At 44.4% G+C, this 144,179-nt stretch overlaps 1 protein-coding gene across 1 annotated transcript; it reads left to right on the top strand.

Annotated features, from left to right (window-relative positions):
- Positions 1 to 23,230: 23,230 nt before the first annotated feature.
- FAM210B (family with sequence similarity 210 member B) lies at positions 23,231 to 137,391 on the top strand. The gene is made up of 3 exons (XM_069243613.1): positions 23,231 to 23,708; positions 120,024 to 120,196; positions 136,813 to 137,391. Exons 1-3 carry the CDS (start codon positions 23,451 to 23,453, stop codon positions 137,024 to 137,026), a joined length of 645 nt encoding a protein of 214 aa, XP_069099714.1. The 5' UTR covers positions 23,231 to 23,450; the 3' UTR covers positions 137,027 to 137,391.
- Positions 137,392 to 144,179: the final 6,788 nt, after the last annotated feature.

Here is a 144,179-nt window from a genome sequence, read left to right as displayed (position 1 = left end):
AAGATGGCAGAGGTCTGGAGCACACTGGAGGAGCTCTGGACACCACCCAGGGGAGGTGCAGGTCAGGGGAGTGGTCACTCCCCTTTCCTTTGTCCAGTTTCGCGCCAGAGCAGGGCTAAGGGGTCCCCTGAACCGGTGTAGACTGGCTTATGCAGAATTGGGCACATCTGTGCCCAACAAAGCATTTCCAGAGGCTGGGGGAGGCTACTCCTCCCCTGCCTTCACACCATTTTCCAAAGGGAGAGGGTGTAACGCCCTCTCTCAGAGGAAGTTCTTTGTTCTGCCATCCTGGGCCAGGCCTGGCTGGACCCCAGGAGGGCAGATGCCTGTCTGAGGGGTTGGCAGCAGCAGCAGCTGCAGTGAAACCCCAGGAAGGGCAGTTTGGCAGTACTAGGGTCTGTGCTACAGACCACTGGGATCATGGGATTGTGCCAACTATGCCAGGATGGTATAGAGGGGGCAATTCCATGATCATAGACATGTTACATGGCCATATTCGGAGTTACCATTGTGAAGCTACATATAGGTAGTGACCTATATGTAGTGCACGCGTGTAATGGTGTCCCCGCACTCACAAAGTTCAGGGAATTGGCTCTGAACAATGTGGGGGCACCTTGGCTAGTGCCAGGGTGCCCTCACACTAAGTAACTTTGCACCTAACCTTTACCAGGTAAAGGTTAGACATATTGGTGACTTATAAGTTACTTAAGTGCAGTGTAAAATGGCTGTGAAATAACGTGGACGTTATTTCACTCAGGCTGCAGTGGCAGACCTGTGTAAGAATTGTCAGAGCTCCCTATGGGTGGCAAAAGAATTGCTGCAGCCCATAGGGATCTCCTGGAACCCCAATACCCTGGGTACCTCAGTACCATATACTAGGGAATTATAAGGGTGTTCCAGTAAGCCAATGTAAATTGGTAAAATTGGTCACTAGCCTGTTAGTGACAATTTGAAAGAAATGAGAGAGCATAACCACTGAGGTTCTGGTTAGCAGAGCCTCAGTGAGACAGTTAGGCACCACACAGGGAACACATACATATAGGCCACAAACTTATGAGCACTGGGGTCCTGACTAGCAGGGTCCCAGTGACACATAACAAACATACTGAAAACATAGGGTTTTCACTATGAGCACTGGGCCCTGGCTAGCAGGATCCCAGTGAGACAGTGAAAACACCCTGACATATACTCTCAAACAGGCCAAAAGTGGGGGTAACAAGGCTAGAAAGAGGCTACTTTCTCACACAACCCCCCCCCCCCCCAAACGAAGGACAATAAGGCTAACCTTGGCCAGTTGAGACTTTATTGTCTAAGTGGTGATAAGTAGAGAGTAGCTCTGCAATAGACTGGTTACTCCTTTTATCATCCACTATATGGTTACTTCCCTCTGGGGATGTAAACCACCCTGTTTGAAGTTTTTTAGCTAAGCAACAATGCGAAGATGTATTTTCAGAGTTTCTATCAGTAAGTTTTAGTTTAGAGCAGTGGGAATTGTCCACTGAACCTATTTGTAGTGATGGAAATGCCAGACAGGGATGCTGTCTCAGAAAAGCCATAGCTGGGCAAAAACTTTGTCCATATGGCTGGAAGAGAGAACAGGGATGCTGTTTCTCTTGGGTTGGAGCAGGGCAGGGATGCTGTCCTATGAGCTCCACACTAGGGCAGGGATGCTGTCCTAAGTGTTGTGAGGCAGTGCAGGGTTTCTGCACTAAAGTTTCTCTGGGAGGGTTGGAGGGATGCTCCATGTTAACTAAAATGGTGCTCTTTTTGTCACCAATGTTAGTTATCCCACAGAGAGGTACTTCTACCTCAGGGAGTCCAGCTTTGCCAGCTGATGATTCCCTTGGAACAGGTGCCACCCCAGGAGAGGTTTCTCCCACCACAGGAATGGTATCCTGAATGGTAGGGTGGTTAGGGGATACTGTGATACCCTTTTTATCTGTTGATGGAGAGGGATCCTGAGTTTTCAGGCCTTCTCTCCTTTGCTTTTTCATTTCAGTAGAAATGAGAGGGAACAATTCCTCAGGGATGCCCAGCATGGCTGCATGGGCATAAAACTCTACATCAGCCCAACCTGAGGCCTCTAGGTCATTACCTAAGAGACAGTCTACAGGTAAGCTAGGTGATACCACCACCTGCTTAGGGCCAGTAACTCCACCCCAACTAAACTGAATTATAGCTAAGGGAAGAAACTTAGTGTAGTTATGGACATCAATAATCTTATACTGTTGTCCAATGATGTGTTGATCAGGGTGCACTAGGTTTTCAGTCACTAAAGTGATACTGGCACCTGTGTCCCTGTAGGCCAAGGCCTCAACACCATTTATTGAAACTGTCTGCCTGTACTTATCCATTGTAAGGGGACAAGCAGCCAGTGTGGCAAGGCCAATGCAAATAGGTGTGACAGAAACTGTCTTGGGACTGACTACCCCAGTTTCTATGATGGACCCATAAGTGAACCCAACTACACCCTTTGCTTGACTGTTGCCAGCAGTCCCACCACTAGTACCACTACTGCTAGGGGCACTACAGCTTGATGTATTAGTGGTGGTAGGCTCAGGGGGTTTACCTGGACAGGACTTATCCCCTGGCCTATGGCCTCTATTTTTACACACAAAGCACCAAGGCTTTTTAATGTGTGTGGGTTGAGAAGAAGAGGAAGAATTAGTTTTATCCCCACCCTCTGAAGAGTGTTTAAGATTTGAAGTGGGATCTTTGGTTTTACCCTTATCCCCATGCTTATCTTGAGATTTTTCACCATCTTTCTTCTTATTGCCATCTTTGTCACTGCCTGTATGAACTTTTCTGTTCACCCTTGTTCTGACCCATTTGTCTGCCTTCTTTCCCAATTCTTGGGGAGAGGTCAGATCAGAGTCTACCAGGTACTGGTGCAACAAATCAGACACACAATTATTAAGTATATGCTCTCTCAGGATCAAGTTATACAGGCTGTCATAATCAGTAACTTTACTGCCATGTAACCACCCCTCCAAGGTCTTCACTGAATGGTCAATGAAATCAACCCAGTCTTGTGAAGACTCCTTTTTGGTCTCTCTGAACTTTATCCTGTATTGTTCAGTGGTTAAGCCATAACCATCCAGGAGTGCATTCTTAAGAACTTGGAAATTATTAGCATCATTTTCTTTCACAGTAAGGAGCCTATCCCTACCTTTTCCACTAAATGATAGCCATAGGATAGCAGCCCACTGCCTTTGAGGGACATCCTGTACAACACAGGCCCTCTCAAGTGAAGCAAACCACTTGTTAATGTCATCCCCCTCCTTATAAGGGGGAACTATCTTGTGCAGATTCCTGGAATCATGCTCTTTTGCAGGATGACTATAGGGAATACTGCTGCTGCCACCATGGGTTTCTAAACCCAGTTTCTGTCTCTCCTTCTCTACTTCTAAAGTCTGTCTATCCAAATCCAGCTGTTGCTTCTTGAGCTTCAGTCTGGTTTGTTCCACTCTCAATCTATTGAGCTCCCTTTCTAACAATCTGTCATCAGGGTGGGTGGGAGGGACATGCCTTGAAACAGAAGTATGGTGAGAATGGACAGAAGGAGACCTGTCCCTTACAGAAGCCACCCTAACAGCTTGGCTAACAGAAACATCACTACCAGTATGGTGAGAATAAATGCTTTTGCTATGATGTGAGACAACACTATTTATATGGTGTGGCTCATCATCATTACCAACTATGCTAGACTGTCTAGTAATGGGCAGGCTAGGAAGTTTCTTTCCTGAATCTTTTCCTGGGGGAGTCCCTGGATCAGATTGAGAACCATTAGCTACTTTTTCAACAGATGGGGCACTTCTAGCCTTATCCTGTTCTCTAAGCATGTTAAGTAACAGTTCCAAGGAAGGATTCTTCCCTACACTCAAACCTCTCTCTATGCAGAGACTCCTTGCTCCTTTCCAGCTAAGGTGATCATATGCAAGTTTGGACAGATCAACATTTTGGCCTGTGCCAGACATTTTTAGAGAGAGTTAAAGTGATAGAAAAAGAGAAAAAAGTTTTCAGAACTTTTTAGAAAGACAGAAAAAAACTTTTTAAACTTTTAAGAACTTTTTGAAAGTTTAGAAGTACTTTTCAGCACTTAGAAAAGAGTGAAAAGAGGAAATGCAAAACTTTTTGGCTATGTGTATATACACTGACCTTGTTTTGTATATTTTTCTCTTATGAAAAGTACAATGACAAGAGTGGTAAGTAGTCTCAGAGCACTTATCCCACCCCTGCACAACCAATGTAGGAGGCTGGACTGGCTTGTAGTGAGTACCAAGGGGTACTTGCACCTTGCACCAGGCCCAGTTATCCCTTATTAGTGTATAGGGTGTCTAGCAGCTTAGGCTGATAGATAATGGTAGCTTAGCAGAGCAGCTTAGGCTGAACTAGGAGACGTGTGAAGCTACTACAGTACCACTTAGTGTCATATGCACAATATCATAAGAAAACACAATACACAGTTATACTAAAAATAAAGGTACTTTATTTTTATGACAATATGCCAAAGTATCTTAGAGTGTACCCTCAGTGAGAGGATAGGAAATATACACAAGATATATATACACAATAGCAAAAATATGCAGTATAGTCTTAGAAAACAGTGCAAACAATGTATAGTTACAATAGGATGCAATGGGGAAACATAGGGATAGGGGCAACACAAACCATATACTCCAAAAGTGGAATGCGAACCACGAATGGACCCCAAACCTATGTGACCTTGTAGAGGGTCGCTGGGACTATTAGAAAATAGTGAGAGTTAGAAAAATAACCCTCCCCAAGACCCTGAAAAGTGAGTGCAAAGTGCACTAAAGTTCCCCTAAGGACAAAGAAGTCGTGTTAGAGGAATAATGCAGGAAAGACACAAACCAACAATGCAACAACTGTGGATTTCCAATCTAGGGTACCTGTGGAACAAGGGGACCAAGTCCAAAAGTCACAAGCAAGTCGGAGATGGGCAAATGCCCAGGAAATGCCAGCTGCGGGTGCAAAGAAGCTTCTACTGGACAGAAGAAGCTGAGGTTTCTGCAGGAACGAAAAGGGCTAGAGACTTCCCCTTTGGTGGACGGATCCCTCTCGCCGTGGAGAGTCGTGCAGAAGTGTTTTCCCACCGAAGGAACGCCAACAAGCCTTGCTAGCTGCAAATCGTGCGGTTAGCGTTTTTGGACGCTGCTGTGGCCCTGGAGGGACCAGGAGGTCGCAAATTGGACCAGGAGAGAGAGGGGACGTCGAGCAAGACAAGGAGCCCTCTCAGCAGCAGGTAGCACCCGGTAGCACCCGGAGAAGTGCCAGAAACAGGCACTACGAGGATGCGTGAAACAGTGCTCACCCGAAGACGCACAAAGGAGTCCCACGTCACCGGAGACCAACTTAGAAAGTCGTGCAATGCAGGTTAGAGTGCCGTGGACCCAGGCTTGGCTGTGCACAAAGGATTTCCGCCGGAAGTGCACAGGGGCCGGAGTAGCTGCAAAAGTCGCGGTTCCCAGCAATGCAGCCCAGCGAGGTGAGGCAAGGACTTACCTCCACCAAACTTGGACTGAAGAGTCACTGGACTGTGGGGGTCACTTGGACAGAGTCGCTGGATTCGAGGGACCTCGCTCGTCGTGCTGAGAGGAGACCCAAGGGACCGGTAATGCAGCTTTTTGGTGCCTGCGGTTGCAGGGGGAAGATTCCGTCGACCCACGGGAGATTTCTTCGGAGCTTCTGGTGCAGAGAGGAGGCAGACTACCCCCACAGCGTGCACAAGCAGGAAAACAGTCGAGAAGGCGGCAGGATCAGCGTTACAGAGTTGCAGTAGTCGTCTTTGCTACTATGTTGCAGGTTTGCAGGCTTCCAGCGCGGTCAGCAGTCGATTCCTTGGCAGAAGGTGAAGAGAGAGATGCAGAGGAACTCGGATGAGCTCTTGCATTCGTTATCTAAAGTTTCCCCAGAGACAGAGACCCTAAATAGCCAGAAAAGAGGGTTTGGCTACTTAGGAGAGAGGATAGGCTAGCAACACCTGAAGGAGCCTATCACAAGGAGTCTCTGACGTCACCTGGTGGCACTGGCCACTCAGAGCAGTCCAGTGTGCCAGCAGCACCTCTGTTTCCAAGATGGCAGAGGTCTGGAGCACACTGGAGGAGCTCTGGACACCACCCAGGGGAGGTGCAGGTCAGGGGAGTGGTCACTCCCCTTTCCTTTGTCCAGTTTCGCGCCAGAGCAGGGCTAAGGGGTCCCCTGAACCGGTGTAGACTGGCTTATGCAGAATTGGGCACATCTGTGCCCAACAAAGCATTTCCAGAGGCTGGGGGAGGCTACTCCTCCCCTGCCTTCACACCATTTTCCAAAGGGAGAGGGTGTAACACCCTCTCTCAGAGGAAGTTCTTTGTTCTGCCATCCTGGGCCAGGCCTGGCTGGACCCCAGGAGGGCAGATGCCTGTCTGAGGGGTTGGCAGCAGCAGCAGCTGCAGTGAAACCCCAGGAAGGGCAGTTTGGCAGTACTAGGGTCTGTGCTACAGACCACTGGGATCATGGGATTGTGCCAACTATGCCAGGATGGTATAGAGGGGGCAATTCCATGATCATAGACATGTTACATGGCCATATTCGGAGTTACCATTGTGAAGCTACATATAGGTAGTGACCTATATGTAGTGCACGCGTGTAATGGTGTCCCCGCACTCACAAAGTTCAGGGAATTGGCTCTGAACAATGTGGGGGCACCTTGGCTAGTGCCAGGGTGCCCTCACACTAAGTAACTTTGCACCTAACCTTTACCAGGTAAAGGTTAGACATATTGGTGACTTATAAGTTACTTAAGTGCAGTGTAAAATGGCTGTGAAATAACGTGGATGTTATTTCACTCAGGCTGCAGTGGCAGACCTGTGTAAGAATTGTCAGAGCTCCCTATGGGTGGCAAAAGAATTGCTGCAGCCCATAGGGATCTCCTGGAACCCCAATACCCTGGGTACCTCAGTACCATATACTAGGGAATTATAAGGGTGTTCCAGTAAGCCAATGTAAATTGGTAAAATTGGTCACTAGCCTGTTAGTGACAATTTGAAAGAAATGAGAGAGCATAACCACTGAGGTTCTGGTTAGCAGAGCCTCAGTGAGACAGTTAGGCACCACACAGGGAACACATACATATAGGCCACAAACTTATGAGCACTGGGGTCGTGACTAGCAGGGTCCCAGTGACACATAACAAACATACTGAAAACATAGGGTTTTCACTATGAGCACTGGGCCCTGGCTAGCAGGATCCCAGTGAGACAGTGAAAACACCCTGACATATACTCTCAAACAGGCCAAAAGTGGGGGTAACAAGGCTAGAAAGAGGCTACTTTCTCACACAACCCCCCCCCCCCCCAAACGAAGGACAATAAGGCTAACCTTGGCCAGTTGAGACTTTATTGTCTAAGTGGTGATAAGTAGAGAGTAGCTCTGCAATAGACTGGTTACTCCTTTTATCATCCACTATATGGTTACTTCCCTCTGGGGATGTAAACCACCCTGTTTGAAGTTTTTTAGCTAAGCAACAATGCGAAGATGTATTTTCAGAGTTTCTATCAGTAAGTTTTAGTTTAGAGCAGTGGGAATTGTCCACTGAACCTATTTGTAGTGATGGAAATGCCAGACAGGGATGCTGTCTCAGAAAAGCCATAGCTGGGCAAAAACTTTGTCCATATGGCTGGAAGAGAGAACAGGGATGCTGTTTCTCTTGGGTTGGAGCAGGGAAGGGATGCTGTCCTATGAGCTCCACACTAGGGCAGGGATGCTGTCCTAAGTGTTGTGAGGCAGTGCAGGGTTTCTGCACTAAAGTTTCTCTGGGAGGGTTGGAGGGATGCTCCATGTTAACTAAAATGGTGCTCTTTTTGTCACCAATGTTAGTTATCCCACAGAGAGGTACTTCTACCTCAGGGAGTCCAGCTTTGCCAGCTGATGATTCCCTTGGAACAGGTGCCACCCCAGGAGAGGTTTCTCCCACCACAGGAATGGTATCCTGAATGGTAGGGTGGTTAGGGGATACTGTGATACCCTTTTTATCTGTTGATGGAGAGGGATCCTGAGTTTTCAGGCCTTCTCTCCTTTGCTTTTTCATTTCAGTAGAAATGAGAGGGAACAATTCCTCAGGGATGCCCAGCATGGCTGCATGGGCATAAAACTCTACATCAGCCCAACCTGAGGCCTCTAGGTCATTACCTAAGAGACAGTCTACAGGTAAGCTAGGTGATACCACCACCTGCTTAGGGCCAGTAACTCCACCCCAACTAAACTGAATTATAGCTAAGGGAAGAAACTTAGTGTAGTTATGGACATCAATAATCTTATACTGTTGTCCAATGATGTGTTGATCAGGGTGCACTAGGTTTTCAGTCACTAAAGTGATACTGGCACCTGTGTCCCTGTAGGCCAAGGCCTCAACACCATTTATTGAAACTGTCTGCCTGTACTTATCCATTGTAAGGGGACAAGCAGCCAGTGTGGCAAGGCCAATGCAAATAGGTGTGACAGAAACTGTCTTGGGACTGACTACCCCAGTTTCTATGATGGACCCATAAGTGAACCCAACTACACCCTTTGCTTGACTGTTGCCAGCAGTCCCACCACTAGTACCACTACTGCTAGGGGCACTACAGCTTGATGTATTAGTGGTGGTAGGCTCAGGGGGTTTACCTGGACAGGACTTATCCCCTGGCCTATGGCCTCTATTTTTACACACAAAGCACCAAGGCTTTTTAATGTGTGTGGGTTGAGAAGAAGAGGAAGAATTAGTTTTATCCCCACCCTCTGAAGAGTGTTTAAGATTTGAAGTGGGATCTTTGGTTTTACCCTTATCCCCATGCTTATCTTGAGATTTTTCACCATCTTTCTTCTTATTGCCATCTTTGTCACTGCCTGTATGAACTTTTCTGTTCACCCTTGTTCTGACCCATTTGTCTGCCTTCTTTCCCAATTCTTGGGGAGAGGTCAGATCAGAGTCTACCAGGTACTGGTGCAACAAATCAGACACACAATTATTAAGTATATGCTCTCTCAGGATCAAGTTATACAGGCTGTCATAATCAGTAACTTTACTGCCATGTAACCACCCCTCCAAGGTCTTCACTGAATGGTCAATGAAATCAACCCAGTCTTGTGAAGACTCCTTTTTGGTCTCTCTGAACTTTATCCTGTATTGTTCAGTGGTTAAGCCATAACCATCCAGGAGTGCATTCTTAAGAACTTGGAAATTATTAGCATCATTTTCTTTCACAGTAAGGAGCCTATCCCTACCTTTTCCACTAAATGATAGCCATAGGATAGCAGCCCACTGCCTTTGAGGGACATCCTGTACAACACAGGCCCTCTCAAGTGAAGCAAACCACTTGTTAATGTCATCCCCCTCCTTATAAGGGGGAACTATCTTGTGCAGATTCCTGGAATCATGCTCTTTTGCAGGATGACTATAGGGAATACTGCTGCTGCCACCATGGGTTTCTAAACCCAGTTTCTGTCTCTCCTTCTCTACTTCTAAAGTCTGTCTATCCAAATCCAGCTGTTGCTTCTTGAGCTTCAGTCTGGTTTGTTCCACTCTCAATCTATTGAGCTCCCTTTCTAACAATCTGTCATCAGGGTGGGTGGGAGGGACATGCCTTGAAACAGAAGTATGGTGAGAATGGACAGAAGGAGACCTGTCCCTTACAGAAGCCACCCTAACAGCTTGGCTAACAGAAACATCACTACCAGTATGGTGAGAATAAATGCTTTTGCTATGATGTGAGACAACACTATTTATATGGTGTGGCTCATCATCATTACCAACTATGCTAGACTGTCTAGTAATGGGCAGGCTAGGAAGTTTCTTTCCTGAATCTTTTCCTGGGGGAGTCCCTGGATCAGATTGAGAACCATTAGCTACTTTTTCAACAGATGGGGCACTTCTAGCCTTATCCTGTTCTCTAAGCATGTTAAGTAACAGTTCTAAGGAAGGATTCTTCCCTACACTCAAACCTCTCTCTATGCAGAGACTCCTTGCTCCTTTCCAGCTAAGGTGATCATATGCAAGTTTGGACAGATCAACATTTTGGCCTGTGCCAGACATTTTTAGAGAGAGTTAAAGTGATAGAAAAAGAGAAAAAAGTTTTCAGAACTTTTTAGAAAGACAGAAAAAAACTTTTTAAACTTTTAAGAACTTTTTGAAAGTTTAGAAGTACTTTTCAGCACTTAGAAAAGAGTGAAAAGAGGAAATGCAAAACTTTTTGGCTATGTGTATATACACTGACCTTGTTTTGTATATTTTTCTCTTATGAAAAGTACAATGACAAGAGTGGTAAGTAGTCTCAGAGCACTTATCCCACCCCTGCACAACCAATGTAGGAGGCTGGACTGGCTTGTAGTGAGTACCAAGGGGTACTTGCACCTTGCACCAGGCCCAGTTATCCCTTATTAGTGTATAGGGTGTCTAGCAGCTTAGGCTGATAGATAATGGTAGCTTAGCAGAGCAGCTTAGGCTGAACTAGGAGACGTGTGAAGCTACTACAGTACCACTTAGTGTCATATGCACAATATCATAAGAAAACACAATACACAGTTATACTAAAAATAAAGGTACTTTATTTTTATGACAATATGCCAAAGTATCTTAGAGTGTACCCTCAGTGAGAGGATAGGAAATATACACAAGATATATATACACAATAGCAAACATATGCAGTATAGTCTTAGAAAACAGTGCAAACAATGTATAGTTACAATAGGATGCAATGGGGAAACATAGGGATAGGGGCAACACAAACCATATACTCCAAAAGTGGAATGCGAACCACGAATGGACCCCAAACGTATGTGACCTTGTAGAGGGTCGCTGGGACTATTAGAAAATAGTGAGAGTTAGAAAAATAACCCTCCCCAAGACCCTGAAAAGTGAGTGCAAAGTGCACTAAAGTTCCCCTAAGGACAAAGAAGTCGTGTTAGAGGAATAATGCAGGAAAGACACAAACCAACAATGCAACAACTGTGGATTTCCAATCTAGGGTACCTGTGGAACAAGGGGACCAAGTCCAAAAGTCACAAGCAAGTCGGAGATGGGCAAATTCCCAGGAAATGCCAGCTGCGGGTGCAAAGAAGCTTCTACTGGACAGAAGAAGCTGAGGTTTCTGCAGGAACGAAAAGTGCTAGAGACTTCCCCTTTGGTGGACGGATCCCTCTCGCCGTGGAGAGTCGTGCAGAAGTGTTTTCCCGCCGAAGGAATGCCAACAAGCCTTGCTAGCTGCAAATCGTGCGGTTAGCGTTTTTGGACGCTGCTGTGGCCCTGGAGGGACCAGGAGGTCGCAAATTGGACCAGGAGAGAGAGGGGACGTCGCGCAAGACAAGGAGCCCTCTCAGCAGCAGGTAGCACCCGGTAGCACCCGGAGAAGTGCCAGATACAGGCACTACGAGGATGCGTGAAACGGTGCTCACCCGAAGTCGCACAAAGGAGTCCCACGTCGCCGGAGACCAACTTAGAAAGTCGTGCAATGCAGGTTAGAGTGCCGTGGACCCAGGCTTGGCTGTGCACAAAGGATTTCCGCCGGAAGTGCACAGGGGCCGGAGTAGCTGCAAAAGTCGCGGTTCCCAGCAATGCAGCCCAGCGAGGTGAGTCAAGGACTTACCTCCACCAAACTTGGACTGAAGAGTCACTGGACTGTGGGGGTCACTTGGACAGAGTCGCTGGATTCGAGGGACCTCGCTCGTCGTGCTGAGAGGAGACCCAAGGGACCGGTAATGCAGCTTTTTGGTGCCTGCGGTTGCAGGGGGAAGATTCCGTCGACCCACGGGAGATTTCTTCTGAGCTTCTGGTGCAGAGAGGAGGCAGACTACCCCCACAGCGTGCACAAGCAGGAAAACAGTCGAGAAGGCGGCAGGATCAGCGTTACAGAGTTGCAGTAGTCGTCTTTGCTACTATGTTGCAGGTTTGCAGGCTTCCAGCGCGGTCAGCAGTCGATTCCTTGGCAGAAGGTGAAGAGAGAGATGCAGAGGAACTCGGATGAGCTCTTGCATTCGTTATCTAAAGTTTCCCCAGAGACAGAGACCCTAAATAGCCAGAAAAGAGGGTTTGGCTACCTAGGAGAGAGGATAGGCTAGCAACACCTGAAGGAGCCTATCACAAGGAGTCTCTGACGTCAACTGGTGGCACTGGCCACTCAGAGCAGTCCAGTGTGCCAGCAGCACCTCTGTTTCCAAGATGGCAGAGGTCTGGAGCACACTGGAGGAGCTCTGGACACCTCCCAGGGGAGGTGCAGGTCAGGGGAGTGGTCACTCCCCTTTCCTTTGTCCAGTTTCACGCCAGAGCAGGGCTAAGGGGTCCCCTGAACCGGTGTAGACTGGCTTATGCAGAATTGGGCACATCTGTGCCCAACAAAGCATTTCCAGAGGCTGGGGGAGGCTACTCCTCCCCTGCCTTCACACCATTTTCCAAAGGGAGAGGGTGTAACACCCTCTCTCAGAGGATGTTCTTTGTTCTGCCATCCTGGGCCAGGCCTGGCTGGACCCCAGGAGGGCAGATGCCTGTCTGAGGGGTTGGCAGCAGCAGCAGCTGCAGTGAAACCCCAGGAAGGGCAGTTTAGCAGTACCAGGGTCTGTGCTACAGACCACTGGGATCATGGGATTGTGCCAACTATGCCAGGATGGTATAGAGGGGGTAATTCCATGATCATAGACATGTTACATGGCCATATTCGGAGTTACCATTGTGAAGCTACATATAGGTAGTGACCTATATGTAGTGCACGCGTGTAATGGTGTCCCCGCACTCACAAAGTTCAGGGAATTGGCTCTGAACAATGTGGGGGCACCTTGGCTAGTGCCAGGGTGCCCTCACACTAAGTAACTTTGCACCTAACCTTTACCAGGTAAAGGTTAGACATATAGGTGACTTATAAGTTACTTAAGTGCAGTGTAAAATGGCTGTGAAATAACGTGGACGTTATTTCACTCAGGCTGCAGTGGCAGACCTGTGTAAGAATTGTCAGAGCTCCCCATGGGTGGCAAAAGAATTGCTGCAGCCCATAGGGATCTCCTGGAACCCCAATACCCTGGGTACCTCAGTACCATATACTAGGGAATTATAAGGGTGTTCCAGTAAGCCAATGTAAATTGGTAAAATTGGTCACTAGCCTGTTAGTGACAATTTGAAAGAAATGAGAGAGCATAACCACTGAGGTTCTGGTTAGCAGAGCCTCAGTGAGACAGTTAGGCACCACACAGGGAACACATACATATAGGCCACAAACTTATGAGCACTGGGGTCCTGACTAGCAGGGTCCCAGTGACACATAACAAACATACTGAAAACATAGGGTTTTCACTATGAGCACTGGGCCCTGGCTAGCAGGATCCCAGTGAGACAGTGAAAACACCCTGACATACACTCTCAAACAGGCCAAAAGTGGGGGTAACAAGGCTAGAAAGAGGCTACTTTCTCACAGCTCCTCCTTCAGAAAACCTGGGGTGTCTTTGAGGTGCTATAATGTGGTGTGGGTGATGTGTGAGGTGATGTTTGTTGTGCTGTGTGATGTGTTGTGTTGGTGTGTGTTCTTTGAGGTGCGTGGATGTTGTATGAGCGATGGTGTTGTGTGCCTGTGGATGCTGGTGTTGTGTTTGCTCTTCTCTCTCTCTGTGCTTCTTCCAAAAATGTCATTGTAAGGGGTTGTGGGTAATGTGGGTGCGTGTTTTATAGTGTTGTGTGTGTGTGTGGGTGTGGTGTGTATGTTTATCAGGTGTGTATATTTCGATTTGTCCAATGTGGTTGTGTTTTGTAAATGTGTGTGTATTTTGAGAGCGTGGTGTGTACTGCCAATGATTTACCGCGGTTGAATGACCGCTGCGTTGATTCGTGGGTTGTGATAGTGTGGGATTCTTCTTGTTGGCGTGACGGTGTGGGTTTTGCTATCGCCAGTTCATCACTGAACTTTGGTGTGGCAGACTTGTGTGGGTGTCTGTATTGTGGCGGATTACGAGATGTGGGTCGTAACACCTGTAGCGGATTTCTGACACGGCCACGGTATCTTGACAGTCCTCAGCACGGCGGTAAGCGGGATTTACCACCAGGGTTGTAATGAGGGCCAAAGTTCCTTTTACAAGACTTGCTGGTCGAAAGCCACAGCTATTCAAGGTTGAGCTTAAAGCTGTTCAAATGAGCCTGACTGGGCCCTAGAAAGATTTTTGAAAGTGTATTCCATGATAAGGCCCAACAGCCGTAATACACCCAAATCCTTACATTTATCATCCACTGTTGTCAGAAAGTAAGTTGGGGATGTACCCTTGCACCAGTAAGACTTGAGGTGAAGGCAATAAGACTTGGATAAGGGAGTGAATCAGCAAATAGATGTAGGAATTGACTAATATGTGCTTAATAATACTCATTCGCCAACCACCATAAATGCTTTTTGACCATGACCAAACACCTTTGAATGGCGTAGCATCCTCTAGGGTACACAATCTCTACAAACTTTTATGTATCTCTAGGAGGCTGGCCTGGTTTGTAATGGGTACCTAAGGTACTTACACGTTATACCAGGTCCAGTTATCCCTTATTAGTGAAATGTATTCAGTGTCTAGAAGCCAGGTAGCTGTACGCAGAGAAGCCAAGGCTGAACTAGGAGACAGTACCACTGTAGTCACACAGTACTTACACACAAGAAAGACAATACTCAGTGTTACCAAAAATAAAGGTACTTTATTTCAGTGACACAAGGCCAGAAATATCTTAGAGGCTATACTACCTTAGGAGGTAAGTATTATACATAAAATCTACACTAGTGACCAAAATCAGGTAATTAAACGGTCATTAAATAGGGCAAATAGGGAAAATCACCATAGGTTACAATGGGCCTAGAGGGAACACAAACCATATACTAAAATAGTGGAATGTGCATGTTGGTTTCCCACCTAGGCAAGAGTAGTGTGCAGAGGGGAGCTGGGATTGTAAGAAAACACCAAAGGTAAGTAAAGTACCACACCCCAGAGCCCAGGAAAGCAGGAGTAAAGTAAAGCAAGTTTCCTCAGGACACACTAGAAGTCCTGATAAAGAATAATGCAAAAACCAAGCAAGACTGCAAGACACCAACAATGGATTTCTGGACCTGAAGACCTGTGGATAGAGGAGACCAAGTTCAAGAACAGCTGAAGAGTCCAGGAGTAACAGGAGCCCCTGCTAACCCGGATGAAAAAAGTGGATTCTCCGGTTAGGAGAAAAAGTCAGAGGTGCACCAAAGAAGACAGTTGCGGGTTCCTGCTTGGTGCAAGAGATGTCCCACATCAAGTAGAAGCATTAAGGCTGTTTTTTGTTGTTGGATTACGCCAACAAGCCTTGGCTCATGCAAAAGACATGTTTGGCGGGAAAAAACGCTAGCTGGATCCAGGAGGGAACTGGGGGTCTCAACTTGGACTGAGGAGATAGAGGGTGCTCTCAGCACTTCAGAGAGCCCTCAGAAGGCCAGGCAGCACCCACAGGAAGCAAACTGCAGTCATCGCAGCACTACATAAAGTGATCCCAAGCCGCCGGAGAATAAATCAGGGAGCTGAGCGTCACTGGTTAGAATACTGGGGACCTGGGCTACGCTGTGCACAATGGATTCCTCGAAGAAGTGCACAGAAGCCCTCAGACCGGCAAAACACGTGGTGCACAGGGGTAGTGTCTGGCTCCAGGAGGCAAGCTCTTACCTTCACCCGGTTGGGATAGTTGGACCTTTGGACAGTTAGGGTCACTTCGGTCCCCCACCTGTGTTCCAGGGTCCACACTCATCATCAGGAGAGGAGACCCAGAGTGCTGGTCATTGCTGCAGAGAGGTGCCTACTGAAGCAGGAAAGGGACTCAGGGGGTGATTCTGACTATGGCGGACGGCGGAGGCCGTCCGCCATAGTACCGCCGCCAAATGACCGCACCGCGGTCAAAAGACCGCGGCGGCTATTCAGACATTTCCTCTGGGCCGGCGGGTGCTCTCCAAGAGAGCGCCCGCCGGCCCAGAGGAAATGCCCCTGCAACGAGGAGCCGGCGTAGTTGCAGGGGTGCGACGGGTGCAGTTGCACCCGTCGCGTATTTCAGTGTCTGCAAGGCAGACACTGAAATACTTAGCGGGGCCCTCTTACGGGGGCCCCTGCCGTGCCCATGCCATTGGCATGGGCACGGCAGGGGCCCCCAGGGGCCCCGCGGCACCCCCTACCGCCATCCTGTTCATGGCGGGTTTCCCGCCATGAACAGGATGGCGGTAGGGGCTGTCAGAATCCTCATGGCGGCGGAGCGCGCTCCGCCGCCATGAAGGATTCCCCCGAGCAGCGTAACCGCCGCGGTCAGAATGCTCGTGGGAGCACCGCCAGCCTGTTGGCGGTGCTCCCGTGGTCGGTGGCCCTGGTGGCCACCGGCCGCCAGGGTCAGAATGACCCCCTCAGTCTCTCTACAGAAGATTCCTTCGGTCCTTCTGGTGCAGGATGAAGAGAGGCAGTCCTTGGAGCATGCACAACCTGGAAACTGTTGCAGTTGCTGTCAGGAGCTGAAGTTACAGAGTTGCAGTAGCCTTCTTGGATACTTTGTTGCAATTGTAGAGTTCCTGGAGCAGTTCTGCGGTTGATCCGACGGTAGAAGGTGAAGCAGAGGTTGCAGAGGAGTCCTGCTGGAATCTTGCAAAACCGAATCTGAGGAAACACCCACAGGAGAGACCCTAAATAGCCCTCAGAGGGGGATTGGTCCCCTAACCATGTAAGCACCAATCAGGAGAGGTCTCTGACATCACCTGCTGGCACTGGCCACTCAGATGCTCCCTGATTTCCCTGACTATCCTGAAAAGAAGAGGGCAGAACCCAGGGACACTCTGGAGGAGCTCTGGGCACCACCCCCGGAGTGATGCTCGACAGGGGAGTAGTCACTCCCCTTTCCTTTGTCCAGTTTTGCGCCAGAGCAGGGACTGGGGTCCCTGAACCAGTGTAGGCTGGATTATGTAAGGAGGGTACCATCTGTGCCCTTCAAAGCATTTCCAGAGGCACTGTGAGGATACCCCTCTCCTAAAGGAAATGCATTGTTCTGCCTTCCTGGGATTGAGCTGCTCAAGCCCAAGGAAAGCAGAAGCCTGTCTGTAAGGTGGCAGCAGCTGGGGCTGCAGTGGAAACTTCAGAGAGCTGGTTTGGCAGTACTGGGGGTCCATGGTGGAGCCCTCGGGGTACATGGAATTGGCTCCACAATACCAGAATTGGATTGAGGGTACAATTTCCAGTTCCTAAACACGACATGGCCATATTCGGGGTTACCATTGCGAAGCTACATATATGTATTGACCTATATGTAGTGCACACTTATAATGGCATCTCTGCACTCACGAAGTCCAGGAAAATGGGCTTGGATGACGTGGTGGCACCTCTGCTAATGTAGGGGTGCCCTCACACACAGGTACAATGCACCTAGCCTTCAGGGTCCGAAGGTTAGATATATATAGGTGACTTATAAGTGACCTAGTGCAGTGAAAATGGCTGTGAAATAGTGCTTACACTATTTCACTCAGGCTGCAATGGCAGTCCTGAAGAAGTGTTTATATGAGCTCCTTATGGGTGGCAAAAGAAATGCTGAAGCCCATAAGGATTCCCTGGAACTCAAATGCCATGGGTACCTAGGTACCATATACTTGGGACTTATAAGGTGGGTCCAGTATGCCAATCTGGAGTGAACTATGTAGTCACTAAACTATAGTAACAAATTTGTAAACAAAGAGAGCATAAGCACTGGTAGCAGGACTCCAGTGACACAGTCAAGCATATTGACAAAACAGTAAAACATACTGACATGTAAGCCACAAACCATAAGCACTGAGGTCCTGATTAGCAGGATCCCACTGACACAGTCAAAATACACTGACAATCAGGCAGAAATTGGGGGTAACATGCAAAGAAAGATGGTACTTTCCTACAGTATCAAATCAGTGTGTTTGAGTATGCTTAGAGAGACAGTTAAAATAAAATTGCACAATTCTGCATCCACAATTGCACAAATGCCTCCTTTTGAAGCCAGTAGAAAATACAAGAGCCATTCTACTTTGTAAAATCTCGTCAGCTTCCAATTGGTAAGAGATCAAACCTAGGGCAAGTGATCTAGTGTTCACTACTTCTTCTAATACCTTGGCAACACACTGTATTTCGCATACAGAAGTTTCCACTCCATAACTAGAGAACAGAATGACAAATAAACAGGCAGCGATGTCTCTAGTTAATCAAGTATACAGAGAACAGAAAAAGTGGTAATGTTTAAAGTGTCTGATGGATGGTGCTACATAGGCAAGCTAATAAGATCTGGATCAGTGTTTTTGGGGCCAAGCGCCGGGTTGATTGCGACACAAATAGAAAGTTCAAGGCTCATCAGCTGTGCCACTGCAGGGGAACAGGACTGCGAGGGAAGTTCAACATGTCACTGTCTCCCTTTCAATAACTGAATAGTTGAATTCAGGACCTTTTAAGGACCAAGAGTCAAAATTGATAAAATCTTCTCTGCTTACACAATTTGAGACAATGTGGCTTCTGGACCCTTTAAATGGGCTTGGGTGGTGAGAAGAGTTTTTCTCCTGACTACAAAACAACCTTAAATGGATGCCATACTAATGCTGTCTTTGATTTTGTTGAAAGCCTTCTGGGACTTACTGGGCCATAAGAAACCAACCTTCTTCGTAAGGAGGCATATCAAGAAAAAGGCGGCACTGAAAACGTTTTTTACAAACATGGCATAGTATCCTGAAAGGTCAAGAAAAGATTTGACATCATCGTTCTCATTGGGAACAAGCACTTTCTTCATATCATCTACTCGGTCATTTTTGGTTTTGCTTCCATCTTTCAGGATGGTGTGTCCAAAGAATGTCAGTGAGCCCACACCAATCTGACACTTGTTCCTTTTAACAGATAATTCCCCATCTTAATCTCTCCAGAACACACGTCAGTGTTTTGTCATGCACATTCACATCTTCCCCAATAATTAAAATATGATTGTGAAAATACACATCATCATTATTGCCTTTTAGAACGTGTGGCATTATACACTGAAATATGAAGCAGCTGATGGCAGCTCAAAGGGTATCCTTCTGAACATATAGGACCCTAAAGTACTGACAGAACAATAAGTGGTCTTGAATCTGGATTGAGCTCTATGTGTTGTAGATTATGAGAGATTAATTAAACTAAAGAATATAGGGGGTCATTCTGACCCTGGCGGTCTTGGACCGCCAGGGTCACGAATGACGGAAGCACCGCCAACAGGCTGGCGGTGCTTCACAGCCCATTCCGACCGCAGCGGTAAAGCCGCGGTCGGAAAACCGGGGCCGGCGGTTTCCCGCCGTTTTTGCCCCAGCTGGGATAATCCGCCAAGCGCTGTCATGGGGATTCTGACCCCCTTACCGCCAGCCTGTTTCTGGCGGTTTTCACCGCCAGGAAGAGGCTGGCGGTAACGGGTGTCTTGGGGCCCCCTGGTGGCCCCTGCACTGCCCATGCCACTGGCATGGGCAGTGCAGGAGTCCCCTAACAGGGCCCCGGCCAGCTTTTCACTGTCTGCCTAGCAGACAGTGAAAAGCGCGACGGGTGCAACTGCACCCGTCGCACGGCCGCAACACCGCCGGCTCCATTCGGAGCCGGCTCCTGTGTTGCAGCCCTCATTCCCGCTGGGCCGGCGGGCGCTAACATGGTTAGCGCCCGCCGGCCCAGCGGGAATGTCGGAATGGGGGCAGCGGTATTTTGGCCGCGTGGCGGCCAAATGCCGTAGCCGCCCGCCAGAGTTGGAATGACCCCCATAGTCTTGTTCACACAGCTGAGTAAACTGTCAATTTTGGGAAGGGGATGCCTTGCTACCCATTTCATGGCACTGAGACATACAATGTAATTCCTTTGCCCCCCCCTCCACCCAATCCTGGCAAGTACTATTGGGGAAAGCCATTCTGAAGGTTCAATTGGCTTGGTGACTCCCAAATCATCTAATCTTTTCAGTTCGTCTTCAAGAGGTTTCATCATGACAAAGGGAATCGTACGGACTTTATGTACACAGGGAGTGGCATTGGTTTTCAGTGTAATCCTGTGCTCAATTGTTTTTTAAACCCAGATATAAAAACCCACTGGTGAAATCTTTACATATATCCTCAATCCCCAAACATCCTTCTACCAAGAGGACAGGGTCATCAAAAGAGGGATCAAGTTTGATCCCTAATTCCTTTTAGTGTCGCCACCCAAGTAAATTGGAGCCCTGTTCCAAGAGGTACACCTGTTCCAAGATGTACACCTTCCCAACCGTGGATCTGTCTTTGAAAATGATACGCATATCTAACATCCAATCATGGGACTGGGTACACTATTGTAAACCTCTCCCCCTTGGTTGATACCAGGTTTTTCAAGGTTATAATGTTCTTTGTTAGGGAATGCATCATAAACCCTGGCAATCAAAATAAAGGGTGAACAAGATTGACCGAACCCTTCTACAGCATGATCATCAAGGAAAGTTTCACATTTACGTGGCTTCGCGTTTTCTGTCCTATGCATAACCTAAAAAACAAGATTGTGTATATATCTTCATCCAAATTACCCACTACTTGTACTTACTTTTAGGTTCTAGCTTTTTTTCCCACATTTCTTCCATGTATCAGTCTTGGATTAACAAGAATTACTGTTCGTAAAATGCCAATGATTATCACACCTGAAAAACGTCATTTTAGGACTGTCATTTAACGATTTATGTTTAGTCAAACTACAGTTGCTGACTTTTTTAAAGTCTTCATTTTCCTTCCAGGCTTTAAAGCACAACAGGCTGATCATTGGATGTCTTTATCTCTTTGAGTATTTGAGCTCAATGCTGTTAGCTATATCTATAGTGTCTTTAAGATTTGTTTTTTTTTGCCAACAACTTTGCTTGAATTTTAGGCTTGTTAGTACATCTCACAATTTGTTTATGACTGAGTCATAGAGATCTCCAAATAATTGAGAAGTGTATCTAACGCTCTGAGAACAGCAATTACCACAGGGGATTGTAGAGAAATGAGCAATTGGAGACAGTCAGTAAAATGAACAGCAAAATTACGGAGGTAGCATATCAATGATCCAATTTCTTGGATCAGGCGATGGTGAACAGATGTTCCCTGAACAGCTTGGGTGCTGTTTGTTGCAGCTCGTCACCAGTGTTGTAAACACTGGAGTCTTAAGTAAAGTAAAATAATATTCTTGTTTAACTGTTGAAGAACCTCAGGAACACACTGCTCAGATGTGCCTCACAGAAAGGGATGCACATCAACAACTGTCAACATTCTACTCTACAGGGGCGGCTTCTCCATTAGGGCGGAGGAGCGTCGTCCCCCTTCCACCCACCCCCCCCGGAAGCAGCAACAGCTGCAAACCTTTTACCAAAACAAAAAAATTATAATAAACTGTGAATATTATCGTTTTTTGGTAAAAGAGGCAGGCCAGAGGGGTGACGGGCAGTGAGGTGGAGTGCACAGCACTCATTCTCAGAGTGCATGTGTATTTGGCTGGCCGTCTCGGGCCGGCCAAACACACATGCGTAGTAGGCTCTCTCTAGCCCAACAACACATTTGCCAGGCTGGAGAGGGCCTGCACAGGCTCCCAGTCTGCCTGAGAGTGCCCTGGCTGGGTGCTCCCAGCCAATACTGGTGCTGCATTGAGCAGCGTCAGGATTGGCTGCAGGGCAGGCTGGGAGCCTGTGCCTGCAGCCTTGAGCTACGAGGGACAGAAGAAAGGCGTGGCGGCAACAAAGGAGGTAAGTGATTTTTTTATTATTATTTTTTATTTAATTTTTATTTACCCTCTCATCACCCCCCCGTGCCACCCGTCCCTTCTGCTTGCTGTGACAGCTCCTCTAATCAGGAGGACTGCATCAAGGGATGGATGGGTTGAGGAAAGAAAGGCAAGAAAGAGGCAAGGGTAAAATGGACAAAGTTACAACACACATACCTTGAATGTAAACACTCAACCAAGAGGTAGTTACTGAACATCTATGTACTTTCAACTTTTTTCTCTGTGTTTATGTTGGTACATCACCCTTTCTGATTGGCGGTGGGCTGTTGTATTGCACATATGCTACACTGACGATGAAACACCAGTACACTGACCTTTTGGTAGCCTCTTGAATATATTTATTTGTTTAAAAAAATCTCTGATGCACATGGTGGGCACTTGGCATATGGAGACCAAAGTAGCACAACATCTCACTGTGTTCTTTGTTTGCAGTATGACATTTGCCTACCCTAGACTTATGAACATATTTTCTATATAACTAAGCCATAATAATTGAAGGTAATCGTCCACCTCAACTCACAGAACCCAGTCTATTCTATAATCACCTGGTGTTTGTATGGGCGTCTGCAGTCTGTTGCCTTTATTCTATAGAAATACCACATGCCTATATACATGTCCTGAGTGTGTGTTTTTTAAAGGGTACACAGTTCAGCCAATCATACTTCCTGGAGCACTTGTTTGGCATGCTAGTGAAGCAGTGGTTAATTTGAGCCAGTATTCGCCGTGCTTGGCAAGGGTACTTTTTGTAAAAACCAGCAGACATATATCCACCACATGACGGCGCTGTGTGGCTATTTTTTAGTAGAATTTCTCAGTGGCGATTTCATATATTTATAAAACCAGTCCGAAGGGTCTACTGTCACTGGCAATCAGCTACAGTAGACGTCCGATAAGTACTTTGGTCCCTGGCACTTTTACAAATTGAGCACTTCAGTAGTATCTCAAGGAGACACTAAGAGGCAGTAAATGGCTAATTTGTGACTTTGAACATAGTTTCGAGGGAGGAAGTCAGCAGAACGTAATCTATTGAGTACACAATAATCTACGAAAGTATGCCCTATGTTGTGCAATTTTGGGCACATACGCCCTGAACAACCTCCCAAAACAATCCTACAGTAACCACTGTCCATTTCATCCGCTCGTATCAGTCATCACCACACTGAAAATGCCAGCACACCCACCCAAAGAGCGCTGCAAAAGGGTGCCCGTTACATAATTACCCGATAGCATTATATAAAAGACCACAGCCAAGGGCCTGGATGGGCCATAGAGAGCATCTGCTGGCCCTAAGGGAGCTGCATGAAGCCGCGCCCACCATGAGAGCTCAAGATCAGTAGAGGGCGGGGCCGTCAGCGGTCTGGGCGTGGCTAGGCGACTGGGAACCCCGCCCTTGTATGTGCAGTGCGGACTGAGGGCGGGGCCGACAGTGATGTGGGTGTGGCTAGCCTGAAGGGAACCGCGCCCACACGAGAGTCACAGGCAGCAGAGGGTTGAGCGGCCTGTGCCAACTTCGGGAGTATACGTCCAGGGTGCCCGCCCCTTCCTCCGGTCGTAGTTTCAGGGTGTGGGCGGATCTCCGCCTGTCAGTCACGTTGTACCGGACTCAGCGCGTTGTCTGACGCTACCGGAGCAGGTGTAGTAGGCGGCAGCACATCCCGGAAGCAAGGATCACGCAGAGCAGCATGCACCCGTTCTTGGTGCCGAGGAGCCTCACCGCCCTGGGGTGGGCCGGGTGCTTCGTCAGGTCCTACGGTCTCCAGGCCGGCATCATAAGGTGCCACAGGAGCCCCCTGCAGCCCATGTTCGGCGTACTCTTCACCGAGGGGGAGAGCAGGCAGCGACGCTCGGCCCTTGCCCCGTACCTGCTCCGGGTCCCGGCTGCCGCCCCCCAACCTGCCCGTGGTCTGTCTGTGGAGCGAGGCAGCTCCGCCCCGGAGAAGGTGGGTCCCGTCTCTAACTTATCTATCAGGACAGCGTGCAGCCTCTGCGCAAACCGATAGTGCCCTCTCGACATATGTTTAAGCAACTTATCTAATAGGCTGGTCTTTTGGACAGACAGCATGCCACCTTTACACAAATGCAGACATTGCTCATACACACAGTTTATGTTGAAACACACAATGTATCCTAGACATGCTGCACCGACTGTAACGCATATATGCAAACATTTTGAAACAACAAAGTGGGATTATTTAATTTTCTTCTTCGACGTACATTGAAACAAAGACTGTTTCAGACGGGAGAGAAATTAAGCCATGCTTATGGGTTTAGAAATCTGGAGTGCCGTGCCTGAATCGGGTTTGTTGCCATGCATGGTAACGTGCATAGGCAACATATCCGCTAACATCCTCTGTTCACCTAACATCGTGAGCCCTCTACATACGTGCTAATTAAAACTGCCCACCCGTGACCTCTGCCACGCAGAAAACTTATGGAGCCCTCTTGCAAATAGCCTTGTGGTCTTCGAGTTCGCATTTTTGCATACTCGCACGAAGCTGTGTGTTCACTTTCGAGGTAGTACTCCCCCATCTACATAACCCCTGCCCTCGTATATAAAAATCTATTATGTCATAGAAATCCTTTTCATGTGCACATATACCTGCGCCTCAACACTTATAATTCCAGAACACGTGTAGTATACTGTTGATCCCGTGCGTTGCTCTTGCATTCCATACTTGTAGGGTCGCCTTGCATATCTATAGCCATCAATCAGTCATTTGTAGAGCGCGCTACTCACCCTCTAGGGTCTCAAGGCACTGGGTGGGGGTAGGGGGGCAAGAGAGGTGCTACTGCTCGAACCGCCAGTTCTTGAGGAATTTCCTGAAGGTCAGCAGGTCCTGGGTCTGACGTAGGTGGACTGGGAGGGAGTTCCAGGTCTTTGGGGCGAGGTGGGAGAACGATCTGCCACCGGCTGTAGTTTGGTGGATGCGAGGGACGGTGGCGAGGACGAGGTTGGTGGAGCAGAGTAGGTGATTGGGAGTCTAGAAGGTGAGTCGCTCGTTGAGGTAGGCAGGGCCGGCATTGTGGAGTGCTTTGTGAGCGTGGGTGAGGAGCTTGAAGGTGATCCTCTTGTTGACGGGGAGCCAGTGTAGATCTCTCAGGTGGGCTGAGGTGTGGTTGTGGCGTGGGATGCCGAGGATGAGGCGTGCGGAGGCATTTTGTATTTGTTGCAGTTTTTTCTGGAGCTTGGCCTTAGTTCCCACGTAGAGCGCGTTGCCGTAATCCAGTCTGCTGCTGATGAGGGCCTGGGTAACCCTCCTTCTGGTTTCGGTGGGGATCCACCTGAAGATCTTACAGAGCATGCAGAGGGTGTTGAAGCAGGAAGATGAGACGATGTTGACTTGCTGAGTCATGGTGAGCGATGAGTCTTGGATAAATACCAAGTCGAGTGCGTGGTTGGTGGGTGTCGGTGCGGTTCCTAGTGTGGCCGGCCATCAGGAGTCATCCCCATGCGGAGAGGTTGGAACTGAGGATCTCCGTCTTGTCTGAGTTCAGTTTCAGGCGTCTGCTCTCCATCCAGTTGGCGATGGCCTTTAATCCGTCGTGGAGGTTGTTTTTGGCAGTGGCAGGGTCTTTGGTGAGTGAGAGGATCAGCAGGGTGTCGTCGGCGTAGGAGATGATGTTGAGGTTGTAGGATCAGACGATGTCTGCGAGTGGTGCCATGTAGATGTTAAAAAGGGTTGGACTGAGTGAGGATCCTTGGGGAATGCCACAGATGGTCTTGGTTGCTTCAGAAAGGAAAGGAGGGAGGCGGACTCTTTGGGTTCTGCTGGAGAGGAAGGATGTGATCCAGTCCAGGGCTTTGTGGCGGATCCCTGCGTCATGGAGTCGTGTGCAAAGGGTGTGGTGGCAGACGGTGTCGAAGGCAGCCAATGGTCTAGGTAGGAGGATAAGGGCCGGATTAAGAAGTGTCCAGCGTGTTGTTGTCTTCAAGGAAGCGGGTCAGTTGGCCGTTGACAATCTTTTCGATGACCTTCGCCGGGAAGAGGAGGAGGGAGATGGGCCAGTAGTTCTTGAGATCACTTTGGTCTACTTCGGGTTTCTTCAGCAGGGTGTTGACTTCGGCGTGCTTCCAGCTTTCCGGGAAGGTGGCAGTCTCGAAGGCCACCATGGAGCCATGGAGTTCGTGTTGCTTTCACATGCAGGGCTTACGAACTTGGGTCCTGATTTAGAGTTTGGCGGAGGTGTTACTCTGTCACTAATGTGACGGATAGCTTGTCGTCCTTATTACAAGTTCCATAAGCCATAATGGAATCCAAATACAGCGGATAGGATATCTGTCACTTTTGTGTAATTGTGATCGAGTAATTCCCTCTGCCAAACTCTAAATCAGGCCCTTAGTTAGCAATCATGACACACCTGTATCTTCAGCTCAATTAGCCACAGTCAGTGCACATTACACCACACATAAACTGGTGAGACACCTACCAAGGTTATTTATATACACATATTGTTTAAAATCTGAGGTTCATTGGCTGGTGCTTGTCTTCCTCATTTGTGGCCTCCAGGCTATGGGGTAGGTTTTATAGGACAACAGCAACAATCTTCGCAGGGTACGAAGGTAGACCCTGCCTAGAAACCTCCTCACCTTGAACAGCAAAACAGTGCTTAGGAATGACTAAGCTAAAAGGTCCTCCAGGCATTTCTAAGGATCACCCTTTCTCCATCATGCCTCACTTTCGTGTCTGGGTCTCCATTCTCAAGCACCATGAACACAGGCTGTACTTTCTTACTGCTTGGGGAGGCTTTATTCCATCCTCCTTTGTGTGCCATGCTAGACCAGGGGCCTTCCTAAGTGAATCCCAGGTGTTCCAGCACTCAGACTTTTCATACACAAGGAGTCTTGCACCCATGCATATGTAATATCCACTAGCCGTACAGGGATTTGCCACATGCATTAAATGTCAGCAGAAGGGTTATCACTCACCCCATCCTAGAGACTATCTAGGTCTGCTGAGAACTATTCCTCCATTGCCACCACCTTGTCAGCCACCTAGTACATGGACCTTAGCCCCATGTAATTGAAGAGGGTGCACTATATGCACCACTCGCCTTGAAGTCACAGAATAAGTTCTAGGGCTTAGCTTTACTATGGGCAGACCTAGGCCTCAGCACAAACAATAGAGTAGCATCCTTGGTAGGCCAGTAAGCATCAACCCCAAAACACTGTACAGGGCAGGGTATGGGAAGTAGTGAAAGCAGCTGATTCAAACATGTGAAGGATTTTGTTTATTGCCCTGACCATAACTTCACGGGTTCAGCCAAGGCCTTCAGGGTTTCCAAACAATGCCCAAGTCAGCACAGGTAAGGGAGCCCAGGGGCACTGTACGGCTGGCAGGAGCAGAGTTCCCAAGCCGTATGCCACCAGAGTTTTGAATTACAGACTAAGAGACCGTTAACAATGCAGGCTGTCACGCCCACCTCATTGAGAACAAAACTGGAGGAGTACTACCATTTTGGATAGACACACTGTATCCTAAGTGAACATCGTTTAGCAAGCACACTGTATCTTGGCCACACACGCACATTAAGCCCACAGGTACTTAGCACAATCATACCATCAGGATAAATAAAGGACACCAGTTTTGGGAAACTTGATGGGGAGGGATTGGTAGTTCCTTTACCCTCTCTTGTTGTTCAGGTAAATGGACTCTGCCTCTGAGAGTTGGCTACAGCTGCCTCCATTGTCTGCAGCAAGGTGATAGCAAGAAGCTGCTGCTCATCTTTTAACATCTGCAGTGCGGGGGTGAGACTTTCACATCCTCCACAGTACCTTTGCATAGTGAAATATGTGAAACCCTCATCCTACCACTCCAGGCAGGTCATCATCCTGGAGAGTGCACCCGAGGCGTTCCATGTTATTTCGTCAGCTTGGACGTTAGGAGAAGAGCCTCCACAGCAGCCCAAGGCTAGTTTAAAAACAAATCTGAATGACAATCACTGTGCATGACATGGCATACTGATTTCATCAGAGTAGAACGTGAAAGGAATAGAAACTTTCAGCTCCTATACTGTTACTTTGGCACTGGGTGTTGCATAGCTCAGTTTGAGCTCTGAACATTATAGAAAATAAATCATTGGAAAGGAGACATGGCCCCCTTTCCAATGGCACTGCTCCTTAATGGGTTCCCACTTGAGGATCACCCTAGGATTACTACCCAGAGCAGTGGGAGGCCACAAGAGACCAAAGACAAATCTAAAAAAAAATTGAGTGGCCCACCCACACAAGTGAAAAGTGTGGAAACGTTGGGTGGGAGGAATTTTGTGTCTCCTTCGAGTTTCCAGTATTGTCCCTCACAGAAATATGAGGCAAACGCATGATATTAGCCAAATTTGAAGTTTGCAGGCATTCTGGCTGAGAAACGTTAGGATGATCCACATAAGTCACACCACACTGGACTCCCATGGGTGTCCAGTTTATAGAAACTTCTGGCTTTGGAGAAACTGACATTGCCTAGGTACTTTGCAACATACATCTGAAAATATGAACCTCCGTGTTCCTCAGATTTGCCTGGCTATTGCCCTTCGTTCTTCTTAAAAGGTATTCTTTTCCGTTCAGCAATAATCCTGAGTACGCTGTCTTACTTCTAAAAAGATGGCCCTCCTTGTTCTGCAGGTAAGTCAGCAGCAGCAGGGAGGTTTGGATTTTCCTTTCTAGCACACAAGAAGTAGAATTATCTTCTACTTGGGCTTTGCTTGAGCTGAAATGGGAAGCTTCTAAAGTATTTCCTGCCACTAAAGTCTTTTGTACACCCTAATTATCATTTTCAAGTGTTTTTAACATGCAATAAATCCACTCAGAGCTGCAGTGCAGTTTTCGGGTACAATCACTGAATGTGAAACAGTAGTTTTCTAATGGTACGTGGAGTCCCATGCCGCATGCACGTAGGGCCCTGGAACAGGTATGGGACGGATGACAGGTCAGGACTGCTAGCCAATGGTGGCCACATATTCAGATTTCATAGGGCCACCACTCGCAAATGCCATTGGCTGCCCGCAGGCTAGTGAGGTTTGGCTGGGGGCAGGGGCAGCTGGGGCAGACAGGTGTGCCAAAAGGGCATCCTTACCTATTGGTCAGCTTGTTGCATGGATGCCAAGACCATGTGCTCAGTTTCTCTTTTCAGTGAGCAGGGGACTCTTGCAGACAGCTTGTAACCCTTACGAGATTATGTAGAAAGACAGTTCTTGTATATAAAAAAATGTAAATTCTTAATGCTGGGCGATAGATTTTTCAGACAAATTTGCTCCATAATCTCAGTTAGAGTAGCAAAACCGAAGATGTATTACAAATCGCTTTGTGTGCACTGAAGATGTATTACAAATTGGATTTTGTGCATCAGTTCCATAGCATTGCAGAACACATGCAGTTAACCCAGGCTTTCTGCATTTATGAGGACCACTTTGACTGAAATATATTGACCACCCATATCTTTTGACACACAGCTTTGTCAGTGCTGACATTTTTTCAGTTGTGTGAATTTTCATCAATGTTTGCCAAATAATCTTAAGTGTATACCACTGTTTTGTTTAAAAAAACACACAAATACACACACTTTGCCTGTAGTGTGATGATTAAATTTAATAATTTTTTGTGTACCTGAAAATGAAACAAGTAAAATAAAAGGGTATGAAATTGAGTTGAAAAGCAGTCTCCACCTTCATTGTACCCTTGTTAAAGAACTTCAGGATCGTTGTGGCCTGTACAGGTGGTAAAGTAGGCAGACAGTTTGTTTCTGCTGCCCCTGTATTGGGTTTATGTTTGTATGGAAATAACATACAAATTTTTTTTTTGATCAGCTTCAACCAAAAAAGAACATCACAAGAACACTTGTTTAACACAATTTATAATGTCTTATTTTTGCCTTTTCCTTTTTCTTGAACTATACGTATAAAATAGATTGCCAGTGACTAACACTTCCAAAAACTTTCTGATGCATTTACCAATGTCATTAAATATGTCGTATTAACAGATTCATAAAGTTTTCTGTTCCGTCTAAAATTGTCTGCCACATTAAAGTTGCCCTTTTTTATGGAGTTTTCTGCTGTACATAAGTTAATTTAGTACCTCTCATTTACTGTATGTTTTGATAGCTCTACCTGAATTTAATTCCAATTGAAAACTCATACACTGGTGGCTGGGTACCACTGTTGGCGCACACTTATAAGGCCAAAACAAAAAATATATAATTCATATGTATCCTATTACGGTACTTCAAAGGAAGGCTGGCCACCAAACAACCTTAACCCCTTCGCTGCCAGGCCTTTTTCCCCTCAGATGCCAGGCCTTTTTTTTGGCTATTTGGTGCAGTTCGTGCTTAGCCCCTCATAACTTTTTGTTCACATAAGCTACCCACGCCAAATTTGCGTCCTTTTTTTCCAACATCCTAGGGAGTCTAGAGGTACCCAGACTTTGTGGGTTCCCCAGAAGGAGGCCAGGAAATTAGCCAAAATACAGTGAAAATTTCGTTTTTTTCAAACAAATGGGAAAAAGGGGCTGCAGAAGAAGGATTGTGGCTTTTCCCCGGAAAATGGCATCAACAAAGGGTTTACAGTGCTAAAATCACCAGCTTTCAGGAACAGGCAGATTGAATCAGAAAACCCAATTTTTCAACACAATTTTAGCATTTTACTGGGACATACCCCCATTTTTACGATTTTTTTGTGCTTTCAGCCTCCTTCCAGTCAGTGACAGAAATGGGCATGAAACCAATGCTGCATCCCAGAAACCGCAACATTTCTGAAAAGTAGACAAGATTCTGAATTTAGCAAGGGGTAATTTGTCTAGATCCTACAAGGGTTTCCTACAGAAAATAACAACTGAAAAAGAAAAATATTGAAATTGAGGTGAAAAAAACATCAATTTTCTCTACGTTTTACTCTGTAACTTTTTCCTGCAATGTCAGATTTTCGAAAGCAATATACCGTTACGTCTGCTGGACTCCTCTGGTTGCGGGGATATATAGGGCTTGTAGGTTCATCAAGAACCCTAAGTACCCAGAGCCAATAAATGAGCTGCACCCTGCAGTGCGTTTTCATTCTATACTGGGTATACAGCAATTCATTTGCTGAAATATAAAGAGTGAAAAATTGCTATCAAGAAAACCTTTGTATTTCCAGAAAGGGCACAAAATAAGGTGTTGAGGAGCAGTGGTTATTTGCACATCTCTAAATTCCGGGGTGACCATACTAGCATGTGAATTACAGGGCATTTCTCAAATAAATGTCTTTTTTACACACTCTTATATTTGGAAGGAAAAAATGTAGAGAAAGACAAGGGGCAATAACACTTGTTTTGCTAATCTATGTTCCCGTCTCCCGATAAAAATGATACCTCACTTGTGTGGGTAGGCTTAGCGTCCGCGACAGGAAATGGCCCAAAACACAACGTAGCCACATCAAATTTTTTCATAGAAAACAGTGCCTACCTGTGGATTTTGGCCTCTAGCTCAGCCGGCACCTGGGGAATCCTAGCAAACCAGCGCATTTTTGAAAACTAAAAACCCAGGGGAATCCAAGATGGGGTGACTTGTGGGGCTCTGACCAGGTTCTGTTACCCAGAATCCTTTGCAAACCTCAAAATTTGGCTAAAAAACACGTTTTCCTCACATTTCGATGACAGAAAGTTCTGGAATCTGAGAGGAGCCTCAAATTTCGGTCCACCCAGCGTTCCCCCAAGTCTCCAGATAAAAATGATACCTCACTTGTGTGGGTAGGTCTAGCGCCCGCGACAGGAATGGCCCAAAACACAACGTGGACACATAAAATTTTTCATAGGAAACAGTGCCCACCTGTGGATTTTGGCCTCTATCTCAGCCGGCTCCAGGGGGGGTAGAAATGGCCTAAAATAAATTTGTCGCCCCCCCCCCTCCCCGGGAGCGACCCTTGCCTATGGGGTCACTACCCCCGCGTGACATTGGCGCCCAAAAAAAATCCCCGGTGCCTAGTGGTTTCTGCCCCCTTGGGGGCAGATTGACCTAAAATCGGCAAATCAGCCCCCAAGGGGGGCAGTAATGGTCTAAATACAATTTGCCCCCCAGGGGAGCAACCCTTGCCTAATAGGTCGCTCCCCATCTCTAAAAAAACAAACAAACAAAAAAAACAATTTGCCCTGGCGCCTAGAGGTTTCTGCCCTCCCTGGTGCCAGAACGGCCTAATACCAATAGGCCGAACTACCCCCCGGGGGGGCAGAAATGGACAAAAATAAATTCGACCCCCCCCCCCCCCCCCCCCCCCCCCCCGGAGAGCGACCCTTGCCTATAAGGTCACTACCCTTGTGTGACGGCGCAAAAAAAAGATCCCTGGTGCCTAGTGGTTTCTGCCCCCCTTGGGGGCAGATTGACCTCCAATCGGCCAATCGGGGGCAGAAATGGTCTAAATACAATTTGCCCCCCAGGGGAGCATCCCTTGCCTAATGGTTCGCTCCCCATCTCTAAAAAAATAAACAAAAAACAAAAAAAAACTCACAAAACAATTTGCCCTGGCGCCTAGAGGTTTCTGCCCTCCCTGGGGGCAGATCGGCCTAATACCAATCGGCCAATCTGCCCCCAAGGAGGACAGAAATGGTCTAAATACAATTTGCCCCTCAGGGGAGCGACCCTTGCCTAATGGGTCGCTACCAATCTCTAAAAAAAAATACAAAACAATAAAAACACAAAAAAACAACAAAAATCCCTGGTGCCTAGTGGTTTCTGCCCCCTGTGGGGGCAGATCGGCCTAATACCAATAGGCCGATCTGCCCCAAGGGGGGCAGAAATGGCCTAAAATAAATTTGCCCCAACCCCCCCCCCCGGTGAGCGACCCTTGCCTACAAGGCCGCTCCCCTTGCGTGACGGCGCAAAAAAAAGATCCCTAGTGACTTCTGCCCCAAAGCGGGCAGAAATGGCCTAAATACAATTTGCCCCTCCAGGGGAGCGACCCTTGCCTAAGGGGACGCTCCCCATCTGTAAAACACAACAACAACAAAACTCCCTGGTGTCTAGTGGTTTCTGCCCCCCTTGGGGGCAGATTAGCCTCATAAAAATAGGCCAATCTGCCCCCAAGGGGGACAGAAATGGCCTAAATATAATTTGCCCCCTAGGGGAGCGACCCTTGCCGAAGGGGTCGCTCCCCACCTCAAAAAACAAAACCTAAGCAAAAAAAATGTATCCCTGGTGCCTAGAGGTTTCTTCCCCCGGGGGGGGGGGGGGGGCAGAAAAGGCCTTCAAAAAAATGTCCCCCCCGGGAGCGACCCTTTCACAAGGGGTCGCTCCCTTTTGTCAGTTGCATATATCAAACAAGACATCCCTGGTGTCTAGTGGGCGTTTTGACAGCCGGATTGCTTTACAAGAGAGACTTGGGGGGGTGTCCTCGGCACAGAAGGGGTTAATGAACCAATATGTTTCTAAACAATAAGAAACATCTTTGAGAACACAAAAATAAGTCCACCAAAATTATATCATCGGCCTACATTTGAATTCAAAGACCATGTGATCCAAATTTCAGTTGACACACTTGAAGCCTCTTTCTCTGCGAACACGTGTTTCGTCATGAAGGTGTTTTGTCTACTTCTTTGTCAGGGCTAGAAACAAAACAGAATTACTATTTACACACAATGATCTATCCATACTATGGTACCACTAATATCCCAAACCTTGTGACAAGGATAGTATCGATTGTTAAGTACAATGAATCAAAAAGTTGCAATATTCATTCCATCATAGTGCTCGATATGAGATCCTCTCAAAAACATACAGAATTAATGTTTCAATAACAGCTCATTAAAAACAAGTATATGAATAAGACCGAAAAAGTTCATCTAAGGTAACAGACAATACATTTACACTACCACCCTGTTGTGGCTGTTAGAAATTAGGTTTCTGGTTGGCAGAAGCATGCACCCTGTCCAAGCAGGGACCACCATAATACTAGTCAGGGCAAGTCACAAACACAACGTAAACTAACCTGTGCTCACCCCCTGGTAGCTTGGAACAGAGCTTTCAGGCTTAACTTAAGAGGCAGCGTGTTAGGTATTTGTGCAACTCTTCAATCGGGAGAACAGTGAAAACACTACACATCAAGATACCACACCTGGTTACAAAACTAGAGCATAATTTAATTAACAAAATAAGATCTAAACAAGAAAAATCCAATCAGAAGTCGAGATATGAATTTTTAAAGAATAAACTCAGTTGTAGTGGTTAAAAGCATAAAGCGCAAACCAGGGTCATCTGGTCGCGCTAGACCAGCTCATTGTCTGCAATGTCAGATGACCGTGATGGAGCACAGGTTGGACACAGGGACCAGTCTCGCCCCTCTGAACCAGTACCTTCGTTCGGAGTTGCATCGACGTTGCGAACTAGATGGAAGGAGCAAATGAGGCGATGCGTTGGCATCAATTCCCCGAGGTAGGCGATGTTTTGGCTCTGAGCCGAGCAAAGTCAGAGATTAGTCAGGAATGGTGACTATGCGTCGCACAGTTGACAGCGAGGTGTTCCTGATCCTCGCAGCAGTGGTGATGCGCTGACGTTGACAGCGATGCACTGTCCTCGATTCTCAAAGCAGCGGTGAGGAGATGTGCCGGTTTCAAGCGGCGCAACATTGTTGATGCGCGGATTTTGGACTGAAGCTGCACATTATACCTACTTCCAAGAGCCCAGGACTGGATTGGCACCACTTGGCAATGCAAGACTCTCAGACTGCCAAGTCTAAGCGCTATACGTAATGAACTGGAGGTCTTTTGTGTCCCTGTGATTGCAAAAGAACAGGAGGCAAGCCCTTTGGAGTCATTCTGTTTCTGAGTTCAATTATTGTGGGTCCGGTTCTTCTCACCTTGCAAGGAGGACAGCAGGTCAGCACAGCATGAACGCAGTTCTTCCAGAGCAGCAGTCCAGTAGAGTAGAAGTTCTTGTAGCAGCATAGTAGTCCTTCCTGACAGTGTCCACATGTCCAGATGTATACTGAAGTGGCGGTATCTGTGAACAATTCTATATACTTTGATTCCCGGGTTCTAGAAGGTGGGAAAAGCTTCTAGACAGTGGCTTTAAAGTGCAAGGAATTCCCTTCCTTCCTTTCTTGCCCTGACTCCAAGCTCGCTGGGGTGACAATACAGGGTCGTTAAGCCCTTTGTATGTGGGCAGGGCACAGACTATACGGGTGTAGGAGTGAGGCTGTGGCCAACTCCTCTCACATCCTGCCCAGGATGGCCCATCAGTCACACCTAAGCTCCCTTTGAGTGTGACTGTCTAGTGGGAATGCACAAGCTCAGCTGCCACCCCAACCCAGATGTGTATTGGAGACAGGCAGAAGGCACCAGATAGTTAGAGTAAGAAACTGCCAACTTTCTAAAAGTGTCATTTTTAGAATAATAATTTAAAATCCGACTTCACCATGGAATGTGATTTTAAATTGTGATTCCAGAGACACCAATCTCCGGGGTCCCATCCCTACCCAATTGGAAATTACCCTTATAAAATGTAATAAGGTTATCCCCATGTTATCCTATGGGAGGGGTAGACCTCCCAGTAGTGGAAAACAAATTTGAGAGTTTTTTTTTACTACCAAGCAATGTACACATCCTTCCTTTTAATTGCATAGCACCCTGCCGTATGGGCTACCTACGGCTAACCTTAAGGGTGACCTATTTGAAATAAAAGAGGAGTTTAAGGCTTTGCAAGGGGTTTTAAATCCCAGGTCGACTGGAGTGTAATACTGCATTCAGGGTGCCATGGCATTCCTGGGACAAATTTTAAAAGGTTATTTAAGTGGGTGGCACAGTATTGCTTTAGGCCATCTAGTAGCATTTCATTTACATGCCATGGGCACATGTAGTGCACTTTACTAGGGACGTATAAGTAAATTACATATGCCAGTTGGGTATGTACCAATCTAACCCTGTTTTAGTGAAAGATCTCAAGCACTTTAGCATTGGTTAGCAGTGGTAAAGTGCAGAGAGTCGTAAGGCCAACAAAAACAAATTCAGCAAAAGTGGAGGCTAACGGGCAAAAAGTTTATGGATGACTTTGTAGAGCGGGCCATTTCCAGCAGTGGCACATGCAGATTGCTCTTCCATAACACTCAGAAAACGTAACACTCTAAGATAGGTGCCAGTTTTTGTTTCAAGTCGTGAGCCCTTTTTTGATGGTAGCCACTATTTAAGGAGGACAAAACTGTGCCAATGTTGGATGCTACTATACACGAGAAACTACTTTCAGAGAAGTACTCCGTAAGAGACAGTTACATGTCGGGCAGTCAGTGATGAGTGTCCATGGCTTCTATGTAGGAGGCTGGCTTGGCTTATAGTGGGTACCTTGTGGTACTTACACCTTGTGCCAGGTCCAGTTGTCCCTTATTAGTAGATTAGAGGTGTTCTAGCAGCTTAGGCTGATGGAGGTAGCTATAGCAGAGCAGCTTAGGCTGATCTAGGAGGCATGCAAAGCTCCTACTATACCACTTATATCATATAGCACTATATCATGAGAAAACACAATACTCAGAGTTACTAAAAATAAAGGTACTTTATTTTAGTGACAATATGCCAAAAGTATCTGAGGATATACTCCCTTTGGAGGTAAGTAATATACACACATTATATGCACACAAACCAAAAACAGGTAACAGTTAGAAAAGTAGTGCAAACAATGTAGAATCACAATAGAATGCAATAGGGGGAAATAGGCCTAGTGGCAACACAAACCATATACTCCAAAAGTGGAATGTGAACCACAAATGGACCCCAGGCCTAGTGTAGTGTGAAGAGGGTCACTGGGAGTGTAAGAAAACACAAAGGGTGTCTAAGATACCCCACCACAAGACCCTGAAAAGTAAGAGTAAAGTTACCCTACTACCGTAGAAAGACAGTAAAGTAGAGATAGGGGATTCTGCAAGGACAACAACTGACTGCAAAACACTGAAGACGGATTCCTGGACCTGAGGACCTGTAAAGGAAGGGGACCAAGTCCAAGAGTCACGCAAGTGTCCAGGTAGGGGGCAGGAGCCCACTAAACCCCGGATGAAGGTGCAAAAGGGCCACTTCTGGGTGGAAGAAGCCGAAGATTCTGCAACAACGGAAGGTGCCAGGAACTTCTCCTTTGGTCAGAAGATGTCCCACGGCGTGCTGGAGGATGCAGAGTAGTTTCCACGCAGAAAGACCGCAAACAAACCTTGCTAGCTGCAAGAGTTGCGGTTGAGGATTTTGGGTGCTGCTCGGTCCCAGGAAGGACCAGGAGGTCGCCCCTTGGAGGAGGAGACAGAGGGGGCACTCAGCAACACAGAGAGCCCACGCAGAAGCAGGCAGCACCCGCAGAAGCGCCCGAACAGGCACTTAGAGGATCTGAGCACAACGGTCGACTCAGAGCCACAAAAGAGGGTCCCTCGGAGTCCAACTCGGCGAGTTGTGCCATGCAGGACGGAGTGCTGGGGACCTGGGCTAGGCTGTGCACGAAGGAAGTCTTACAAAAGTGCACAGAAGCCCGATCAGCTGCCGTTCACGCAGTACACAGGATTACTGTCTGGCGTGGGAAGGCAAGGACTTACCTCCACCAAATTGGGACAGAAGGGCAACTGGACGGTCGAAGACACTTGGACCCAGCTCCTGTGTTCCAGGAACCACGCTCGTCAGGATGAGAGGGCACCCAGAGCACCGGTGATGCAGAAGTTTGGTGCCTGCGTTAGCAGGGGGAAGATTCCGTCAACCCACAAGAGATTTCCTCTTGGCTTCAAGTGCACGGTGAAGGCAGACAGCCCTCAGAGCGTGCACCAAAAGGAAACAGTTGAGAAAGCCAGCAGGATGAGAAGCTACAATGTTGCTGGTAGTCTTCTTGCTACTTTGTTGTGGTTATGCAGGCGTCCTGGAGCAGTCAGCGGTCGATCCTTGGCAGAAGCCGAAGAGGGCAGTGCCGAGGAACTCTGGTGAGCTCTTGCATTCGTTATCTGGTGGGATGCCCACAGGAAAGACCCTAAATAGCCCACAGAGGAGGATTGGCTACTGAGAAAGGTAAGCACCTATCAGGAGGGGTCTCTGACGTCACCTGCTGGCACTGGCCACTCAGAGCTGTCCATTGTGCCCTCACACCTCTGCATCCAAGATGGCAGAGGTCTGGGACACACTGGAGGATCTCTGGGCACCTCCCCTGGGAGGTGCTGGTCAGGGGAGTGGTCACTCCCCTTTCCTTTGTCCAGTTTCACGCCAGAGCAGGGCTGGGGGATCTCTGAACCGGTGTAGACTGGCTTATGCAGAGAGGGCACCATCTGTACCCATCAAAGCATTTCCAGAGGCTGGGGGAGGCTACTCCTCCCCAGCCCTTCACACCTGTTTCCAAAGGCAGAGGGTGTAACACCCTCTCTCAGGGGAAATCCTTTGTTCTGCCTTCCTGGGACCAGGCTACCCAGGCCTCAGGGGGGCAGAAACCTGTCTGAGGGGTTGGCAGCAGCAGTAGCTGCAGTAGAGACCCCGGAAAGTTAGTTTGGCAGTACCTGGGCTCCGTGCTGAAGAAATGGGAATGCATGGATTTGTCCCCCCAATACCAGAATGGTATTGGGGTGACAATTCCATGATCCTAGACATTTTACATGGCCATGTTTGGAGTTACCATTGTGACGCTACACATAGGTATTGACCTATATGTAGTGCACACGTGTAATGGTGTCCCCGAACTCACAAAGTCCGGGAAATTTGCCCTGAACAATGTGGGGGCACCTTGGCTAGTGCCAGGGTGCCCACACACTAAGTAACATGGCACCTAACCTTCACCAAGAGAGGGTTAGACATATAGGTGACTTATAAGTTACTTATGTGCATTGTAAAATGGCTGTGAAATAACGTGGATGTTATTTCACTTAGGCTGCAGTGGCAGTCCTGTGTAAGAATTGTCTGAGCTCCCTATGGGTGGCAAAAGAAATGCTGCAGCCCACACGGATCTCCTGAAACCCCAATACCCTGGGCATCTGGGTACTATATACTAGGGAATTATAAGGGTGTTCCAGTATGCCAATCAAAATTGGTAAAATTAGTCACTAGCCTGCAGTGACGATTTTAAAAGCAGAGAGAGCATAAACACTGAGGTTCTGGATAGCAGAGCCTCAGTGATACAGTTAGGCACCACACAGGGAACACATATAGGCCACAAACTTATGAACACTGGGGTCCTGGCTAGGAGGATCCCAGTGACACATATCAAACATACTGACAACATAGTGTCTTCACTATGAGCATTGGGCCCTGGCTAGCAGGATCCCAGTGAGACAGTAAAAACACTGTGACATATACTCACAAACAGGTCAAAAGTGGGGGTAACAAGGCTAGAAAGAGGCCACCTTCCTACAGCAGGCAGCTGCAAAAGTGAAGTTTCTGCAGTGGGATGCATCTGTTCCAAGTGACGCGCTGTGTTGTTGCATCAGTTCTTTTGCTGCAGCACCTCACTTACCTCTAAGGGCCCAAAACTGGATTTGGCACCACTTGGTAGAGCAGAACTCTCAGTAGAGGAGTCCAGGTGCTGGTAGCAAGATGCAGGTGAAGTCTTTGATGTCCATGAGACTTCAGATACAGGAGGCAAGCTCAGTCAGGCACTTGGAGAAACTTTAGATTGCAGGATGTAGATAGTTACATTCAGTCCTCTCACTCCCAGGCAAGAAGTAGCAGGCAGCAAGTCAGCTGAGCAAACAGCAAAGTGGCAGTCCCTCTTGACAGCCCTGCGGTCCTTCTTCCTGGTGGAATGTCCTCAGTCCAGAAGTGTTCCAAGTATATGGTGTCAGAGGCCCAGTACTTCTACCTAAATAGGCCTTTGAAGTAGGGGTGACTTCAGACAGTGGTTTTGAAGTGCCACAGTTCACTTTCAGCTAAGTCTTGTCTGCCAGGAGGTTTGGGGGGGGCGTGTAATCAGTCCTTTGTACAGGGCCAGGTCACCACCCTTTGTAGTGTGTGTGGGAGCCCCTCCACCCTTTCTGTCCAGGAATGCCCACCGGTACGCAGGTTGAATGCAGGGGCATTGGAGTGTTGTGCTTTATGGTTGCCTGGATGGAGTGCACAGATGTAACTGTCACCTAAACCATACACAGACCAGACGTGAATTTGAGGTAGGCTAAGGCACTGAATGGTCAAGTTTTAAAAATACCAACTTCCTGAAAGGGGCATTTTCAGGCCTGCAATTTAGAAACACCTTTACCAAAAGACATGTGTTTAAATTGTGATTCCAGAGACACCAAACTCTTCTCCCAATTGGAAATCACACTTAAAGGATGTCCAAAGGCAATGCCCATACTAACCTATGGGAAAGATAGTCCTTGCAATAGTGATTTTTAAGAGCTTTTCACTATCTGGCTGGACATGTTAAACTTAAAGGTACATGTCCAATTTTTTTAACACTTTGCACCCCACCATTATGGTTAACCAGGTCCTACCTTAGGGGGTGTTGAACATGAAATTAAAAATGAGGTTTGGGCCTGGCAGGTGGGTACACTTGCCAGGTTGAACTGGCAGTTTAAAGTGCAGACACAAGCTCTGCAATGACGGCTGAGATAAGTTTGAAAGGCTACCATAGTGGGTGGCACAACCAGTGCTGCAGGCCCACTTGTAGCATTTGACTTACTGACCTTAGGCACACATAGTGACCTTTACTAGGGACTTAGTAGTCAACCACACATGGGAATCGCAGAGAAGCCAATGTCACCATTTTTAGACACAGAGCACATGCACTTTAGCACTGAATAGAAGTGGTAAAGTGTGCAGAGTCTTAAAGCCAGCAAAAACGAAGCTCAGCACACATACAAAGCAGGACCTCTGAAAGCAAAAAGACAGGGGAAACCTCACCAAAGGATGGCAGGTCTAACAGAGTGGCAAACTGCATGTGCCACAATAGGGTGATAGTGTACATTTGTATCTGTTACTCTAGATGTACTTTTTGGTCTCATTCATATATTTGGCTTTTATGAGCTGTGATTGAAACACATTCTGTATGTTATTGAAAGGATCTTAAATTGGGCACTTTGATGGAATGAAGACTGCAACCTTTTTGATTTATTTAACTTCACTATTTATACCATTCTTGTCACAAGCTGGGGGTATTAGTGGTAAAGCAGAGTATGTTTCCTCTAAACATACACACAGAAAAACAACCTGTAATCCTTTTGAGGTGCATTCTTTATGTTATGGCAGCACATGGTCAGAGGCAGTACAACAGACCAGGAAGGGATGGGACAGGGGCACTAACACTAAGAATATGGGGACCAGGGAAAGAGAAGTGGTAGCACAATAGACCAGGGAGTAAAGGGTCTGGGCATGCACACAGAGAATGGGGATGGTACAGGGACAGGAATTAATGTCGGAGACCCTGGCAGTACTACTGACCAGGGATCGAGGGGAGAGGAATGTAATGGTAGCAACAGAGGGCAGTGGCTGCACAATGGCCTAGGGAAGGAGAGAGGAAGGGGCAAGGGCTAGCACACAGAGAAGAGGGGCATAGAGAGTGGTGGAAGGGCAAGCAATAAAAGGCAGTGGTAATAGAACAGACCAGGGAGGGTGCAGGGGCACACGGAAAACTGAGAGCAGATTTAACATAACGGCCCTTGGAGGAAAGGGGCTGGGGCATGCACATGGAAAATGGCGACATGGACAGCAACAGGGGGCTGGTGGAAGGGGCATTGGCAGCACAACAGATCAGGGAGGAAGTGGCTGGGCAGTTCACACAAAGTACAAAGGATAGGGGGTAGGGGCAGTAAGCTGGCCATAAAGGACAGACAGAATGGGCAGTGACAGCATAACGGACCATTGAATGCAGGTGGTTGGGACAGCAGCACAAAGACAAAAGGGTGGTAGGACCAGCAAGTAAACCACCAAGGGCAGACCAGTAGCTGCAGCAAGTTGGTATAGAGGGCAGGAGGGAAGGGGCTGGGTCATGCAGGTGGAGATGGGGTAGATCAGACACATTCAGGGGCAGCAAGCTGATCGTTGGGGGCCGGCTGTGTGAATTGGCCATCCACAACAAGGGGGCTGGGCCTTGGCCTGGTTCAGCCCCCATATGGTGCATGGCTGATGATTGTGCACATTGGGGTTTGTGGCTGAATATGATCAAACCACCAAGGAAATTAACCGACTAAAAGAGCAAAGAGTAAAGAGACGGTATGGTTGAATATTATAATATGATCTTCCCTTACAAAATCTCAGAAATTCAATTAATTAACAAACATTAAAGTAACAACCTGGTTGCATATTGAAATTAGTTAAAAACTAACATTTAAAAAAGCTTTGACAGTTTTAGTTCGATGAGCTAACTGTAACTTACACACCCATCATGCATTGCTAATCGTCTCACATTTAACATCTCTAATGACATCCCAAATGACATCATTGAGGACTTCACCCAAGATACTGCCCCTCATTCATTAAATCACTAAATCATTTTTGAAAACTTAGTAGGAAGTAAAGGACACACCTGCATATACAACATGAATCAACTGTATGTACATTTGTGCAGTTAAGAAGTAGAAATAGTGAAGGCCTGGATACAAGTCCGATTGAGTATCGTGAATACTTGTCTGTGTCGGAGATCGAGGGGTTTATCAGATCGATGCGGGCATCCCGAGCAATGGGCCCTGATGAGGTTCTGATGTCATTAATTAAACAGGAACCTCTGCTCTGGGCAAAAATTCTCTACCCGGTCTTCAGCGCCAGCTGTTCACACAGTAGAGACCCGAATCCTGGATTGAGGGTGTCTTAGTCCCTCTATATAAAAAGGGAGACACATCTTTGCCCATAAACTACCGCCAAATTGCATTGCTGGATGCAACTGGCAAGATATTCGTGAAAAGTATATTAACGCATTTAACCACCCCTCCCTCTGGAACAAGCAGATTTCAGAAAGCAACATAGTACATTGGATAATATCTTATTGATGCAAATTATAAATGAAAAATATGTTCAGGTCAAGGTTGGAACAGTATATGCTGCTTGTATAGACTTCTCCACAGCTTTTGATAAGGTAGAGAGGAAAATTTTGTGGAAAATAATTATATGAGTTGGGTGTACCCCCAAATGTGTTACGTTTGGTTATAGCTTTGCGCTCTTCTACCTGGTGCAAAGTTTGTTAGGAGGGGAACAGGGCCTGTCATCTAAATTCCGAACAAAAAATAGTTTGAAGCAAGGCTGTTTATTGGCTTCACCATTATTTTCTTTTTACGTCTTTGATCTGCCCCCTACCTTACAGAATGCAGAAGTCTTTGCTCCCACAATTGGAGGTCATTCACTCTCCTGCCTCTTAAAAGCTGATGATATAGTAGTGATTGACCTCACTCTAAAAGTTTTAAATCGCATCTTGCTGCGTTCAGTCACTACTCCATATAACACCATTTGCAGATTAATATATCGAAGTCGCAAGTAGTATGTTTCCTAGGGAAAAAATTGTGCAAGAAAATAATTCTATTGGGTCTACAGAAATTATAGTAGGTAAAATCGAATTCCTTTTTGGGGAAAATGTTATCCTCGTAACTCAATGACCAAGATCACATGCATAATAACACTACTAAGGCTCTGTCTCAAGCACAAGGTTTAGTGGCCTTTTTTAACGCAGGCTGCTGGCGTCATTTCCTCCATTTACTAACTGCTTATCAAACAAAGATCCTGGCCACCCTCTAATACGCTTTGGCGTGTACAGAGATTTCTAAAAGGAATTTTCTCCACAGGATGGAAGAGCAGATTCTAAGACGCCTAGCCGTTTGTAACAACTCAGCCTCAGTGGCTGCTCTCAAGCTTGAATTTGGTATTAAGAACACTTTTTTTTATTGTTCTAGTGGCAGTGGTCGGGAGCGATTATAGCCTTGCTCATAGGGAATTCACTCTAAGAAACTCAGCTTATATAGAAATCTTCAGGAGATTAAAAGAAAAATCTTTAAGATTTTTTGAAACTACAAAATGGCTATGCAATTGCTAGAGCTTGATCTGGGCCTGATCCCATCGTTACCGCCTCCTGTTCTTAAAAAATCCTGAAAGAAGCGACTTGGTCCAAAAGCTTCTCTTTAGACTTAGGATCTTGTCATCTAAAGAGAGACTGGCCATGCTTTCTAAAACAGCAACCTTCAAACATCAGCCGTACCTGTCCTGGAATCTCCCACATGGGTTGAGGTGTCTGTTCATATTGTTGAGATTAGATAAATTGCCACTAAGAGAACTAACCTCTAATTGGGATGGATCCAACAATAGTTGTGATCTTTGTCAATTGGGTGTACAGAACTTTAAGCATATATTATTTATCTGTCCGGCTTTAGCCACACTTAGGAAAAAATGGTTGAAACCTCTCTTCCTGAAGTTTAATATTTGCTCTGCTGGAGAGGCCTTGGAAGCTGTATATAATCCTCCAAATGAATTATTCTGTTCTAGGGTTTTTACATTTTGCCAGTCCTTTTTAAACCTTTTTTGAGTCTTTGTGCACTGGTGGTAACTCAGGATGGCTGTAAATGAACCATCAAGGCAGCTTTGAGAATTACTTTCAGTTGTTATTTTGTGCACCAGGGAGTGGAGTTTCTCTCCTATGGTGTGGAAGAGTATGATAATGTTCTATAAAGCTTCCCCCGATGTGCGGCAGGTTTACTGTTTTGGTTCCAAATGATTACCTTCCACTTTGGAATAGAAGCATACGCTGCACAATTGTCCTTATTGGAGACAATATTAATGTCCACTAGGGTTTTCTGCAAGTGTGGTTTCTTTTAGGGTAATGATTTGCACTGTTTAATGCACTTTATGGTTTTACTTGTAAAAATATAATGGGGTTCAGTCTTAGTGTTTTGCATACAGAAGCTAATTCCTTTTCTAAACCTACTGTATGGGTATATATTTTAAATTGCTCACTGTGATAAATTCCGATATGTATTGTTTGAGGGATATTACTGTGATTGTATAATTTATATTATTTAATTTTATTTAGGACATTTTATCTTTAATGGTTTATGCCACTGTTGTATCAGTTATGCATTTGAACCTCTTAGGAGTTCCAATTCATTAAATAAATAAACTTGAAACTAATATGCTGTACAATTTAGAAATCAGTTAAGTTTTAAGTGAAACACATTCATTTAAACAAGGTAGTGAATGATTGTAGTGTGAGTTTCAGACATACATTACAAATAGGTTGTGGCTTAAATCAAAGTCCTGTTGCCAAATATGTGAGGAAAAACTAAAGCTTACCCTTACCTGTGGATTTCTGTGCATAAAATTGAATATTCGCACACGCGTAATTCTAATATAGCATGTTAATCCATGCCAATAAACATAATATATCTCCTCTCCCTAATATATTAATTTAATACAAATCACAATAATACATAATCTACCAAAAAATCAATTGTCAAAATTCCAGATACAAATAAGTTTATACATAATTTCAATTGTCCATGAAATCAGTGTCCATCTCAAAGTAATCCTTGTAAATTTAAGCATACAAAACAAAGTTCATTTCAAATTTCATCCTCTTGAATCATGTTCGTCCTGTTGTCCTAAAGTCTGTCAACACGTGTTTCATCCTGGGAGTACCCTTGGATTTCGTCAGGACCTCCTATAACAATAAGTATGTATATGCTATTGTAACAAACTATATAAATGCCTAATTTCATAACAAATAGATGTTAAATGTGATTATATACACATATCACAAACAAATATATGAAATGTGCGGTGGGAATCCATAATAATCAATCTTAATTGTGCCAATAAAAATATAACTAAAATATCCTAAATTACATGTGCTAAAGTTATTGAGTGAATGTTAGCACACCACCCTTATGTGCCATTCATTTACAAACCATCACCTCAGTGAACCCCTATTTATTTTAATACCGTTCTTAAATCTTGTGGTCTATACTATTGATTCACCTCCTACCTGAAAATATATGTCCTTATTCTTATAAATAACTCTTATTTGGAGTATGCTATCTGCTTTCAGGAACTCTGCCCGAGAAAGATTAATTGCAATTATACACTGGAACCAATATAACTAAATCTAGCATATTCGTTGCATTAGACTAGTATTTCCAACTAAAGTGCTCACCGTGTAAATCTCTTCGAATCTCTCCAAAACGCGAGTACGCTTGCGGCTCGTATTTCTCCGAAGCCGAAGCTTAACTATTAGCCGCGTTTTAAAGCGTCCACTTCGAGCTAAACATAGAAAACGGACCGCTGCAATAACAGCGTCCGTGTTTACTCGATAATGGGAATGAAAATGAAAAGCGGACTGAATACGTCCGAGATTATTAAGCTTTAACGAGTATATTTTTAATCATATATTTCCTAATTCTTCTATGTCCTCCTATCTTCAAAGTCAATATGTGAACCCATAATATATTTATAATAAGATTTTGGTTAGTAAGACTATGATACTTTTCACGAGTATATTTAGTCTATTTTTCGAGCTAAACATATGCTGACATTAAAAACCGCCCCCCTTTTGCAAGTTATAAAATGATTAACCCATATGCACAGAAACACAATTCAGATGCAAACCAAATTTTGGCCGCCAAGAAATGCCTTTGCAATAAGTATTTAAAATGCAACCATGTGATTTTGCGGACCGTATGGGGAAGAGCATGTCAGTGTTTAAATATGTAGAACTGTACGGTAAACATACAGCATTTGAACAAGGATTTCAGAGCGATTGTAGGTGCATTTTTGAGGGAAACTGGCTATTTAATGTTGATTCGGATGGAACTTAGTTCCCAATTTTTCTGTTTTTACTTACCCCTGACAAAGAGCTTTTATTCTCGAAATGCATTGGGTGTACAACATCATAAAATAAATAATGGATTGTTAAACGTTGAAATCATCAGATTCTCAATAAAACATGGAAGACACTCTACTCTACAACACTGCACTCTCTGCCACTGAACTCTACATGGGTCAATTGAAAGATTATCTCTTTTTTTCCTTGACTGGATTTGGGGAACTATTTAAATCCAACACGCCCAGATATCAAAATATTTTTTACCATTTGTATCTCAAACTACTGACCAAATTTACACCAAATCACAAAAAAGCATGCTTTCTGGCTAACTTTAGTGTAATTCCATTCATCAGGTTTTGTGGGAGCTCTTCTTAAAAAGGTCAGTGGAAAATGCACGGGGATTTTGCGTTTTGGGACCTCGGACTTTCCATGCACAAACGAGGCAAAAAAATTAAAAAAAAAAGTTTTGGGGCAATTCATCAAACTGCATTAAATTTATTGGCAAGACTAAAATGCCATTTCTTATGGAAACGCTGACTTACCTATAACTACCGTGTGGCAACCACCACTGAGTAAAATATATATATATATACATATACACGCACACACACTTTAAGGGGCTTCCAGCCTTCTGTCTCCATCAAACAGTGACATTGTTGGGTGTTGTGTTTCACAGTTTTTGTTGCACCCACCTCAAAATAGATTATTGGGAACAGGTCAGCCCACTTCACCATTGGCTTGCATCACTTTGAGTGACTGCATTCTGCCCTTGCACAATGTGCATTTACACATAAAAACTAGCCCCTTTGTACATTTGTACAGAAACATTCACAAACATTGCAACTTAAAACTTCAAGTCAGCTGCCAAACCATGCTTTTGGTTTCTCTGTTTTTATTATACGCATTTCCTGTGTTACTCCCTTGTCCGACCCTGTTTGCCTATGTGACTTGTCTAATGATAGGCTGTCTTTCGTGCAGCTAATCCTCGTTAGACCCTGTGCCTTTAAGGGCAGAGCCAGACCAGGACTGTACTAGCCTTTTAGAAGGGCCACAAGCATATTATGTTGTTTCTCCTAGCAGAAGCGTTCATCATTCTCGTACTATTTACTTTGTCGAGGAATCCATGCCTATTCATTGTACTAGCTCCAAAGAGTACAGATATGAAAGCATGTAGTCAGATTTTTGAAAGTGGCATGTCTTGCTATATACTCTGAGTTTATCGTACTGCGTGTAAATGTAGTGTCTGCAGAACCGTGTCTGTCATAAACTGTATAGCAGTGCTGTGAGGATAAAAGCTTAGAAAAGAGTTCCAGGCATGAATCTTGTATGCGAAGGTGACCAGCGGAGTGAGAGTTATCTGGGCTGAAAGAAGCAAGGAGTCGTACTTAGAAAACTTTCCATGCATGCACAGCAAACTCAATCCACTAGAAACATTGGAGGGCCTATATTACAATTTTGACAGGACGGATGTAGCCTTTCATTCTTCTCAGCTCCATGTGGCACACACCTGTGTGGAGGTAAAAATAATACATGCTACCAAGTGTTTATGGATTATTGTTCATTTGTCTTCTATAAATGGAGCTTTATTGGAAGCACTTATGAGGCCTTTTTTCATGCATACGGATATACAGCACTCAATTATTACGACTAATTTGCATATGGGCGTACAGTAACTACTGTGCTCCGAAGTTTACAGTTTTTGTGAATAAGGAAAAGCCAAGCATTGACAAAACCAGTAGGTCTCACCCTTGGAACTCAACGTTTTTACCAGTGCTTTTTGGCGATCGGTTAAAAGCAGGATGCTTTTTCTGACACTGTTTCACATTGTCAAAACAAATAAACGGAAACCCAAGGCTTTTGAGGAAGGATATTTTTGGAACTCAATACAGTAGACCAGTGGTTCTCAACCTTTGGTCCCGGGACCCAAGGGGGGTCTGCGAAGCCTCTTCAGGGGGCCCGTGACTGCTTAGAAAATTAAATTAAGTAATATTAACAGATTAGTAAAGTGTATGTAAATAAATTGGATAAATGTAAAACGGTCTGTAAATGTCTAGGAATTTGAAATTGGAGGCTAAAAATTAAATTGGAATCTTCAGATTGATTCGTAGGAGCAGTACAGGTGCATCAAAGAGGACATATTATGGACAATGTGTGGCTTCAGTTGAATTTTGAAAGCTCTAACTGTCCGATTAAAATTTGTTTTTCTTTATTTATATTTGTTTGCAAGTTAAATAAAATGGGTTATTATTTATGTATGTGTTTGAAAGCTTGTTTCTGTATGTTTCGTGTATTGTTTTTGTGTTTTTCAGATCGACAGTGTTTAGGCTGGGGGTCCACGGCTTCCAGTAATAACTCAGTGAGGAGATCCCTGGATTCCGATAATGATTCAGTGGGGGTCCCCTGGTTCCGGTTATGATAAAGTGGGGGTCCACAGAAATCAAAAGGTTGGGAACCACTGCAGTAGACCACTTCAGCTCAACAGTTAGCAAAAGACCTACTTTGTAGAAACAGCCTGACATTTTTAATGAAGAGTTTAACACAGAGCTGTTTTGCAATCTTCTTCAGAGTTATTTTAGGACCCTCACACTTGGTGTGCTGTGATATCTCCACTCTGGTTTTGGAAACATTAATAAATTTAAGAATTGATGTCAGCTGCACCTGATTGGTGTGCCCTAGGAGGTGACACACCTCTCTCCAAAGTCTTCACACTGTCACTGATTAATAATATTAATTCCAGAAGAAGGTGAGGCCTCTAATGTTATTGTTGAAAGTTGACCATCTTTTCACTTGGTCGGTTTTCCCAAGCATTAGCTGTTACACATTCAAGCACCTTAACCCTTTTGCTGCTAGGTCTTTCCCGGACACCCCATACCATGCAAAGCCTTTTTTTTTATTTATTTTTTTAGCTATTTGGCATAGTTCGCACTTAGCCTCTATAACTTTTTGTCCACATAAGATATCCACGTCAAATTTACATCATTTTTTCCAACATCCTGGGGATTCTAAAGGTACTCAGGGTTTGTGGATTCTCCCATAGGGGACCGAGAAAGTAGCCAAAAAATAAAATTTAGTTTTTTTGGGGGGGAGAGGAAATGGATAAAAGTGCTGCAGAAGAAAGTGTCTGTTTTTGTTTTTCCTCTGCAAATGTCACCAACAAAGGATTTGCAGTGCTAAAATCACGTTGTTCCTAGCTTTCAGGTACAGGCAGACATGAGTCAGAAAACCAAATTTTTCAGCACAGTTTTGGAATTTTACTTGGCTATAGCCCATTTTCTCTCTTTTGTGTGCTTTACCTTCCTTCCAGATAGTGGTTGAAAGGGGTGTAAAACCAATGGTGGATCCCAGAAAGCTATACATATATGAAAAGTAGACAAAATTCAGAATTCAGCAAGGGGCCATTTGTGTAGATCCTTCAAGGTTTTCCTATAGAAAGTAACAGTTAACTTTAAAAAAAAAAATATTGAAATTGAGTTGAAAGAAAAACAGGCATTTGGGTCTACGTTTTCATCTGTAACTTCTAACTATGGCAGATTTTCAAAAGGAATATGCTGTTACATCCCCAGGACCCTTCTGGTTGCGCAGATATATAGGGCTCATAGGTTCACAAAGAACCCTAGGTACCCAGAGCCAATACCTGAGCTGCACTTTTCAATGGTTTTCCATTTTGAACCGTTATACAGCAATTCATGTGGTAAAATATAAACAGTGAAAAATAGGTATCAAGAAAACCTATGTATTTCCGAAATGGGCACAAGATATGGAGTTTAGAAGTAGTGATTTTTTGCACATCTCTGAATCTGTGAGTAACCATACTGGCATGTGAACTATTTGGAAGGGGCAAATGCAGAGGAGTACAATTGGCAATAACACTTTTTCTACTATTCTGTGTTCCTCCAAGTCTTGATAAAAATGTTACCTCACTTGTGTGGGTAGGTCTAGTGCCGCAACAAGAAACAGCCCAAAACTCAACATGGACACATCACATTTTTCCACTGAAAACTGACGCTTTATTTGAAAGGTGCCTAGCTGTGGATTTTGGGCCTAGCTCAGTTGGCACGTAGGGAGTATGTTATATTACTGTGAGCACGAGCGGGTTATGGGAGCGTGAGCGTTCAGCCGGATCCCGAACGTGCTTGTGCGAGTAAAAACGATTTGAATGTTTTGGGAGCGAGGAGCGGTTAACGAGGGAGACGGCACCGCTCGAGTGGGTCGATTAAACAGCGTGTTAAACAAACAAACTAGCGGTTATCCTGGCTTTTACTACAGAGTACTAAAATAACCTGTAATTTTTTTTTTAATTAGACACCCAGGGTAATCTAGGATAGGTGACTTGTGTCGCTCTCATCTGGTTCTGTTACCCAGAATCCCTTGCAAACCTCAAGAACGGTCTAAAAATCACATTTCCTCACATTTCTCCAATGGTTCTGGAATCTGAGGGGAGCCACAAACTTCGTTCCACCCAGCATTCCCCCAAGTCTCCATATAAAAATTATACCTCACTTATGTGAGTAGTCCTAGTGCACACAACAGGAAACCCATTATGGAGACATCAAAATTATCTATTGCAAAAGAAACGGTTTTGCAAGGGGGTGACCTTAGTTTTTGGTCCCTGGCTCGGAAGCCATAGAGGGAATCCTACCAAACCCAGACATTTCTGAAAGTTAGACACCCGGGGGAGTCCAGGGAGGTGTTGCTTGCGTAGATCCTCTCAACGTTTTCTTACCCAGAATCCCCTTCAATCCTCAAATTTAGCTTTAAAAAAAATCACATTTCTGCATGGGACCTCCGGACTGGCACAAATTTCATACCACCTAGCGTTCCCCTTGGTCTCCCGATAAAAATTATACCTCACTTGTGTGGGTGAGCCAAGTACCAGCGACAGGCAAGGGCCAAAAATGTGTAGAGATTGAAGGGGTACCAAATCGTGCTTATAAGCACGTTTATTTTTATATGTTTTTAGCCTGACTCTGCTTTGGCCACCCACACAACTGAGGTATCATTTTTATTGGGAAACTCATTTCATGAGTTGTAGATGAGATATCTTCATCTGAAGTTACCATCAGGTGATGTCCATCGTCCATTGTTCAGTGGACCAAAGAATTTGATGGCTATTCTCTTCCATGCATGATTAGGGAGTTCTGACATGTTCAGAGTATGTTGAGTAACATTAGTAGAAAGGCAGATGCATATATGACAGGCCATGAGGTTCTTTTTATCTCTTTCATCTAAGTACGGAAAACCCAACTCTCTCTTGTAGAGTTCTTTATGTGGCAGCAATACCATGATGTCCTTCGTGAGCCACTTAATTACTTTCTGTCGAAGACCCTCGAATTTGGTATTCTCAACCCTCGTAGTATGACTCCTTCTTGAGTTAGACAATTCACCCATGAAATTTTTCTATTTTTGCTATTCTCTGTCATTGGTTAGAGGTCAAGTGTGTTGGTTCAGCGATTAATGTGTAATTATGTCTTTCAACTTCAGCATGTTATTATCATGGCTTGTGGCAGTGATAAACTGAGATAGCAAAATAGCAGCTGGTGTATTTCACTTGACGATGAAATTAATGTAAGCTTCAGCCGTCTTGGATGGAGTACTGTGACATTGTATAGGCACTGTTAACAAGCATTTGCAATGCAAAGGGTCTTGCATTTCTCAGAGTTAGAGCTATTAGCAGTTGTAAACTCCCAACCGGAATTTTTCTTGCCCCATTAAATAGAATAAAACGAGCCTGATTGCGCTGCTAAACAAGCAATATCATGCTGCGGAAAAAGAGAAAAAGTAGTCCTAAACCGGACGGAAAACAGCGAGCCTCGTATGTTTTCAGTACTCGGTTGCTGCACTCGAGGAGGGCTAACCACCAGAAAAGGAATGACGTATGCATGCCTTCCTCTAATGCAAGCAAGCAGATTTTAAAAGGCAAGCCCACAAACCAATGAAAGACACTGACGTGACATATACGGGGCTCCGAGCCCTTTTCTAACTAATATAGCGTCTCACAAGCCATACGCATGCGCAAGCGCATGCTACGCTGGCTCGACCCCAAAAAGTAGTCAGTGGGATTCTGATACTTACGTGGATGATGCACAATTGGTTAGTTGTATTCTTGCAGCCGGAGTCGCCATCATTCAGTGCGAGGAGGCATCTTGGCTTTTGGATTGTCAAAAATGGTTACTAGAGCTTGATGATCAGTTACTAGAGTGAAAGGCTTTCCTTTCAGGACTACATGAAAACGTTCAGAAGCCCATATCTAAGGTTGCAAGTACGCATGTTCTTTTTGTCACAAACTTAGACTAGCAAAGGCCACAAAATTGCGTTGAGCCTTTTGGTTGTCCACTATGATGTGCGAGGATAGCCCCTGTCCCAACTGGGCTAGCATCATCAACAACCTCTGCATAAAACTTCACATTAAAATCTGTATAAAGCTTTGAATTAGAGTATGCAATTTCAGTAGCATTTTCAATGCTGTTTGATCCTCTTCAAACTTCTCTCACATTCTTGTGGCCATTAAAAAGAAACATTTTTCCTTGTCAACTCTCATAATGGAGCACTAACAGTGGAAAAGTCTTGTATGTCTCTTGAACAATAACTGACCCTGCCAAGAAAAGAACGCACCATAGAAGGATTTTGTGGGGGAATCAGCATTTGGCAGAGCTTGTACTTTTGTAGGATCATGTGTTGTGCGCCCATCAGAAAAGATATGGCCAAAGAAGTTTAGTTTTGTCTTGTTGAAATCACACTTGTCTGAATTCAAAGTCATTATTGCATCACTGAGTAAGCGATACATACCTGTGTGAGAACTCTATTGTGCTCCTTCTGTGTAGCGTAGAAAATTAATAGATCATCTCTGTAATTGAATACATTCACAACAGGCTGTATGAAATGTCGACTAATGTCTTGAAAAGGTTCTGCAGCCAGTGACACACAAGGACCTGATTTAGATCTTGGTAGACGGGTTACATCTGCCGTATTGCAATTTTCGTAGGATATAATGGAATCCTAATATGGTGGACAGCGTAGTCATGTTTATGATAGAGTAACCCCATCTGCCAAGTTTTAAATCAGGCTCTAAGGGCCAGATGTACAAAACCTTTTGCACGTCGCAAACAGCGAATTTCGCTGTTTGCGATGTGCAAAAAGCACATCACGGATGCCCAATCCCCGTTTTGCTAGTTGGTAACCTGGTTACCGTTTCGCAAAACAGGACTGCGAGTCACAATTAGGAAGGGGTGTTCCCCTTCCAAATTGCGAGTCGCAGCGCAATGTTGCATTGTTTTGTGACCGCAAACGCAGTCGCAAAACAATCGCAGTCACCACCAGTGTCACACTGGTGGTAACCCATTCGCAAAAGGGAAGAGGTCCCCAGGGGACCCCTTCCCCTTTGTGAATGGCATGAAAAACATTTTTTCAGAGCAGGCAGTGGTCCTTGGGGCCACTGCCTGCTCTGAAAAAATTAAACGGAAACGTTTCATTTTTAAGTTTTGTAATGCAATCTTGTTTTCCTTTAAGGAAAATGGGCTGCATTACAAAAAAAAAAAACTGCTTTATTTAAAAGCAGTCACAGACATGGTGGTCTGCTGTCTCCAGCAGGCCACCATCCCTGTGAGTGCGGCGAGTCGGGACACACGTGCACATACACACTCACTTACACTCATTCATTCTCTCACACACACACACATCCATTCACAACACTCATTACCAAATATTCAAACATACACGCATAAAACATTAATTTAACCCCTTCGCTGCCAGTGCTTTTCCCCCTTAGGTGGCAGGATTTTTTTTGGCTCTTTGGGGCAGGGCGCGCTTAGGCCCTCATAACTTTATGTCCACATAAGCTACCCACCCCAAATTTGCGTCCTTTTTTTTCCAACGTCCTAGGGATTCTAGAGGTACCCAGACTTTATGGGTTCCCCTGAGGGAGACCAAGAAAGTAGCCAAAATACAGTGAAAATTTTGTTTTGTTTTTAAAATTGGGAAAAAAGAGCTGCAGAAGAAGGCTTGTGGTTTTTTTCCCCCTGAAATTGGCATCAACAAAGGGTTTACAGTGCTAAATTCAACAGCTTTCAGGAACAGGCAGACTTGAATCAGAAAACCCAATTTTTCAACACAATTTTGGCATTTTACTGGGACATACCCCATTTTAACGTTTTTTTTCATGCTTTCAGCCTCCTTCCAGTCAGTGACAGAAATGGGTGTGAAACCAACGCTGGATCCCAGAGACCTAAACATGTCTGAAAAGTAGACAAAATTCTGAATTCAGCAGTGGGTAATTTGTGTGGATCCTACAAGGGTTTCCTACAGAAAATAACAATTGAAATAAAAAAATATTGAAATTGAGGTGAAAAAAAACAGCCATTTTTCTCCACGTTTTACTCTGTAACTTTTTGCTGCAATGTCAGATTTTTTAAAGCAATATACTGTTACGTCTGCTGGACTCTTCTGGTTGCAGGGATATATAGGGCTTGTAGGTTCATCAAGAACCCTAGGTACCCAGAGCCAATAAATGAGCTGCACCTTGCAGTGGGTTTTCATTCTATACTGGGTATACAGCAATTCATTTGCTGAAATATAAAGAGTCAAAAATAGATATCAAGAAAACCTTTGTGTTTCCAAAATGGGCACAAGATAAGGTGTTGAGGAGCAGTGGTTATTTGCACATCTCTGGAGTCTGGGGTGTCCATACTAGTATGTGAATTACAGGGCATTTCTCAAATAGATGTGTTTTTTACACACTGTTTTATATTTGGAAGGAAAAAATGTAGAGAAAGACAATAGGCAATAACACTTGTTTTGCTATTCTATGTTCCCCCAAGTCTTCCGATACAAATGATGCCTCACTTGTGTGGGTAGGCCTAGTGTCCGCGACAGGAAATTCCCCAAAACACAAAGTGGACACATCACATTTTCTCAAAGAAAACAGCTGTTTTTTGCAAAGTGTCTACCTGTGGATTTTGGCCTCCAGCTCAGCCGCCACCTAGGGAAACCTACCAAACCTGTGCATTTTTGAAAACTAGAGACCTAGGGGAATCCAAGACGGGGTGACTTGTGGGGCTCTCACCAGGTTCTGTTACCCAGAATCCTTTGCAAACCTCAAAATGTGGCTAAAAAAATACTTTTTCCCCTCACATTTTGGTGACAGAAAGTTGTGGAATCTGAAAGGTGCCACAAATTTGAAAAAAAAAAACATTTTTAGGCTGACAGGTGCAGCAGAATGTTTATCGGTATAGATGAGAACGTGCTGGGTGGTAGGAATTTTGTGGATTCCTGCAGATTCTGGAAGGTTCCATCAGAAAAATGTGTGCTTTCCAGCAAAGTTGCAGGTTTGCAGGGCATTGTGGGTAAGGAAATGCTGCGGGGTGCATGTGAAGCACACCACCCTGGAATCAACTAGATGTTTAGCTTTCAGATGTGTCTCGGTCTTGTGGATTTTCTACATGGCAGCTTCCCAAAGTAAAAAAAAAAAAGTGCAGCCCTCACCATTCCAAGTGGGACGATTTTGAGTTACCAAGCTCTTATGACCCAAATGTAAAACAAAAACAAAAAATAATCAAATGTCCACTTACTTGCCATGGGATAAGATGTTTTAGTGTGCAGGGGAGAGCTGAATGACTGTTAGCCCATTCAGTTCAGCTGGGGCATAACCAGGCCCATACTGGTTGGTAGTCACCACCCCACTATTTTCTTTTATTGTTTTTATTCCCTGGCATCTAGTAGACTGCCTGACCCCCTGGGTGTGGATCGGAGGTAATTGCCCAATCTGCCCACTTGTCAGAGTCACCAGATCTTCAGGGTCTGTGCACGTTCCCAACACGTCCACCACTGAACAACTCCAAGACTCTGATAGATAAATCACAGAGGCTAAGAGAGTTCAAGAGGGGATTAGGAAGGGAACAGCTGGGAAGGAGACCTGTAGTAAGAAAAAAGGTTAAAACACACAATATCAAAATTACATCTCATGAAATCAATACTAAACTATGACTCTAAGCATTGTTATTCTGAAAACATGAACAACCTAAGAATTAGGCTTAAAATGACTAAGTTTCAAGATGACCGGATACCTGTAAGGGAATCAAGATGGATTAAATGAAACTTTCAAAGTCAAATACCTTCCTTTACATGAGAATCAGGAAAAAACATTCTGAATACGTTCTAAAACAGTCATATGAATCCTTTTTTTGAGAATGTATATTAGGTCCATAAAATATTGCATCTAAAAACTGACCTTTTGTGTTCTCTTGAAAGGTTTCAACACGAATTGCGCACATTGCAGAATATATATATATATATGTGTATGTGTATATATATATATATATATATATATATATATATATATATATATATATATAGTAAACACCATGAAAGGATTGTGCACCATGAATAACACAATAAGGATTCAGGAAACAAATCACACAACTTGTCAACTCGAATACTACCAAATAAATGTCTTAGAATAGTGGCATACAATGAACAATATGAATTAAGGTTGAGGAGAGAATCGTGCGTCTTGACGATTCGAGTGCCACCATGTAAAATGTCAAGAAATGGTAGCACGCAATAAATATCAAGGTTAAATCACCATTAAACGAATCGCGCGTCTTGCCAATTCGTAAGCCACAATGTAAATGCCAAGAAATAACAGCACGCAATGAATAACCAGATTAAAGCACCATGCAACGAATTGCGCGTCTTTTGCTGATTCTTAAGCCGCCATTTAAATGTCAAGAAATGATAGCGCGCAATGAATATCAAAGTTAAATCATCATAAAACGAATTGCGCGTCTTGCCGATTCGTAAGCCACGATGTAAATGCCAAGAAATGGTAGCGCGTAATGAATAACAAGATCAAAGCACCATGAAACGAATCGCGCGTCTTGCCGAATCATAAGCCACCATGTAAATGTCAAGAAATGGTAGCGTGCAATGAATAACAAGATTAAATTATAATGAAACGAATTGCGCGTCTTGGAGATTCGCAAGTCACCATGCAAATGTCACAAACACTCAAGCGCTATTTCACACGCGCAAAGTAATCTGTCAAATCATAAAAGAATTAGGCCCAAGAACATGAGAGTTCTCGATAACTGCATCGGGAGGCTAGCCCAACCACTGTCTTACCACCCAGAACAAGGATCTCCAAATGAAGAATGAAGGGCAGATGTCTGGAAGATCAAAAAGGCCACCGGAACAGGAGCTCAGGAAGTGGCTGCTGCTCTGCACCGGGACCTCTGATTAGTGAGCATTGGGAGTTGGGCTGGCTCTCTTTTATAAAGTCTTGGCCCAGCCCACAACCACACCCGGGCATAATGCAGGGAAAGTCTCTGGAAGGCCCTGGAAAGGGGCCACACCCTAACACACTCTGAAAACCTGCAGGAATACATTGCAAAGGAACAGTATTTGTAAGCACATTAAAAATAAGTCTTCAGGATTGAACTCTGCAATGCAAAAGGTTAAACCACAACATATCAGCACAATGCATAAATTACGTTGTTTTGAGAGTGCTGGGTTTTTGCATTCTAGTCGCCAATAAAGCACGTACTGCCCTGGTTTTGACATCACTGGTGGGCAGAACAACTTTGGCCCCATTTATTTGGGGTCGGGGTGTGGCCATACCCCCAACCTCTTATTTTGGAAAAAAAAATAAAAAATCTTCCCTGGTCTCTGGTGGGCTTTCTGCCCCGCTTGGGGGCAGATGGGCCTTCCAAAAATAGGCCAGTCTGCCCCCAAGGGGGCACTTATGGCGAACAGTAATGTGCCCCCATGGGGAGCAACCCTTGCCCAAGGGGCTGCCCCCCCCAAAGCAAAACACACACACACACACACACACCAATCTGTGGTGTCTAGAGGTTTCTGCCCCTTTTGGGGGCAGAGTGATCTAATACAAATAGGCCGATCTGCCCCCGGAGGGGTGGGTGGGGGCAGAAATGGCCTAATAATAATTTTCCCCAAACATATAAAAATAAACAAAAAAAATAATTATCCCCGGTGTCTAGTGGTTTTCTGTCCCCCTGCCCCCCCCCCCCCCCCCCCCTCCTTGGTGGCAGATCGGCATAATAATTTTAGGACGATCTGTGGCCTAATAATAATTCCTCCCCCCCCCCTCCCCCCCCCCCCCCCCCCCCACACCCCCTGGAGCGACCCTTGTCCAAGGGGTCGCTCCCCAAACATAAAAATAAAATAAAAACAATTTGAAAAAATGATCCCTGGTGTCTAGTGGATTTCTGCCCCCCCGGGGGCTGATCGGCCTAATAACCTAGAAATAAATTGCCCCCCTGGGAGCAGCCCTTGCCCAAGGGGCCGCTCCCCTTATCAGTAAATGTAAAAATAAAAAATTCCCTGGTGTCTAGTCGCATTGCGATCAGGCAGCAGAAATGCTCAGAGAGACATGAAAGGAGAGGAGAGGAAAGGCCTTTCCTCTCCTTTCATGCCTCTCTGCCCCCTCTACGTGATCAAAGGAGAAATGCAAAAGCATTTCTCCTCCGATCGGGGGGAAGGCGTCTGATGAGGTCAGCGCGCAAACGTTGGGGGGGAGAAGAACCGATTCCCCTTCCATCTCTGCCCAGGGGAGGGGGGGTGATCAGCCATCTGGGAGGGCGCTAGCGCTCCCCCCGGGGGCCCATAGCCGGACGAGCACCCAAGGAGTTAAACAAAAAAAATGTACTTACCTGCAGCCCACCCTCGGAGGTCCCAGGAGGGTTGGGGATTGCTGCCTTCCCTCTTTGGTTGACCTTAGGTCAGCCAGTGAGGGAAGACCGCAGTCCCATGCCTCGTAGGTCCCAGGAGGGTTGGGACTGCTACCTTCCCTCATTGGCTGATCTTAGGTCAGCCAATGAGGTAAGGCAGCAGCCCTAACCTCGTCACAGAGTGGGATAGGTCAGTGAGACTGCTGACCCCATCCCACTTTGCTACCATGTCTCACTGATTAATACTTGTCGTTGGGCGCGTCAGGGCTTAAAACTGAAGCATCCAGGTCGAAGTCAATGAGTGACACTACCACCCATCACTGAGGGGGAGGCCTCAAGGACCTTTGCTGAGCTGGGAAGGTCACTCCCACAAGAGCTGTGAGCTCCACAGCCCAGCAAAATTCAACTCAGGCAACCAGGAGCCTGCACAAACAGCGCATGTCTAGATCCTGGCTGCCTGACCTGAAAATAAGGAGTGGCTGTCAGGCTGGTCTTTACTCACTCTCCTTAAGGAGCAAAACGTGAGGGTGTGTAGCTCCTCAGCCCCAAAGGACTGTGTGTTGCATGAATTCCATGCAAATTTTCATGTTGTGCACAGTCTGACCCTTGGCTCAACTCCAACTCCGCTCTCCCTGTTAATTTGTTGGCTCACCCACCTTTAATGATCCGGTGGACAGGGCTCTCCGACTGTGTTGGTGAGTGCTGTTATTGAAGGTGTTTGACTCCCACCTTTTCATCATTGATTGAAGTGGGATACTATAATGTGAATGCATTAATCCAAACCCTGCGTAACAATGCTACAGAGTATTGTGATAGACTACGTAAAATGGGCATGCATTTCTTTCCAGATGGTGACAAGATCATTGCAATTCAACGATGATTGCTCATAAAGTTAAGGCGCCTAATACTCTGGTCTGCGCTTTTTGTAGGCAGCAGGATTAAATCTCATCGCATTGTTTTGGCCTTTCAACTTTTCCAAATGAACCGATGACACAGAATTATGATTAGTCATCGTAACAGCTACTGTATTTTTGCTATTATTTATTATGGCAGAACAGTGAAAAACCTTTATGTTATGTAAAACGTATTATGTCCCAACTAAAAACTACCACACCGCGCCGCCTCTACCTATGCTTACACTGATTGTGCAAATATTTGTTGTGTAGAAAAGTGCAGATCGCAGTATCCTTGCTGGTCTGTTTCTTTGGAGATTAGTGTCTTGGTGTCTGCCACTATGTGACAAAGCCATTAGGTCCTGCCAGTAAGACCTATTGGAAAAACCAATAGCATGAACACATTATTAAGAAAAAAAAAATGAAAATTGGTACAAGGTGTGAGGGAGAGAAGCCACGTGAAAGATGGGTGCGAGCTACAGGAATGGCAGGTGGGCAGAGAGAAAATGCAGTGGGGAGAGCAGAAGGAAAGATAAAGCAATATGGAGGGTAGGCATGGGAGAAAATATAATTAATGGGAAGGACATGCAGGGGGAAAGCAGTGGGAACCAAGGACGGGTGTAGAGAAGAAAGCAACAGAAAGGGAGGACGGCCAGGGAGAAGCTTGACGGAGGGGAAGAGCAGCACAAATGTGAGACTAATTACCGTGGAGCGCAGACTGGGGAAGAGAAGCCCACAGTGGGAGATCAGTGTGTAACTTAGGTGGGAGAAGCACACAAGGTGGAAATCCACAGGGTAGGCTTAGACTGAAAGAGAGGAAATGAACAAAGCCTTCCACATCATAAAGGTGGGGTGGTGTGGGGGAAGATCACGAGGAAGTGTGCCTGAGAAAACACGCAGTCTCGTAGCGTGCCTAAACAAAAAGAAAAGAGTAAAGTCTGAAAACAGAGCAGTGAAAGGACACAAGTAATAGGTACATGCTCTTGTGAAGGGACAAACGCAAGAAGAATTAAAGCCCTTATGCGCTCATGGTTTAGGAGCAAGCAAATTAGAGCTATAATAAAGCCCAGCCAATGGTAAGCAACAGGCAGACTCTAAGCCCATATGAAGCTAACAAAATGGTTCTTAACAGACACCGCACACACTGTTTTAGATGAGATGAAAAATCCCACTCCCCCACCAAGCTTTTAATCACCAGCTCTTTCCAGCTCCCTTTGCAGTCTACAACCCTTCTTGTGCTCACTATCTCCTGCACAAACCACCTGTGATCCTCTGCTAATGATTTTTGTTAGTAAAATCGGTCTTGTCCTGTATGTTTTCATCTGCATTTTCTCTTGCCATTTCGTTATTGTCGCTCACACGTGGAATATGCAACACAAAATATTGACGTATTGCTCTTCAGATGTTTCTCTAGATCAGTTTGTGTGTTGTCTCTTGTCAGAGGTGCTGAAGTTATGGACTTTTAAGTGTGCAGATGATATGGATTGCTTGCAAGAGACCTCTCTTAATGATTGAAGGTGCTTAAAGCATGTATGTCTGAATCGATTAGTCCTGGAACTGGAAAACTTTACTCCGGGAACTTATCAATTGGGGGGTCAAGGTGTGGCAACAAAAGGGGGTGGAGTCGTAATGGTCCAAGTCATGAAGCAGTCTGACAGCTTATACATTTATGTTTTTTTTAATACTCGGGCACAACGAAATTGGCAATTGTCCTGGTGAAGGCAAACTACACCGGGACCAATTAAGCATATTTCACTGGGGCCAGACATATATCATCAGTCTCACTCAATAACAGCTGCTGGATCAGTGATCCTGCTGGTTACCCTTTCATTCGAGCACTACACTTGAGAACCTCTAATAAAGGCTAAAGGTATTGCAGCTTGCATCTGGAAAGTGCAGATTTCAGATTTTCACGGGCACCCAAATGAGCACATTTCAAAAAGCTAGACAGTGGATTTTTCAATGTTTCTTTAAATATTGTTTTGTTTTACCCATATTACTTTTGCATGCTTTATTTCTAAACTGCGCAACCCAGTTCCAGATTTTCTCAGCTGTGTCACTGACGTGAGTGTGGCATTTCTACTGAAATAAATGGAAATGCAACTGATCTCTGGGTAATTCTTGATTATTTTTTGTGTCCTTTTTCATTTGCTGAAGGCCTCCGTATCCAGCTCTTCTTAGTCTTGTTTAGTGGTTTGCAAGTTGTCCTTGGAAAGATGACATTTACTGAAATGTCACCGTAGTTTCTTTCCTTTGTCTTCTAAGCCTGCGTGTCACAGCATTTCAGCGACCGCTATTGCACTTGAAGACCTATATTTCAGCTTCCTCCTGTTGTTATTCACCTCCGTGAAACTGCCTTTCCATTTAGCGCTGTGGGACTTTGTACCGACAGCTCAACCTAGTGGCACGATTCAGAAGTAGCTGGGTTACAGAGTTCAGCCACGATTGGTGGTTCAGGTTGCGCCCGTGTTACTTCTCAATAACTATGCTTCGTATCACGTACATTTAAGAGCTCACTGGTAGTAATTCTCTTACAGTCTGCAAAACAAGTTATTTTCTGTTGCACCCCTAAGTGTTTTTTGTTACTTTTACTGCTGCGTTTAAAAAGAAAACAACCAAGCTGGTTACAGAAGCCAGGCCTCCTCTCTCACACGGAGATGCAGACCACTAATGGGGAGTGTTTGGTTGACTATAATTTGAAGTGGCTTCCCACGTTCACGGACCTAAAAGCATGTTCTGTATTGTTTTAGTGAGTGTTTGAATTGAGGGACTCCAGTACTTTGATGTGCATGGAGTTGGTAGCATGCTTGGATTAGTGTAACCGGTGGTACTTGTCATTTTATATTATTAATATTTGTGGTGTCGGAAGGTTTAGTCAGCACATTTCTGTAGCTTCTCTCTGTCCTTCCCTGTATTTACTTTTTCCTTAACAAGGCATGCCCGATAGAGGAAGACTTCTCATTACTTAAACATTTGTGCATGCACTCCCATAGCCATACACTGTCACTAATTCATTCGTCCATGCACTCAAGCCCCCCAGACCTTCACCAGTTTTCACATTCACTGAATCACAACCAAACACACAAACTTGCCAGTGGAGAAGCACTTTGATCTTTTAAAAAAGCCAGACCTGTTTGCTTTTTCAGTGCCTGTCATATATAGGGAGAATCATGTTCCCACGCCAAAAACCGAGTGCTTTCATATTGAACAAGACGTATTTAAATTGAAGAGTGTAGTGTGGGGTTAAAAAATTACCACGGACTTGGGTTGTAGTCTCAGTTGAAGTTCTGAAGTTTATTTTCTCAAATAAAGGCCCACAACAGAGGTTGCTGCTTCCAGCTACAGGATCAACGGTCGTATGACTGTCGAACCCGAAGCTCGAGCACAAACTAGCAACCACCAATGAAAACAGATTCTAAGAACTTTACTAACAGACCAATAATACATCACCTATTACAAAGAGACAATTTCTTGGCCTGGGAGCGTTTTTTGTGCTTCGTTACAGAAATTTAGCCTTCCACCAGGTCCTTGAACAGAAAATAATTTTATGGATTCACTAAAGAAAACTTTGAGATTCGAGAGTCTTTTTAGATCGATATTCATGTACACGCTGTTATGTTTTGGGGAGCAACATACTAGGTGACAGTAGATTGTGTCCAATAGACGGTTTCCGTGCCCACTACACCACCCATACGTCTGCCCGCCATTCAGCTGGGGTGGGACTTGGTCACCGTGCACTCTGAGCGAAGGGACTGAGTACACGCTCTATAAGAGCTGACTATAGCCCACACTACGGGGCGCACCCAGGCATGCGCTCGGGCCAAGGGCTGGCCCGTCAGCACCCGTCCGCAGCTGGCCAAGGCTGGGCTGTGCCACACCTCTGATGCAAACTCTCACATGGCTCACAACCCTTGAATACTACAGGTGATCATTTTCTTTAGTTTTTTGAATCCCCATGGGCAAGCGCAAAGCGACTAGGTTCTTCTACTTCCTCACAGACCCACAAGCATTGACACCATGCTAGAGAGAGCCACAGGGGTTGTTAGCCATGAGATAGCTCTATCGGAGCGCAGGTTATTTACAGGGCAAGGGAGTGCATAGGGAGAGACTGTCTACAGCAGTGAAACACCTGCAGGAGAATCCCAAAGCCGAATCACAGAAACAGCAGCGAGAGGGATGGACTGGGGTTGTCCATCCCCTGTCGAGCATTTGTTCAGAACAGTGCTACAGACCCTGTTTTGAATATAGTCAGTGTTAATTCATCACCAGAACCAGCTGTCAAACGCAAGAAGATTAGTAATCGCAAAAAGATTAGTAATCATGCTATTCAATCGAAACTGCAAACAACCACTATCAGTGGGATTGGTCCAACGCTGCTATGAATAACAAGTGTTGAGGAGATATATAATAAATTCTCTGCAATTTTAGAGGAGCGGTTGAGCCCATTAAATAAATAAATTTCCTGCATTGGAAGCCCATTTAGCAAACCAGTTTGAGTCTTGCACCACAGCTAGTAGCAAGACTAATTCTATTGAGGGACTTGTGGAGCCTCATTCACTGGCTCGGCATACATACATACTTCAGTGTTGCAGAGGGTAATGATGGTGTAACAGCACGGAGAACTGGGTGGATCGGCTCGCAATTTAAGACATTGCTGGAGACTTGCATTGTAGTTCATTTTAGACACCTGATTAGTATAGGGAAACTATTAGGCACAATCCCAACAGGGTTTCCAAACAAAACCATTATTTTTACACTACCTCCGTGGTATAATTATAAGCCGCCAAGGCAGGTATCAGGCCCATTGTCATATGCCTGTCAGTCTTAGTCACTGCAGGGTTTCTAAAGCAATAATAGGTATGAAGATTGGTCAGATCTCACTGAGAACGACTGACAGGGAGCGCCCAGGCCAATGGTGGAGCAGGTTTTACCCACGGGTCATGTGGTTCTGCCTGAATGCACAGTTGTAACTTTACCGTCTTCTGGCCTGGGGAATGTTATGACATCTGAACCTGCAGCCTTGGCTGTCCCGAATGTCCAGATGTAACCTTACTATCTTCATGCTCAGGGCACATTTTGTCAACTGAACCCATAACTGTAACTGTTTCCCCTGTCTTAGGTTCAACTATTTCAGCACCAAATGCCCCTTCATGAGGCTACTAAGCTGGAACATCGCATGCCTTTGCTTTAACATCACCCTTCCTCATTGGCAATCATTCATAAGAGCTTATAACATCTTGCTAATGCAGGAAACCTGGGACATCGGCCCGTTGTATTCAAAGGATTCTTGTACTTTAGTTTACCGGCCACCCCGTCTTGCTCCGGCTGATCATCAGGGAGATTAACGATATGGACAGCAGCCAAGCAGATGCTTTAAGTACCCAAGGCAGTGACGTTCCAGCTGTTGTTTTTAAGGGAGTTATGACCTTATATCTTATTCAGTTTTATAACAACTACTTTGTCAATGTGGCCAGTTGTAGATTCCCTAGTTTATTTGAACATATTGACTCTGTTGTGGAGAGAAAAACATGTGAGGGACAGCAAATGTACCTATGCTTGGCTTTGGATCTTTTTTGTTGCTCGTAACTTAATAAATTTTTTGATACACTGCACTATTGTTAGCACTAATTTTGGTGACCATAACCCTATTGAGATTGTACTGCATTTCCCATCTGAGGAGAATTTCCATGTAGAAGCTGGTCTTAGCAACCTAGTGCCACCCACAGGCAACCTCAGGTTGCCTTGGAAACACGCAGACCACCCCAAACCCACCACCCACTGCTATCTCCCCCAATTTTTAGAGAAAGTAGTTCCTGAGAACCTGGAAATAGTGATGGGATGCCTGGTGGACAATGCTAAAAATGGGGACATAGTTAGCTCCTTTGTGGCCCTTTGGTCCAGGATCAAACAGTCCCTGTCTAAACCTTCCAAAAGTTGCTCTCGACCCCACGGTGGTTCCAACATGAGTGATCATTAGCCAACTACCTGCTGTGCAGGACTTTAAACGGGTACCCAAGAGATCCTTATTTTGTAGCTACTCCCCAGAAGCAATATAAAATAGAAACAACCAGGGGACGGAAGGAAGTCAACACCCAGTGGTGGGACACATTAACATATACAGCCCAAATGATAATGAATCTTTTTGGAGAGCTGTATCAAGCATGCAGTCTGTTTGCTAGTCACTCCTATTAGCTGCCATATAAACAGCGAGACACGGGTGCCACATTTTTCCCAGATCTACTCAGCCGCTGACCTATGGTCCAGGATGTATGCAGAATTTCTCAAACCTCCTATATTGGTCTCTTTACGGAAAGTCACAGCTGCCAAAGTCATCGGGCCTGGATCATGTGCCTATTGATTTAATTAACTGCAGTTTCAGTCTTTGCACCCACTGTTGACCAATGTTTTTAATATGGTCAGTGGTCATTTCACTATACCAAGTTCGTGGGTCACTTCAGTTATTGTCCTTATTTTTAAAAAGGGGGGTAGTTCCAAGCCTAACTGTTACTGCCCCATCTCTCTGAATGATAGTCCAGTTAAAATCCATGGTAGGGTTCTGTATAACAGGATCTTGGAGTGGGTTGAGAATAATAAAATCTAAACAAACATCTGCCAATACAGTTTTTGCAGTAGAATTGGTACTGTGGAGTAAAACTTGAATTTAATTTTATGGAAATATACAAAGGCAAAACAGATACGCTATATCTTGCCTTTATGGACTAGGCCATATGTTTTGGCTGTGTGAACCGGTCTAAGCTTTGGCAACACTGATCGGAAATGGGGCTAGATGTGGCACTCGTCCATTAGTATTTCTGCACACAACACACAAAGGCCAGGGTTAGATTTGGCCAAAATGGTGATGTGTCAGATGAAAAGAGCATTGAGCCTGGCGTTTTCCAAGGTCTCATGCTTGTCCCACTGTTATTTATCTTGTTTATAAACAAGGATAGTCCTCAGCTAATTTCCTGCACCCCGATGTTCTCATGATAAATGGTCCCCTTTTTCTAGCTTTGTTACATGCAGATGATTCTGTTCTAAATGCCTGCAGGCCCAAAGCCTTGCGTCAGCTAATCCATTCCTTTGTGCAATATATGGCTAACATTGATCTGTCGACAAACTAAATGGGGTGTAGCCCTAAGTGTATTCGATTCCCAAGCATTGTAATTTGCTCTAACCATTTACTATGCACTAGTACTTTTTCTTACTTTGTTGTCACTTTCAGTACAACTGGTTCTTGGACTCCAAATATATCACAGCAGAGGGCAAAGCTATCTCGTGCAGCTGGCTTACTCTTGAGCCTTCCATCTCCTCCAGGAGATAGGGCGCTCACCTCCCGGCTGCAGATATATACTGCCCAATGTGTCCTGGTAGCAACTTATGGGGCAGAGATCCAGGGCAATGCAGATTGCATGGCTCTAAAGATGGAAGAAAACTGCTTCTGCAGGAAAATCCTGTCTGTCCCCTTATCTACTTCTCATTTTATCTGCCATAAGGAGCTGGGCCTAACTTACCTGAGTGACTACACTCGAACTTGTCACCCTTTATTGTAGTTATGTATTTGGAAAACAGAGGAGGCCTCTCCTGCAAGGGACATAATCCGCAGTTGCTTGGCTTGCGACGGAGGTCTTTCTATCCCCTGGCTGGCTTGCGTAAAAAAAACTCACTTCAAGAGATTAGCTTAACTCAACTCAAAGATTTTTTAAAAAAATGTTATTAATGCAACAGCCAACGTTCTCCTTTTTAGAAAGCACGTGTAAGCACGTGGGGTAAGCACAGAAACATCAGGGCCAACTGCCGCGACCTATTTACACTTAAGCTGTGCGAACTGTCTGCAACAAGTATTTGTTGAATACCAGGGGGAGCTCGGAACGTTCGTTATTGATCCGTTTTAGAGCGTCAACAAATAAAACTTGCTTTACTATCCATCTGGTTATCAGGGTAATCCTGATTTTAGGCTATGTTCATGTAAAGACGTTTCTACCCAGTTGATGTTGCACTTCACTTTTTTTGTTTTTATAAAAAATTCACCTACATGTTTTAAGTCTCCTTTTATGAAATCTAGAAACTCTGGGCATTGCACCCAAGCCTATCACTATCTTCAACAGTTATCTGACGACCAGACCTGTTTTTATGCTATCTCTTTTCTTCACAGAGCAGTGCGATCTCTGGGCACAATGCACTTTACCTAAACTTGTTTTTATGTGTTTGTATTTACTATATTTAAAAAAAAAAAATAAATAACCAGATGTTTATTGTGTATTCCTTCTACTGGTTGTTTGCCCAAGTATAGCAAGGCGTAGTTGTATTTGCACATTTTCCTTTTTTCTTACTGCACTTTAGAACTTGCATGGCATATTTCATGGAAATGTGGAAGAGTAGATGGATATGCATGCCAGTGTTATCAATGTATTTGTATGCTTTTATGGTTTCCCTGCAACTGAATAAAGTTTCTTGATTCTGGTTCTGAGTAGGTTGTGCCATGTGTAAATCACCAAAACATATTTCCCATTACTTCCAGGTATAGGAATGGATTTCTTATGTAATCCCTTACCAGTCATCATACAGGAGAATTCCTCCCTTCCAATCCGAAAATCCATCTAGTTTTGTTAATTTTAGGATTTTTCAACCACATGCATTTTAGTTCTCTGGAGAGTTGAGCATTTTTTGCCTAGATATTTTGAGCACCCAGTGAATTTCCGATTTATTTTAGTTTTACGTTTAACATTTAATGTATTAGTCCTAGTTTTTTTCTTCTAATATGCTCATGCACAAATAAAATCAGAGATATTGGAAATAATGTTTGCAAAGTTGTTAAACCGAATTATCATTAAGATGCACTTATGTCGAATATGCTTTCATGTGTAATTTTTCTCTGTTGGAAATTAGCATATTGTCCCATCTTTGTTTTAATAGTGAAATAGGAGAACTTAACAGACTTCGTTAAGGGTTAATGACCACTATTTCTACTGCTTAAGACATTTAAAGTCTTTATTCTTCACTCGTGTGAGATATGACAAGGTAGTCAATCAGGTGAACTAAATCCTCTTTTAGTCCATGTTTGATTTCCTGGCATGTCTCCCCATCATTTGGCCATTTAGCAGGTTGAGGTTTAATTTAGCTGCTCAGTGTAGGTCCCTGTGCGCCCTGAGAGTGCTCCTCCTGTTAGCTATTTGAGCTATATGTAATAACCATCAGTCCTTTTAAGTTTCTCGAGCCTTGTCCTAAACAAAAAATGGCAGAAGGGGAAAATGTTAAAAAATCGTGAATAGTAGTAGAAACTTCATCCAATAGAAACAATTGATTTACCACAGTAGTATTTATACAGTAAACAAGACAACAACAATTGATTGCATTTTGTCAGAGAGACGAGTTAATTTTAACTCCAGTAGAGACATTATAGGAATGAAAAGCCTTACAGCCTGCTATTCTAACCCAGACTGAAGAAAAATTGCTAGGCCCTCTCTGGCATGATCCTTAGAATGACAACTATCAACATTAGGGGATCCTACATAGGTTTCTAAAACTATCTCTTCACAAATCTTGTTTACTGGGAACATAAGATTTCATAAGCCTGAGCACCCATGTCTACTCCTCTTCCAAGTCTCGAGCCAGTCTAGCAATATTCTAGTTTAATTGCCAAATACCTTGATTAGGTATCCCAAGTGTTAACTGGTTAAAAAGATGTAGAATGCAGGACAGACACCTGATTTTCATGTGAATGATCTGTTAGCATCAGTAGCCGTTTGAATAATTCTTTAAGTAACTATCCATTTTAGAAGCACTTATAGATGAAGCCGATTTTCTGGGATGGTTAACACCACCCCCACCCGAGCACTTTAGAAAGGTATGTACGTTTACAACCAAGTACCAGGTTGCTTGGTGAGGGTTGGAGTATAGCAGACCTAGACAGAAAGATATTTCATCGATCCCTAAAATACAGACCCAATGTGAATGGTAATGCTCATTGAGTCCTATTGTGTTTTCCACCACATTTCATGAAAAAAACCTACCTTGACAAACATCCTGAGACCGAATTAAGCGTACATTTAAAACTGAATGTAGTGCAAATAAAAGGTGTGCCTAATTGAGATTGGTCTTGGAGTTGGTTCTATAAAATGTATCTAGGAACAGAAGTTTGTTAGACTCCGCATGACAGCGTAGCTTAATCATTGACTTCTTAATGATGTGTTCTGTGCCACATTTTTTAGGCTTTGATTTATAGAGTCTACAATAAATCATGACCATGAGCCACATTATTTTTAGATGTAGTCTGCTAAATTTTCTTGGAGTTTTTTGTTGTTTTGTTTTGTTTTGTCTCTGTAAGCGAGCAGGCTTTTTGCAGGTACCCAACAGAGCGTTAGAAGCTGTATTGAGGAAGGCTCTCGCATCCGCTGGCCTGCTTCAAGTAACAGCTTAGGAGGTTGAGTGGCTATCCTGGACGGGATCCCTATGGATCTATTTAAAAGTTATCTGGATTTCTACTTGCAAACTTATTAAATAACTCTTTAAGCACTAAGATGGCAGAGTCATGGTCGCTTTCTACAATAGTCCCAATCTTCTAAAATGGAGATAGGGGATCATCTAAATGCTACAGGCCTATCTCTTTAGTTGACAGTTCTGTTAAGAAATTAGGGAGAGTCATTTTTAATCGTTTACAGTCTTGGTCAGTAGTGAATAAAGTATTGTCTCCCTGCCAAAATGGCTTCAGACCAGGCCTTGGAACTGTAGAGTTGCAGTGCTTGAATCTTCATCTTATTGTAAGCAAATCTAGTGTAGCTAAGCAAGGCATAATGTACCTGGCATTTATGGATCTATCTACTGCGTTTGATAGGGTAAACAGAAGTAAGCTCTGGCTGATCTTCATCAACTTAGGAGTGAATGTTGACCTTGTGAATTTTCTGTATGGCCTACATGAAAATTTAGGAGCTAGAGTGCGCTATTGTCGGCAGGGTGAACTATCAGTCACCTTTTTTTTTTTTTTGGAAAGTGTTGACCGGCAGGGTTGTGTTTTAGCACCTCTGCTTTTTGTTTTGCATATCAATGATTTAAACGCCTGCCTCTCTGACTCCACACGCAATGTACCGATAACCGCTAACTTTCCTGTGCCGGCTCTGCCGTATGCCGATGATGCGGTTTTGTTGGCTATAACTGCGCACCTTACGATTTTTAGTTGATGCTTTTTTGACGTTTATGCACAATCTAGACATGACTACTAATTTTAATAAATCGAATATTATGACCATTGGTCACAGAAAAAGATCAGCAGTGGCCTTGAGAGTGGGAGAAAAATCTCTCAGCGCTGTCACAAACTTTTGTTATCTAGGATTAGATTTCTCTACAAATAATTCCTGGTCAAACCAAGTATCTATAGCTCGAAGGGAATTGGGTTGATCTGCTGGCTCTCCATTTAATGAAATAAGGAAGGTCCTTGACCATAATTTACGAAAATGTATTAAATGCAGTGTACACCGACTGCGATTTATGGTGTACGGGGACGTATGGGGCTATCAAAATTCCACTGCAATCCAGTTGAAAGAAAACGGAATTCTAAGGCGTCAATTGAACCTACCGCCTTCGAGTGTCAGTTTTAGTTTACACGATAAACTGAATATGGAATACATCATGGATGCAATAAAGCGAGCTCCTCTTATGCTCTGCGTCAGTGTCTGGTGGAACATCAAAGCAAGCTTTAATAGGGAGATAACTCTTGATTGTCTGAAATGAGATAAAAGGCTCACTATTCCTTGGCTAAAATATATAGCCAATTCCCTGACCAGTATTGGCCTCCCAGACTTGTTTAACAATCCAGATGTGATTGTTAAATCAGGTAAGATGATGGTGAGGCAGAGACAAGAGGAGTATTTCCCCCGGCAGAGAATCAGGATGCTCTTAGTAAATCTAGCATCTGTCATTTTTATTTTTCCTTGGCGGTTGGTGATATCCCCTTGTATCTTACACTAGAGCTGTCCAGATGGGGGAGACTTAGATTTAGATCAGGTACTGTATGGCGGCTGCTCTGTTTTAATGTTGGAAATGGCATGTGGGGTACTTTGCTGCCCCCCAGTCTGTGTCATGGTGGTGCAAGACAATCCTTTCTTCATTTTATGTTTCTTTGTGTTTTTTTATAGGAATTTCTTTCAGACATACCTTAAGCCTCTGTTAAGAAGAGCAGCTATTCAAATGTGTAAAGAGGCCTTAATTTTCCTTCAGTTGTTAGGTAACATAGATGTCTGTATAGGGGTGTGTAGCTTTCCGAAATATGCTGCCTGTATTAGGAGATCAATGGGGATAGCTAGTAGGGTACTGATTGGAGTAGCTATACTTCTGAGTTTAATTGGACGATATTGTTTTTTTAATATATTTCTAATTAGATTTTAAGTACATGGGTAATTATTTATATATGCACTTTAAGAGGCAATGCCGCTCAGCTGAGTTGAGAGATTTTTTCAGCATGGTTTTGATAATCCCTATATTTGAAACGTGCTGGATCTAGAGCAGGATATGTTTAAGCATTTTTTACCTTATGTAGCATATCCATAATAAGTGTTCTGAACGCATTTTGATATAATGCCTAAGGAATGTTGAATATACAGAGCAATAACCGGAGGACCTCTGACAATAATTTAGTTCTCCGAATTTTTTTTATGTATTGGCCAGGCTGTGCTGGTTGCGGCCCCCTGAATGAATAATGAATTGCAATTTCTGTATGATTTTTTAATTGAATATTTATTTTTGTATACTTTTATGGTTTCTTGATTAGCCGAATAAAGTTACGTTGACTTGACAAAGTACAAAATGGCTCCACTGCTTATTGGAAGGGCAGTGTTAACACTGCTGGTTCGACTTTGCCATTAAAACCAATGGCAAAGCCCCATTTCCCTGAACAAAATATGTATATTTAAGTTTTTCCTAAGGAAGGCCTACAGCACCCAAAGGCAGGGAGCTGAATATTATTAAGTTGGACATGTATTTTATATACATATGTCCTGACGGGATTACTTCCAAATTGTGTTTTTTCAGTTGAAGTAGAAATTATTTTATTAGTTAATAAAAACCATAAAAGAAATGCATAAAAAATAAATGCAGATACATATGTCCATTGACCTGAAACATGTGAACAGTAAAATATAGACCATAAAAATAATAAAACTGGAGGGGACCCCTCTTAATAGAAACCAGGGAGCCCCAAGTGCAGTTAGAACCTAAAAACCTATATTTTTAGGAAGGCAGGCGGAAAGAGCTAAATTAACCTGGACAGGGCGGCCTGTAATCCAAAGGATGCATTTGGAGTAAACCAAGCCCCTACATCGCCGCTAGCTGATATGTATGGGGTGGTGAATTCTGGTATTATGGGACATGACAATTGTCTTTTTTTTTTTTTTTTTTTTTTTTTTACTTAAGGGGTGCTAAACTGAAATTGCTGGGACCACCAGGGCAGTGAAGATTCTCAGAAACTGGATTAATCTGGTATTCAATTTTTCATTGCTTGGGTCAAGGGCTGTTATAACGGCCAACCTGCGTGACCGGACTCCTAGGATGTTAAATTAATTCCTCAGTAGTTCCCTTCTCTGCCATCCCAAAACTAGGCAGATGCAAATCACGTGGATTAGGGTCTCCATGGTCTGATGACATAATCTACAGACCTGCGGTTGCCATCCTGCCTCTTTTTTCCATTTCGGGAGGAAGTCAAGAGTTGGTAGATCTCCCAACCTCATCCGTAAGGGGGCCTGTCTGTTTTTTTGTGCTGATGTGGCTAATAGGATGCGAGGTTCCTTATCCCACACAAATTAATTTAAGACTTAGCCATCCATGCGATCGGTTCGATAGAGCCCCCATATCTTCTAGTCGGCTTAAGATCTTAGCCGATTTGTTGGCTCTTTTTCTGAAGGCTAGCGCTGGTAATGTGTGCTGTCCCACAATTCAACCAGTTTAAGCCGGGCTATGTTTTTTTTCCCAGTAATCCTTAAAGTTATTGTTACACCTCACCAGAGTGATGTTCTGCCAGACTAGGTTTGCGAAAGACCCCATGGGAGCGGAGTAAAGTTTATAGCCGCAATTAACAAAAGCTGCTGATCTTGTCAATGATTGCTCTGTTAGGGAAAACTCTAGTCTGACCTGGGCAGGTAAGGCCGATCTGGGAAGTTGGAAGACTTGCTTGTCAAATTTCACTAATAACTTAGCCACTATAGCTACCTCAGCCCCCACCCCCCCCCCCCCCCCATTATTTCTGTCCCATATGTGAGGGTTGGCAACTTTTTTGCTCGCATGATCATGGTCACTGGTTTTATGGGCCGCCCGAGAATGGATTTTGTCAGGTTACTAAATGCCCGGTTCAGAGCTTGTGCCTTCTCTCTTATTGCTTCTTTATGAGCTGAAAATGTGACCCTAGAGTCAAACCTGACCCCTAGATATGTATATACTGCTACTTCCTCAATATACTGCCCATTTAAGAACCACTTATGGCGTGAGGTCGGTTTGCGGTTAAAGGGGATTTTTTTTAGACTTCCCATAGTTAATTTCTAAAATGTTAGCCAGCGCATAGCCTCCTAGGTGGTTCAGAAGTTTCTGTAAGCCTACTCTGGAGTTACTGAGCAGTAGCAAGTCATCTGCATAGAGTAGGTTGGATACTTGACGACCCCCTAGACTTGGTGGATGGGCTGGCTGCTCATCCAATGCTGGGGATAAGTCTGATATATACAGATTAAACAGAAGCAGTGCTAATACACAACCCTGTTTGAGATCAACAGTGGTTTTGATGGGCCTAGATAGAAACGGACCGTCCCCCAGCTTGATTTTAACCCATGTGTCAGAGTAGAGCATATGATAGCATTTAATGAATTCACTGGCAGCCCCCAATGCTGTAGTTTTGACAATAATTTGTCTCTAGGGACACAATCAAATGCGGCCTTAAAATCCACAAAGCACATGTCCCTGTGGCCCTTGCCCTATTCATTACCAGGCTTAAAGCCATAAAGTTTGTCAACATGCGCTGTTTTTTTGTAAAACCTGTTTGGTTGATAGGGAGCCTCCCCTTGTCCATGGTCTACTGTTCTAAATGCTGCTGATGCCTATTGACAAATATTTTAGGTCTACGTCTAAAAGGGCGATTAGGCAGTAGTTGGAAGGCAGGGAGGCCTTCCTTCCCTTGTAAATGGGGTGAATTATCGAGCCCTTCCAACTGGCTGGAGCAGAACCTGTTATTAGAATATGATTGAACATTATGGCAAAAAGGCCGCCCATTTTGATGCATGCACTTTAAATAGGGCCTGGGGTAGGCCACTGGGGCCAGACGCTCAGTCTTGTTGTGATTTTTCTATTTATATTAGTTATTTCAAGAGGACTGAATGCAACGGACTCCTCCTGCTCCCTATTATCCCCAGTAACCTCCCATAGGGAGATATTGGTATCTATAGCAGAATTTTCTTTAAAGTGGGATTTCAAATAACCCACCCATGCTTCCTCAGTCACGTTTGCATTGTTTGCAGCGCTGGGACCTTTCTGAATGTTCTTAATCAGGCTCCAGAATCCGGCTCGACTTTGCCAAGCTTGATGCATAGTGAAGTTTTGCCCCTAATGTCTCCTGTTTTGTTCGTCTAAAAAGTCATATGTCCCTTTTTAGCAGTTTCCTTTCTTGCCGTAGAGTTTCGAACTTTGATTCATCGGTCGGATGTCTCTGTAACAGTCTCAGGAGCCTATTTACTCCCGCTTTCCTTCTTCGTATTGCCCGCAGCTTGAGTATGGTCTTTCTGTGCCCCAGGAGCGCCCCCCTTGCCCCTTTCTGTGTGATCTTGAATTCTGAAGTCTCTCACAAATCTGAATAGGGGGGCGTTTACCAAGGTGTAGTCCAAATATGAGACAGCCTTTTCTGTGGCTCTTGTCCAGGCTGGGGGGTATGTCAGACGGGAGCCGCCCATTTAGTGTAAAGAGGCCTGCTAGCTTACAGCTCTCAATTAGCCTAGCGCCATCTCTATCCTGCTTTCTCCTAAGTGGTAGTTTTTGAATGGGCAGTGGGACCGCTAGTTGTACCTGGTACTCGCTTGGCTCATGAAATAAGTTAAGGTTGAAGTCTTCTGACACTAACCAGTAGGCCGAATTATATGTCTTTATTATATGAAGCAAATGTTTTAGCAAAATGTCAGCTTCCAACTTTTTCTTTTTGGGGTTAATGTACACATTGATCAGGACCAGGGGGTCCTGTATGTTTTTTGCCCAATTGTCCAAGCAAACCCACAAAAAGGGCTGATATCCCGTCTGACCTCCAGATGATTTTGCCTCAAGCTTAGTGTTGATATAAATTGACAGCCCTCCTTTTGCTCTTCCAAACGTGTTTTGTTTAGCCGCAGGAATAATGTACTCTTTGTGACTGATTAAGGGAAGGTTCGTAAGTGCCCATGTTTCCTGCAACATTATAATATTAAAGGTGCCCAGGAATTTGATGATCTCTGCATCTTCCAGTTTCTGTTTTAGGCCCCCTGTGTTCCATGAGCAGATGCTTAATGAACCTTGTGTCCGGGATGTTTGATCGGTTGTCATTCAGGCTTTTTGTGGACATTTGTGGACTAGCACTGTTGGGAGCCAAGCCTAATTATCTTGTGGTTGGCTATCTCTCAGGGGTTGACCAACTGTTATCCTTCTCCAGTCCTCTCCGTCCCTTATTTCGATCTGTAAATCTAGTGACAATGCCACTCCTTGTTGTGATGACTCTTGGCCAGATTCTCTAGTCTGAGAGTACCCAGATACTCCTCGTAGGACGGACCGGGTGGCATCTTTCTCCTAAATACAAGCATACCCCAATTCCCCAGTCTTTCAGGATGCTTTTTCTTTCTATGATTTGCTTTGGTAATTCTGAAGAAGCAAATCACCACCGTAGGTTCCGTGAACTGGCTCCCCAGTGCTTGGATAAATTTAATGGCAGTGATGTCATCCGAACTCGCTGCTGCCACGTCTGGCAGTGCTTTTATTAATTTGAGAATAGTGGAGCGGTTGAGCACATCTTGTGGTCCTCTAGATTTGTACTCTGGAATCTATAGCAGTTGCAAGCCTCGGTCAGGCGTAGCCTGGTTTGAACTCTCTGCCATTTGACTGACCTGTTCTTGTCTCCGCCAAGTCTGCCCTTAGGTGATGGTCCCTTATTATTGCATCAGGCCCCTCAACTTTGGGTTTTACCTCTGCGGGGCTGGGCCTTAGCTTAGCCTGGATGAGTGGTTGGGCTACAATGCGGTGAATGCTTGACGGACCTGGGGTCCCGGAGACCTGTCCAGTGGCTCTGGGCCCATCACTGCTGGGTCCTGAAACAACGGTCTCTCTTGGTCTGGTGTGTGGGGCTGCGCTGCCAGAGGGTTTGTAGTCACCACTGCCTCCTACTGCACTATGTGAGGTGGGGTTCCCATATCGGATCCAGATGCCACCTGAATGTTCTTTCTGCCCTTCATTGCCCGCTTCCTCTCTCTTTTGGTCAGCCACTGGCCAGACTTCCTTTCCAAAACTCTAGGCTCTGTTTTTTTAGAAGAATGGTCCAGAGCACTTCCTTGAATGGCCAACACTATTTTCCTAGTTGGATTCCCCTCCAGATTGGATGGCCTTAAGGCTAGATCGTCTTGTGGACTATTCCAATTCTCCTCTGAGGGCGTTGAGGATTTGGGGGTGGGGGGAAACCCAAGTGGCAGAAGGGACACCAGGCCCATCCTCTCTTTTTTGCTTGGGCGGCTGATCTCTTTCAAGATGTCTTTGAAGATTACTGGTAGTTGGCCCATCCCATCCACTACCTTCTTGCAGGAGCAAATTGTGAAGTCCTTGATTTGGTTTTGTTGTGTTCTTGTAATTAATGAGTTTAGTTCTTGCAGTTTGCTATCGATTCCTGAGACGAACACTGCAAGAGTGTTAACAGGTCAGTTTAACAGGTCAACCTGAATATCCATTTTATGGGACTAAAACTGTAGGGCTGTTACTGTAGTCTGCATCGAATTCAGGTTTGCTGCCCATATATCTGTTACAGGCACCAGGGAGGCAGCAGGCATATTTAAGTCTCTTCTTTGCGTCGTCCTAGCACCCCGGGCAATCTGGGTGGGACACCATCTCTCCCCAACTTCTTCCGGTGTCCTTGACACTATCCTCTTGGTCTGCGTTTCCTGGGCTAATAAAAAGGAAATGGAAATAATTAGGGCTGGTGCTCATTGGGGGTGACTGTCACCCTGCTCTCTCGACTCCCCACCAGACATTGCCTTCCTCATTTGCGGAGTTGTTTGGGGAGTTAGGATGCTGTTAAGTCTCACCCACCCCAGACTTGCATTCAGAGACAGGCAGAGGTACAGAATGGTTACAGTAAGAAAATGCCAGCTCTCTAAAGGTGCCATTTTCGGACTTACAATTTAAAACCCAACTTCACCATAAGTTGTGATTCTAAATTATGAGTCTAGAGACACCAAACTCCAAATTTCTATGTTTTCCCAATTGGAAGTTACACTTAAAGGCCGCTTCAAGGTAACCCCAGTGTTAACCTAAGGGAGGGATAGGCCTTGCAATAGTGAAAAACTAGCAGTTTTTCACTACCAGAACATATTAGACTTGGAAATACATGTCCAACTTGTTCAAAATACTGCACCCTGCCCTTGGGGCTCACCAGGTCATACCTTAGGGGTGACTTACATGTACTAAAAAATATGGTTTGGGCCTGGCAAGTGGGTGCACTTGCCAGGTCGAAATGGCAGTTTAAAACTTAACACAGAGGCTCTGGAATGGCAGGCCTGAGACATGTTTAAAGGGCTACTGTAGTGGGTAGCATAGTCAGTGCTGCAGGCTCTTTAGTAGCGTTAAAGTTACGGGCCCTGGGCACATATAATGCACTTTACTGAGGACTTTTAAGAAAATTAAACATGACAATTGTGGATAAGCCAGTATCACCATGTTTTAGAGTACAGAGCATCTGCATTTTAGCACTGTTTAACAGCGGTAAAGTGCATAGAATACTAAAGCCATCCTAAATGAAGTCCTAAAACAGAAGGTCAGAAGGCAGTTCTCCTGCCAGGTATAACGATGCTCAAGTCAAATTTAATGTCAGTTTTATAGAAATGCAACTTTTAGAAAGTTGCCATACTGTGACGTGGTTTGTTCAGTGGTCTCAATCGGTCACTGGTCATTAGTTTTCTGTCCTCCTGGGTAGTAGTGTGAATGATATCCAGGCTTCATAACAATAGCACTTTGCCACAGAGCAAGGTGTTACCTCCTGTTCACAAGAAGCCACTCAGTGTGTTAGCCCAAAAGGCGAACTTCAAAGGCTAAGCCACCTTTGGTGAATATATGACGTTCACACTCTGGAGCGGCAGTCCTTTGTTCAAGCAGATAGGCTGGTGGAGGGAACAGAGAGGGGAGACCAGTGTCCAAACCTGTTTTCCCGTGAGAGTGTTGCCCACAGGTAACCACACCTTTAGGGTGGGCTCCTAACATCCGAGGAAGGGTTCAGGCATCTTGAGAGTGGGCAGAAAAGTGCTATCTGGGATTGTTAGATGTCACACATAGCCAGAAGGTTGTCACGGAGCGGGAGGGGACCTGGTAGCCCTTTTACTAGTGACCTGATCATTCCCCCGGGCACTTTCTTGTCATAAATATGGCACTCTGAACCTCATATCATGCCGGAGCTGAAGTAAGGACCAAAGAAGGACTCCCCAGCATCCCACTGGACTTAGCAAAGAGAGGCAGCGCCGTCTGCTGGACTGTACTTGCCTCACCTTAGGTTAATAAAGAGAGGACTGTATCTGTGTCTCCTGGCTTGAGGAAAGGTTGCTTCCAAGTTCCAGACCAAGGAAGTGACTCTAAGGGTTGATTGGCCACCAAAGCGGAAGTAACTCAACTCGGCAAGCCAGCAGCCATTTCTGAAGAATCACTACACACTGCCACTTGGCGTCCCAGAAGACAGATCCTCAGTGGTCAAAAATAGCATTTGAGTCTGCCTGTCCCGGGAACATCATCTGACTCCACCAACGGATATTGCTAGGACTGCTGTGGAGAGTGACCAGTGGCCCTGCAGCAGCTGGCTTTTTACCGGCTGAAAGCGGAGTTCGAAAGAGCTTAACCTCTGTGGCCAAGGTCACCCCATCTGACCCGTGGACCGAGGATTAGCTGCAAAGGCACCCCTGTCGACCGCAAAGCACCCAGAGCATCCTTGAGAATCCTCCTTCTCCTGCAGCTGCTGAATCAGTACCACTCCTTTGAAGTCTTAGGCGGCCGTGCTGTAAAGTTGAGAACTGGAAAAGGCTTTGGTGGCCAGATAACTATCCAAATACTCTTTATTGGCCCCAAAGGCTTTCTCCCTTTCGGATTTGGTTGCCCAAATTGGCCAAAGTAGACAAGAACAACTCTTATAAACTTTTCAAAAGTTTGCAGACTTTATAGTTACCAATGATTGATTGTGGTTCAACTGAAGGTTTCTTTAGAAATGTGTATATCTGGAACCATCTGCTGGATTTTGGTCGTGTTGGACTCTAAAAATTCTTAAACATATAGGGGATTATTACAACTTTGGAGGAGGTGTTAATCCGTCCCAAAAGTGACGGTAAAGTGACGGATATACCACCAGCCGAATTACGAGTTCATTATACCCCCATATTCTATTTTCATAAATTGCTGCTGGATTTCTTTCTTGTTGTGTGGCTTTCTTATTTCATTGTGTGGTGCTGTTAAATGCTTTATATCTGTTCCTTTGTTGATGCCTGGCTGGTCAAACCCATTGCTATCCAGGGTTGATCTTAAGGTTTTACAAACAAGCCTGACTGGACCCAAGTGGGTTTTGGGAGTGTATTACATGGTAAGGTCACACAACCACAGCACATAATACACCCAAACCATAACAGTCTCTTATTCTGAATCGCCAGGGACTTCACTATAGTTGTCAGTTCTAGAAGACTATTAGAAGCACAGGCATCTAAGTCATTATAACTATCAGAGAAAGTGCATTTTGCTGGTGTACCCAAACCTTTATGCAACACGCCATCCACAAACACCATAAATCTCCATCGCTAGCATCTTCTCCAATATCACTGTGCGAATTGCAGGATCCAATCAAAGGTAGGAGTCTGGTGCTGAAGAAGTAAGACAGCTCTGCCATTTATCCTTACCTTTTTGTAAATTAAGTCCAACCCAGCCGCCTTAATGGGACTCCGTGAATAGAAACAAATTGGAGAGAAAAACTCAAAACTGTATATAGTCCTTAATCACTTTGTCCAATATATTTCAATGCAGTTCCATCTGTTCTTGATGTGAAGACCACCTAGTAAATCACTTTTGGTCCATCAAAAACACCATTGATTATATGAAAAATCATATAGGTGGTCTTTCTGACCTCGGCGGTAAAAGGCGCTTACCGCCGGTCAGAAGACCGCCATAACACCGCCGCGGTTGCGGTAAACTGCCACGGTCATTCTGACCCGCTACTTGAAAACCTCCAAAAACCCAACATCCACAAAAGTCCGCCACACCAAAGGTCAGCGAAAAAATGGCGATGACCAAACCTCCACCGTCACGCCAACAGAAATACGCCCATGCCATTACGACCCACGAATCCACGCGGCGGTCTTTCAACCGCGGTATTCCATTGGCGGTACACACCGCCGCGCTCAAAATACTCACACCCTTACAAAACACAACCACATTGGACAATTTGAAATACACACACCTGAGACACATATACACACCACTCCCACACACCCAATACAATATAAAACACACATCCACATCACCCACAAACCCCGATGACCACAATTGCGAATCAAGGACAGAGAGAGACCGCACTGCTTAGAGTAGACCATCACACAGAGGCAAATCACAACATCAACCACACAATTATCACGCACAAAACACCATACACCACCACACACATTACACTCCACAACACATACAACATCCCTCACCTCATCCACACCACCCCATGGCACCCCAAAGACACCCCAGGTTCTCTGACGCAGAACTCAGGGTCATGGTGGAGGAAATAGTACGTGTAGAGCCCCAGCTCTTCGGGGCACAGGTGCAGCACACCAGCATTGCCAGGAAGATGGAGCTATGGCAAAGGATAGTCGACAGGGTCAACGCGGTGGGACAGCATCCACGCAATCGGGATGACATCAAGAAGCGATGGAACGACCTACGGGGGAAGGTTCGTTCCATGGTATCAAGGCACAACATTGCGGTGCAGAAGACTGGCGGCGGACCCCCACCTACTCCCCCAGAATTTACAGCATGGGAGGAGGAAGTCTTGCACATCCTGCATCCTGACGGCCTCGCAGGAGTATCTGGAGGAATGGACTCTGGTAAGTCAACTCTTAACTACTACTTCCCACCCCAACTACATGCCAGCACATACCCCCACCCCCATCACACCTACTCCCTGCAAATGGCTCACCATCACAACCCACCCATCCCAACACCAAGCCCTGCACGCGACCACAAAGCATGGACACCCATCACCAAAGCATGCCCACTGCACACAAACATCACCCTCACAAAAGCCCCCACAAGGGAATGCCTGCACTTGGGTACACGGACACCCACCCATCACAGGAAATGCCACACACAGAAGCTATAACCATACCTTAATACCCCTGCAGGACCCGAACGCCACCACACCGCCACGGAGGGTCCAGAGATGTCCATCCCACCCCCAGAAGAGGCCCCCAGCGATGACAGCAGCTCTGTCTCCCTGGACCCAGATGACCAGCCCGGCCCATCGGGGACCTCTGGACAGTCGGTTCCCCTCACACAGCCACAGGCTACAGCAGACCTAACCCCCTCTGGGAACACCAGCACAGCTCCCACCCAGCGGGCCCATGCCTCTGTCTCCGGGACACGTCAATCAGCGGTGTGTCCGCCACTACAGGGCACCCAGGTTGACCCACCACCCCAACAACAACAGGGACCTGTGGGCAATGGTAGTGGGCACACCGTCCAGGGGACAGAGGCCCAGGGAAACAGGGGAACTGGGAGGGCTGCTGTGCGACAGGGGGGGGACAGGCCCAGGGAACCCAGTCTCCAAGAGGCCCTCTCCTCCATCATGGGAGCATACCACCACTCCCAGGAGACAATGGCAACGGTACTGGCCAGGTTCCAGGAGATCCAGGCACAGCAGGAGGAACAATACATGGGGTTCAGAGAGGAACTGAGGAACATTGGTTCCGCAATGGGGCCATCGTCCTGGCCCTTAACCAGATAGTCACCACATTGCAGGACCATGTGGCACCACAAAGGGCCCCTGTCACTAGCCAGGACCAGGAACAGCCTACCACATCTGCCAGCGCTAGTGGACAGGAGGCCCCCACACAATGACAGGTCACCAGAACCCCACCTCCTGCTGAAGAACAACCACCCCGCAAGCGGAACCTGAGATCTCACAAGAAGACAGAGTAGGATGCCAAGACCCCCGCCAGCATATGATACCCCCTGATGTCATCCCACTGTCCCACATTGTCACCCTGTCCAACCTTAAACAGCCCCTGCTCCATCCTTCCACAGGCATATGGACAATGCACCTGTGAAACTGAAAAGCTGGACTCTGCCATGGACATTACTCCACCCCCACCCATCACCGTCTTACAATTATGTACCTATATGTAGCACTTGGAATAAATCACTAATTGCACTTAAAATAACAGGAGTCTGCTTGTATTTTTCACAAATGTATTACACATAACGGTGCAATTATGTTCAGTTACATTGTGATGACAACATACCAATGTCAATAAGCTTTAGTCCACGGGCAAACAAAGCAGTAGTCACGCAGTCTGTCATACAGCTCTGAAAAGGGAAGGGAAAGTCACAATTCAGTTAAAAGGAACTGGGGGGAAACACAGACAGTACAGACGCAGGAGGCCTTAAGTAAATGTGAAATGGCGTGGTTGATCCTTACCTGTGTGCTACTGAAAATATTGTTGTATCACTGTATCCCTGGTGTCTGTGTCGTTCCCGTCGTCTTCCTCCTCTTCACTCTCCACAGGCTCCACAGCTGATACAACACCACCATCTGGACCATCCTCCTGCACAAAAGGCACCTGGCGTCGCAAAGCAAGATTGTGAAGCATACAGCAGGCCACGATGATATGGCACACCTTCTTTGGTGAGTACATTAGGGATCCACCAGTCCTATGCAGGCACCTAAACCTGGCTTTCAGGAGGCCGAAGGTCCTTTCTATGATCCTCCTAGTTCGCCCATGGGCCTCATTGTACCGTTCCTCTGCCCTGGTCCGGGGATTCCTCACTGGGGTCAATAGCCAGGAGAGGTTGGGGTAACCAGGGTCACCCAATAACCACACACAGTGTCTCTGTAGCTGTTCCATCATATAAGGGATGCTGCTATTTCGCATAACATACGCGTCATGCACTGACCCAGGGAACTTGGCATTTACATGGGAGATGTACTGGTCAGCCAAACAGACCACCTGGACATTCATCGAATGATAACTTTTTCTGTTTCTGTACACCTGCTCACTGTCTTTGGGGGGAACCAAAGCCACATGGGTCCCATCAATGGCACCAATGATGTTGGGGATATGTCCAAGGGCATAGAAATCACCCTTCACTGTAGCCAAATCATCCTCCTCAGGGAAAACAATGTAGCTCCGCATGTATTTCATCAGGGCAGACAACACTCTGGACAAAACCTTAGAAAACATAGGCTGAGACATCCCTGATGACATGGCCACTGTTGTCTGAAAAGACCCACTTGCCAAAAAATGGAGTACTGACAGAACCTGCACCAGAGGGGGAATCCCTGTGGGTTGGCGGATGGGGGACATCAGGTCTGGCTCCAGCTGGGCACACAGTTCATGTATAGTGGCTCTGTCAAGTCTGTATCTAAGTATAATATGTCGTTCTTCCATTGTTGACAGGTCCACCAGCGGTCGGTACACGGGAGGATTCATCCTTCTCCTCGCAAGTCCCAGCGGACGGTGCCTAGGAAGGACAACATGGAGCAGAAAGTCAAGCAAACCACAGGTTGGTTCACACAGCTTGCACAGTAAAAGAATCGCAATGCATTGAAAGGCTTGTATGAGTGGCAATGCACAGCCTAGGCCTGTGTGACGCAGTTGAAATTATGCCATGTGGGCCCTGGAAATGGCGGCTGCCTGACCTGTGAAGTGTGACAGTGGGATGTGAGGTCAATGCGCTGGCGTGGCACACCGTGGCGGTAGGCGGTCGAAGACCGCGGCGCAAAGCAGCATTGGTTAACATTGCACCCTATGGTTTTCAGGAGCCAATGACGATGTGCGCCGGCGGTCGCGACCGCCATTTTCTATCAGATTAATCACTCGAGACCTGATCATCCACAGGAGAGGACCTATACTGCAAGTGCTGCTGTGACCTCGGTCTGGAAGATACAATGGCTGCTGCGACTGGGGAATGGGCCCCTGCCTTCACATCTGAGGAATTGGAGAAACTTGTTGATGGGGTCCTCCCCCAGTATGCGCTACTCTACGGTCCTCCAGACCAACAGGTTAGTACACAGGGTGCACGTTGAATGGGCTATGCCTGTGTTGAGTGGGCTGGATGTAAGATGGTGGGGAGGGGAGCGAATGAGGAGTGCAACGCACGACAGATGAGAACATGTGCCACATGGCAAGGTTGGGGAGGGGGGCCACTCATAATCGACCATGCAGAAAAGTGATGATATTTCCTTTCCCACCCTGTACATGTCACATAGGTCAGCGCCCATCAGAAGATCGACATTTGGCGTGCCATCTCCAAGGACGTCCGGTCCCTGGGGGTCCACAACAGAAGGGGCACCCACTGCCGAAAGAGGTGGGAGGACACCCGCCGCGGGACGAGAAAGACCGCCGAGTCTCTGCTGGGGATGGCCTCCCATCGTAGGAGGGGTGCCAGCCGCCAATTGACCCCCCTGATGTCCAGGATCCTGGCAGTGGCCTACCCCGATTTGGATGGGCGCGTGAGGACATCACAGCAGACACAAGGGGGTGAGTATCAGCACATTCTGCTATCTTTGCGCGCAGTGGAGGTGTCTGGGTTGGGGAGGAGGGCTGTGGGTAACTCTAGGCCAGGGTGCTTTCTGTAGGCTAGTCCCCTCCGTTAGGCATGGCCCTGTGCCCCCGCCCCCCACCTCTGTAGGGTGCCAAGTACAGCTATCCATGGTCCTGCATCACCCATGTGTGCATTTGTTGTCCATAGACCTGTATGCCTAGTCACAAGAACTGAGTAGTGTACCCCGATTGCGCGGCGTAGTGCAGGGGGCTTCTGTGTCTGTCCTCTCCGACAACGGTGTTGCCAATGCATGCACTCAACCTGTCTTCATTTCTCCCCCCCACCCATTTTCTTTTTCTTCCTGTGCATGTGTGCATTAGCATCATCAGGCAGAGGAGAATTGGCGTCGGCGCACGAGGGAGCTGCATCTCACATGGCCCCGGAGGGCCATGCAACAGACTCTGAGCACACCAGTGAGACGGGGGGCGAGGGGAGCGCCACAACAGGGACCCGTGGAGACGTCAGCGACACCGACACGTCCTCGGAAGGGAGCTCCCTAGCGGTGGCGGCAACATCCGTGCCCACCGCCACAACAGGTACAGCCGCCACCCAGCGCACCAGCCCCGCCCTCCCAGCAGCCCCTCAGCCTTCGCTCCGTGCCCGCTCACCCAGGAAGGTGGGCATACTCCTTCGCCCCAGGCACCTCAGGCCCTGCCCCAGTTACCCCTGCTGCCCTCAGTGAGGAGGTCATTGACCTCCTCCAGACCATCATTGTTGGGCAGTCTACCCTTTTGAATGCCATCCAGGGTGTAGAAAGGGAGGTGCATCGGAGCAATGCATACCTGGAGGGCATTCATTCGGGTCAGGCTGCCCATCAGCGATCGTTCAACGCTCTGGCCTCAGCACTGACGGCAGCCATTGTCCCTGTCTCCAGCCTCCCTCTTCTAACTGCCTCCACCCAGTCCCAGTCTCCTGTTCCTCAGCCTATCCCATCCACACCATCTGACCAGCCTGCACACACCTCAACACCCAAGGGCAGCTCATCCAGACATAAGCACCACAGATCACACAAGCATTCACCCAAGCAACATCCAGATGCAGACATGGCAACAGTCACTACCACCTCTGTGTCCCCCACCTCCTCGTCTCCCTCCTCCCTCCCTGTGACGTCTCCACTCACACCTGCATGCACACCACCATCAGCCAGTACTTCCATCAACAGCACACCCTCCAGCACAGTCCGCACACTTGCAGTCACCACCCCCACTGCCATTTACACGTCCCCTGTGTCCTCTCCCAGTGTGACTGTCACCCCCTCTTCCAAACCACACAAACGCAGGCAGCCACCCACCCACCCAACAGCCATCCACCTCACGACAGCCTCCGTCACAAGCACCTGCACCCAAAGACAGCACACTTGACTCTCCTACAACCACATCCTCTTCCTCCACTCCCCTACCCACTACACCTACCCGTCCCTGTCTTTCTAAATTGATTTTCCTTTCCAACCTTGACCTCTTTCCAACCACTGACCCACCCCCGCCATCTGGTAAGAGTCCAAAGAGCACCTCAGCCACCACCAGCCCTGCATCTAGTATGACCATAGTGGAGGGCTATTGGAGTCCACGAGCTCCTAGGGCAGGAACATCGGCCAGCAGCAAGGGGACAGCCAGCCCACGCCCTGGGAAGAGGACAAAAAAAATTAAGGGCTGGCACGAGAAGCCTGAGACGGCTGCCACCAAGGACAGTAGCCTTGCCCCGTCACCTGCCACATCATCAAAGGGAGGCAAGGGCCAGAGAGCTGCAGCGAAGGAGGGCAAGGGCAGCAGGGTGGAGAAGTCATGCAGCAGGCGAGCGGACCAGGAGGGCCCCACCAGCCCCATACCGGGTGTGACGGACGACACCCACGGGCCCAAGAAACCATCAAAGGAGGGCCCCGCAACCGCAAGGTCGGAGGGCGACTAAGCGGGGAGTCTTGGCCAGGTCTGGCTCCCTTGAAAGACAGGACAAGCACCTCTGAACAGGGCCCCGCCGTGAAGACAGGCACCGCTGAACAGGGCCCCGCCGTGAAGACAGGCACCGCTGAACAGGGCCCCGCCGTGAAGACAGGCACCGCTGAACAGGGCCCCTCCGTGAAGACAGGCACCGCTGAACTGGGCCCCTCCGTGAAGACAGGCACTGCTGAACTGGGCCCCTCCGTGAAGACAGGCACTGCTGAACTGGGCCCCGCCGTGAAGACAGGCACTGCTGAACTGGGCCCCGCCGTGAAGACAGGCACTGCTGAACTGGGCCCCGCCGTGAAGACAGGCACCGCTGAACAGGGCCCCGCCGTGAAGACAGGCACCGCTGAACAGGGCCCCGCCGTGAAGACAGGCACCGCTGAACAGGGCCCCGCCGTGAAGACAGGCACCGCTGAACAGGGCCCCGCCGTGAAGACAGGCACCGCTGAACAGGGCCCCGCCGTGAAGACAGGCACCGCTGAACAGGGCCCCGCCGTGAAGACGGGCACCGCTGAACAGGGCCCCGCCGTGAAGACAGGCACCGCTGAACAGGGCCCCGCCGTGAAGACAGGCACCGCTGAACAGGGCCCCGCCGTCTCAAGCACTGCTCCGCTGGGCCCCGCCGTCTCAAGCACCGCTCCGCTGGGCCCCGCCGTCTCAAGCACCGCTCCGCTGGCCCCGCCATCTCAAGCACCGCTCCGCTGGGCCCCGCCGTCTCAAGCACCGCTCCGCTGGGCCCGCCGTCTCAAGCACCGCTCCGCTGGGCCCCGCCGTCTCAAGCACCGCTCCGCTGGGCCCCGCCGTCTCAAGCACCGCTCCGCTGGGCCCCGCCGTCTCAAGCACCGCTCCGCTGGGCCCCGCCGTCTCCAGCACCGCTCCGCTGGGCCCCGCCGTCTCCAGCACCGCTCCGCTGGGCCCCGCCGTCTCCAGCACCGCTCCGCTGGGCCCCGCCGTCTCCAGCACCGCTCCGCTGGGCCCCGCCGTCTCCAGCACCGCTCCGCTGGGCCCCGCCGTCTCCAGCACCGCTCCGCTGGGCCCCGCCGTCTCCAGCACCGCTCCGCTGGGCCCCGCCGTCTCCAGCACCGCTCCGCTGGGCCCCGCCGTCTCCAGCACCGCTCCGCTGGGCCCCGCCGTCTCCAGCACCGCTCCGCTGGGCCCCGCCGTCTCCAGCACCGCTCCGCTGGGCCCCGCCGTCTCCAGCACCGCTCCGCTGGGCCCCGCCGTCTCCAGCACCGCTCCGCTGGGCCCTTCATCTCAAGTACCGCTCCGCTGGGCTCTTCCTGTCAAGCACCGCTCCGCTGGGCCCCGCCGTCTCAAGCACCGCTCCGCTGGGCCCCGCCGTCTCAAGCACCGCTCCGCTGGGCCCCGCCGTCTCAAGCACCGCTCCGCTGGGCCCCGCCGTCTCAAGCACCGCTCCGCTGGGCCCTTCCTGTCAAGCACCGCTCCGCTGGGCCCTTCCTGTCAAGCACCGCTCCGCTGGGCCCTTCCTGTCAAGCACCGCTCCGCTGGGCCCTTCATCTCAAGCACCGCTCCGCTGGGCCCTTCATCTCAAGCACCGCTCCGCTGGGCCCTTCATCTCAAGCACCGCTCCGCTGGGCCCTTCCTGTCAAGCACCGCCCCGCTGGGCCCTTCCTGTCAAGCACCGCCCCGCTGGGCCCTTCCTGTCAAGCACCGCCCCGCTGGGCCCTTCCTGTCAAGCACCGCCCCGCTGGGCCCTTCCTGTCAAGCACCGCCCCGCTGGGCCCTTCCTGTCAAGCTCCGCTGGGCCCCGCCGTCTCAAGCACCGCTCCGCTGGGCCCCGCCGTCTCAAGCACCGCTCCGCTGGGCCCTTCATCTCAAGCACCGCTCCGCTGGGCCTCGCCGTCTCAAGCACCGCTGGTCCATTGACAGTGCCGGTTCTGTGTCGAGCAGGTGTTCACAAAGCACTCTGGGCACCATGCCTCCTCCAATACCAGTGGAGTTGGTTATCCATCTGATGGACTGTGGCTTTGCACTCCCCAGGATGGCACAGTGGTCAACCCTCCCACTGTAAAGACTTGTGAGATTGTGGCTTTGCACTCCCCAGGATGGCACAGTGGTCAACCCTCCCACTGTAGAGACTTGTGAGACTGTGGCTTTGCCTCCCCAGGATGGCACAGTGGGCAACCCTCCCACTGTAGAGACTTGAGAGACTGTGGCTTTGCACTCCCCAGGATGGTACAGTGGCATGGAGGCCCCTCGTGGATCTGGCGTCGTGGACTCATGTGGCTGAGGTGCCCCCCTTTCCCTTCCCCCTGAGGTGCCTGTTGTTTCATCATCTGATGCCCCTGCAGTGTTCTCTCCAATGGTATCCGGTCTCCTGTGTGGGCTTTGCCCATGTGTTTGTACACATTGGCCCACGGACTATGGAAATTTAACTAACTGTGCAGGACTTATTGACTATGTTTATAATTTTCACTATGTTCATTATTTATTTTGTATATTTCATATTGCATATTTACCATGACTTCAATGAACCTATTTTATACATAAATTTTAAGGATCATTTTAATTATGTCTTTGCATTCTTCCCGGGGTTTTGGGGGGTGTCACTCTGACTTGTTGCTCTGCATTGGGGTGTGGGTATTTGGGATGGGGGGGTGGGTGTGTCGCGTATGTGTGTGGCCGTAACCTTTTCTCGTCCCCCCTCCCCTGTGTCGTAGGTGCAGTGCTCACCGTTGTCGTCTGCGCCGGCGTTCGTACTCGTGGTAGATGAGCAGGTAGACAATAGCTGGTAGGATGTTTAATTCGGGTTCCATGCTGTCCAGAATCCTCGTGGAGTGCATAGAGGTGAGCGTTTTCCCGTTCGTAGTCTGTTTCCGACGTGTTTTTATCGGCGGGCTCCCGGAAAAGGTGGCGGATTGGTGAGTTGTGATAGGGTGGGCGGTACATTGTCTGCCGCCTGCCTGTTGGCGGTGACCGCCGCGCTGTTTGTCTGTCCCGCTGTGGCGGTCGGAGTGTTAAAGTGGCGGGCTGTGTTGGCGGTTCCCGCCAGGGTCAGAATTCCATTTTTTTTACGGCCTGCCTATTGGCGGGTTGGCCGCCGCTTTATCACCGACCGCCAGGGTTGGAATCACCCCCATAGTCTGTTTATTATTCATTTTCTTTATATCATGTAACATACAATGTCAGCCCAGCCAACACGTTTCATCCCATCAGGACTTCAATAGGGATCAATTATTTGATATCATAAGTGAAATACTTGCAGTGCAGCGATCAGCCCAATTAGAAACATTTTACTGTGCCTTGACAAAATGCTCTGCGTGATTTGAAAGGCCTTTACTACCTTGGCAAAACAAGAGTGCAAATATCCGTGTCAGTTGATAACAGATGAGTGGCACTGAGAATTATTTATCATTGACCCAGTTATCTCGCAGGTCATTTTATAACTTAATTCAGAGCATTATCCTTTTCACCACTTTAGAGATAACTGTTTGGAGTGATATGTGCAAGCAATTTGTGGTGAGAAAAAGTGCTGCTGCTCTTCCCCGTCTTGTAGCTAACAGATTGGGGTGATTTGTGTAAGCCCTTTTTCAACAACATCTAATATGATCACTACAAATGTTTTTCTGCCATAATTATACGTTTAGAGGATGGTGCTTTCAGCAATGGGTGGTGATAGCAGTGTGGTGCCATTGTTTGCATGTAACCTATAGTTATGAAAATATTGTCTTGGTAACAATATTATTATTTACACCCCAGCCACTGGCTTTTGTACCAAACATGCCCATACAAATGATGGTTTCAGAAACTTATTTTGACCATTTCGTTTGAGCATACATCTCCACCCTAATGATGAGATGACTGAAACATATGTCCTCACAAATAAGGGAGAATGGACATGATTTGTATTCCTTAAGAATGAGAGTGTTTTATTTCTTAGATAAATGCACTGAGCAATTTCAAAACCATTGATCCAGTTCAATAAGTTTTGGGTAGGTGCAACATGCACCTTTTATTGAACATTGATCAGAATATAATTCGGATGCATTTGGTCCAGTAAATACCCGAATCTAACTTTCTGGGTACACCTAATCCGTCATGATGAAGAAACCCACCAAAGTAAAATATTGGGGTTGAAACGTCGACACAGATGACACGTAGACCATGATTCCTTATTATTCGCTCTGATTGTTCTCTAAATATGAGTAAACATTGAGAACTTAATGCGAATATGTCTACATTTTTGGAGTCTTGGTTTAGTCTTGAATCGCATCTAGCGCACACGTATCACATATGCCACGTTCACTGGGCCGTACACTGGAGCATGTATGTATACATCCGTTGAGTTGAAGAAAACTTTACTTGGCATGTTTGAAATCAACAGTAAACATTTTGATATTCATATTATATACATGCTGTTTTTGCTATGGGAGTCAGGCGTGTGCTTCCTCCGAGTGAACCACTTGATGAGGTATTCGTGCGCAGTATTAACATGAGGCGCAGGGAATCCAGTACTTGTCCCTTGCTCGTGTAATGTTGCTGGATTAGGGGAAGATTCCAGTTTAGATTCGATCGGCAGCCACTTAAGAGGAGAAGATGGTAATAGTTGATGCAATTTCTACACACCATTCTTTGATCTTTAATTATCCCATGTATCAACAGGTTCCTTAATTTTCGTGTTCTGGTTAAAGTTGCCGGATGCATTAACCTTTGCGTTTATGTGAGTGTGTTCGCCAAAAAATAGAGTTCTTTTTCATTTGGTTTTCATCTCTTGCTTTCACTTGCGGTGCTTCCCAAACATCCTTCATAATCTTTTTTTTTTTCAAGTTTTGTTGATTATGAGCAAGTTTCATCTTTTTTATTTTGCTTGGGTTGCCATAGGAACGGACTCGAGAATGTCGTTCTGTGACTTCATTAAACCACGTAATTAGCGTCCTTGAAGCAAATGATGCTTGAAATACTTACTGGGGGTGGAAACGGAGACTGACAAAGACGTTATCTTTCTACAGGGTTAAAGGGTGCGCAGATGCAGATTTACCATATTTTTTCACAAAGCTTTCAAGGAACTGTAAGATAAAGCTAAAAACTAGTTGAAGACTTCTGAAACTAGAAGCCTGCAAGGTTATACCGTTGTCATGGAAACGGTTGCCTGGCGCCCCCAATTTCACTGTTCTTCACCTTTGTAGCATGCGCGTCTTTCGCCCCCATCTCCCCAATAAGTGAAATTGCATAGCCAGGTGTGGGATTGGAAGCAGTGCTTTAATTGGGTGATAAAAGTGAGTGTGTGTCTTACAGGGGCATGGCCAAAGTAGCGTAACTAGGAATCCTTTCCATGGGCCTGGTCTATTTTTATAAAGGATATGGTTTAAAACGTGAACTGGCATCCTCTGCTTTACTTTGTCCGCTAGCAGTACCTGGCAAGTGATCATCAGCATCTTGTGGATAATTAGACGTGATATGTTTTAACCCCTTCGCTGCCAGGCCTTTTCCCCGTCCTGTGCCAGGCCTTTTTTTGCCTATTTGGAATAGTTCTCGCTTAGGCCCTCATAACTTTTTGTCCACATAAGCTACCCACGCCAAATTTGCGTCCTTTTTTTCCAACATCCTAGGGATTCTACAGGTACCCAGACTTTGTGTGGGTTCCCCTGAAGGAGGCCAAGAAATTAGCCAAAACACAGTGAAATTTTCGTTTTTAAAAAAAAATAAATGGGAAAAAGGGCTGCAGAGAAAGGCTTCCCTGAAAATGGCATCCACAAAGGGTTTGCGGTGCTAAAATCACCAGCTTCCAGGAACAGGCAGACTTGAATCATAAAACCCAATTTTTCAACACAATTTTGGCATTTTACTGGGACATACCCCATGTTTACGACTTTTTGTGCTTTCAGCCTCCTTCCAGTCAGTGACAGAAATGGGCGTGAAACCAATGCTGGATCCCAGAAACCTAAACATTTCTGAAAAGTAGACAAAATTCTGAATTCAGCAAGGGGTAATTTATGTAGATCCTACAAGGTTTTCCTACAGAAAATAACAACTGAAAAAAATAAATATTGAAATTGAGGTGAAAAAAACAGCAATTTTTATCTACGTTTTACTCTGTAACTTTTTCCTGCACTGTCATATTTTTGAAAGCAATATACCGTTACCTCTGCTGGACTGTTCTGGTTGCGGGGATATATAGGGCTTGTAGGTTCATCAAGAACCCTAGGTACCCAGAGCCAATAAGTGATCTTCACCCTGCAGTGGGTTTTCATTCTATACCGGGTATACAGCAATTCATTTGTTGAAATATGAAGAGTGAAAACTAGCTATCAAGAAAACCTTTGTATTTCCAAAATGGGCACAAGATAAGGTGTTGAGGAGTAGTGGTTATTTGCACATCTTTGAATTCCAGGGTGCCCATACTAGCATGTGAATTACAGGGCATTTCTCAAATAGACGTCTTTTTTACACACTCTTATATTTGGAAAGACAAGGGGCAATAACACTTGTTTTGCTATTCTGTGTACCCCCAAGTCTCCCGATAAAAATGATACCTCACTTGTGTGGGTAGGCCTAGCGCCCGCGACAGGAAATGCCCCAAAACACAACGTGGACACATCCCATTTTTTGACAGAAAACAGAGGTGTTTTTTGCAAAGTGCCTACCTGTAGATTTTGGCCTCTAGCTCAGCCGACACCTAGGGAAACCTACCAAATCTGTGCATTTATGAAAACTAGAGACCTAGGGGAGTCCAAAATGGGTGACTTGTGGGGCTCTGACCAGGTTCTGTTACCCAGAATCCTTTGCAAACCTCAAAATTTGGCTTAAAAAAACACGTTTTCCTCCCATTTCGGTGACAGAAAGTTCTGGAATCCGAGAGGAGCCACAAATTTCCACCCAGCGTTCCCACAAGTCTCCCAATAAAAATGGTACCTCACATGTGTAGGTAGGCCTAGCGCCCACAAAAGGAAATGGCTCAAAACACAACGTGTACACATCAGAATGATCAAACACAAAACTACCTGTTTTTGCAGGGGGGCGCCTGCATTTTTGGTCCTGAGCTCAGCAGCCTTCTAGGGAAACCTACCAAACCCAGACATTTCTGAAAACTAGACACCCGAGGGAGTCCAGTGAGGTGTGACTTGCCTGTATCCCCCAATGTTTTCTTACCCAGAATCCTCAGCAAACCTCCAATTTTAGCTAAAAAATCAAATTTTTCCCACATTTCTGTGTGGTATCATTGCACTGGGACACATTTCATACCACCCAACGTTCCCCTCAGTCCCCCGGTAAATATGATCTCTCATTTGCCTAGGTGGGCCAAGTGCTTGTGAAAGGGAAGAGCCAAAAACATGTCGATATTGAGGGGGAACAAAGGGTGTCCGAAAGGGCAGTTTGCAAAAAAACATTTTCAGGCTGACAAGTGCAGCAGAATTTTTATCGGTATAGATGAGACAATGCTGGGTGGTAGGAATTTTGTGGATTTCTGCTGATTCTGGAAGGTTCCATCACAAAAACGTGGGAAAAATGTGTGATTTCCAGCAAAGTCGGAGGTTTGCAGGGGATTGTGGGTACAAAAATGGTGCGGGTGCATGTGAAAAACACCAGTCTGGAATCACCCAGATGTTTAGTTTTCATATGTGTCTAGGTCTTGTGGATTTTTCTATATGGCAGCGTCCCAAAGTCCATAAAGTGCAGCCCTCACCATTCCAAGTGGGACGATTTTGAGAGTAAGCCAAGTTCTCCTGGCCCAAATGTAAAACTAAAACCCCAAATAATCAAATGCCTTCTTGCTTGCTGTGGGATAAGATGTTTTAGAGTGCGGGGGATAGCTGAAAGACTGTTACCCCCTTCAGTTGAGGTGGGGGCGTAACCAGGCCCACACTAGTTGGTAGCCACCACCCCAATATATATATATTGTTTTAATTCCCTGGCATCTAGTAGACTTTCTGCCCCCCCCCCGGGTGTGGATCAGGGGTAATTGCCCCATCTGCCCACTAGTGGGCAGAACAACTTTGGCCCCATTTATTTGGGGGGGGGGGTATGGCCATACCCCCACCCTCTTATTTTTTTAAAAGAAACTTCCCTGTTCCTCTGGTGGGCTTTCTGGCAGATGGGCGTTCCAAAAATAGGCCCATTTGCCCCCAGTGGGGGGGGCAGATATGGCCAACAGTAATGTGCTTCCATGGGGAGGGACCCTTACCCAAGGGGCTGCCTCCCTAAATAAAACACACGCATACGCACACACCAATCCCTGGTGCCTAAGTGGTATCTGCCCCCATGGGGGCAGACTGACCTAACAAAAATTGGCCGATCTGCCCCCAAGGGGGGCAGAAATGGTCTAAATACAATTTGCCCCCCAGGGGAGCGACCCTTACAAACAAAAACAAAAAAAATTAGCCCTGGTGCCTAGAGGTTTCTGCCCCCCCCCGGGGGCAGATCGGCCTAAGAACAATAGGCCGATCTTCCCGGGGGGGGGGGGCAGAAATGGCCTAAAATAAATTTGCCCCCGCCCACGGGAGAGACCCTTGCCTACGGGTTTGCTCCCCTTGCGTGACATTGGCGGAAAAAAAAATCCCTGGTGCTTAGTTGTTTCCTAAAATCAGCCGATCTGCCCCCAAGGGGGGCAGAAATGGTCTAAATACAATTTGCCCCCAAGGGTCGCTCCCCGTCTCTAAAAAAAAAAAAAATAAAAAAAAAAAAAAACAAAGAATAAAAACACACATTTTTTTTTAATCCCTTGCGTCTAGAGGTTTCTGCCCCCCTGGGGGCAGATCGGCATAACAACAATAGGTCGATCTGACCCCGGGGGGGAGGCAGAAATGGCCTAAAATAAATTTGCCCTCTCCACCCCTCGGGGAGCGACCCTTGCCTACGGGGTCGCTCCCCTTGCGTGACATTGGCGCAGAAAAAGGATCCCCGGTGTCTAGTGGTTTCTGTCCCCTTTGGGGGCAGATTGACCTAAAATCGTCCGATCTGCCCCCAAAGGCGGCAGAAATGGCCTAAATACAATTTGCCCCTCCAGGGGAGCGACCCTTGCCTAAGGGGTCGCTCACCATCTGGAAAACAACAACAAACAAAAAAAATTCCCCGGTGCTTATTGGTTTCTGCCCCCCCTTGGGGCAGATCGGCCTAATAAAATAGGCTAATCTGCCCCCCAGAGGGACAGAAATGGCCTAAAATAAATTTGCCCCCCAGGGGAATGACCCTTGCCTAAGGGGTCGCTCCCCATGCGTGAACTTTACAAAGAATAAAATATCTCCCTGGTGTCTAGTGGTTTCTGTCCCCCTTGGGGGCAGATTGGCCTTATAAAAATAGGCCAATCTGCCCCCAAGGGGGGAAGAAATGGCCTAAATATAACTTGCCCCCTAGGGGAGCGACCCTTGCCTAAGGGGTCACTCCCCACCTCTAAACCCCCCCCCCCTCCCCCACCCCCACAGGAGCGACCCTTGCCCAAGGGGTCGCTCCCTTATGCCAGTTTCTAAATAGAAAATAAATCCCTGGTGTCTAGTGGGCGTTTCAAAAGCCGAATTGCTTTACAATCTGGCTTTTCCACTCTGACATTGCCTAAGCACCGATAGTTTACAGTTTACAGAATGCACTGTACCAGACTCTTCTGTTACATTAAAATACAACTACCAACAGAGATTGCAAGATAAACTAAAACATAAAATGTAAAGAGGAAAAGCATCCTTGACATGGATAACCTAAAGGGTTTTCACCGGCGGGCTTTTTGCCTCCCAAGGATGTGGTTATAGGGCCTGGTAGTTTCAGTTTTTAATTGCTGCAGAACGTGAGTACTGCAGAGATCTGCCCCACATTAAGTTCAGATTAGACAGTTGTTTTGTCATCCCAAAGGACCATAAAAGAATGAAGAATTGATTTAGCTTTTTAATTGGATTGGGCGATTCTGCATATCTGCATGTATCATGTTTTAATTCGCTGGGAAATATGTTTTATTTGTAAAAATTGTTGACATTGCGTTATTGTTTTAACACTGGTTTTGCCATGATCCTGTTCCGTGATGTTGTCACTGGAATGCAAATGACTGAGGATTCTGTTGGTAATGTATTGGAAAGTTGCTGAAGAGATTAGAGACTGAATGCATTTATTCGCATCTGTGTACTTAAAGTAAACGTGTTAATTAGAAGAAAAAGTACTCCCACTATCAAGACAATGTCTAGAAACATGCGTTTTCATGAGTTTGGAGCCTGCCTGACTGATGGGTGCTGAATCCCTTCACGTGGCGCACACCTACCACACCAACATGATTCTGATATGGAATGAGGCATATATTTGAGAATGAAAAGGTCTGTGTAGGAGTGTTGATTCTGTTACAGATAATCCTGACTGGACAGTAACAGATGTGAAGCCAAGCTTGCTTAACTCTTAGGAGCTCTTGATAAAGACTGACACATTATGTTAATGTTTGAGGCTAGAAGAAAAGTTATGTGTGGTTTTTATAACACAGCTTTCAGGTTACTGTCTTATGGTATTTCTAGTCACTTGCTGTGTCATTGACTAGTGCATAGCTTCATAACTGTAACAGACATCTACTCCTGCTATCATTACTCTGGTGTCTTCTGAATTTGCACTTCATGGCAGTTACTACTTGTAGCGTCTTCCCCAGCCTTGGTACCCGCCAATGACTAGGGTACACATGGAGCTGTAAATCACACATCTTTATTCCTCAGGGTGAACCTGTGTACTCCAGCATTCTAAACCATGCTTTCATTGCATTCTTTTCTAGCAATTACACCACACTGATACGGAGTCCGGTGGGAGCCATAACGATTTCGTTCTAAATCATGCAAGAAACCACATCTTCCCCTCTGTTAAATGAAAAAATATCGTTTTTAGAAAATCATTAGACAAATATATAGAAAGATGTAGAATTATATGTCTTCAATCAGTCTTCTTAGCTCTTTGGTCATCCCACACAAATCTGGTTACTGGGAGCTGTAGACTGTCAGGGTCTGAGATTGTAAAGGATCAGCACCAATAACAGAGTTTTCAGAGTCAGTCTCTTTTTCACCATTTTAAGTTGAAAACCGATGAAACACAGGTCTAATATTAGAAGAGTCTCTGGTTATACACTTCCCAAGGAGCTGGGCAGTCACTATGTGTCCATTGGTAGACACCTCTTGAAAAGGTACAGCATCATAAGGAGCATCATATTTTCTTTTGTATATCTGTCGTGCGACCACCAAATCTCTTTTCTGAATGAGATGTATTTTGCATGTTGCCTCTTGTCTACATAAACTTTAATTTTCTGTTTGCTAACCAGTCTCTTGTGTGAATTATGTTTTCATTTTTATCTCTTTTGGTGGTCCAATGGGCTAACTTGGTTGTCATTGCCCCTCCCCCCCCCCCCCAAACATCAAAGTTGCAGGACTTTCTCCTGTGGTCATGTGGGGTATCGAACGATAAGCTTGTAAAGTAGAATTCCGTACTGTTTTCAAATTGAGCTGTACTGCTTTCTTTAGTGTACTCATAAAGCGCTCAACAAGTCCATTGGCCTGTGGCTATTAACGTGTGATCTTTTGATGATTTATGTTCAGATGCAGCAGAAATTCTTTACTGTTCAAGGGAGGATCATTGTAAGATTTTGACATTGTCTGGTGTGCCCCATGTTACTAAGATGCCATCAAGTTTTTCAATTACTCGTTCATGAGTAGTGGATGATGGATTTTCATCCATAGGAAAACATGAGTATTAATCTACATTCACCATTAGGTGATGTAAATTATCATATAGACCAAAGAAATCAATGGCTGTTCTCTCACAGGCAATGTTTAGGGAGTTCTGACATGTTCAAAGTATGTTGAGCAACTTTGGTTGACAGGCAATTGTATATGTGACAGGCCTTGAGTTCCTTTTCAACCTTTACATCTAAGTATGAAAACCAAACACTGTCTCAGGGAGCTGTCTTTGTGGCAACAGTATCACACTGTCCTTTGTGTGTCACTTCAATCACCCTTTGTTGCAGACTTTCTGGAATCAGAATCCTCGACTGACTGCACATGATAAATTCTTCCTGAGCTATGGACAATTAACCTTTGACATTTTTTGTACTTCTGATATTCACCATCATTACCAAGAGGTTGATTGTGTTTGTTCCACAACTGATGAGTAATTTTGTCTTTTAGTTTCAGAAGGTCACAATCAGGACGTGTGGCAGTGACACGCTGGAGTAACGATACGGGTGTACTTGACTTTAAAGTGAACTTGATGTAGGCCTCAGTGCAATGATATTTGTATTCTGACCACTGACTCCACGTTGCACTTAGCCTAGCAGCACACTGTAACGTTGGTGACCACCAGCTTCATTTTGCCTATTGACTTCATTTTACGCTTAACTCCGCGTTAGCCACTGCCATGTTAGAAGTGCAGAAACAGCAAGAATTTTTCAGTGTACAGCATGTTAGGCAACATGTTTTCCGCTCATGTTTTTACTATACGTGTCTGCGTGTTCTTTCTCATCAGGGGCTAAGGCATAACATTGGGAGGCAGAGAGATAAGGCTGTACTAGGATGATGTTTATGGTATGGCAGGGGCCAGTTCCAACGTGTTCCTTTCAACACTGACCTGAAGTAGCCATCATTTTTTAACAACAACTTGCGGAGCGGGAGGGGTTTTCTATAATTCTTCTCTCTGGCTTATTTAAGATATATAAGAGACCGAAACCGGATTGACCCGAAGTGAATCAGACCTCTGGCAGGATCAGGACGCTGATGCCCGTCATCTTTCCCGTGAGGGTAGATCTTTCTGTTCACGGTCAATTTGGGGGTTCAACGACCTGTTGCTGACAAGAGAAAGATGAGGCAAATTCAACTGTGCTCCATAGTGATGAAATTTGTTAATTCTCATTACCTGCTTTGCATTGTGTGTGAGTATATATATATATATATATCTGTATCTTTGCATATATATTTGCGGTTTTAGAGTATTCTTTGTGCATGTTTTGTAATGTGACCATTTTCAAACTTTCAGTTGTACACTTTCAGTTGTACTGACCCTTCTTTACGAGCCTTGCTGTATTTCTTAGACTAAAAGTTGCATACCATAGATTCTTTTCAGTGTTTGTATTTCATCTTGTTCCGTAGTGAAGCAAAACACTCAGCCATCTTGGGATGGAGACCTTGTATAGGCATGCTTGAAAAGTAGTGAAAAGGATTCTGATCCTTACCTGGATGATGCACAATTGTACAATCATACTCTTGCAATCTCAATCCCCATTGTTCAATTTGAGGAGGCCATTTGGCTTTTGGATTGCCACAGATGGTCAGCAGAGCTTGATGATCAGCCACCAGCATAAACGTCTTTCCATAGAAGAACATAATGAAATGCCCACAAACCCATTCCACAGCCAAACTTTCTTTCTCAGGCTGTGAGTAAGAACGTCTGTTTGAGTCAAACTTCTACTAGCACAGGCCATGTTTTGCCATCTAGCATTTAGTCGTCCACAATGGTGTGCAAGAATAGAACCTAACCCGACGGGGGATAAGATCTACCATAATCTCTCTATGAAGCCTTGGATTAAATTATTCTATTTGTGGGGCATTTTAAATAGCTTTTTTGATTCTCTTGAAACTTTTCTCACATTCTATTGACCACTGAAACAAAATGTTTTTCTTCGTCCGCTCTCGTAATGGAGCACTAACAGTCTTGTATGTATCTTGAACAGTAGCTGGCCATTCCAAAAAAAGAACGTGCCATTGAAACATCTTCTGTGGGTTCAGCATTTGTGGAATCATGTACTTTGGAAAGATCATGCATCACTCCCTCATCTGAAAAGATATGGCCAAAGACCTTTAGTTTTGTCTTATTGAACTCACACTGGTCTGCATTCAAACGTCACTGAGTAATTGAAATACTTGTGTGAGCGCTCTGTTGTACTCCTTCTGTGTAGCTCCAACAACTAATATGTCAGCGCTATAATTGAATGTATTCACAACAGGTCATATGACACTTCGAATGACATCTTGGAAAAGTTCTGCAGCTGAGGACACACCAAAAATAAGTATCTTATATCTAAGCAACCCACCATGTATAGAAAAGTTTCAGTGTACCTGCAGTTTTCTTTAGTTTGCAACTGATGATAACCTTTATTCAAATCAAGTGGCAAGAAGACCATGGTACCAATCAATTGCGTTATCATGTGCGGCCCTGGATGTCGTTCTCATTCAGTTGCTTTACTTGCCTGGTGCATGGCAACACATGCACACACATCCTTTACTGTCGCTTTGGGCACTACTACTGTGGGAGAAAGCCATGGTGTTGGACAAGTGAAAGGCTCAATAATATCTTGTGTAATTAACGATTCAAGTTTTTTCAACAGCTCCTTGTAAATGAGACAAAACTCGTCTATGTGTCTGAGCAGGAGGGTGGCCAACCCCATTATTATGCAGCTTTACTTTCATAGTCTTTTACTTTCCTAGCCCATGAAACAATGAAGAAAATTGACTGACACTGTTTTGTGATGAGCACTCATATTGTAATTCACAGAAATGCGTTCCAAGTCAGCAGCTGTGTTGAAACAGAGCAAACAGGCACATGTCGCTGTAACTTAAAGCACTTGGATCAGTACTTGTACCTTCATTTTCTTTATTTCACTCTCCCTAAAAATAAACCTTGATTCTTCATGGTCGTTGCTGCTGCCCAAATATACAATTTGGTTTTCAATAGCGTAAGCCGCTGTAATTAATACAGTTAATTGTATTTTTCTTAAGGCATTATATTGATGGATGAACCACTATCGGAAGGAAAGTTATTGAACAGCCATTTATTTTTAATGTAATCTTTTGACAGTGTGTGTATGATTTTGTTGTTTTGTCATGTCGACTTTTTTTTTCTTTGACTGACATTTTTCTTCCCATGCTAGCAGTCCGACCTGCACATTTTTGTGAGCTACACATTAATATGGCAAAATCCCTATCTTCACTATCATTTGATTATTGAGGCAGAAGAACTGTGTGACTTTTCAGATGTCGATCACCTTCGTTAATATCTATTTGCCTCAAATGATTTCGCCGCTAGGCCTTGTGGGCATGCTTTTAACTTTTATTCTGGAACGTTCTGGCGGTCATTTTCTCTTTGAAGCATGACGCATTTACTTTTTCCTTTGCTTTACACATAGTCACAAAAAGTCTCTCTTTACCATAGCCTTTGCTTAGATGTCTAGTGGAGGAGCACTTTTCTTCATATGGAAACGCAAATCTACATCTGAAACACAATTTCTTATTACGTGTAGGCTTCACTTTTTGTGTCCTTCAGTCTTTTGGTTCGAAGTACTGTTCACACTCATGACTAACTCGTTTCGGGCACATCTGACCTCCATGTCAGCAGCTGATTTCTCATTATTTTCCTTAGCTCTAGCAGCCGTCAACACTTGCTCCAGACTGAGTTTCTGTTGGCATTCGTTGTCTGAATGAATCAGACGAGCAGCCATCAATAACTCTAAGCTGCATGGCTACATCATCGTTAAGTTCATTGAACTTCATGTTTGAGTGAGTCAAGTCTACCCACAAATTCATCGATATATATATATATATATTTTTTTCACAAATTCTTTGACGTTCTAGAACGAACGTATCTGTGTCGTTCATATTCAGCATTTGATACTGGATTGAATTTGTGATTAAACACTTTTTTAATCTGATGGTATGTGACCTCTCCGGCAGTTCTCAGCATTTTCTTTGTGACTTCTTTCACACCATCACCCATAAGATTTTGAGATATTTCATAATCGTTCTGCTAACAGTCTCTTCAAGTGCATCAATGAAATCTTCAGATGTCTCTATCCAGGCAGTCCTTCTATCGCTGATTATTTTCTTTTTGACAGTATCAAAAGGTGGTGGTTTCAAGAAGGCGGCAGCATTATAACTGTTCAGGGGAGTGACTGGTGTTGAGGGTGGAGCTCTGTCGGCTGGTTTCGACTGTCCCTGGGAATCTGCATCATCACTGAGGCCTGACAATGGTTCAACCCCGATCATCCAGGACAGTCTTTGGAGTTATGACAGTTTTGACCTTCTGGGTCTCCATCAGAGCTCTGTCACTCATAGAGATTTCTGGAGTTGTTCTGAGCCGCCCCTGGCAGCTTAGATGGTGTGCCACTTCAGGTATTAGACAGCTCAGTAAGGAAAACCCCCAGTGCTTCTTCTTGAGTCTCCCCACCCGGTGCTAAGAATGAAATGTTACACTTGTGAAGACTCCGGTAAGAGTAATAGCAGTATATTTCCTTCTTACTTGTTCTGTCAGCCAGCCCTATTATCCGAAATAATATATAGCAAATTATGATTGTCTTTGACTATGTTTTATAAGCCTGGTTGTATCCACCTTCAGCGTTAATGCTCTGTACACTGTATAACTTTATTTTGCGTGGCAGCGCTTTACCTTTTTATATGAATTTGGTTGTAGCTGCTAGACCAGCGATGCGTAGACTTCTTGGGGAAGCTCCTTTCCCATTTGCACACTTCACACGAACTGGAGTTGCGCTTTGACTCCACATACACCAACTGTCAACTTGGCACCTTCACAAAGGCACATGTGGCACTCACAAGCAGGTTGCTTGGACCACTGCAAACTCTACAGGAGAGCATTTTTTTCTTTGGTTTACTTATTGCCTACCTCTTCACCAGTTGTAGCATCTTCCCCAGCCTGGGTACCCGCCAATGATTTGGCCACACATGGAGCTGTAAATCACACATCTTTATTCTTTGCGTATACCTGTGAACTGCAACAGTCTAAACCAAGATTTCATTACATTCTATTCTAGCGATTACGTCACACTGATACAGAGTCCACTGGGAGCCAGAAAGGTTCCATTCTAAATCATGCAAGGCACTAATCTTCTTACTATTGGTGAACTGGTACTCCTTATTTATAAGGCTGTTAAAGAATGCAGCAAATATGTCTTAATAAAATGCCTGGTCTGTGTCCATTTCCAAGGCTGTATTTCTGTGTGTAAGGAAAGTTACCTAAGGAAACGAACACCGCTATGAACATCTCGTCCCCCAGATTGTGGTTTCATAGGCTAGGCCTGACATCACTACTTGCATGTATACCATCACAGGGCACATTCAAAGAACACTTGATATAACTCTCATTGCAGATAGGACTTGTCAAATACTTCTTTATAAGAAAAGTCACCATTTTCCATTAATGAATTATAAAAAGTCTTAGTCTGGGGCGTAAAATGACAAATATGTTTTTGCACAGTTATCTGAAATGTTACAAATTACAAGCAAAATAATCTCTTCTTAGGGTGCCTAATGGCATTTCCTAAAGAAACGGCAGAAACATTGAAATTTAGTAAAACTTTCCATTTGTCACAATATCTTTCTGCAATGTAGAACTTTGCAAATGGGCATCACTTTTCAACTTTTCAAGGAAGTACACGAGGGAGGGTTTGAGGTGTGTAGGGACAGAGGAACAAAGGCTGCATCTTAGGAGGCAAAAAAACTATATGGCTTATTCATAAACTACATTTGCACTAGGTGAAGTAGTGCTGCAACAGTAGTACTTGACATTACCAAATGCAGTTTACTAACCTGCGTGTGGTGACCTCCGCCACTCCTATCTTTTCCATGTGGAGGTCTCCACACATGCAAACCAGCATTTTGATAGTAAATGTGGGAGGGACCAGTGGTGGGAGTGGCTTGAAAATGGAGAATTCTTAGAAGGCATAAGTGAATATAGACATCCACCAACAAAAGTGAGCTCATTTCTATTTTCAAACTATACATTTAAAGATATTACAGCCAGAAAGGTCCCAAAACAGTAGTAAATGTTCTTCATCTAAGCATTAGAGTACGCCAAGCCCTAAACATGGCCACATGCTGATACTACAGCATACCCTCATAGAAAAAAGTGAAGATAGGCAATTAAAATAATACCCCACAGGAATTAATAATGTTTGAAGAGCAAGCATATATAATTATTTATCTTATTCAATATAAAAGTTAATTATATATTTAACATTCAACTTGTAATTAGGAAATTAAAATTGTAAGTACGTCTGTACATACTATTTTAGTAAATTTTAATATGTAAAATACACATTTTCTATAGGTGATGTTTTTTTTAAAAAATGCTTGAAAATATTTATAAGGTATGTTTATTAGTACACATTTAAGTTAAAGAGCTGTAACATTTCATTTTATTAGCTCTAGGTTTAAAATGAATATTTAAAATTATTTTACATTAAAATACTTTTACTAATTTTGTAATGTTTTTCAAACTTTCTAATTTCCCATATGCTTCCCCACAAGGACACCTCAGCCAGGGTGATGGAGTTCTGCTTGTGTGTACAAAGTTACAAGAATTATCTTTCCACTCATAAATCCTGGAGAAGGAGGCTCTGCCAGTGGGGTGGAGACATTTAAACCTACACCGAACTATTTATACCTACACTTTAGACTACAAAAATAGTGACAAGCAACAAGTTGTAAAGTTACTACCAAGTGTAGTAGTGAATATACACATGATTAAACTTACTTCTGCATATTTACCTTTGCTAATATTGCCCAGTATCATAAAAAAAAATCCATTGTATATTATTTAACTATTCTAAGCCAGGCAGCCAAAACTTTTGAACTTTGGGGTTGGGAAATTATATCTATCTTTCAAGAAATGTTAATAGAAATTGATGTTCATGGTTAGTTATTTATTTTATTTTTTATTTTTACATAAATGTATTTAAACTGAAAAGATTGCTTTTATCTTTTCTTTTACTTCCCAGAAATACAGTTCGCCAAGAATACAACCAAAATGCAGTTATTTTTAACAGAATCGTTTGATGTGCTACAGCTTTCAGGCTAGATTCCTAATTCAGAGGGAAGTGTTATTCAGGCTGTCTATGTAATTAGAGTTCTTTATGGTTCGCAAAGGAACAGTACACGAGTTGCATGTCTCAAAAGGGTTTGAATGATCAAGAACTTGAGTAGGATGGGTGATAGATATTTGAGATCCTTGCTTGGTCTCCATAGTTGGTAGCCGCTGGTTTGGATAGGAAAGGCATAGTTTGACCTGCTGGTTGTATATTTACTTTGATTTCTTTAGGAATATGGGATAACATGTTGTATACATTTGAGAAGGCTTCTAGGTGCTAAAACCACAACTACCACAACATGCAGAAAATTAACAAAACAAAAAAGTCCTTAAGTGTTCTTGTAAGCATAGTGCAAGAGCATCTTTCTTACTGGGAAAACAGTTGGTTGCACATTTTTGGCTCGTTCAGCCTGAGGCATCTGCATCCTCAGTGAGTCGCTCAGTTCTGGGGACTAGCAGATTGTAGGGAGGGACGGAAGAGATGACTATGAGAGGATTGGGTGGGAGTGTGTAGGAGTTTTTACATTAAAGGAATGCTTTTATGTTGTGTTCTCCCGTGCTGTGAGCCAGTGTAGGTCTGTCTGTACCGATGACCTATGTTCTACTTTTGTAGTTGATAGATGAGCTGGATTGCCCCTTTTAGTACAACCCGAAGTTGAGCCAAGGCATACTCAGGTAGGCGCAGAGACTGTTGTAGTGGTCCACTCTAGAAAGCACACATACAGGTACACGGCCGTGGAGATGTGTTGGCCCAATGGGAGAAGCTTGTCTATTTAAAGAGTGTATAGCAACTTCTACTCACTCAGTGCGTAAATTTAGAAATGCATGGTGAAGCCTTGAGTCTAGTACAATTCCAAGAAATGTGTTTGAGGTAATGGATCCGGGCCCATTCTAGATGGCTAGATCCTGTCTTGCTTTGCAGTTCCTCAAAAATATAATGTTGCTCTAATTGGGATTCAGTATGAGGTACTTATGAACTATTCCCTGCTGAACTACAAGATGTTGTTGTGGAGAATGATCAAGGGTCATAGAGACTGGTTGTCTAAGCGAATAATGAATTGCATGCCATCTACATAGGATTCCAAAGGAGAAGATAGAGTAGAAATTGTAGGAAAGTCCTCCACTTTGCCCTGGTCACCCCTCAAACTTTTTGACTGATGCTGGTGGTTACTGATTGTGACTGTGCCCTAGGCACTGTTAACCAGTCCCAGGCCATGGCTTTGTGTAAAATGGGTTATGTAGATTAGGCTAATTATAATTGGTTGTACCAGCCTACCTATAAGTCACTAGTGTATGGTAGGCCATGTAGGTTTAGGGACCCCAGTACAGATAGAAGGTTCACTGCTGCGGTATCTAGTGTCCTTTTAAAAACAGGACTGCCTTGCTGGCTGTTTATTGAAGTTAAAATTCACACCAAATTCGACTTTGGAATTAAAAGTACTTCTAAAGTACTAAGCTATCTTATTTTTACATATGTCACCCCTAAGGTATGCCCTAAGTGCCCAAAGGGCTGGGTGCAGTATAACTGTAAGCAGGGACTTTTGTTTTATAAGCCATAATGAGGGGGAAATAGCCAAATTTGTTTTCCCCATTGTAGTGAATAGGCTAACAAGGTGAGACTTTAGTTTAAAATAAAAATAAAAATATTTTCCATAGGAACTTGCTAAATATAGCAGGTTTGGTATCAAATTAAAAGTGATAACAAATCCACCAACTTGCCACTGTTGCATTTAATATACCATGAACAGGGAAATACTTGTAAAACTCTTGCTAAAAGGTACCAGCTTAAGCCCTGTAGTGCCATTCTTTGATTGGCCAGCCTTTGGCAGTTTGAGCCAGGCTGCCTTGATGAGGTGTGTAGTGGCCTGGGCTGAAACAAAGGAACCATCTGATGGGAGGGGAACTCCCTCAGCAGATGGTAGACTAGGATGGGGGAGAGCAGCCAAACTGGCCTTCAAAAGAGGGAAGGACATTTGGGACAGCAACATGACCTCCTCTATTTTCTGCAACCCCAGACAACCAGATGCCATGATTGATTAGATTAAGAGAGGGCTGGAAAAGGGTTTGTTAAGGGAAACATAGCCACACCAGTGGGTGGACTCATCCAGATCTAAACTCTAAGATTTAATTTTTGCCATCTTGGATTTTGGAGGAATGGTGCTCCCTGGGATTGATTTGTTTGCTACACTTAACAGGAAGTGGTCACTCAAGAGGCAGGTGACCTGCACGTGATTAAACAGGAGCACCCCCTGCTTTCTACCCCAGAAACAAGGATAAGTATAGCAGAGCTGCCCCACACTTCAGATCCCTACTGGAAAAAGACGAGAAGTACTGCCCTGCAGGACCCCTGGCCCGCACCTGGAGCCTGCACTGAGAAGGACTGCACCAGCTGTACACCTTGGACTTCATCAAGAACAGATTTTTACCTTACTTCTACAACCCCAAGAAGGGACTCCCTGTAAGCTACATGTAGAAAGAAGATGACCAGAGTCCCCTGCATCACGTCCTTTAGAAATAGCAGTGCTGACAACTGGTCATTTAAGAATGTGGACCAGGTGCGTTCTGGGAGTTGAAATCCTAACCCCCAAGGAGCAACTCAGAGCTTCTGGAACTTTGGGGTGGGTTGTGAACACCTGAAGGACCTTAAAAGTACTTCTGGAAGAAGATCCAGAAGTTTGGAGGCCTCCTGCTCAGTGTAGCCGAGCAGTGCTCCATCGCTGTTAGCCTCCTATTTTGACTTTGCCCAGTTTGAGTGTGACCAGATGTCCCAAGTCATGCTTTTGCTTTCTAGGAGCTAGAAAACGTTTATTTTTTAACATTCATATCTCCGGTTCCCCTATATTGAATGTTTATGGTTTGGGTGTCATTTTACAGATAAAAATATATTTTTATAAAGTGGTGTTGGATTTTTATTGTGTTTTTGCGCATTAACTGTTTTGTTGATATTAAATGCTGTACACACCTCTCTCCTAAGATAAGCCTAACTGCTCATGGCCAAGGTACCAAGGGTTGAGCCAGGATTAATTAATTTATTGAGACCTTGACTGGACCTAGTGAGGGTTTGTGGCCTAGTGCTAAGTGTTAGGTACTCATCTGCCCGTACCAATAATCCACTTTTCAAAAGACATAAATATTGAAAAGCTTAGTGAAGTGTTAAGATCTCTGTGGCAGCCCACTAAACTCCCACTCACTTGCCCCATCAACGCCCTACCTCGCCTCCCACCCTCTAACCCCTCCCTCCATCACCCCTTCCAGTGAGAGACTTTCTCTCAAGTGTGGAGAAGTTAGAAGGCAGAGTCCTCATACTAGAGGCTGGAACCACTCGGATGAGAAGTAAGTAATTTGTTTCAAGTTACACTCTTAGATTACAGAAAGTAGGTCCTGTCAGGGCTCCAACCTCCATTCACCCGTATCTCTTCCCTGGCTTTTACCTCAGACCACACACCAGCATTCTACTACTTCATTCACTTTCAGAATCCCAGACTCCAGCTCAGACATGCAGGGAATTCGACAAACGCGCTACTACAAAGTGTCTGTGGTAACACTTTCCTGTTTAGCCCATTTTCCTTCAAACATTGAAGCAAGATAATATGATCTCCTGTGTCAGACAGAAGAAAGGTACAGTGGGACTCCTCCCCTTTGATCACTTTCACAAGAATCTCCTTAAACTTCTCCATCACTAAATTAGAGGAACATTCTGTCCCTTTCTTGGGATGAGATCAAAGATGCTAGTGGTCATGACTTTTAACATTCTCTGGATAGATGGTCATTAGTTAGCTACAGTCTTCTCTCCATCATTTCCTAAGGCTCCGTCACTTCCTAGGCCTGGGAGCCTAGCATGGATGTGGACACCAACCTTTTTCACTCAGTCTTTGAGGACGACCCCTTCAGGCAGGGGTACGTTAAATAGATTCAACATGATTTTAGCAATAGCTCCCAGTTAGACCTGATTTCATGACTATAAAATGCTCTTTTTCTTCTGTTGAAGAAGAGACGACGGGAGACCAACCCAAGGCTTTCTCTCTTCTATGCGACAGAATACAGAACAAGTTGTGCTACATTCTGATTGTATTTGATGTCACAATAAATATTTGTAAATTGGAATACAATGCTAGGTTATCAACAAGGCCTGCAAAGGTTGGATTGAACTAGACAGGTAAACAGGTTTGCGAAAAGACATCTATTGGGAATGCTTAGTGTGTCAAATATATTACTTTATACAAGATGGCTTTAGCTTTCATGATTGCTAGCCTATAGAGCTTACCCTTATCAATATTACTTAAAAGATGTTTTTCCTTGTAAGTGTGATGCCACTAATTTACTAAGTGGCTGGTGCAAAGCTTTTAAGCCTTTCTATTAGCAGAGCATCATTAAACCATTCTCCATGCTGGTGGCTGGATGTAACAATGAAACAGCCGAAATCGTGCACTTCAGGATAGTTAGGTAGGTTATCGTACAAAGGACCCTGGCACACAACGCAACTAGCCTTTGAACATTCTCTTAACTGGCTCAAAAAGGCTCCACTAGACAAATATAAGCATTGGGTGAATTGTTGACATCTGACTCCATAACAAACGTTTACATTGCATGGGACCAAGTAAACATAGGTGATGTCAGAGGTCACACACAGGATGAGCACTCATGAGACATAGGAACAAAAGAGGGTGGGGAAACTAATGGAAACAGAACAAGAGAAAGACAAACCATACTCAAGTTAAATACACAGTAGAAATATACAAATAACTGTCATAATAAACCACTTAAATTGTAAGCTAAAATCCTGATTTCTATAGTGGACCTTGCATTTTGAGGTTCTGATTTCCCAAAATACACTACACCATCCCCTCCTCCCCCCTTAAATGAAAATCAGCCCCTGGCTTGTCAAGGCCAAAGGATGGAGATTTAACTAGGAAGCTGGAAGGCAGTTTCGATCTGCATGCCTCCGCCTTAACCTCATCCCAGAATTTAGTGTAAAAGTAAAGTTGTGTCCTACAAAGTTTTAATTCATACAATAAGAATATTTCAAACAGAATAAAAACTTGGACCAGCCATCCAAGTGGAATGATGTCATGTACCCGCACTGTACCAAGAGGCAATTATGCCAAGTCTAGAATGTGCATGGCCTAATGCACCAGTTGTTGTAATTGCAAAGTACCCATGGTTTAGATAAACCTCAGACCTCTTTTGTCAAAAATGTCATCTTCATGCAAGTTAAAATCCCCCAACACAACTATGTGTTTATAACACCAGGCTGGTCATCTCAATAATGTGATTGTGGTATCCAGTGGAAGCACCAGATTGGCTTTCCTTGGTGCAAGAAAAGAGCTAGCTATTTACACCACCTCCTTGGTGCATGAAAAGAAGTAGCTATTGAGCAATAACAAACCAATGTCACAGCACCTGAGGATTCGCTCTCAGTAATGCTTTTGCACTCAAAGTACTAAAACAAATACAATCAGTTCAGCATTGTTTATCAACGGTATGAGTCTACTTCTCTATGGATTTAGGATTGTCTTCAGAGGCGAGCAGTAGGTCTGCAGTCCCATAGAGTAACTGGCACATAGAAGGTTTTTGTGCTAGAGTTGCAAAGGTGGCATTTTTAGGACTTATGAATGATTGAAAGTAATGAATACCGGTCTCTACCTGTGCTGGGCTAATAAGGTGAAAAGAAAAGATTGACAGTTGGTGAGTGTAGAAATTAATCCAAACAGGTAAGTTGTAAGATCTTTTGTTGTGAACAACCTCTTGTAGGAAGCAGATCCTCCCACACCTTTACTGGTTTACACCAGTTCTTCTACTTCCTCCCAACATTCTGATCACACCTATATATAATTAGAACATTCCTACCATTCCAGTACACATTCTACCCCAACATTCCATTACATGTTCTACCTATACTTGCATAATACCACAGTAAAAAAGCTGTGACGAGCAATGAGGTGGATGGTTGAGAAGAGTCTAGCGGCAATGGTTGTTTGTTTTTTGTTTGTTTTTATTTCTTTTGTTACTTTATTTAAGTAAAACTTGTTCAACTTGTTGAGCGTTTTCAGATTCAGTGATGGTGCCTCTGTACATATGGGTTTGAAAAAGCAATTGACTGTTTTGAAAGACTGTTGGGTGTGATTGAAGCAAGTTAACATTTGGCTGTTTTCTGTGGCTGGGAAAAAAAATAGACTCTCTTTAACATAGGAAAGCAACATTTAATGGGTGTAGTGCTTGCAAAAGTCTCAGCCGTCATCATTTGTTTGTAGGCCACATTCATTTTATTTCCTATGGAGTCACTTCACATGGAAATTAACCACATGGAAAGCAGTCTGGGTCCTGCTCTGGTTGGAATAGTCCCGCATAAGCATCCAGGCCACCTTTCCTCTGAACTGGAATACAAGCAGCCATTGGACTCCAGCTGCACCACACTGAAGCCCATGTAGTCCACAACCAGACTGAGGTTACTTCTGTTTGAATCTGGACTTGGCCAGAAAGCTCGAGCCACACTTTAGTGGGCGCATCGTCCGATTTGCTTATGACTAGTTTCTGTATGGAGTGACATAGTAAGCAAAAAATGATGGGCTGAAATGACCCCCGGAGTAATTACTAGTGACTACGATTATTTCAAGCATTTCATCCATCAATTTCATTGTTTTTCTCGTGTAGTGTTGGCTGATTGGACATAGGCTATTTTGCTTGGAGGGATGGGGAGGCACTTCCTTGGCAGTTAGGAGAGTTTGATAGGAGGGGTGCAGTTGGTGGCGAGTGAGTTTTTTAATTAGTTTTTGTAAAATTGTTTTGAAGTCCTAATAGAAAGTTGAGTCTTAGCTGTGAATTGGGAGCAGATGGTAGGTGAGTCCCCCCCTCCCCCACTTCTTTGGGAAGGGACAGAGTCCCTTTGCTCTGAAGAGTAAAAGATGGTGGTTGGTACATTTTAAGGGCAACTTTTAGGTTGGCCATGACCAGTCTGTTGAGAAATCAGTCTCTTCATTGCTTTTTATTTTCCTTGGGCGGTTGGACTCTTCAGAGAAGGTGTCAAGCCTGGACATTCAGTGTATAAGAGAATCTGAAGACAGTTGTAGAATCAGGACTGTATATCGAGAAGTTGAACCTTCTGATGCTTAGCAAATGGTTATTTTTAAGAGACCGTTTGTTAAGGTGGTGCACAAGGATCTTTGTTATGCACCTGTGGAGCTTAATGGAGGGATAGTAAGGTTGATGTTGATGGTTTATCCCTGATTTTTTGGGTCCACCAGAGAACATTATAAGAAAAGGCTTATTGGTTTGCTACTCAATTAAAAAAAGGCATAAAAACATCAGTCTTGGTTCATATCAGTGCAGCTCTAATGGACCACATGATATTTACCTTGCTTTAAAAAATAGAAGTGATCTAGAAATACCTTTAAAAATTTCGGCAAAATGGGCAGTGGAAAAGAAATGCAAATATTTTTTTTTCTTCTGGTAAACTATTTATATTTTTTATATGGATATTATTTTGATGTTTCTTAAACGCCATCAAAGAGAATTTCTACCTGCTGGAGGTGATGAGGACAGTCCTACTGTCCCTTCCCAAACACAGTCTGTACAGTGGGACAATAGTGGAATAGCCCAACCCAGTGAGCATGTGCATGCGGCGGCAAGTACAGAGAGAGTGCTCTCTTGGGAGCTTCCCAATTTAGTTCAGCACCAAGTTCCACCACCCAAATCATACAGTGGAGACATCAAAATTATCTATCACAAAACAACCTGGTTTTGTAAGGCAGGCACCTGCGTTTTTGGTCCTGAGCTCGGCGGCCATATAGGGAAACCTACCAAAACTAGACATTTCCGGAAACTAGACATCGGGGGAGTCCACAGATGTGTGACATGTGGATTCCCCATAGCGTTCTTAGCCAAAATATCCTGCAAAGCTGAAATATTGAATAAAAACTATTTTATTTCTTGCATTTCTGTCACACAAACTACAGGAATATGCTGGGATCCACAAAATTCCTACCACCCAGTGTTTCCCCACCTGTCCTGATAAAAACACTACCCCACTTGAGTGCCCTTACCTAGTGCCCGCGTCCGGTATGGCTCACCCCAGGGTCAACAGTTGCCCTCATGTAAGGACCAACTTTGACCGTTGTGTGATCTATTCCTGAGATGGGCACTAGGCCTACCCACACAAGTGAGGTACCATTTTATCAGGAGACTTGGGGGGTAGGGGGGAGAATGCTGGGTGGAAGGAAATTTGTGGCTCCTCTCAGATTCCAGAACTTTCTATCACTGAAATGTGAGGGAAAAGATGTTTTTACTTGCAAAATATTGAGGTTTGCAAAGGATTCTGGGTAACAGAACCTGGTGAGAGCACCACAAGTTACCCCATCCTAGGTTCGCCTAGTTGTCTAGTTTAAAAAAAATGCACAGGTTTGGTAGGTTTCCCTAGGTGCCGGCTAAACTAGAGGACAAAGACTACAGTTAGGCCATTTCCCAAAAAAATGTCAGATTTCAATGTAAAAATGTGAAGTGTCCATTTTGCATTTCCTGTTGCGGGCAGTAGGCCTACCCACACAAGTGAGGCACCATTGTTATCGGGGAGACTTGATAACACAGAATAGAAGAACAAGTGTTATTGCCCCTTGTCTTTCTCTACATTTTTTTCCCTTCCGAATGTAAGACATTGTGTAAAAAACACGTCTATTTGAGAAATACCCTGTTATTCACATGCTAGTAAGGGGGCCCCAGAGTTCAGAGATGTACAAATAACCACTGCTTTTCAACACCTTAACGTGCGCCCATTTTGGAGTTACAAAGGTTTCCTTGATACCTATTTTTCAGTCTTTATATTTCACCAAATGAATTGTTGTGTACCGGGTATACCATGAAAACCCATATCAAGGTGCAGCTCAATTATTGGCTCTGGGTACCTAGGGTGCTTGATGAACCTACAAGCCCCATATATCGCCGCACCCAGAAGAGTCCAGTTGACGTAACGGTATATTGCTTTTGAAAATTTGACATCACAGGAAAAAGAGTAAAATGTGGAGAAAAATTGCTGTTTTTTTACCTCAATTTCAATATATTTTTATTTTTATTTTCTGTTGGAAATCCGTGAATGATCTGCAGAAAGGGCCCCTTGCTGAATTCAGAATTTTGTCTACTTTTCAGAGATGTTTAGGGATCCAGCATTGGTTCACACCCATTTCTGTCACTAACTTGAAGGAGGCTAAATGCACCAAAAAATAGTAAAAATGGGGTATGTCCCAGTAAATTGTCAAAATTGTGTTGAAAAATGTGGATATCTGATTCAGGTCTGCCTGTTCCTGAAAGCTGGGAAGATGGTGATTTTAGCACCACAAACACCTTGTTGATGCCATTTTCATGGGAAAAAAACACATTCTTTCTTCTGCATTCCTTTTTGGGGGGCGAGGGGGGAAACAAACAAAATGTTTGCTGTATTTTGGCTAATTTCTTGGTCTCCTCCAGGGGAACTCACAAACGCTGGGTACCTTTAGAATCCCTAGGAGGACCAAATGTGACATCAATAGCTTATGTGGACAAATAGTTATGAAGGCCTAAGCGCAAAGTACCCCAAATAGCCAAAAAAAGAGCTCAGCACTGTTTTTTTTGGGGGGGGGAGCAGTAGCTAAGGGGTTAAATGAGATGACAAATTTTGGCAATGTTCACTTTAATTCGGAGCTCTGCCAATAGCCTCTTTGCTTATGTTAAGGCTCATATTATTATATCAATTGTTTCGATTCTAGCAAGGCTCTGGTTTTCCCACGTTAACAAATTAACACTTTTAGGGTATTCACTAACTTCTTTCCAGTCTCCTCCCACACTGAAAGCTTACAAACGTACCTCTCACAAGAGCTGCATTACAACATTTTCCATAGTGTTAAAAAGGGTGGTGAGGGCTGTGGGGAAAATGATTTTGTAGTCTCTCAGCAGATTTTCTTTTGAGTCAATACGTAGATGTATATTTGCTCATGAGAAAATGGGATTCACAAGTGTTTAATAGTAGTACACTTTCCAGACCGTTCCTAAATGCTTGTGAATTCCTGAAAGTTGTGTTGTGCTTCAGAGTAAGGACACACACCTGAAGTGCATTTTTATGACTTTCTTTAAGAATCATGCACCTAATTTATGCTACGGTTGCACATAATGGCTTTAATATAATTCTCAATTATTAATCTTTAATATTGGCATGCACCTAGAATTGTTTATTAAATAATGCTCAACGGAAAGGGTGTTTAAATTGCAAAACATTTGTATTAATGAGGTTACATTTTATGTATGAAGCAATCACACACCAGTCTTCTTTGATGTATGTTTCTGTATTAGAACCACTGTCAATAACGTAAGCGGAACTCACAGCTCACTGAGTTGCCTTACAGTCACCCATCCTAATAGTAAAGGCTTTGCCTTAATGAGCCTTGTATACAAGTTTTGAACAACTTGTATGTTGTATACAGATGAAAAAAATGTGAATATTGGTTGTCCTTGACCCCAAATATTTATTTTATCTATTTATTTATTTTAACATGTGCAGTTAATTAAAACCATTACATGTACAATACCTCAACATATATCATAATTCCGCACCATATCCAAGTTTAAAATACATATAAGTAGTTTTAAAAATGATACTAGATAATATAGGCAACTAAAAAACATAAGTATGTATTACTTGAAAGTCTCGATCATACAATCACTTGAGTCTTTCCTGCCTCTAAACCTATCTTCATAATGCCATTACATCTGCTTGTTGAATTCCCATAAAGTGCTCAACGTGTTCTAGCAGCTAAGGAGTGGCATGAACAAATGCATTCAATAGCCAAAAAAGTTAGGAGGGTTAGGGCGGCTAACCTGTAAGCCTTCGGTAAATTAAGTACTTAGTCTAGTAAACTGTTTGACAACAGAGTCCATTAAATGCACGTCAAATTCTAACAGCAAAATAGTGGCATAAATGCATACATTCAGTAACCAAAATTTTGAAAAAGTCAAGGTGACAAGCCTGCATGCACCAGTAAGTTATGAAGTGTTTAGTGCCTATTGAACAGTTTGATAGTAGAGATTATTGAATGTAGAAACTTATCACTCTATAAAACTTTTGAAACTCATGAATTTAGCATGCAATAAAACCGTTAAATAAATTAATAGTTGTCCCTTGTTCATATTGACTAAAACGTTTGCAGCAAGCCTAGAAATTATAAACTCTTAAAATATTCTGTCATATGACTGCAACTGCGTTTTTCTTATTTCAGGAACATGTTATTAGGCCCTCAAAGTAATTCCTGAAATAAAACCGCAAAAGGGCGTATTGGAAAAGTCGTGAATGGCCTATGCGGGTCTTGGCGTGCATCACTAAGAATCTCACCAATTTACAGTTTATCTGTGGATCAGGCGGGTCCAAAGCTTTCATTACAGCCGGTCAACAGGATTGGATACCTCTTGTAACAAAAGCAGGTCTCAGCAGTTGAAGACTGACTTCTACTTAGGCAAGACAGATGTAGATCAGGTGAACAATGTTCGCTTTCTCAGCACCGCACAGCCTACACAATGTCATGCCACCATTCTTCCATGCTGGCTGATCCACCAGTGATGGCAGAGCCCCTAATCGTAAGGCAAGCAGTTGATGTTTTAAATGAGCTGGATACGTCAAGCACAGCCATCGGTGATGGCTCCAAGCTACTATAATTATGCATGACTATTCAGGCATGCGACCGGAATGCAAATTTACACTTGTCATCCAGTAAAGATTGCAACTTAGCTACTCTACTCCGTACACAGCAAAAAAAAAAAACGGCATATGATGAATTAGAGTCCCATATTTGTAGCGTATGCTTTGACCCCAAATAACGTGTTGTGGGTGACAGTCGATAGGAATTCCACACCCCTTCTTTCACAATGAGTTAAGTCTTTAGGTACATATGGCAGATTACTGATGCAGCTTTGTTCATCTACTCGTGATATGTGTTTTACATGCTCTACCGGTTATGATTTTTGATGAGCAATTTTGTGTCTTTTACAAGAGTCTCGATTGATCTGTAAGTGTAGGAGAAAAAAGTTTTGAAGAATAGCTTACTTAGTGCGAAAAAATAGACAACACATGAGCACCCATATTGCACAGACATCCCTTCCAATTGCTTCCTCCAAGGGATTGCACCATAGACTTGCCTGGGCCATCAGGGGTCTCACTTTGATCACATCTGCTTGCTGAGTACTTACAAATGTAGTTGCATATGGTGCAGATAGCGAAATATGTATCTCAGAAGGCCTGAAAGGAATGACAAAAACATTGTCAGGCAGTACAACATTTGCAAAGAGTCATGGTTCTGTTCTGAATGAGGTTTTATGGCATTTGATCGAATTTCAGCCCAGCAGATTACAACTTGGCCTGAAACTGTGCACCCAGTCTGCTTGTAATAAAGCAGTGAAAAGATGAAGTATTTATTAATGTACAGTGTCTCTTCTCTTCTGTGATGCGGATGCGGATGGGTTTTAATTTCTAATTTGATAGACCTGTTTGTGAGTAATGGTAGCGAGGCCTCCATAGTGTTCCCAGTAGTAGTGCGGTTGACTTCAGCACTGTTGGTCTGATGTGTGTTTTTGGTGCAGTACTTGTAGTGAAGGACACAGTGCGGTTAGGTGGAATTGTGCTCTCAGTGGCATGTATTTCTAACATGATATGGCATGTGAGTTTGCGTCAGCCGATTTAGCTTGCTGCTAAGAAGCAAATAAAGCATGACTGAATGCATCGAGTAAAGACCATCGGATCCAAGTTTGGTGGTTAATGGGATCTTTGGTAGTGCTGGACTCCATTTGCGTCCAGAGGTGCTGAAGTGAGAGGACAATGAGGGAGAGTCTAGCAGTAGTCATTTTGGTATAGTATTGGAGGTTGATTTTGTAGTTCCCAGCGTTGATCTTGGTGGTAAGTAATGTTTTGAACGATGTAGCACTAATCCATTGCAAGACCTTTTTGTGACTGGTGATCGTGCTGGAGATATTGGAGCAGTTCATTGATAGAGTAACACTGTTAATTTGCATTAACTTTATCGGGGAGGGAGTGATGACTTGGAGGTGCTTTGGTGAAAAGTTAGGCCATTGGGTAGTGTCATAGGCTTGCTCATCCAAACACAAACACACTTAATATTACATGACATAAATCGGCCTGACTGCACAACAGTATTTATGTAGCACCAAAATAAATTCTGCACTTTGAATCTAATCTAGCTCTTTGAACCTGATTTCTCTGAGGCGGTGCTGACTAGTAATCTGATTCTTTCACCAAATTCGATTTATTTCTCCTAGGAAACGGGGGCATCCTCTGGAAAAGAAACAATGGATCAAGTACAAGACAAAAAGAAGCTCAATAAGTCGCAGCAACTCAAAACTGTTTTTAAAGAGTATGGAGCCGTGGGAGTTTCCTTTCATGTTGGAATTTCATTAATATCCTTGGGAATGTTTTATGTGATTGTTTCAAGGTGAGCATTAGTTTGGTTGTTATGGGGGCCCATGCCTTGTGCCCTCTTTAAACCATTTTGTATTTTTTAGCACTTTCCATGCTGGCATTTTAAACCAAAATGTATATTCTTAGACACAACACTACAAGTCCCAGACTGAATCTGCTAAAAAGCTTAGGTGGTTATACGGGACGCAGTACCTGTCCCTTAGAGGTGGATCCCTGCCTCTTCTTAGTACATCTTTTGATATGCGGAAGGGTTAGTTAAAAAAAAAAAAAAAAAGTAGGTGCTTTTTCTCACAGTAGTTCTACATCAAAACTGATCTAAGCCGTACTTTTTGAAATTTAGGTTCAGATCACTGCATAGCAAGGAGGGTGTTTTGTAGATATTCATTACTGGAGAGTCTTAAGACATTTAGTACATTAGGACATCGATGTGGCAGCAAGTCAATTTGTTTCACTTCAAACCATGACTAAAGGCCAGGGTCCCATTTTTAATTCTGGCATTAGACAAGATCTTTTGATTTTACTAAAGTATGTTTAATATACTTACTATATAGGGACTTTCAGTCACCTCTCTTCATCCATTTGTCTGTTGTCATTCACATTTTGTTTCCACCCATTACAGCATAAAGCATGGTGCAGTGGGCTGGCCTGCTTAAGCCAGTAGTTACTTCACTTTTAATGACTATATTTTGATCTTTCACAAGAAGCACATCTGCACACAAGCTAGTTCCCTTACGTACCAGTGTTTTTGTTTTTACTTTATCTACTTTAGTGTTTCCTATGTGTTTAGTGGCAGATGTGATATTAGGACACTTCTGATGTGAACATAGGGGATATTACATCTTTATCAGAATCCATCTCCTGCTAATGTTGTTGTAAATTCCTTTTGGAGTGTTTTCCTTTTCAACTGCTGCTATTTCACAGAATACCAGTTGGTGCCCATTTTAAACTGTTCTTCATTGTAAAACTCTATTTACATTTTTTGCTCTCCTTCTTTCATTTTTTTCTTTCCTTCTCATTGTCTTTCACTTTTGCTTTCTTTCATTCTCTCCTCCTTTCATTCTTTTTTTTTCTTTCTTAAAGGCAATACGCGTGCATCCAATGCAAGACTGATTGACTTTTTAGGCCGATGTTAGTCAAGTGCTTCTGATTTTACTAGAAATATTTGCATAACTTAGTCACTTGTAGGGATTTCAGCCAGACTTCCTCTATTAGTCTGTGGTTGGTGTCATTCACATTTTAATTCAACCCACTCCAGCATGCATTAGGGGGCAAGGAATCAGCCCACTTTAGCCATTGGCTGACTTCACAATGAGTTAAGTTTACTGCCGTTTCACGATGAACACATCCACACACAAATTAGTTCCCTCCTTTCACTGGGACTTCTGCGGTAATGTGTATGTTTTTTTTTTTAAACCATTTTTTTTTTTTTTTTTTTTTTTTAACTGATTGGGGCCTAGAGTTTTTTTCCAAACAATAATGTTTTGCAAAAAAAACATGACAACACAAACAAGAATTGCCAGAAGGCTGGCGGCCAGTACCAGACCAATTGGCTTTGCCCTTACATGTCCCTAGAGTTTATGAAATAACTTGTTTGTTTTAATAAGTGCTTTATTCTGCTTTCCAGGCATTTGTAAGTGCTTTATTTAAACCTGTATTTGACCCTAAACCTCTGTGACATTTGTTTTTTTAGGTAAAAGTGGAATACAAAACAAAAATTGCACTGGTGAAATTTAACCACCTTATCATAAAACATAACTGAGTAATAATAACTGTTAAGATCCTTTCATTGTCGTCCTGCCGATAAATTAGGCTTTCTAAGTCCCCTGAACTAGAACGCTTTCCTAGCTAAGTCCTTACAGCCCTCTCACTTTGTGCTATTACATTGTTAAGCTTTGTGTTGGCTGATCCAAAGTCTTATTTCGCCTAACAACATATTATTCTTATGGTTATTATGGTGACCTAATTGTAATTCAGGGGCTGTCTCTTTAGAAATTCAGGAATCTGGTTAACTGATTATGACTGTAATTCGCACATATATTATTTTCTCCTTGTTAATTACGGTTCTGCAAAGTGTTATGTTCACCAGCGGCGGTGCTCAGCAGAATGACGCTAACTGCTTTCTTCAAATTGCTATTCAGAATCATTTTGTTAGTGTTATATATGTACATTTCCGTCATAAATTATAGCAGTGGTCACTATTTTCACAGAGTCGTGAACTTCTCATAGCTGCAGAGTTTTCCATTTGACCTTTGTGAAACTTTGCCAATTTACATCATTGGTTAGATTTTAATTCTCACACTGTTTGTTTGCTGATTTGGGGAAAACTTCTAGTATTGTGTTGTTTTCTTTTAGCTGAAAGATATTTGTTTATAACCCCGCAGAATAATCTTGTTATTAAATGTTGTTATTTATTGGAAAATGCATCTTTTGTGGTCACCCCATTTTCCTGAATTTCATTGCTGTTTTTTAGATTGTACACCAGGGCACTGCTATCCAGTGCCCAGCGTATGTGCTCTGACCACTAAAACAGGTAGAAAGTGGCTAAGCCCTGATTGGCATATTGAACTGTCCTACACTCCCATTGTCATGGATAGTTAAATGTCACCTGTGGATTGCAGCAATTGTGTCACAAGTATGACAAAGGAATACATGGCTTCAGGCCTACCACTGTAGCCTGGCTGCTGCATGTCAATGATAGTTTAATGGCACCTGTGGATTGCAGAAATCATTGTGTCACAAGTATGACAAAGGAATATATGGCTTAAATGCCTACCCCTGTAGCCTGACTGCTGCAGTGCAGTGCAGACCTGCAGTGTGACCTGTTAAAATAAGCCTTCTTAACAGGTAAAAAACTATTTTAAATATTAGTCCGCTCTAGGTAGACCTTGTAGCCTACAAGGTAGGATGCATGATACTTAAGTCAGACTTGTAGAAAATTAATGTTACCGTGTCCCTACAGTGACAGGACCCTAATAGCTATTTTCACTGTAGCAGCCCTAGCTGTCCTTTGTATAAAATCAGAGTACAAATTTAAATATTAATGCGGCTTTCTCTGGAATGGGACCAGCTAAAAACATAACTAAACAACTATTTTTATTACTTATTAAACCCAATAGATTTCTGATAAATATTAAGAGAAGTCACCTTTCACCCAGCCTAAAATTCTTGAAGGTAAATTTGCATTTTCTGTCTGGCTTTTCCCAGTCTATTCTTGGTCTTAATAAAGGGTGAATGAAGTGTGAAAATCCTTGCAAGATTCTAAGTGGGGGGTATGGGGCCATGTGAGCTGTGGGCATTCTGTAAAACCATGCTGTCAAATCCTGCTTGACTGGTCTGTTGAGCCACATGTAACATTTGGGGCACACCTGAAAGGGAGAAAACATAATACACAAAAACAGTTCTTGTGTATTCCCTGTCTGGTTGCTGAAGGACCCTACTTTTGTGCTACCAGACTTGTGTCTGGGATTGTTGCGGGTACAGCACCTGCTGCAAAGTTTATTTTAGTGTTCGGTGTGAGAGGACACTAGTGATTTCCTTATGACATTTCCACACAGATGACTAGCCCCCAGAGCTCCTTTACTGTGGCCAAAGACTTTCCCCGTCCTGAAAATGCACTGGCACATGACATTTTGGGCGTGTTTGCTGTTAGACAAACTGAGACTACTGAAAATGTGGGTTAAGATTTTCCTCAGAAACTTTTAGCCCATTGACTAGGGCGAGCTCAAGATCCACCCCCATCCAGCTGTTGCTCAGCATAAATGTGGCACCCAATGTACCTTCCTCAGAAAACTGATAATCTTGGGAAAGGATATCAAGTGGACTGAGACTGCTGCATTTGTCATCTGTGTCCTGTGAGAAAGGCTAAGGAGCTTTACTCCTGAAATCCAAGGATCGAAAGATCTCCAAAGATCAGAAGGCCGATTTCCCTGAGGGCTTCAGAAACATAAAAAAAAAACTAGAGTACATTCCTATGAATTATCTCAGCTGACAAGTTGCTACTGGACCTGAACTTGGCTTTGACGTGTAGTCCGGTGTTTGTGCAGGCATCAAAAGAAGTTTGGAAACTTTTTCAAAGCTTTTGCTCAAGAGCTTCAAGGAAAAAGACTGAAAAGTATTGGACCAGAAGTCCATGGCATTGGATTCAATGTCAGGTTTGTCTGTTGTGGAAAAGAGCTTTTCCTCACGCAAATGACCTAGTTCCTTTTCAGATTGAGACTTTTTTGAACTTCCCTACTTCCTGGCGCAAGTGGGACCAATCTAATTGGCGTACCTGACTTATGCTACATTGCGTCTGACTTGGATCGCACCTAGGTCCCAGTCTACCATTGGCACCTGGTGCTTTTTGGAACTATTGGGCCAGATGTAGCAAAGGATTTTACCCATTCTGTGTCTATGGGAAAATGCTTTAGTACACATGGCCCTATTATCCCTAAAATCTTTAACAGTCCCTATCTTTGGTTCCCCATATTGGATTTTTGTTAGTCTGGTGTATTTTGCTTTTTAAATTTTCTTACGTTTTATGAATTGAAGTGGTATTTTATTGTGTTGTGTTCAAGGATTTAACTGTTATGTTACTTATAAATGCTTCACACAGTACAATGGTATCATGGGTTGAGCTCGGGTTTCAGTTGCTGAAGTCTTTGACTTGCCCTATTAGGATAGAGACGTTATTACTTGTGATGGACACCAATCCACCTCAGTCAATAAGCTACAATCTCACACTGATTTACCGCAGAACTTTAACAAAGCTACTAAAGAAATTCTAATTTGAAGCTCTGCAAATTTAGCAATATGTCTGTTTCAAGTGTTAAAGGAACTCACCCTGTTGTTGCATAAAGTTAATCCGGGTCTTCCTTAAATGTTTAGCTTCTCTGTGGCTTAGTTTTAGCAGACACCATGCACAATATAATTAGCTATTTGCCACATGATGTATCGTACCATCCTTCTTAATCAACTGCTTCACACTCTAGCATGAGTTTATTAGTTTCTTATTGAACCTCTTGTCTCTCCCTCTGCTGGAATAAGGAACTGAAGTTCTGACTTGTGAAGTCACTTACAGCTCCTCACTATTGCCCTTTCTCTTTAAAGTCTTTGTTCATCAATTCATTAAGCTCATTTGGTATAATTAACATCTCCCAGGCCTGCCAACTCACATGGTGCCTCTTTGTGTCACCTAACGTCAGCTCTCTTCACACGGTCACCCAATGAGGAGCCTAAATCACACAATGGCAGGAAAGACAGCTGGAAAGCACTGCTCAGAACTGCTTTTTCTTTTGGAGGCTGTAAGCAGTCGATCCCCATAAATGGATGTGAAAAAACCCCAGGGCATCAGTGACAGTCTCTGTGGCCCTTTTGGTTTTTTTTGGGTGAGGAGGGGATTGGAGGGTTCTAGGTGTCTCTGTGACTTCATGTTATTGAAGGGACACAATTGTGAGCTCTGCAGATGAGGCTGCAGGCATTAGAGGCTCATTAAAATGACTGTTCGTGTGTCATGAAGGGTTTCAGATGACATACTCCTCCAATCTTTGTCCTCTGCAGGTCGCACAGAGCAGTGGTCAAGTGTACCATTTGCAATTGTTTTATATGATAAAGTGTGTAAAGGAGGTACATAGTTGATGAAGTATTGACAAGGTGAGTGTAAAAGAAAATGCAGTGTGTGTGTGTGTGTATGTCGGGGAATGGTGAAGTGAAGGAGATACAAGGAAGTACTTGAAGGAGAGTGTGAATATACAGTACTAAACAGGAAAGCAGTGGAGTTTGAGACACAGAGATGGTAGATTTCAGAAGGATGTAGGGAGACAAAGGCTCTAGGTGTCAGACAGAAACGCTGCAGAGGGAAGTGTATGAAGGGGAAGAATGGGAGTAATTGAGACAATCTGAACACTACTTACCCTTCCAAAGACCTAAGTAGTGTAATTCAATAATATTTTCAGAATTGAAACATTTTCCTTTTTAATTATTCGCAACAAAATCGTTAAAGTTGCTCATTTATCTGATTCAGCTAAAAAGATTGGCAAATCCACTGGGTTTGGTTTGATTAAGGTTCATGTCCATTAATGTATGATGTGTCTGGATGCAATAACATAGAGAGGCACAAAAAACTATAGAGCAGGTGTTATCCTAATGGAAGCACAGGTTTTTAGCTTACATGTTTTACTCTGCACCTTTAATTATATAGGCCTTTCATTAAAAGGATTCCTAGTTCAACTTAGGCCACATCGGTTTTAGAGACCTCGTCACAGCTCCCCTTTCCTGATGTCACTTAAAGTCCTGGGTTTGACATTCCTCATGTGTTTGCCTCTAGATCCTCTGCATTGCTCCTCACTGTGTCACTTGTCTTTGAGGACGCTCTTTCTAATTGTGATTATGCCAGCTTATCACATCAGTAAACTGTAGGCACTTTAGGCGCAATTGCCCTACATCACTTTTTTCCGACTAAAATGGTGCTGAAGACTTGGGCAGCCGTCCTACCGAAAGGTGTGACTCCATTCCATGTTGGGCAGTTGAGCACACTAGCAGTATTATTTGCTCTCCTTTCTCCTTCAAAAGAAGAGGCGAGGCTAAATAGTTTGGTCCCAAAAGTGCTGAGTTTTTACGTTTAGCATTATAAAACCATTGCGCCGGCAATCAACATTTTCTAGGTTTCTCCAGAGCAAACAAATGGAGGGTTTTACAGAAGAGACTCTGTTAAGGCGTAAAGTTTCTGCGTTAAGATCTGCTATTCACTAGCCAAAAATACAGCCTGAAGTCTGTGAGCCCATTCCACCAGGGCTAATGCCACTATCACTTTGTTGGTGTGAAGGCTACCTGTACTTGACATCTGCCAGGCTGGAAGGTTGGGGTCACTGCCTACATTCACAGAGCACTACTTCCTTGACAGCCAGGTCCAGCGGGAGGGCTCTTTGCACACTTGATTCTACCAGAGCGATTAGTCTAAACCCAGTCCACGGACCACAGCCTTAAGGAATTACTGGTGTGGTATCTATTGTAATGTGCATCCTATATGAATGGTCTCTTTTTAACATTTGAAAAGGTCCCAAATTAGTCTCAGCATAGTTTAAGCAACAGCTATTCATGCTCCATGTCTGAAGGCCTGGAAAGCCATGAGAAACAGATGTCAATGTGTGGTTGACATGTATATGATGCTCTAATCAGTCACTTCTAGGGTGGTATGGAGTCCTCAGTGAGCCTCACAGCATCACCTATTGGCTCTCTGGAGTAGTGATGCAAAATTCTTTAGAACCCTTTTGGAGCCTGAGGAAATTCTCAAGTGTGGACTCTGAGGTTAGATAGAGTTTCCACCAGAAAAAAACATTACAAAAGGCAAATAACTTGTTCAATTCAAGAAGTTATCTCCAAATTGAACTACTGTTTCTGTCATTTGACATATCTGATCACAAATATAATCACTCACGCCTCCTTCAAATGTGGTACAGTAGGAACAATCTTTATTTGTGACCAGTCTTGAATACTTCATTCTTTCATTAAAATGATTGCTTCACTTTTTAGAGAGAACATTTCCTCTAGTTCAAAATGCTGCTGCCCCACTAATGGCATACCTAGGTGGGCTTGAGCTTGTCTTCCTTTTGCTGTGCTGCATTATCTGTCTTTAGGGTTGGAAATTCAGTCAATTCCTTGATCATTCACCTGTTTTCCTGGATAAAATGCAAATGTATGTTGTTGGCTTGCTGCTAACAGCCGCTTCATCAAGCTTACTTTGCATCTAAATCTGACTTCTATGTAAGAACCTTTTGGAAATCTTCTTGGTATTTTTCAGGTCACACCTGGTAGATCCACTACGTCCCAAAAGGTAAATATAACTTTTTTGGAGAAAAGGAGAACTGACAAGTGTTTCTCACTCCACCTCTACTGCATTCGCCTCATGTAGAAGGGAACGTTAGCAGTCACAGAAACCTGTAGCATCACTTATCGACAGCTGGTTTAATTATAAACCTGCCCCATACCCAGTAAGCACAAACAATAACTAGTATTTTGCACACAAAAAAAATATTATACATTGTCTACCAGTCGTGCTTTAGAATCATTATAAGCATGATAAACAGCTCAGCTACAATTATGCAGATTAGGGTAAAGGTTGCGTTTGGCCCAATCACATTTCATCACGTCTGTCCTGCTAGTTTTGAAGTGTATGCCAAAGTGCTAAGTCGTTCACTGCCTCCCTGTATACCTTTTACTGTCTTCTAGCTTAAACTTTGAACACCATTTTCAGTTTGTGTATATCACTGTACAAGATAATTGATTTTAAGGTCCTCTTGTTCACAATAGAACATGTAAAAACCTCTACTACTTTCCTTCCTTTTTCCTTCATGATGGACTATTCAAGCTCCTCGCACTCAACTGTTTTTCAGCTGCCACTTTTACAAACCAAGGGTTTACCAAGGATTTGAAGTTTTTGACAATGTCAAAACATGACAATCTAAACACACTTTTATTAGCTGCAAAATCAAACTGACAAGTTAGCTGTTTTCAAGGCCAGTAGTTCCTAATGTTTTTTGTAGACCCAACTTTATCATTACAAGAACCTGGGGACCTCCTCTGAATCATTATTGGAGTCTTTGAATCCCCCTACTGAGACATTACTGGAAGCCGGAGTTCCCAGCCTAAACATTGTAGACCATTTGAACTGCAAAACAATACAGAAACAATACAGAAACAAGCATTCCATCAAACACAAATGATAACACATTTTTAATCAATTTGCAAAGAAAAGTAAGTAAAAATAAATTCAATTGAAGTCCATACTATATTCTGTGTGATGAACCTCCCATGAATCAGTCTGGGGATATTAACCCCTTCACTGCCAGGTCTTTCCCCCCCTCAGATGCCAGGCCTTTTTTTGGCTATTTGGGGCCCTTTGCACTTAGACCCTTATACCTTTTTGCTCACATAAGCTACCCCACACCAACTTTGTGTCTTTTTTTTTCCAACATCCTAGGGATTCTAGAGGTAACCAGAGTTTGTGGGTTCCCCTGAAGGAGACCAATAAATTAGCCAAAATACAGCGAAAATTAAGTTGTTGTTTTTTTTGGGGAAAAAAGGGCTGCAGAAGAAGGCTTGTGGTTTTTTCCCTGACAATATCATCAACAAAGGATTTGCTGGCTAAAATCACCAGCTTCCTAGCTTTCAGGAACAGGCAGACTTGAGTCAGAAAACCCAATTTTTCAACACAGTTTTGGCGTTTTACTGGGACATACCCCATTTTCACAATTTTTGGTGCTTTCAGCCTCCTTCCAGTTAGTGACAGAAATAAGTGGGAAACCAATGCTGGATCCCAGAAAGCTAAACGTTTCTGAAACGTAGACAAAATTATGAATTCAGCAATGGGTAATCTGTGTAGATCCTACAAGGGTTTCCTACAGAAAATAACAGCTGAAATAACAAAATATTGAAATTGAGGTGAAAAAAACAGCCATTTTTCTTCACGTTTTACCCTGTAACTTTTTCCTGCGATGTCAGATTTTTTAAAGCAATATACCGTTATGTCTGCTTGACTCTTCTGGTTGCGGGGATATATAGGGATTGTAGGTTCATCAAGAACCCCAGGTAAATAAATGAGCTGCACCTTACAATGGGGTTTCATTCTACACTGAGTATACAGCAATTCATTTGCTGAAATATAAAGAGTGAAAAATAGGTATCAAGAAAACCTTTGTATTTCCAAAATGGGCACAAGATAAGGTGTAGAGAAGCAGTGGTTATTTGCACATCTCTGAATTCCGGGGGGGGGGCATACTAGGATGTGAATTACAGGGCATTTCTCAAATAGACTACATTTTTACACAGTATCTTACAATTGGGAGGAGAAAATGTAGAGAAAGGCAAGGAGCAATAACACTTGTTTTGCTATTCTGTATTCCCCCAAGTATCCCGATAAAAATGGTACCTCACTTTCGTGGGTAGACCTAATAACGCTCGCGACAGGAAATGCAAAATGGACATTTAACTTTTTACATTGAAATCTGACATGCTTTTTGCATAAGGGCCTAGCTGTAGATTTTGGCCTCTGGCTCAGCCACCACCTAGGGAAACCTACAAAACCTGCGCATTTTTGAAAACTAGACACCTAGGGGAATTTAAGATGGGCTGACTTGTAGGGCTCTCACCAGGTTCTGTTACCCAGAATCCTTTGCAAACCTCAAACTTTGGCTAAAAAAAACCTTTTTCCTCACATTTCGGTGATAGAAAGTTTTGGAATCTGAGAGGAGCCACAAATTTCCTTTCACCCACCGTTCCCCCAAGTTTCCCGATACAAATGATACCTCACTTGTGTGGGTAGCCCTAGTGCCCACGACAGGAAATGCCCCAAAACACAACATGGTCACATCACATTTTCCCAAAGAAAACAGAGGTGGGTTTTCTTGCAAAGTGCCCACCTGTGGATTTTGGCCTCTAGCTCAGCCGGTACTTAGGGAAACCTACCAACCTGTGCATTTTTAAAAAAAAGACACCTACGGGAATACAAGATGGGGTGACTTTTGGGGCTCCCGCCAAGTTCTGTTACACAGAATCCTTTGCAAACTTCAAAATGTGGCTAAAAAAAACATTTTTTCCTCACATTTCGGTGACAGAAAGTTCTGGAATCTGAGAGGAGCCACAAATGTCCTTCCACCCAACGTTCCCCCCCCTAGTCTCCCGATAAAAAAGGTACCTCACTTGTGTGGGTAGACCTTGTGCTCGCAACAGGAAATGCTCCAAAACACTATCTGGAAACATCAAAAATTATCAAATACAAAACTACCTGTTTTTGTGGGGGACACCTGTGTTTTTGGTCCTGGGCTCAGCAGCCATCTAGGGAAACGTAGTAAACCCAGACGTTTCTGAAAACTAGACACCCGAGGGAGTCCAGGGAGGTGTGACTTACATGGATCCCCCAATGTTTTCTTACCCAGAATCCTCAGCAAACCTTAAATTTAGCTAAAAAATCAATTTTTTCCCACATTACTGCGTGGGATCACCGCACCGGGACAAATTTCCTACCACCCAACGTTCCCCTCAGTCTCCTGGTAAAAATGATACCTCACTTGTGTAGGTGGGCTAACTGCTTGTGACAGGGAAGAGCCAAAAGCCTGTCAAAATTGAGGGGGAACCAAAGTGGGTCCAAAGGGCAGTTTGAAAAAAACATTTTTAGGCTGACAAGTGCAGCAGAATTTTTATCTGTTTAGATGAGACAATGCTGGGTGGTAGGAAGTTTGTAGATTCCTGCAGATTCCGGAAGTTTCCATCACAAAAATGTGGGAAAAATGTGTGATTTCCAGCAAAGTTGGAGGTTTGCAGGGCATTGTGGGTAAGGAAATGGTGTGGGGTGCATGTGAAGCACACCACCCTGGAATCAACCAGATGTTTAGTTTTCAGATGTGTCTAGGTCTCGTGTTTTTTTTTCTACGTGGCAGCGTCCCAAAGTGAAAAAAAGTGCAGCCCTCATCATTTCAAGTGGGACGATTTTGAGAGGTACAAAGCTCTCATGGCCCAAATGTAAAACAAAAATAAAAAAAATAATCAAATGTCCTCTTGCTTGCAATGGGATAAGATGTTTTAGTGTGCGGGGAGAGCTGAAAGACTGTTAGCCCCTTCATTTCGGGTGGGAGCATAACCAGGCCCATACTGGTTGGTTGCCACCGCCCCACTATTTTTTTTATTCCCTGGCATCTAGTAGACTTTCTGCCCTCCCCGGAGTGTGGATCTGGGTGATTGTCCCATCTGCCCACTGGTGGGCAAAACAACTTTGGCCACACTTATTTGGGGTGGGGGCGTATGGACATACCCCCAACCTCTTATTTTGAAAAAAAAAAAGAATCCCTGGTCAGCTGGTAGGCTTTCTGCCTCCCTGGGGGGCAGATGGGCCTTCCAGAAAATAGGCCAATCTGCCCCCAAGGGGGGCAGTTATGGCCAACAGTAATGTGACCCCATGGGGAGTGACCCTTGCCCATGGGGCTGCCCCCCCCCCCCCCAAACAAAATACATACACACACACACACACACAAATACATGGTGTCTAGAGGTTTCTGCCTCCCTTGGGGGTTGATTGACCTAACAAAAATAGGCTGATATGGCCTAAATACTGTATGCCCCCAGAGGAGCGACCCTTGTCTATGGGGTCGCTCCCCATACATAAAAACATAAAGTAAATAAAACAATATATATATCCCTGGTGTCTAGAGGTTTCTGCCCCCCCCCTGGGAGCATATCCGCCTAATTATATTAGGCTGATCTGCCTCCAAGGGGGGCAGAAAAAAAAATACAAAAAATTCCCAGGTGTCTTGTGGTTTCGGCTCCCTGCTCTCCCCCCCCCCCCCCCCCCCCCTCCCCCGAGCAGGTCGATCTGTGCAGAAATGGCCTAAAACATCATTTGGCCCCCTGGGAGCGACCCTTGCCTAAGGGGTCGCTCCTCTTATTGAAATTTACAAATAAAATGAGGTCAGCGCACGATTTGCACTCTGACGTCACGAGTCGTCCAGGGGGGTGGGAGGTGCAGGGCGAGCGGGTTTCGTCCCAGGCACAAGGGAACCGTGAGCCTAGACGAGATCAGCTCGCCCCAGGCACCCTTGGGGCTAATTCAATTTTTAGCCCCCTAAATTAAAATTCCTTGACATTTACTGTGTGTTAAAAATAGGTTCATTTGTACATTTAGCCACTTCATCTATATACTCTTTATTAATCTGTTAATATTATTGAATTTTCTAAGCAGTCACAAACTCCCCTGAGGACCCTGGACTGCAGGTTATGAACCACTATTCTTGGCCTTTTACTTGCCCCACACAAGCACTGATTCTAAACGCACAAGCGGTGTTATGCACTACATACAACCAGACGTATATTGGACTTGGAAAGTAGAAATTGACAATTTAATCTATGCTTCCTGCAAATATCAGAAAATTTTGAAGGTCAAAGTTGTAGAATCTATCTACAAAAAGTTGTGCCCAAACTTTTGAAAATAACATTTCATGAAAAGCTTGATAAAGTGCATCTCATATCTACTCATCGGAAGCCCTATCTTTCTAAACCCAGTCAACCTATTTAAAAGGATCTTAGACATTACTGTTTTTTATTCTGATTAGGAAGGCTACAAGAGAAAACACTGTTTTACTATTAGAAGGGAAAAAATATCCACTAGGACTTCACAAAGAAAATGTGAATTTACTTAATCCATTTTCTAACTTAAGATCATGTTTGAGGAATGAAGCTGCAGGACATTCTGATCGAAACGGTAATCCCCTAAATATTGTCTATTCATGTTTCTTCAGAACATTATTTTTATTTGGTTCTTGTTTAGGAATGGTTTGTTTTCTCTGTCCTGTTTAGCTATTTTTATGGGTTTACTTATAATCTCATTATGTGTTCTGTTATTCTTTCATGTCTTATAAAGTCCAATAAATATAAATTAAAAATTACATTTTTGAATGTTAAAGCATTGCACCATCCAGTTGAGGCAAAAATATCTGAATATTTAGGAAAAGCATAAAAGTTATGTTTATTTAATTCAGAAGATACACATAAATAATAACACTTCAATTTCTATGTCAAAGGATGGATTGATAATATTATTTAATCTCCTGCTATAGGTCGGAAAAATGGAGTAGCAATGTGTTGTTTCTTTCTTCTCATGATGTGCAAATACAGTTATTAAAGAGTCATAATGATTCAGATGACAGATGTATATGCCCAAAATTAAAATAGATAAATATGTGATAAACCTAGTTAACATCTATGGTCACAAAGATGACCATATTTTCTGGAGATGTATAACTACAGAAATTGTTACTATTGGTAATGGACCTCTTCTGTGACCAGCTCTGACTCATTACAGCACTCCCAGGTCTGGCTAACTCAGATGCAACTCTTGACTGTTGATAACCTGTCTCTTGGGACACCCCGCAGCTGGTAGCTGCAGATCTTCTGCGGTAGCTACCAACTTGCAGGTTCGGGCTTCTTCAGTTCTTTTGTCCCAGGAGCTGTTTCCATGGGATCAGCCAACTGAACCTTGGAGTCGCTGCTTTGGTCTGGGGTGGGGGGGGGCACAACTTTTCCCCATGCCAGAAGTCACTAGCACAGTCCCAACTTCACTAGCCCAAAGTGCAGCAGAATTTGTCTAGCAGATAATGTAGCCTCTTTGTGTGTGTCCAAGCTCAGCGTGGCAGTGCTTTTCGGTCCTTGTTCCAGTTCTGGTGTGTTTTGAGGTTCAGGATGCCAGGGGTGCCATATTTATCCCAACACATTGCCCTGAGGGGAACACACGGTCACTAGGCAATTGCCTGTCGGCCGCTCCCATTGGATAACTAATTTCTGGCAAAGTGTGGCATGTGGCAATCCCAGGTAGCACTATTCTAGCCACCCTCAAGATCTCTGAACCGTCCCTCGACTGTGAGGAGCTTGGTAGCCCACCCTAGAGGTGTGGCTACCTGGGGGCAACACGCCCATGGGAAAACCGGTTTGGACACTGGTGTTCCTTCTCCAGCCCTGCCTCCAGCCTGTTTATCTGAACAAAGGGTGGTCTCTCTAGAGTGTTATCTCCATTTGCCCACCAAAGGTGGCTTCCCCTTTGAAGCTCGCCTTTTGGGCTAAAACCCCGAGTAGCTTCCTGCTAAGGGGAGTAAACACAACTCTCCAGATGGACAGAATGTTGTCTGTTGGCCAGTGCTCGTGTGATGCCACTGGACGGACTGGGCCACAAAGTGGCAACTTTCTAAAAGTTGCATTACTTTGATAGTGACATTAAATTCAGCAGTGCCTCAGGTTGGTTTGGTGTCACAATTAATTTGATACCTTGCAATATCCATTTAGGTAGTCCCACTTAGAAGTACTAGCCAATGGGGCTACTAACGTTTTCCACAGCAAAATAACAATTGGGAAGTGTAGCTGTTATTACATATGAAAAATGTCACACTTAACAATATACAGTTCCGTACCACTGCTAGGGATATATAGGCCTTCCTTAGGGGAGACTTGCATATATTGTTAAGGCAGGGGTGTTTAAACATTTTAATGTGACCCCCCATCCACCCCTACACCTCCACCCCAGTGGGAAAAAAAATCAGACACCCCTCAGAATGTTTTAGAATTATTCTATTAAATTGGCAATGTTTAAATATATCTAGACTTATTTAAAAATTGCAGTTATGTTCAGTTATCATTTTGTAAATGCAATTAAATACATGTTTGTCAAACATACTATTCTGGTCAGACAGGCCTTGCTAACTTGTAAAGGTATCCACTGCGTAGAAATGGGGGTGGGTGTTTTGAAAAATATTTGGAGTCCTTTCCCATTTGACACAAAACCCAGCTTGGATACAAATGACAAAAAGATGTTGGTTACTGAGCGCTTACCGCTCCTCAATCCCCCTCCCCAACTTAAAACAAAGCTCCGTTATCAGGACAGTACTTCTTTTGGCCAGAGCCTGGCTGTTTAGGACCTCCATTTGAAATGTTTGAACCTTAATTCGTTGATCGCTCAAATAATATCTAAATCAGGCCCTAATTAGTTATATTTATAATAATGTATATCTAGAATTCTAGATGTTACTGTAGCCCTGTATACATTTGTTATTGTTCACAACTGGCTTTTTACAGTTATTTAATTTTAAGTCCTTATTGATACAATTGTTTATCTTTTGTTATATACATTTACCCTAATCTCTAATCTTCGTAATATGTTTTATATGTTCAGAATTCTGTGTCTGCATAATATTTATTAAAATATTTTGAACTCTAGAAGTAATGGACGCAGATTGCATTGAGCATTTTTATATGCTCCATCTGGATTTGGTAAATACTGCCTTTTGTGTTAAAAGTCTGATTGTTACTTGCGACGTAGTGGGGTGTTAAAGAGGGTGGTCGCTTGTTAAAGGTACTTGAAGTTTTTCCTCCCAAGCTGTAAATTAGATGGTTCAGTAAAGTGTTCAATATGTGTCTCTTATTTAAATTAGGGAGCCAAAATGCATGCAGTCACTACAGACGGAAGCATCAGAAAAAAATGAGTACTGTCACAAGCCAGGAAGACTAGCAGTATATGTAGCTCAGGCTAGCAGTACTGAAGTCAGTATTACAATTTAGTGTCTGTTCAGTTGAGATTTACACAGGCCACCAAGCCTAAGTCACTTGAACACTCGGTCAGTACCTTTTCATTTAGCCTAGAGTTGGTGAGTACCTTAAGGCAACTGGTATTCTTTTGACTGAGTGTGCTTTCCCCGAATTAACAGAAACACACAAAGGGACAGTGATATGATGATGGAAGCTGTTCAGGCATTGATACACAAGGAGAATGAAGGATGCGTGTGAGTCATCTCCAATTCCTGTCCTACAAATTGCTGCTGTTTAGCGGCTCAGAGCATCAGGCGAATCAATCCTCTGATGTAATTGGGTGTGCAGTGTTGTTTTAGCTACCGCAAGTGCTTTGACAAATCAAAGTACATTGGTATCAAATGTCATATCTTCACATGTGTATGCAATAGCAGTAAGAATGGGACGTAATTACGCAACATTGGTTCAAATCTGAAAAGCTTTTCATTCTCCAGTTATTGATTGTCAACAGTATGTGTGTGCTCACAAGTATATGTGTTAATTCTATAATGGATTTTTTTTAACACTAATAATTTCCTTCTTTTTTCTCTACAGTGGTGTCGACATTAGTGCACTCCTCCTTAAAGTTGGATTTAGTGAAGCAGTGGTACAATCCAAAATGGCAGCCGGCACGAGCACCTTCGTCTTAGCCTATGCCATCCACAAACTCTTTGCTCCAGTTCGCATGAGCATCACTGTGGTTTCTGTGCCTTTTATAGTTCGATATTTCCGGAAGATAGGCTTTTTTAAGAATCCAACACCAAAGTAATAATGTAAACCTGAAATGGACTAATTTGTAGACAGCAACTCTCTTTTTTTATGGGCTGGTAGCTGGCTATTAAAGTAGTGCGATTGTGTGTAGCTATGATCTTTGTTTTGATACATATTGACTGTTATGTGATTTTGGTTCCTTTGACATTACATACTTTTCACGGGTTAGAAGAGTTGGGGACTTTTAACGGGGGTAGATAAAAATTGGTTAAAACAGAGTGACCCTCAGAGACTGAGAAGAATCATGAAGAGTTGCACCCAGTGTTAATGTCCACAAAAAGAATAATGTAGACTCGCAAAATAAAAACTGAATGGTCAAGAGGCTTAAAAATAAAAAATAACCTGCGTGTTCTTACTCTCCCATTCCTCATTAGAATTTTATGTTTTTGAAATGTTGATAGAATAATATGGATTCCAGAACATTCAGAATTTAAAAAAACAGAAAAGTGACTGAAGTTGGAAAAGCAGAAGAAACCACTAGAAATACTAATGAGAAACTAATTTTCTCTTAAGTTCTGGAGTTTACATTTTTATGTAATTTGATTGTGTCATTGTTGGCAGTAATGGCGCCTCGATATTTTGGGTGTGTGCATTAATATTGTAGTAGGTCTGACTGTATGAAAAGGCAGCTTTTGGTCTGGTGCCTCATAAAAGTCGCTCCAGTGACTTCCCTGTGGTATTGATTCCACACACCACTTCCTCCCTGCAACACATATGCTAAGCCCCCTCTATTCCTACTACCACTGATTTCCACATGTTGAATCTTTCTTACTTACTGTTATCATCTTCTCTTTCCACTTTTCTTTCAATGATTTATGCCATGCCCAGCGGTCCGTTCACTTGTTGGGCATCGTTTGATGCTGAACAAGTCGCTTGATGCTCCTTTGCAGACTCCTCACTTAAAGGGCTCCATCACCCATGCCTTGTCGTCCTCCCAAACTCCAACAAGAGCCTCCCACAATGGTAGCCAAGTGATGATTGGGTATTGTGTAGCCAACATAAGGCCAGGCTCACTTTGCAAAGCCATTTTAACCATCCTCTAGTGTTTGCCTGTGAATCTACGAATCTTGTGTCAACTTCAGAATGTGACCTGCAGTGCACCAAGTAAACCATTATACTTTAGCTAAAGTTCAGTAATTACTTTATGACATTGCATATCTGAAATGTACTCAATTTATATGTTTGATATTATGTGTGGCGATAGATACACATACTCTGCATACTTCTGCCATCGGGTGTTGGGTCCGAAAGGATGCGAGTTGATTTTCTTCAAAAAGTCTTTAGAGTCACAAGGTAGACTAACTCCTCCTTCTCGGTGACATCGTGCATGAGCATCAACTCCATCTCCAGCTCCTGATTGAGACTGTCCTTTCAGACTCTTCCCATTCGCAATACACCCCCCACCATTGTTATTGATTTCAATGCGTATATTCCATTCTTTGCGTTTTGGGTTGAGAAGAAATCACCTGTCGTATCGAGCTCCGAAAGAGGCCAGCTGGGCTGCAATTTTGTCGATTCAACCAACTAAAGAATGAACTCCCACTCCCTTTCTGCCTTAAGTGCCGTGCAAAGATCCTGCAGACCAGCCAGCACAAAGGTCTGCACCCTCCGCCTGTCCACAGACCAGAAAGAGGAGGACTCCGAGGCTTGTCAGTCTTTTCGATCCAAGAAAACTTTATGGGATTGAAGGGGCCCCCTGTCAGATGCAGCAACAGGAAATCGTAGAGACACCAAACATCTTTGAAGAACAAGATGTCAAGTCGGAGTCAGAACAAAGAATACAAGAGACCTCGGCAGCTGCAGAGGAGGCCTTTTTGGTTGAGGACTAGGGTTTGGATGTGGACACGGTCAACGGAAATGCAAGATCTCCCTCCGGCACAATGTACAGTGAGTACTGGCTCCCCTGTCCAGCCCAAAAAAAAAAACATCTTCTATCGAAATGAAGGCTACGGGTTCACCACTGTCATCAAGCCATGGTCAGCACCGAAAGGGTTGGATGCCCTACCATAGAGCTCGGCGTCTAAACCAAAGCCTAAAAACATTAACTCAACGCCGAGCCAATTAACTCATGCTTCGGCATCCTAGTTTGCATGACCACCACGGTGCTGAGAAGACCAACACAACCAGCTGCGGCAGTGACCATTCCGTCTTTGAAGCAGAAGACCGCTTTGGTGCTGAAGAAATCAGGGATTTCACCATCTTCAGAGTCGAGCACTTCTATCAAGCCCATTCTCCTTAAAATTGAGCAGCATCTCGACACCAAGCAGACATAGCTTCATATACAACCACAGACTGACCGTATCCTAGTAAAAGCTGTTGTTACTAACTCCTCCAAGTGACAGCTTTCATTTGGAGAGGGTATTGATGTGCCTGTGGCTCCCACCAAGCATATCAGGATGGGTAAAGACTCTGCTGCTTCATACCCTCCTCTACCTACCTAACACCTCCTCCAACTTCACCCTCTCCACCTCATTCACAAGGTGACCCTCTTGACATCACCCCTCAGGGTTTCCCTTTATCTTTTACTGGTGATCGGGATGCAGGAGAAGACACCATCCCTTTCTTTCCCTTTGAATATCTTTAACATTTGTTCTCTTTGGGAGTTTCAGGACTTGTATGCACATCATTGAAGTATTAACAAAGCATGTTTAGCCAGATGTCATGACCTGACTTCAGTTGAAAAGTCCCTCACCTGTGGGAAGCATGAATACAGTGAAAAAGCAGACTTCTCCTGCAGCTCCTATACTGAGGGGGTCACTCTGAGGGCCCAGTTTGGCCCGTACACTAGAGCCTTCAGGTCACCTGTGCCATTGTGGCCTAGCCCCGAGATTCAGTCAGACATGCCAGCAGAGCCTGGTCCCACAACAGTTTAAAAAAAAAATGTTAACTCCATGTAGCTTTTAATCATATTATGTGTATGTTTGTCTCATGTTGGTATACACAGGTAGGGCAAGTATTTCAGGCCGTTTTAAGTGCCTTTTTTGCAGCATGAATACAGAACAAATTAAGCCATAGAGCAGCCGTTGTAAAACTAGACATATCAAATAAAGTATTCCCAGACAGACTGATTAATATAACTTGCCTCATCCCTGCAGTGGACATTCACTCAATAGTGCAGAAGGTTGTGCTGATAAACACTTGACATTTACATTTACAGTGCACGTGAAAGCCCCTAAATTACCTGTCGTAAACTACCTCTTTACTGAAAGTACAGGCATCAAAGACCTTAGTATTTCACATGGCTGCACTTTCTTCTCTGGAGGAATGGTTTGCCTGTAATCCTATCATCCAGTGTTAGAAAACCAGTGGTACTGGTCATAACCATAATTTTAAATTTAAGAGAGAGAATCTGGTTCTGCTCTCCTGGTACCATCCACTTCTGTTGGTTCAACTAGTTTATGCCAGCTCATCAATCGCGCAGCCCAATCGCTCGCTCAGCTGGGTTCTCTGAGCCAGGAAGTACAAGATAGCAAGCGTCTTGGTATCAACCAATCTTCTGTTCTTATTTCAAAGGAGGCCACTGCGTGCCAAACATGATGAATCAAGCATTGATTTAGCACCACATTCAACTACATCTAACAATAAAAATTGTGTGAACACTGCACCTACGGGTACCTACAATACCCTGTTGGGAGAAGATCCAGAAAGGATTGTCTGTGTAGAGAGGTTTCCAATTGCAAATTGGTGGCATCATAAGGTTGCTCCCTCCTATTGCTCTGCCTGCCTTCTTCACTTCATCTTTGTGTTATTTGCAGCTTCCATTCAAGCACAATGACTCTTTGTTACTCTTTGTCATGCTTGTGCATATTTACTACTAAATTGTTGAAAATGCACAGACAGCATCCATCTGACACCCAGCATACTGAAACCGCAAAATGGTTAGAATTAATAAGTAAAATAGTCAGAAGTCGTGAAGCTAGAACATCTTTTTGGATACTGAATGTAACTATGTCCAGGATCTAATACCTGACATTAACAAAAGACTAATCCAGATAATTTTGTTTATACCCAGTTGCTTGCAGCCCACATCCCTCTCTGGAAAGTCATCGGGTTAAAAGGGCATGCTGAAGAGGGTGAACAAATACCACCCCCTGTATTGCTGTCATTCTCTTGAGGCAAAAAGGTCACTGATTTAAAGAGCCTCAAAGAACGTCCACAATGAAACAAAACCATTTGAGAACCAGTGCCAAATAATGAAAATTCTTCTCAAGTTGAAAGTGTTTTGGAGTCGACCGTGAAGATACTTCCTTAACCTCGAGTGAAATAAAAAACAGATACGAAACTGTAAATATTTCAGTACCAAACTGTTGGACTTGGCCCTCTGTGCAGGGTCATCCCCAAACCTGTTTGTCTTCAGCTTCCTGTTTTCTTAAAGTTTTTGTTGGCTTATAAGACTCTGTGCACTATACATCTGCTAAACAGTGCTAACTTGCTTTTGCACCTTCCTGTAAACAATGTACAAGTGGCTTATATCCAGTTGGCATTTAATTTACTGTAAGACCCTAGTCAAGTGGTACTACATGTACCCAGGGCCTGTAAATGGAAAGCTAGTAGTGAGATTGCAGCACTTGTTGTGCCACCCAATTAAGTAGCCTTTACAAACCTATCTCAGGTCTGCTATTTTAGCCTGTGTGTTCAGTTTTCTACTTGGCAAAATAAACCTTTTGCCAGACATAAACCTTCCTTTTTAATACACGTGACCCTTGGGGGATGCGCAAAACATCCCAGAGGGCAGGTTCTGGTGTATTTAAAAAGTAGGACATGTATTTTTATGTTCTACATGTCCCGATAGTGAAAAACTTTTAAATTCATTTGTCACTACTACAAGGCCTGCCTCTCCCATAGGGCAACATTGGGTTACCTTATTACATATAATAAGTTAATTCAATTTTGCCTCCAAAGAATTGTATTTTAAAAACCTCTTTAATGTTAAAGTTGGATTTTAAGTTGCTGTTTTCTTCTCTAACTAGTTGGTGCCTGCAGTCTGTATCCTGGGTTACATGACTAGGTGTAGCTGGCAGTCGATCTTTGGGTATTATTCCCATATGGTGAGACAGAGGGGTAATGATAGGCCATTCCTGACTTGGTAAGGGGAGAGGGCGGGGGGGTGGAGGTGGGGGGAGGGGGCAATGGAGCTGTCACAAATCGTACTTGCTCTTCACAAAGACTGACTGTTCAAGTATTCACAAGCACTGGCGGAGTCTTTGACGCTGATGCAGTCAGACACCAGGGGAATGCATGTTGTCCCCTGCACCAGTGCATAGCACGTAAGTCTTCCACATGCCCCACTGACTTCCTTGATAACGACACAGGACCTCACATCGCAGCTGTTCTTCAACTTTCATGGACTCCGCCACTGTGTGACACATCTCGATTCTAGATCTCGCATCGCCATACCTCGTTGACAGTTCCTGGACGCCAGCCCGCACAGTTCAATACAAGGAATTCGCTTGTTGATGCTTAGGATCAAAAAGGACTTTTCAGCAGACTGAGCGCAGTCCTGTAGGCCTTCTCAGCCTGTGCATCTAGGTTCTGGATTAGCACCCCTTCTGTCATCAGAAAGGTTCTAGCCATCCTGCAGGTTAGCAAGAGGCACAGACACAGCTCTTCATAGAACAGTATCTGTGTCTAAATGTGGGGTAGCAGGTCTGTCAGAGTAGCAGGAACCCACTTTTCAGCTTCTGTAAAAAGCCAAAAACCTCCTATCTTGAGACCTCTTTTCATGCTGCATTTATTTGTGGTCCTATCTACTTTTATCTTTAATGGCCTAAATTACAGCGCCAAGTGACTATGAAAGTGATGAATGTCCTTAATAAGCAGCCTACAATAAGTACCATCACACAATAGTAGAACCTCTGAGTTGCCTGTCTCAATGTAAACTACCTGAATTGTACATTTGTTCAGCTAGGTCCCTGCAATACAAGTATATAGTAAGCTGAACAGGAGAAACCAGCTGTCAAAACACGATGTAAGTGGAACAAAGCATAGTTTATTTTCTTGCTTCAGCCACAGCATAAATACAAATGTCCAAATAATCACCCCAGCGCCGCGCCGCAGATGTCTGCCCTTCCGCTCCACCAACTGCCATCTTCTCGGCGTCCTGGATCCCTCGTGGCCCCACACATGGGTCAGGAACACCGAGAAAGCGGCTCGTGCAAGCGGCTCCGCTGCGCGTGCAATAAACTAGAGGAATTCTAGTTGCACGCGCGGCAGACACTACAAAGTACTGAAAGTTTAGACATAAATACTGGAGGACTATCAAACTGACTTTCCTTTGGAGGAGTTAGATACCTATCCTTTTTAGGCTCTTACCTCTGGATGATGTTGGATCCTAAAAGAGTTGTTTTCAAAATGGTGTCCCTCTTTATGGTGTAAAGCTGTAGAAAGAGGATCAAGACTGACACCCTTCCCACTTTCAGAAGAGACAGTTTTTACCTATGTTACATGAGTTGTTGAAAATGGATGAAAACTGTTTTAACACACTAGGCGTGCAAGATCTGTGTTGCTAAGAACAGATTGCAAATTCAAGCTTGTACTACTATATTCCTCTTGTACACAGCTTTACAGGAAGCAGTCTTTGTGATTAGTGTGACTTCTATTGTCCGCTCATTCTTTTGAAAAGAATTTGAGCATTGTCCGTGCTCCACCTACCAGTATACCAATGACACATTAATAATAACATTTATTAGGTGCCTACGCTGTGAAGAAAAAGATCAACATTTCTTCCCTACTTAAGAAAAATATTTCTATTTTATTGTTTGCCCCAAGGTTCTGTGATTAAGAAGCTTGGTGGTTCTTCAGAGGCTGTGAATTATTTTTGGCCCAATGGATGGGAGCAGGTTGATGTCCCAAATTTTTGTCATCAGGGTGCTAGTAATAAGGATGTGGGGACTATTGATTGTTCGCACCCCATTGATGTTCAGGCTACTTCCCTGCATTTGGCTGATGCCTCTAGTTGTGATGCCCCATGCATGGATATAGGTGGGGATATTTCTGTCGTGCCATGGTCAGCTTATAGTATTTCGCCTGCTGCTCCTAATATTGCTTATAAGGCAGACTGTAGGTTCTTTTTTCCGAATGTGGCAGGGCTTTCTAGTAAACTTTGCAGTCCCAAATGGCACGATCCTAAACAGAGTTATAGTATTGTTTGC

The sequence above is a fragment of the Pleurodeles waltl genome, chromosome 7 (genome assembly GCF_031143425.1).
Source record: "Pleurodeles waltl isolate 20211129_DDA chromosome 7, aPleWal1.hap1.20221129, whole genome shotgun sequence".
In the NCBI taxonomy this organism is placed as follows: domain Eukaryota; kingdom Metazoa; phylum Chordata; class Amphibia; order Caudata; family Salamandridae; genus Pleurodeles; species Pleurodeles waltl.
This window is presented reverse-complemented; position numbering and strand designations above follow the sequence as displayed.

Coding starts and splice junctions, on each gene's coding strand:
- FAM210B (XM_069243613.1), top strand. CDS start 23,451: ATGCACCCGTTCTTGGTGCCGAGGAGCCTCACCGCCCTGGGGTGGGCC. Junction 23,709..120,023: donor GCAGCTCCGCCCCGGAGAAG/GTGGGTCCCGTC, acceptor TATTTCTCCTAG/GAAACGGGGGCATCCTCTGG. Junction 120,197..136,812: donor TTTTATGTGATTGTTTCAAG/GTGAGCATTAGT, acceptor TTTTCTCTACAG/TGGTGTCGACATTAGTGCAC.